We start from the raw sequence: 142092 nt of genomic DNA on the forward strand, positions 1-142092 counted from the left end.
CAATTTCATTCTGAGACCTATCAGTTAGCCAGCTTTGAATTCATTTAATGTGTGCCATGTTCATTTGATATCATTCCATTTTTTTAATCAAAATGTCATGTAGTACAAGTCAAATGTCTAAGTCTATGACATGAACATTATTACCTTAATCACTCAAACGTGTAATCTCACCCAAAAATTGGCATTAATTATATTACCCTCCTTATTATTAATCAAGTTCCACCTCAGCAACTCCATTATCTTGCCCTGGAACAATGTCACCCTGACAGGCCTATAATTATCCGAGTCATCCTGTTTACGCTTTTTAAATATTGGCACATCATTAGCTTTCTTCCCGGCTTCTGGAAATTTCCTCATGTCCCAAGACTTATTGAAAATCAACATTAACAGTCCAGCAAGCCCCTCAGCCAGCTCTTTTTAAACTCTTGGATGCAAATTATCCAGACTTGCTGATTTCAAAATGTCTAACTTTAGTAGCCGCTGTTTAACATCCTCCTGAGATCCTAGTGAAACAATAATAATAATAATAAATGGAGATATCCCATCTCCTAGAACTGGAAGGGAGCTTGGCAGGTCATCGAGTCCAGCCCCCTGCCTTCACTAGCAGGACCAAGTACTTATTTTGCCCCCAGATCCCCAACTGGCCCCCTCAAGGATTGAACTCACAACCCTAGGTTTAGCAGGCCAATGCTCAAACCACTGAGCTATCCACTCCTAAGACATTCCCTTGCTGTTGCTACTCCACACCTGGGAACGTGGGGGCATCGGGGTGGAGGGATTAGAACTAGGGTGACCAGACAGCAAATGTGAAAAATCGGGACGGAGGTTGGGGGGGGGTGGTAATAGGAGCTTATATAAGAAAAAGACCCCAAAATCGCGACTGTTCCTATAAAATTGGGACATCTGGTCACCCTAATTAGGGCTCAGACTTTCCTGCTCCCAAAACCCAAGCCCTGAAGCTAGAGAAGAGTCTCTGTGAGCAGGAGAGGACCAATGACACATAGTGGAAGATCTCTGATTTCCTCCAGCAGAGGGCAGTGGTGCAACCACATGTCTAGTTAGTAAAAATTCATTACAAAACTCAGCCTTCTCTAGGAACTTTTCAGCCAAGGATCTCAATGCACTTTATAGATACTTGTTAATGAAGAAACAAAGATAAGCGCTATTAATCCTCTTTTGGGGCCAGGAAGAAGCTATGGAGTGGAGAAGTGACTTGACAAAGGTCACACAGCAAAGTCAGGAATGGAAGAATCCAGGAGTCCTGGCCTTAACCAGTAGAGAACATGCTCTCCCAGAGCCAGGAGTAGAACCCAGGCGTCCTGCCTCCCAGTCTCCTCTGAGTGCTTGACATTATCCTTCTCCAAAGCAGCTGTTGAATGCTGTCGAGCTCTTTTGAAGAAAAAAAAAAAAAAAAACAGGCCCCAGGTGATTTGTCCAACCCGAACAGCAGACAGGCGCCCGCAGTTGCGACCGTCGCTGCTGTGCCGGGCGTTTAAACCCACCAGTGGCTGCAGATCAGGGCTGTGTTTACAAGCCGAACAGCTGGACAAAAGGGACTTGATGAGAGCCGCTAAACAAAAACAGCCGTGAATGCGACAGGTCAGCTTGCCCATCACACAGCTTCCCCTTCCTACCTCAGAGCCGCCGCGGCTGCCTCAGAGGCCCAAGACTGTGAACTGTCAGATGCACGCACCTGTGCGTGCATCCTCGACAATCCCTCTGATGGAGGCCTCACCAGTGGGCACAACCTCCTGCTAACCAGGCAGAACTAAGGGTGATCATACAACACACCACACAACACTGGGTGGGGTTGTGCCATTGCTGCTGCTGAACGGGGACCGGGCCTCTTTAAGGAGCCCCCCAAAGTGCTAGCCCTTGAATCGATTTGCAGCCGGGGCCAGTGACCTCTGTCAAACCACAGGGGTTAAAGGTCAGCAATCCCTTCTGCTCCCCTCCAGGCCAAAGGCGGAGGCTGCCTGGGCTTCTGTGGGTGAGACGGGGAAACACCATAGAGGAGAATGGGGAGGGAGAGTTGAGGGTGAGGGGGGAATGGGACTGTAGGGAATACAATGAACACACACACACACACACACACGGCTCTTAGAGATGCTCTCCTAGACTAGAGATACCATGTGCGTGCGCTTGAATGTCACTTGCCCGTCCTGTTATTGGTGGGGGCGGGGGGAGGTCAGCGCTGAGGGGGAGGTTACCCCCAATCCTACCAGCAGAGGGAACCAACTGAGATGCCCCCAGCACGTGCTAGCGAGGGACGCCGAGGTTTTTCAAGCACTCGCACCCATAATGTGGGACTTCCTGAAGTTCTCTGCTCCCAGAGCGTCCCTGGGCATCTGGCCCCGGCTGTGGGTGTTGGAAATCTGGCCCAGGGGGACATCAGAAGCGCTTAGGCAAGGCTGGTCTGAACAAGAAGCGTGCAGCGTTAGAATCACGTTTGCTATAATTCCTGGCCCCGGGGCAAAACTCCCATGGACTACGATGGAGCCAGGATATCACCCCAGGTGAATTCAGTCACTGCCAGTCTTGCCTGTGTCACCATTTCCCATAGGCTGTCTCGGCACAGATTATTATTCTGGGGTGTATTACGGTAGCACCTTGTCCCCGCGCCCGAGATCAGGGCCCTACTGGGCCAGGCGCTGCACAGGCGCAGAGACATTCCCAGCCCTGAAGATGTCGTGGCCAAATAGACAAGACAGCAACTTGTGCGCAGGGGACAGCTCATGGCAACAAAACCAGGTCCGTGCTCAGGACTGCAGGCTGGGAACCTGCCGTTGTATTTAACTGCATCACAACGGAGGGGAGGGTGCGGTCGTGGGGGCGAAGACTCCCATTCACTAAGCAGGAAGTAAGGGAGGGGCGGAGCATGGCTCCAACCCATAATACTCTGAGTAACCCAGTTACTCAGACCACTTTACTACAGCACCACTTTGGCTAAAGCTTCAACGGCCCCCTGCCCAGGCAGTACAATATCATCGTTGCCCTGCTACAGATGGGGAACCTGGGGGGGGCACAGAGAGTGGGAGGGATGGACCCAGGTCACCCAGGGAGCTGGGAATAGATCCCAGGAATCCTGCTCACCTATTCCCTATCTCCTTTGCGTTTCTGAGGCGCTTTAGGGGATCTGTGAACTTCAGGAGGAATTGTCTGGCTTGTACAGGGCCGGATTTCCAATTGGCACAGTAATCCAGGGGCGCCGTACCTCCCTAAAAGTGTGTGCAACATGAAGGTCATCTGTAGGCGGGGGTGGGGGGGGTTGAAGATGCTGTGCATAGGGGCGCGGAAGGTGAAAATCCGGCCCCGGGCCTGTGCTGTGCACATCAGACAACTGTCTTTATATGCCAGTAGGAGCTAGAGTCTCCAAAAGGAGATCAGGGCCCTATTGTGCTAGTGCTGCACAGATGCAAAGTGAGAGAGAGAGCCTACGCTGCGGGGCTCGCAATCTATAGCGTGGGAAGGGAAACTGAGGCACGGAGAGGGAAGTGACTTGCCCAAAGTCATCTAACAGGCTGGTGGCAGAGCAGGGAACAGAAACCAAGTCTCCTGGCTCCTATCCCAGTGCTTTAGTCACTAGACGGCACTTCCTTTCTATTTTAGATTCACCCAGTGCTGTTTTTAAAAGGGCCTGGCAAAGGGACGGCTACTAGCCAGTCCCTTCTGGCTCCTCCGGACCTGTCCCCTTCCACACTGACGTTCTTTAGACATCAGGCCTATGGGTCGTATTGACTGAGCAAGGGGGCTCGCAACCCAGCGCTCACGTCCGACCCAGAGCCGCTGTTCGTTGCTAAATCAAATGAGTGGGGGGGAAGGTGGCAAGGGGTAAATAAGCAGCACCGATATTTCCTTCCGATCCGTCTGCTGAAAGGGGAGGACAGAGACGAATCCAGAAACGCTCAGTCCCTCCTAGACAAGGGGGAGGGATGGAGGCTGAGGAGGTGGAAGACAGAGCAGAAGGGCACCTATATCGTGCTAACTCACATATCGTTCTTGGCTTAAATGAATGACCTTCTGTCCCACCATGAGGGGTCAGGACCCCAGAGCCATCCTTGTGTGACCCCAAAAATGGAGGTCACTTTCAGAGCTCCCATTCCCCCGGAGGAGTCAAGGCATGTTGCAGATGGGCTGTAGCAGCCAGGTGGTTTGCTAAGCGCCAGTCCTTTCCATCCTCGAAGATCTGCACTGGGAGGTGACAAAGATGTAACGCAACACGTTTAGTGGCTTGACTTCTCCACCGGACTCTGCCAGGGATGCGCGGGGTTTCCGGCAAACTCGTTGCAAACTCGCCAGAGAAAGTCACGGGGCGGGGAAGTCTTGCACAAGCGTAAGAGTGTGACGCGGGGGCCGGCACGCCCCTTTGTGGCTGGGTGAGGCGTAGCAGGCTTTGCTCCTGGGGCACTCCCAGTTAACAGCTGCGCCGACCCTGCGGTTGTCTGCTTCTTGCATCTCAGCCCTATGGCTGGATCGCACAAGGTCCCAGCCCCTCCAGGGTCATCCAGCAAACAATAGTCCGTTGACCTCACATTGGGCCAATGGTCTGACTCCAGACTCCCTCAGCCCTGATACCAATAGGGGATTCAATATTCCTGACCGCTTATCAGGAGTTTTCCACCTTCCTCAGTGGCCAGTAGGGGAACCCAGGTCCCCCCTCTCCTCTGGGTTCCGCTCCAGGGTCCCTGGCTCTGCAGACCCCGTGCTGCCTCCCTGGACCACTTCGGGCGTTGCCCTGTCCGGGGCCCCTTCCCAGCCATGGCATGCTGTCAGTCTCTGCAAGGCATGCCCAGCCGGCTGAGCGCTGTCCAACTGGTAGCCCACGAGCCAGATCCAGCCCGCAGGACCATTCCATCCGGCCTCCCACAGCGGGCGCCACTGAGTAGAACAAAACAGCCTCCTCCACACAGCGTGGGACTGCCTGAGGCATGCAGGTGACTTGTTACGTGCCTCCCCAAACTGTCATGGCACCGCGCAGCTTCCCAAGCTTGCCGTGCCTCAGTTTCCCTCTCTCGACGGCTCTGCCCTGCTCACTCTCCCCCAGCGGGTTCTGCTGCAGGAGTTCGCACACTCCCCGGACAGGGCAGTCGCTGACCCAGCAGGACCCTTTCTGCTCCCTGAAAGCCCAGCCGCCTCCCTTGGGCTTCTTGCAGGCTCGCTGGCTCCAGCTCACAGCTGTCTCTCCCCATCTGAGCCTGGTTCAGCCCTTTTAAACCCTCCCTCCAGGCACCACACCTACTGCAGGTGTAGCAGAGCAGGGCTTATTGCACTCCCAGGCTCTCATTAACTGCTTCCGGCCCATCATGGGCTCAGTCCGGCCTTAATGCAACCACCTGCCCTAGGCAGGATGGCATGAAACCTGGGAAAAGGGAGCCTACGGTGGTCATGGGCCTTCTACCCTGGGGTCAGCTGTAGCATCGCAACATGGGAACTGCCATCCCCGATTAGCAAAATGGTCCAGCCAGTCCAGATCCTGCCTCTGACAGTGGCCGCTGGGTGTAATGGAAAACGATGGAGTGACCTGCCTATGGGAGAAGTTTCTGCCTTAATCCCAGACAGTTACCTCTCGTCAAGACAGGGGCGTTAAACTCCCTCCCCCCCCCGAAATGTAAAATGGGCTCACAGTCAACACTTCTTTCTAGGTTCTTACCCTGCCTGTGAAACCAGGATCACAATCCTTCTTTGCTCCCTCCCTGTGTCTGCCGGGTCTACTTAGACTGGGAGCTCTCTGGGGCAGGGACCGTCTCTCGTGGCCTCTGTGCAGTGCCCGGCTCGGTGCGCGGTCAGGGGCACGACACTCACACACACGATAAGCATCAGGTCTCTGAGACCAAGGTGATGCCAGCGACTTCTAGGTCGGTGAGACTGGGCTTCTCCGTTGTGCTGGGGGATGGTGGTAAAGAACGAAGAGAGTGAAACGAGCGACTCAGTTCATGTCGCCCAAGGGGGTTTCAAGGCTCCGTTGTGCACGAACACCGCAGTCTAAAGGGCCAGAGCGCCCAGAGGTAGGGCACTGGTGAGCATGCATGCCACGTCCCGCTCTGTGCCCGACGCGCTGAGGAGCTGAGTTTATTACAGCCGCAGCTAGGAAGCGTTAGCTCAAGCTATAGCAGCTGATGCATTCAGTTCTGGAGGGCCCCAGCGTGTTGGCCACTGTGTGTGCATGCGGGAGAGAGAAATTGGTGGCTGGGAGATCTCATGGGATACTAGATCTTCACAAGAGTGGCCTCCAAATAAGGGCCTGCGCTTTCCCCAGAGCTCAGCACGTTGAGGGTTGGGATTGCCTGAGAATCTGGTCCTAATTATTAGTATTTATTTGTATTATCGTACCCCTCCCCCTGATCCTCTGTCACAAACTAGGACCCTCTGGAGAAACGTGCAGCACAAACACAGAACAAAAGACGGCTTCTGTCCCACAGAGCTTATGGTCTAACATCTAAATAAATGGAGATATCCTATCTCCTAGAACAGACTTTGAAAGGTCATTGAGTCCAGGCCCCTGCCTTCATGAGTAGGACCAAGTACTGATTTTGCCCCAGATCCCTAAGTGGCCCCCTGAAGGATTGAACTTACAACCCTGGATTTAGCAGGCCAATGCTCAAACCACTGAGCTATCCCTCCCCCCTACTGGGTACCTCTCGCTGCTGAGAATCTGATTGCTGGTCAGATGCCTGACTAGGAACGGAGCTGTTTGGAAAAATCTGGTCCTGAGCGCGGGTGCCGAGCCTTCGAAAAATCTGACCTGAAGTGCTTTGGAAAAATCTGGTCCATACTGTGCAAAAGCCGCTGCAAAAGGCACGCCCAACCAAAGGGACAGCTCAGTGGTTTGCGCATTGGCCTGCTAAACTCAGGGTTGTGAGCTCAATCCTTGAGGGGGCCATTTAGGGATTGGGGGTAAAAGTCTGTCTGAGGATTGGTCCTACTTTGAGCAGGGGGTTGGACTAGATGACCTCCTGAGGTCCCTTCCAACCCTGATATTCTATGATCAAGGGCATTTCCTGTTCTCCCCACCCCCCCCCCAATGTGCATGCTACACGGACGTCAAGCCAGACCGAGCACCTGCTCAGTACATCCTGGCAGGGATATGGGACTGGATGATCTAACAGGTGTTTCCCAGTGCTGGCTCCTGTGGTTGAGATGTATCATTGCAGGTGACAGCTGTGCAATAAAATCCAACACATGGCTCCGCACCCATAGATTGTGTGTCTTTGACTCCTATCGCAGTCCCGCTTTTCACATCGCAAATCTCTCAGCCGCTTCCGGAGCAGCCGTTTAAAAACTCTCCTGCCAGAAAAAAATATTGCCCTTTTCCTGCAAAAATGGGGAAATTCTCCTCAAAGTGAGCCTGGCTGCGGACAGGTCAGATTCTAACATGTGTGAGGCGTTGCACTGAAATAGGAGTGTTATAGCAGAGGGAAAGGTCCATTTCCCAGTGGAAGCGCCAGCGGGCCCAGCGATATTTGACTCATGGTGCTCAAGAAACTTGGGTTTTACAGCTGCAAAGATGAGGAAAAAATAGTGCTGAGAGCCACTTAAAAAAAAATAAATCTCTAACCGCCTTTCTGCAAAATCCGTGACAAATCTATGATGGCAGATTAAAAAATGTTATCAGGGTGGACTCAGGATTGTAATGGTCTGTTTACATGCAGTATATTATTCAGTCACTAGATGGCTCCATGTGCTGTGTAGAGTGTGGTTCCTGGTAAACAAAGGAAACAGAGCTGGAACGCAAGCTGGGTAGAAACCTGAATTTTTATGTTTTTTGTGGGTGCGTGCGCCTGTCCTTTGTAGGTATTTCCTTTAATAAGCGCCTCCTGTTAAGGAGATCTGGGATTCTACGAATCACAACACAGGGTGATGTGAATAAAACACCTGCATCTTTGCCACTCGTGAGTAAAGCACATATCACGGGCCTCAGAAGATGAAACCTGTATGCTCTCCCATACCATCGTGTATCTTCTGCCTACCCCGTCTCTCTCCATCACCTGCCTGCGCTTCATTAGAAATACACAGCCCTGATAACCAACAAACGTTTCTTAAAGATTGGCTGATTTCCCCCCCTTCCTCTCCTGCCCACGTGTTTCCATGGTTACTCCTGATGTATTGGGCTATTGATCAGACAAGCCAACATATTCTGTCCACTCAGGGTTCTGCTGTGTTGGCACATTCTTCTTTCTAACCATAGGCCTAAATCAATATCAGACACTGTTTATTCTGGATGACTATTCTTCCCCACTGGCCCCCTCCCCACTGCTGCTTTTCTCCTGCATTGGCTACACCAAAGGTAAAGTTCAAGTGACTAGTTGGATCCCAGCTGCCTTGTCTCATTTCTAGACAATGCAGATTTCCCATACGAGCAGCCATTGTGCAAGGGGGGGAAGGTGATAAAGACCAGGATGTGTTATGACCTAATTGTGTTGAACCTCATTACCAATAGGATGGGAGTGGTTCCATAGCAGAGGCGAGGAATAAAAAGGAACAAAGCTTCCACGTGTTAGAACTACACAAACATTGCGTATGCAGAGATCACTTTGCCCACTGCAGGGATGCGGCCACCTCTGGCGTGGAACTTCACAGTGCACAGCAACGTGAAACAGGGAGCATTTGCCCAGCCCTGAAATGCAGCCACCTCTGGGATGGAACGCAACAGCTGCTTCACAGCCACACAGCAAGAACCGTTTAAGCAGAATACCACAGGCAATTGATACAGCCGGGGGAATTAGGGGGATGCAGAATGTAATGAACCCCCCACCCCCCAACTGGGCTCAAATCCCCTTTCCTACAAGAGGCAGGACAGGGGTTATAATCAGCACAAGCAATTCCGTCTCCTCTGACCAAGGACGCTTCCAGCAGCACAGCGCCCCCTTGCACCATGCAGGGCGATAGGTCCAGGTGCCATCTCAGAGCACCGAGCACCCTCTACCGAAATAACCAACACAGCTCCCTGCCGCACATGGGCCCAGCAGCTGGCCTGGCCCTGCTGCAGCTGTTTTTATGTGGGAAATCTGACTGTCAAATCTCAGGGTGCTCTCCTTTGTGTATAGTGGTCCTTGCTCCCCCACCCCCATCAGCCTGCCTCCCCTCCCCCATGCACCCCGCTTGCCCTCCAAAATAACTCACTCACCGTATTGCTAGGGGTCCAGTTCCTTGCTGCCCGCTGGCCTGGCTGATGATGGGACAATGACATGCGATGCAGATGACTGAGCCAGAGAACAATATTGCTTGGCGGGATATAAACAGGATATCCCCAAGCAGAAGCGGCCTTTTAATCTCGGCTCACGGAAGCCCACACCTAGCACAGCCCCCACCCTCACCCCCCCGCCACCCCCACCAAATTAAAATAGCTCCTGTGTGTGACCCAGAGAAACAAGTGTCATTGATTTCCCCCCCCACACCCCTACCCCAACCCCTCTTCTTCCTACGGATCAATGCAGCCCCAATCAATACTCATTGTGGGAGATTCACCCATCTGGCGTGTGCGCGCACACACACAAAACACCAACTAGCCCATGCAGCTCGGGAGTGCCGGGGTAGGAGCGAGCCGACTTCGGTTACGTTGCATGTACTGGGGGAAAGCGACACCCAGGCAGCGCCCCTGGATTCAGTGCAGCCGCTAGTTTTACATCGGGGGCTAATACCTCGCTCGTCTACATCGTCTGCTTTTCATCGGTAGACCTCAAAACGCTTTACAAACCGGGTCAGTAGCATTATCCCCCTTTCACAGCTGGGGAAACTGAGGCACAGGAAGGGAAAGTGACTTGCCCAAGATCACCCAGCAGACCACTGGCAGAGCCAGGAATAGAAGTCAGGTCTGCTGAGTCCAAGCCAATGCTTTATCCCCTGGGCTACGCTGCCTCTAGGGTGACCAGACAGCAAATGTGAATAATTGGGACGGGGGTAGGGGGTAATAGGAGCCTATATAAGAAAAAGACCCAAAAATTGGGACTGTCCCTATAAACTCGGGACATCTGGTTACCCTAGCTGCGCCTCAAAGACTTTAAAACTGGGTGCCAATGACTTCCTTGCACAGTCGCTACACAAAAGTAGGATCTCACACTAGTGGCATGAGCTACGTTGCTCAGCATGGCTGCAGCCAGGCACTTCCCCTCTCCTCCTCCTCCCAGGGAGCTGAGTGGGGCCCAATCCTAGTCTCCTTCCCCTCCCCGGGGGCCTGATCCTGCCCCTGCCCCATCAGAAGTCCCAGAACAGCCCCTTTCCTTTGTAACGAATTACAGCTGCTCCACACGTTTCAGGATCAGGTCTGGTTTATCTAAGGTACTTCTGGGGGCCCCCCGTCACACACATGGCCGCTCCGTTACACCCCCTTCTGGTGTAACATAGCACTGCAGTCACTCCCTGCCTCAGTTTCCTCCCTCTCAGCTTTCCCCACACAACTTAGCCCCGCAGCCAAGCCACTCAATAAACGTAACCGTTTCCAGGGTAACGAGCATCCGGACAAACAGCAGGTTCTTCTGTCCCTCTGGGGATACTCTTCACCCCCCGCCCCCCGAGTTACCTTTAGTCTTTCCCTGCTCTGTTACAGAGCGCTGACCCCCGGCTGCTTTCCCGGGAGTCCCTGTTCCCTCCAGCTGGCTGCCTCAGCCCTTTTATAGCCCAGGTGTTCCTCAGGCTGCATCTGACCCCATTAGTCCCACCCCCGCAGGCTGGGAGGCTGCTAATTATGGCTAATTGAACAGGCTTGGGCCGCCCAATGACACTCCCCTGACGACGATATCTCAGTGCTAGATACTTCGGTTCCTAATTCCCACCAAACTCAGTGGAAGCTAGGCTCCTAAACCCCTTTGAGGGCCAGGGCCTGAGCAGCCTGGAATGTCTCTGGCCCCGCTCCTCAAAAGCGCCTCTTTAGAACTGAACCTCGAGAGAAGGGAGTCGGCAAAAGCCACGGCTCGTTTGAAATTAAATCAGGTTGATTTTTGTTTAAAAAGCCACTTCGAGGCGGCTCCACCACCCAAACTCTCTCCCGGTCAGCTCCCGATGCCCACGGAGACGCTTTTCCATTTGTAGTCAGCCGTCCCCAGCCGTGCGCTCCATTCCCAAGCAGCCCATTGAAATTATTTGAATGGATACAAGTGACTAGATGTATTACGTTATCGCTTGGGCGCGCCAGCCAGTCACTGCACTGGGACACCCCTGGATGCTCGGCGGCGTACAAACACAGAACAAAGAGACAGTCCTTGCCCACATACAGCCTTCTTTTGCTGTCAGTTCTGGCGGTGGCCTCCATTTTGGGGAATTCGACTTCAGGTGCCTTAAAAAGGGTCTTGATTTGCAGAGGGCAGCTGGAAATCAAAGCCTGAGTTGGGCTCCCCCCTCCGCCTACAAAAAGCAAGTTCACCCCAAATCACTTGGGAAACATTTGGGCCCCAAATCTTCATTTAAATGACCCCCCTGCCCCCAACACCGTAAATCGAACCGATCGCCAAAGGGTTATTTTTCTTTGTTCCAGATCTCCCTCTCCCTCCCTCTCGCTACCCCCGAAATCCAGCCAGCAAGTTGTAGCAGCTGAGAAGTTAGGAGCCATCTAGCAACCGCTCTTAATTCCTGTCTTCCCAGTTGCCATGGCTGCAAAGCAATTCCTGTTGTATTGACGTCCTCATTGATCCGTGCTTTGGTGCAGTGCCTGCCTGGACATGAAGCACGGCCATTGTTCTTCAGTACTTGACAGACACCAATCAATATCAGGCTGGATTTTCTGCCTTCCCCCTGCATGGGTAATGGGAGATGCTTTGCTTTGGGGCTTCTTACATTTTCTGTTCCTTACATAATTTCTCCTCTCTGGTTTTCTCCACCTCCTCCTGTTTTCTTTCTTTTCCTCGCCATCTGCCTACATTGGGGACGGGTGAGCCGGAGGATAGCTGGCACGGGTGGGTGGAAATCTACGAATTCTACCCCACCCTGCCCAGGAGATCTGAAAAGAAAGATTCCCTAAAGAGAAGAAGGGGGATGTTTAACCCCATGGCTGCTGGCTCCTGATGCACAATCCGGCAGCGGCCTTTTGGCTGCCCCAGTGTCTGGTTCACATGCCCGGAGCAGCACTGGAAGGCATATATTGCCCCAATTCCCTCAGCATTGACACAGTTCGAAAGTTATGGACTAATTACCAGCCATGACCTAGTTGAGGGACGCGGATCAATGAAGCATTGTCCAAAGAAGCTGATTTTATTTTACAAGTTAAAAGAAAAAAAACCCCATAAAACAAAAAGGACCAGATGTTTATGTAGCACCTTTCGTGCGACAAGAGCCCGGCTAGGAAAAATGGCCATGGGGGGAGGCCCTGGGCTAAGAGACAGGAAACCAGGGGTCAGTTCCTTGTTCCGCTACAGAGCTCTTGTATGAGCCGGGGAGAGTCACTTCATCTCTCTGGTTTTCAGTTTCCCGTCAGTAAAATGATGATAAAATCTGTGTTAACTAGTCAGTTTGTGAGCTCACTGGGGCAGAGACCGGCTCTGTGCAGCACCTGGTCTTGTCTGGCCCCAATCTCAGTTACTCTGTGCACGTGCAGTGCCCGGCACCATGTCTCAGTTACTCTGTGCACGTGCAGCGCCCGGCACCAAGTCTCAGTTACTCTGTGTCCGTGCAGCACCCGGCACCATGTCTCAGTTACTCTATGCACGTGCAGCGCCCGGCACCAAGTCTCAGTTACTCTGTGTCCGTGCAGCACCCGGCACCATGTCTCAGTTATTCTGTGCACCTGCGGCGCCTGGCCACCCTGTCTCAGTTACTCTGTGTACGTGCAGCGCCCGGCACCATATCTCAGTTACTGTGTCCATGCAGTGCCCGGCACCACGTCTCAGTTATTCTGTGCACGTGCAGCGCCCGGCACCAAGTCTCAGTTACTCTGTGCACGTGCAGCGCCCGGCACCATGTCTCAGTTACTCTGTGCACGTGCAGCGCCCGGCACCAAGTCTCAGTTACTCTGTGCACATGCAGCGCCCGGCGCCAAGTCTCAGTTACTCTGTGCACGTGCAGCGCCCGGCGCCATGTCTCAGTTACTCTGTGCACGTGCAGCGCCCAGCGCCAAGTGTCAGTTACTCTGTGCACGTGCAGCGTCCGGCGCCAAGTCTCAGTTACTCTGTGCACGTGCAGCGCCCGGCACCATGTCTCAGTTACTCTGTGCACGTGCAGCGCCCGGCATGATGGAGCCCTGATCTTGGCTGGCGCCAACGGGGCTGCTGTACTACAAAAGAATAAAGTCCTATATAGAGACAGATTCTCAGCAGCTGGAAGGCAGTGTTAATGCTTAACTCCAGCTGGGAATCTAGCACTCAGTGTGTCATGCCCTCTTGCGAGCATTTGTTTGGACTTTTGCAGTTACGGCTTTTGTTTTAAAACCGAGCCAACGTAGCCCTGATCCAAACCATCACGGCAGGGAAAACAAGGGTGTTTTTTCTTTAGTTTATGGATTTTTGCAGCCTCGACCCCCATCAACCCTCCCCCCCACACACTCTCACTGCTCTAAGCCAAGCACATGATTTACTACAGGGTCATTTATGGCTGAGCATTCGGGGCCGGATTGCTGGGTGACCAGATGTCCCGATTTTATAGGGACAGTCCTGATTTTTGGGTCTTGATCTTATATAGGCTCCTATTACCCCCCACACACACACGCCCTGTCCCGATTTTTCACCCTTGCTGTCAGGTCACCCTACGGATTGCGCTGCCTTGTTACTCCAGATTTACACTGGTGGAAGTCCATCGGGCCTAGTTTTCCTCCCATTCAAACCAGTTTCACAGCCAGTTTTACGCTGCCACAGGTGTCAAGCAGCCTTCGTGTAAATGAGAATCGGGCCTGAGGATTTGCACAGAGTCGCTGTGGATTTCCACTGAGCACTGCTAGGCCCTACACACTGCATCATTTTGGGCTCAGTGCCACACCCCTGAGTCACAGCTGGGCTGGACCATTATTTCCTAACCAGGGCAACACTTTACACATGGACGGGCCCTTCCCCTGCAGTTTAGGCTGGGAATTTCCTAGGGGAGTTAAGTGCTCAAATCCCAGGTGCATAATTCCCATAGGTCCTGTTGCAGTTTTTGGGGGGGACATGCAGTGAAATCCTGTCATTTCCACACTGGAACGGCTGCTTTGTTCTCCTTCTACGTCAGCACAGGGAGGAGTAGCTAAGGGAGGAATTTTGTCGGTGTAAGATGTAACTGTTATACAGGCCGCTTTTCCTCCCCGGATCTCAAAGAGCCTCACAGCTGGGGAAACTGAGGCACGGAGCGGTGACCTGGCTTTGCAAAGGTCACGCAGCCAGTGGATGGCAGAGTCAGGGATAGAAATGGTCCAGTGAAGACTGAACTGGGACTCAGGGGCCCTGGGTTCCGGTCCTGGCTCTGTGTGACCAAGTCCCTTTCCCTTGTGCCTCAGTTTCCTCTTACTCTTTGTCCGTTTAGACTGTGAGCTTGGCAGGGCAGGGAGCATCTCCTACCCAGTCTGTGCAGCACCTGGCACAACAGGACCGGATCGCTGTATCACAGACAATAGCACTAAGAAGTCCCCCCAACCCCTACCTTAGGTCTCCTGACTCACAGCCCTGGGCCCTATCCTGGATCCTGCTGTCAACCACGACTGCCCCTCAAGGCAGGAGTCCGCAGCCCAGGGCTGACTTCAGGGGGGAGCGGCTGCTGCTCACGCCTGGAGGATCCGGCTTGTGCCCTCCCCTTCTCCTCCCAGCCTTTGCTGCTCTCCTGGTTTTGCTGGACCTGAAAGAACAGTAGGAAATAGAGTCCCCCCCCCACCCCCTTCATGTCTCTAACCCCTGCTCGCCCCAGCAAACCTGCCTGTGTCTCACACACAGCAAACAGATTTCGACAGGTGGCCCATCGCTCCTGGGTCCCTCTGCCTCCCCGCCACACACACCCCAGAGTCCCCACAAGCTGCTTTGCTGATGCTCCTTTGCCCTCCCCCTCACAAGAGCATAATGAAAAGCGAAGCACAAACTTCCTGGGGAACCACAAGTGCTCAGCCCCCAGCCAGCCAGCTCCCCAATTTACCCAGACCCTGCCCCCACACTAGGCTGAATTAGGACAATCTGGATTTGCAAACTGGCCGAAGACCCTTTGTGAGAGGTGTTCTGCTGCAGCCCACCCTTCCCAGCTCCTTAATCCCAATTAGATTTTTAACACCCCCATGTTTAACACACCCCGGTGTCTTTCCCTGCAGCTAAAGGGCCAGGCCCTGTCCCCGTGTAACAGTTATATGTGGAAATATACCTATCTCCTAGAGCTGGAAGGGACCCTGAAAGGTCATTGAGTCCAGCCCCCTGCCTTCACCAGCAGGACCAAGTACTGATTTTGCCCCAGATCCCTAAATGGCCCCCCTCAAGGGCTGAACTCACAATGTGGGTTTAGCAGGCCAATGCTCAAACCACTGAGCTATTCCTCCCCCCACCCAGTGTTTGCTTGGGGATGATATTGACGAAAATTACTGCCTGGGTGTGCTAACCAGAGGAAGGCTGGAGGAGGGGAATTTTTCCTGCCCCTCTTAAAAAAAATCCAACAGTTGTACACTCTTTAAGCTCTGTTTGGGGAGGGGGGGGGGTTAAGGAACATTTCAGACTGTCCTTGATAGCCAGGCAAGGGAGAGAGACACACAGGATTTTAGCAGCTGCCAGCTGCATGGATTCTGTGTAAGTTCCTTACCTGGCCCCCATCACTGGTGTATCTGAGAATGGATTTAGCTTCACAGCCCCACAGGAGGCAGGGCCAGGCTGTTATCCCCCTTGTACAGATGGGAAATTGAGACACAGAGCGGCTAAGGCCACGTCTACACTAGGGGCATTTCGCTGGTGTGGCTACGCCGGTCTAGTGCTCCTAGTGTGGACGCAGCTTAGCCCAGCAAAGCTGTATGTTAACCAGTAGAGCTTATTCCAGCCCCTACCCCAAGCAAAACAAGCTCCACCAGTAACGGCACATGGCGTATCTGGGTCTACACTAGGGGCTTCTGCTGGCACAGGTGCGCTGGTGAGGGATCGCACCCTGATCGACCGGCTGAGCTGGCAGCAATCCTTCCTCGAGGTCGAACTCCCATTGACTTCAGAGAGTTGTAGGGCCTGATCCAGGACCAAAGGCAGAAGTTACCCAGTTAAAGCTCCCCGTTCTGCTGCAGCCCCCTCCCCCCAACAACCTAGGTCCGGTCACTTCCCCTCTCTGGGCCTCAGTGTCCCACCTGTAAATGGAAAGAACAATCCTTCCTGCTTCTGTCAGATCTGTTTAGACTGCAAGCTGTTTGGGGTAGGGACTGTGGTGGTGCAGGGCCCAGCACAATGGGACCCCGATCTCAGCTGGGGGCGGCGGGGGCCTCTGGGCGCTACCGTAATACACCTAATAATGCGACAAACAAGCCAGTGAGGAAGGCTATTAGCCTCAGGAGAGGGGCCCAGAAGGACAGACCTTCCCCTCCCGAGCGTGGAGCCCTGCTGCCAGACCCCTCGCTGGGTGTGCAGTTCTCATTTCCCTGGCTAGCTGGGGTAAGCATGGGACGGTTTATAGAAATCAACGTGCCCTCCCAGACTCCAGCCTATTGGGAACTGCTGCAGGGGTCTCATGCTAACTGCCCGCCACTGGTTCCCCATTTGCTCCCTTTGTCTACGGGTGCGTCTGCAAATAGATCTGGGTGCGCCTGACACATAGGACAATGCGGGATTCTGGCAGGCCGCAGCACTCAGCCCCAGGCTGGGCACTGCCAGCTGCCTCCGTACAAAGGGCAGCTGAGATTACACAGGGGATTTTGCCATTGTCGTGCTCCAGGGTAGAAGCTGAACAAACCCCAGCCGGAGGACAAGTCCTTCCCCCCTTCGCCCTTCATAGTATGGGGGTCTTAGCAGCTCAGCAAGCCAGGGCTGGTCCCTGGAGGAGATTGGCCTTTTGCACCTGAATTTCAGCTTCCATTTTTAAAAAAAAATGTATATATATTTCCAGCCCTCCTGATTCCAAAGGAAACCGTCTCACTGTGACTAGTGCAGCCATGTCTGCAGAGAGCCTGAAGCAAAAGCTTCAAGGCAGGAGGACGGCCCCATTCAGCTCATGGGGTGTGTAAACTCTGCCGTGCTATGGTGACAATTGCTATGTTTATACGAGTAACTATTTCACTGCCCATCAAAGCATGCACCGAAGAGGAGGGAAGATCTTATTAAGACGCTCTCCACAATGGGAGCGGGGACTCAGGACAAGGGAGCGCATGGTTTGGGGGCGGAGTATCACTGTTCTCCCCCAGTTTGAGCTCTGGAGAGCGGGGAAGGGTTGTACCTCCTGTGACGAACTGGGACTGTTCTTAATGTGGTCTTTGGATGCTGAGTGGGGAGTGTTGGCTGGGAAGGCAGGGGAGTGTGGCTAGGATGGTCTGCATTGGGGGATGGGAGACTGGCCTTGAGGAAGATACCTGAGCATGTAACATGAGAACCCAGGGACGGGGTTGGAGCCAGGTGACTCCTCTGCCCAGGGGGGAAACTGGACAAAGGCTGGGGGAGGCTGGGGGAGAAAGGCTGAAGGGAGTTGGAATTTGGCAGGAGCTGGCTGGTAATGGAGGGGAGCCCGGACGGGGCTCTGACCCCCCAACGGGGCTGTGGTGACCCTGGGACCCCAAATTGGACCTAACTGAGGGGGCCCTGTTGTCTGTGCCTGCAAGGCCTGTCTTGGACTGTGTTGCTGTCGTCTAAATAAACCTTCTGCTTTACTGGCTGGCTGAGAGTCATGGTGAATCGCAGGAAGCGGGGGTGCAGACCCTCGTGTCTCCCCACACTCCGTGACACCTCCCTCGAGCTTGGTTTCAATAGTTGCTTTGCCTGACTCCGTTGCAACGCTGCCTCCTCACACTCGGTGTGTGTAACGACACAGATCGCTGCTATGGCCCCTTCCAGGTGAGGCACTCCGAGTGCTTTACGAACTTTCAGCCTTCCCCCACCCAGCATCCCCGGGATATGTCTGTATATCAACCCCCCTTTACAGGTGCAGAAACTGAAGCATAGAGAGGTGGAGTGACTTCCTGTGGGTCTCACAGAGAATGGAACCCAGAAGTCCTGACTCCCAGTCTACTGCTCTAACCACTAGACCACATTCCTGTCCCAGAACTGGGGATAGCACCTGAGTCCTGATAGCCAGCTCCACTGCTCCAACCACTAACCCCCACATCCCTCCCACAGCTGGGAAAAGAACCCAGGAGTTCTGCTTCTTAGCCCTCCGCCCCGCACTGATCTAACCACTGGACCACATTCCCCTCCTACAGCAGGGATGCAAAACCCTGACTTGCCAGCCCCTCTGTTTTAATTACCCTTCCATACCTAAAATTAAACTCAGGCATGCTGACTCCCAGGCCTGGTCAATAACCGTCTGGCCGCACTCCTACCACATACTAAAGCATCTGGGGAAGGGCCCAGCCCTGGAAAGAGAGGCTCATCTGTATTTCAGCTGGGTACTGCCTGTCTCTGGAGGAGGAAACAGCCGGTTCTTGTGGTGCTGGAATTTTGTAGGGTGTGAGCAGGCAGTGAGTCCCCCTCTGACCTCCCAGAGCCCAGACCTCCAAAGAGGGAGGGAGCCCAGGCCCAGCGGAGCACGGCTCACGCCCACATGGGACTCCGCTACCATAACAAGGGATGCTGTCATTTGTCTGGTCTGATCTTGGAAGACGTACTCAGCTCTCCCCCCAGCTCCTGATACTGACGCAGGTGGCTGCACCGGCTCGCCTGGCTGACAGGAGCTGTCAGCCCTTGTGCTGCTAATCAAAGCAGAAGGGCCTAGGCCGGAGCAGCATGAGATGAAATCATCACCCACTAGCCTTTTAACTTGGGACTAAGTTGCAATTAGAGCTTCCTCCTGCAATTGGGGGCGAGTGGCGCGTGCGGCTGGAAACAGGAGGGGGAGGAAATTTGTTTGCGGCTTCTATTCATCCGCTTTGCCGTGGGCTGTGATTCCAGCTCTGCCACTGATTGGCTGGCCTTGGGCATGTCACTTCACCTAGCCATGCCTTTCTGTGAAATGGGGATGATACTTATCCACCTTAGGAGGGGGGGTTATTATGTGTATTATAGTAGCACCTATAGGCCCCACCTGAGATCAGGACCCCACTATGGGTACCTTAATATTACTAATAATGCACATGCCAAAATGGAGTCCTGATTTCAGTTGGGGACTTAGGTGCATGTGCATTATTAGTAGTATTACAATAGCATCTCGTGGCCCCACTGAGCTACATGCGAGAAGGTGCTTATGGAAGACAGGCAGTGTGGTCTACTGGGTCGGGCACTGGATTAGGATCCAGAAGACCCGGCTTCTATTCCCTTCTCTGCTACTGTCCTGCTAGGAGACCTTGAGCAAGTCATTGCCTCTCTCTGTGCCTCAGTTTCCCCTCCAGTCTTTTGTCTATTCAGACTGAGAGCTTTTTGGGGCAGGGACTGTCTCTCCCCTGTGTCTGTGCAGCACCAGGCACAATGGTCCCTGCTCTCAGTTTGGGTCCCCCAGGTGCTACCCTAAGACGCATCACAGTCAACTGATGGATAATTCTGACGCCTGGAGAAGTCGGAGACTCTTGAGAGGTGAGGGCAGACAGGGAAAATCAAGGTGAAATAAGTTGAACAGACCCTTCGCTGGTGCACTAGCCCCAACCGAGATTGGAGCGAGCAGCTGCACAGACAGATCGGTACGTCGACACAGCCCACCAGCCTCCCAGCCTGAGGCTTGTGGCTCGCTTTGAAGTCACAGCTCAGGCTGGAGCTCAAGCTGTGAAGCCCCCCGTCCCCTCAGGCCGCAGAGCCCAATCTGCATGGCTAATTTTAGCATGAGCTGCAGCCAAGAAAAGTGACTTGACCAAGGCCACCCAGCAGGTCAGGGGCAAAGCCTGGAATAGAATCCAGGTCTCCTAAATCCTAATCCAGGGCCCTATCCACCAGGCCACACTGCCTCCCCCCAGGAGCAGCAGGAGACACCAGGGGCTTCTGCAATGCATTATGGGGGGGATGCTCCCTACCTGAGATTCCACTGGTGAGTCACTGCTTGCTAAGGAATCCAAACTGAAAGAGAGAGACAAAGACCAGCTGATTGCCTGCGGGAGCCCCTCACTCTGAAAGCCAGGAGCACCCACACGCCACTACAGGGGCTGGGAACCCAACTGCATTTTCAGCCCTGGAAATAACCCTACTAATGCTGATAACCAGACATTAACCAGCTCAAGGCAGGAAGCCAGGTGTATTTTCCCCCGTTCAGTGTTTTGTTGGGAAGGTTTTAGGCTACAGGTATCACCTTCAGGTGCAGCCTTTCCTTTCCTGCCAGCAGAGCTCCTGGTTTTGCATAGCAACAGGGCCGGTGGCTTTCCTCTGATTCTCAGCAACAGCAGATGGCTCAAAACAAGACCAAAAAATAGTTAAATTCCTCCCCCGAAGAAGAGATCAAGCAACAAAGCGCACTCTCCCCATCCATCTTCCCCTGTGCGATTCAGTCTCTGGGCTAGACACCTGTTTACACTGGTATAAATGTGGAGTAACTGCAGTGGGGTCAACTCCAGATTTGCCCCCTGCACGAAGGTGAGTAGTCAGTCCCCTGACAGGAAGCCAAACTCTCCAGCCTGGGGTGGGTGAGAGCCCCGTTTTCTGTCCCAAGCTGGAAGGAGCATGCAATTAGCCAGTGGAAATAGGTCAGCTGTGACGTTTTTGGGCCATTCAGCATCATTGGGATGCCAGCTGACTGGAGCAGCCAGAGCAGGGCAGGCAGTAGACCGAAGCTCTAGTAATTGACCGGCTGCTGTCATTTGTTAAGGCCTAAACCCAGCTCCGCTCAGCCTGGCTTCTATCCGCACTGCGGGGTAAACCCCATTGGGTCCTGTGGAGCCGCTCCCAAGCAGCAGGCCCTAGGGTGGGAACATTCAGACTCAGATGGTTAGTTTATGTTGAGAGGGAGGTGGAAAAAGCCAGTTTCTGGCCCAGGCACCAGCGACAGGGGATCATGCTCCGGTTTCTGATTCTAGGGCCAGATTTTCTTCTGGCTAACGCCAGGGAAACTCAGTGGATTTCAAGTTCAATGGGTCATCTCCCCCGCTGGAGTCAACTGGCCCTAGCGTTACTGGAGTCAATGAGCCAGATCCCCACGCTGGTGTAAAACAGCATCGCACCATTGGAGTCCAGTCCAGACCCTGGCTGGGTCTATGGGGAAAATGAACAGGATTTTAAAAATCAGAATAATAATAAAATCCCATGATTGTATCCACTACTCCTCTCAGTAACAAACAGGTATGTTATTCAAAACGTGCATTAAAAATCTGGAATGCCAACTTAATAGCAGGATTCACAGAGATTTCCCCCTTCCTCTAGTCTGTGCATAATGTTACAGATTTTTAATGGCTGTCTTGAGCAGACCTAAGTGTTAACAGGGACATTACATGAATTAACATGGCACTTATAGTCCTTGAAAGCGAGAGGTTACCAGTGTAGTACTGCAGATTTCAACTCCCCTCCGTCCCCACTAGCTTGTCACCAGCACATATTACGTGGGGGGTAGGACAACAATATAAGGCTCTGGACTGAGACCCGACAAATTCATTGCACAATAAGCCACTGAACATAGCTGCAGACGCAACTAGCCGAGTCTGGGTCTGCTGTGCTGTCATCGGAGCCGGAGACTAGGATCAAGTACATTGTACAGATGGGGAAACTGAGGCACAGGCCGACAGCGTGATTTACGCACGATCACACAGGGAGCCCGTGACAGAGCAAGGAACCGAAGCGTGGTCTCCCCAGCCCAAGCCGAGCACCCTAACCGCAGCTTCTCCTCGTGTCCTTGTCACAAACGAGATGTTTTTTCCAGAACTGCGCACAAGTGATGGTTCTTTCCGTCGCTGCAGCAAGCGACTCTTTCATACAGGTCTCGCCACGGAGGTGGCAAACGAGCAGGTGGTCTGGCCTTCAGCGCACTCGCATGCGTGTGTGTCATTAGACTCTAATCCCTGGGCCCTCTTTGCCATTTAGTTCACTTTCTCCATCCGTAGCCCCAGCCGTGTGATGTTGATTCACAAGTGCTTTGAGATCTATAGGTGAACAAGCCCTAAGCCAATATTAAAACTTGGGTGCCTGGAGCCAGACCTCTACATAAACAGCTCCCACTGACAAAACGGGCACCTCTGATCACCCTCATTAAGTGCCTCATTTTATGTAAATATTTCCCCAGACCTCCAGCAATTTGACCCAACCACTCATTCACCTTTGTCTCTGCCCCGTTCTCTCCCCACCAAACAGCCCACTGGATCAATGGGTCTTGGAGCAAAAATGTCTCCTTCTGGCCTGGTTTTGAAAGACCATTAGCGCCCCCCAGTGGCAGGCCGAGAGGTAGCAGCATGCCAGCCCTGTCTCTGCAGGCTGTTAGTTCTGCTCAGGCATTGAGCGTGGGAATAAATCGTCATTTAAAAAACACAGGCGCAAAGTCTCAGCTGCCGTATGTCCACGAAGCAGCGCTGTCGGCCATGGATTGGAACCGTTGACATCCGCTGAGGAGCTGATCTGGGTTTTTTGTGGTAACGAGGAGCTGTTCTTCAGTATTGAGTCAATATTAAGTGCTGAAAATTAGGCCCCCCAAAGCCATATTTAAGCTCCTAAATTCAGGCGACGTAGTTGTAGACACCCAAACTGGACAACTCGGGCCTAAACTCCTAAAAGAGGGAGCACAACTTACTGAGCTGGGTCTCGAGAGACAAGAGATCTAGTCCCACCTCTGCCACCAACCTGCTGGATGACCTTGGGCAAGTCACGTCCCCCCCCTTGGTGCCTCAGTTTCCCCACCTGTAAAATGGAGATAATGATACTGATCTCCTTTGAGATCGATGGATGAGAAGCACTAGATATGAGCAGGGGATCATTCACACTGGTGTAAATCAGAAGGGACTCCACTGAAGTCAATGCAGTCAGCCTGAGAGAAGAAGACCCAATGTACACATGAGGCAGCTATTAATCCTGTTGTGTCCTGGCTTTTTACCCCCCAGTAGGAACATGGGGAAGCCTCACGGGCAGTGCTAGACTCCAAATAACCATGTTTATTAATCATGTGCAAATAGACCAGACCCAGGACCTGGTGCCAGGGGACCATGTGGGAAAGCTAACCTGAATTAATGAAAGGGGTGAATTTGAAGTGGACTAGTTAAATTGCTGTGTGTGACCACCCTCATTCCGAATTAAAATGGCTTTAGTTCGGTTTAGCTTCATTCACTTCCAAAGTGAATTCAATGAAACCAAATTCTGGCCGCTTTAATTCTGAACAACAGCGTTCACACAGGGATTTCATGTGATTTAAACTAATCCAAATTCACACCTTTAGTTAATTCGGATTAATTTTCCTGGATGGTCGTGTGTAGACAAACCCCCAACTACTGTACCTAGGTATGCGGCTGCTCTGGCAGGGTTCGGGTAGCTCCAGCAATGGAAGACAGCAAGACCCTTTAGAGGGCTCTCGAACTGTTTAAAGGGATATTACCCAATTCTTCAATACTACAAACCCCATTTTACATGAGGTGGGGGTGGGGCGGGAAATGAGACACAGGGCTGAGCATCCACCATTCTGCTAATGGGATTTGTGGGTGGTCAAGGTCAGCCCATAAGCCACTAGCCCAGATCGGCAGCATGAGAACTCAGATTCTGAGGTCAGAGGGGAAGCTGATCATCCAGTCGCACCTCCTGTAGAGCAGGTTGGAAGCACTGGGTAGAACCATCTGGCATCAGGTGACTTTTTGGGGCAGAGACCATCATTTTGTTCTGTGTCTGTACAGCACCTTGCACCCTGGTGCCTGGCTGGTGCTCCTAGGCGCTATGACAGTGTTTCTCAAACTGGGGTCGCTGCTTGTGTAAGTCCCTCGGCCCACGCCGCTTCCAGCGGCTCCCATTGGCCTGGAGCGGCAAACCGCGGCCAGTGGGAGCCGCGATCGGCCGGACCTGCGGACGGGGCAGGTAAACAAACCAGCCCGGCCCGCCAGGGGCTTTCCCTACACAAGCGGCGACCCCAGTTTGAGAAACACTACCACAAAAATAATAAATACTATTTGGTTCATTGCTGCTGTTCCTCCTTCTGGTAACACGAAGGCCGGGCAGCTCTGCCAGCCTGCATCCCAGTCTAGCACCAAACGCAGATAAAGCACAGGCACCACCACCTTGCCTTTGTAGCAAACTTAACCGGAAGAGGAGACCAGTTCATTCTCCACAGCCCATCCTTGACCTCTCTGCTAAGACTAGTTTGAAACCTACCTGGGTGTACCAGCAGCAGAATGTCAGGAACCCGGCTGAGACCCAGCAAACTCATTGCACAACATGCTACTAAACATCACCATCACCACAGCAAGCACCTGCCCTGCTCTGGGAAAAGGGTGGAGGCCAACAACCAGCACGACACCAACATGTAAATGGTTTTTATTATTCAAGAGCAGTTTAATCCACAGCAGCTAAACGCTACATCGGAATTTACCCCCCGAGTTCTTGGTGCTGCAAAGAAACTCGCTCGCAGTCACAAAAGAAAAGTGGAACAACAAAGAAGGGGTCGGGGAGAAGCATTAAACTTTGTTTTCCCCCCATAGAATTTGAGTCACTATTACTCCTTCAGAGTGAAGCTACTACATACGGAATGATACAATATTGCGGCTGTGTGGGGATAGGGGTCACCCAGAATAGTCCCCGGCCCGATGGGGGGCCCAGAAGCACCCCGGAAAGCAAGAAGGGTGGATGTAGATGTTAAACCGAAATCAAGTCTCCTTTACCCTAGAGCAGAATCGGGAGCCTACCGTTGCAATGAACCTACAATTACCGCGTTTCGTCGATGAACACTCAGCCAAGACGAAAGGTTATTTAGGGACAGGTTGACTTTAAAACACAAGCCAATCAGACCGACTTTGTGCCTAATCTATATTCACAGTTTTAGGGGTTGGGATTTTTAAAGCACCCAGAGTTAGCGTTAAGAGTTCGGTCACCCCTGAAAATTTTATCGTCAGGCCCAGAGCCTGCAATCGGCTCTTTGGGGGCAGTGACCAGCTCTTCATTCTGTGTTTGTACAGCCCCTAGCACCATGGGGTCCTGGTCCATGCCTGCAGCCCCCTACCTAGGCATGAGCACAGTACAATTAACGATCCTTACCTCTTATCTAGCACTTTTCAGCCTAGATCTCACAGCACTTTACAGGTGGGGAAACTGAGGCACAGCACAACATGACTTGCTCAGGGTCATCCAGCAGGCCAGCAGCAGAGCCAGGAATAGAACCCCGGTTGCCCAACTCCCAATTTGGTGCTCCACCCACTAGGCCACAGACTTCAAGAGGCACAAAGCTCCATCCACATGGATCCGATTGCAGGTTGGGGGCCTTTGCAACTACACATTTTGATGAAGGCAGCCTGGACTTGACAGTCCTTCCCCTGCATTGACCATCCCCTCACCAGCTGAAGAGACACCCCGCAGCCTAAACACTATGTTGTTTCAGATCCTTCCCCCTCCTAGTGTAAACGGGGGGTGTTTTACAATCCCTCTGCTGTTCTGCAAAGGTTTTCTGTCTCTGCTGCGCAAGAGACCCACCTGGGGAAAACGAGGGCCCCGCTCCTGCAATTGGACCTATGGGGATGGATCCGGGTCAAGCCACATGAGCTCCCTGCAGGATCAGGGCCTGATTGGGTGTTTTTCTAAAAACTCTGCTCTGGGAATTATTTCAGGGCCGTTCTATGGCCTGTGCCATGCAGGAGGTCAGACTAGAGATCCCAGCGGTGCCTTCTGGCTTTAGAATCTACCCCTAGGAGAGGAACGGAGCAAGGGACCCTAGAGTGGTCAATCGCGGAGAGTAAAACAAAGTGGAACCTGCCCTTCCTGCAACCTCTTTCACAATTGTATTATCTTGGTGGTTAACGATAGTATGTTTTCAGGCAGGAAAGTGATGCTGTCTCTTTTGGGGGTGGGTGGCTATTTCCCACGGAGGTAGAGTAACGGGGAGGGGGGGCGTTTCCTTTCCTCTGGGGAGGAGAGACGCCATTTGGCGAATGATTCCCCAGCCTCCTGTGCTGCAGGTGGCGAATTAAACCCAGCAAAAAGCGAGTGCGGCTCACACAATAGCCCCGAGAATCAGAGCAGCAAACAATACAGACCTCTCCCCACAATCCTCCCTTTCCAAGGGGTGTGAAGAAACTATCACCCTCACCAAAGATCAAGTCAGTTTCCTCTAGGACTATTTACATTGTTGGTACCTGGCTCAGGGCCCAGGAGGAAGACAAGATTTATGAGCAAGCCAAGAAAAAGCCCTTCTTGCGTAAGGAGTGAATTCCCACCCCCAGGGCTTGCCGGGGCCCTGTAAAGTACCTTTCACCGTGTGCTGGTTTGTTGCTTCTTTAGGATGGATCAATGGAGGAATCTTTATCTAGGATCAGCAAGGGAAGGTGCGCGGCTGCCTCCTCTGTTCCTTGTTTTATTACACACATCAGGTCTGGCCTTTCCAGGGGCGTATGGTGGGAATGCTCACTGCAGCTGGGAAGGAAACACTTTCTCCATCATGTGAAAACGGTCGTATCAAAAAATCCCGCCCTCCCTACCCATCCCAAATTGGGACAAGTAAAAAAAAAAAAAAAAATTCTTAAGTGTTTACAAACTCTGAAAAACATTTTGGTTGGGGTCAAAGTGTTTCATTTCCATTTTGACCAATTTAAACATTTTCCCCCAAAATTAGAATTAGCGTGTATTTCAAAATGGAAATCGGGGAGGGAAAAAAAACAACAACAACATTTTTATTGTTCTGAAAACGCCAAAAAGTTTAGAAATCACTGCTACGCCCCCACCAAATCTTTTTGAGTTGGAAAGGTTCCCGGGGGGGTGGGGGGGAAATTGGTTGTGACAAAATTGGCATTTTACAAAAAAAAAAAAAAAAAAAGCGCCTTGTGGAAAAGTTCCTGACCCAGCGGCAGTGCTCACGCCTTCGTTGGAGAGTGTGCGCGTTGCTGACATCCCGGCACAGTCTGTGTTAGATATTGGTGTTAAACCGGTGTCAGCAAAAGCCAGACTGCTTGAAAGAGATGGCCTAAAATAAAATCCTTCTGCTTGCAATTGCTCAGTCGCTTGCGATGTCATAATCACAGTCATTCTCTATCTGACCGTTATCAACACAGCAAAAACTTTTAAAGGAAGAATCATTTTAATACGATGCATTCAGGCTTTCTTCATCCATCACTAAACAACCAAAAAGGACACAATCCCAACCCCCGCTGCCCCCGACTTTGCAGATCACCTTTAACTGCAGCAGCCCATCCCCTGGTTGGTTTACAGTTATCCTAAGGAATTACACCCGGATCCCCAGGGGTCACTATAAACCCAAAGAAAGATGCTCAGGTTCGCAGAGGTGTGGCTGCACTGAAAAACGCCCGGGGGTAAAATTCTAAGCAGAGTTGAGGAGGTTATTTCAGAGGAGAAACAAAAAATATATACATGTGGATTATGCATGTGCTCTGCAGGTCTAAGACCAAGCCCATGGGATGGGAGCACAGACCTGGATCTATCCTCTCTATAAAGTGAGCTGTGGTCAATCAGGGATATAATTAGCACCTTATTAGGACAATAACAACAGACAGCCATTCTACAGAACCTTCCATCCAAGATAGCATAAGCCACACCCACCCAGCGTAGTGTTCTCTCGTCCCCCGTTAACGCTGGATAGGCCACATACAGAGTTGACGAGCCTGCTACACCGCTGGCTAATACGGCAGGTCAGATTCCTAGAGCAGAGCCCTTGAAAAAACATCCAACTTCGATTTAAAAATGGTCAGCGATGGAGAACCCGCCCCGATCCTCAGAAAATTGTTCCGATCATTCATTCCTCTCACCTTATTGCCAGTCGGAATTTGTGTGGCTTCAACTTCCAGCCGTTGGATTGTGTTCGAGGGAAGAGCCCATTGTTAAATATTTGTTCCCTACGTAGCTGCTGAGGGAGTGTAATCAAGTCATCCCTTACCCTCCTCTCTGCTAAGCTGACTAGACTGAGCTCTGGAGTCCGTCGCGATGAGGCAGTTTTCTAATCCTTTAATCATTCTCGCGGCTCTTCTCTGAACCCTTTCGAATTCATCCACTTCCTTCTTGAACCGTGCCCATCAGAACTAGACTCCATATTCCGGCGGCCGTCGCACCAGTGCCAAATGCAGAAGTAAAATACCCTCTCTGCTCCTACTCAAGAAAACTGTATGCATGGAGATTAAGTAGCAACTTACCAAAATCGCAGAGACAGGGTTAGAACCTAGGCATCTGAACTACCCGGTCCCGCTCTCTAATCTAACCACTAGATCACACTGCTAGTGCAACCCAAAATCATGACCAGTGCCCTCCTCTCCCCAGTCCACATATCCAAAGTTTCTACTGAACAGCAAGATCAGGATACCTGATCCTGTCTGTGCTTTCCCCATTCCGTCTTCCCCCTAGTGAATTCGCCCTGCAGAATCTCCTTGTGGGATGGAGCGCCGAGAACCCACCACTAATGCAGAAATGCTCTTTGCCCTTCCGAGGCTGAAGTTTGAGTCATCACACGCTTTGATGCAAACTTCATCCCCTAGAGACACAGGCTCTGCTCTCGGTTATGCCCGTGTAAATCCAAGGGGCCAGATTCTTAGCTGGCGTCAACCACTGCTGACGTCAGTGGAGTTAGGTTATGCTGATTTGCCCCAGCTGAAAATCTGACCCATTGACACCAATGGAGACACTCCACATGTAACAGAGCAAACCAAGTCCTGGAGTCTCATACAAGTCAGCTTCCCAATGTGCCCCTGCCACGTATCCCCACAATGGACCACAGGTTCCAATTAGTGTTATGTCATGCATGTAGGTCAGGTGCAGTTCTCCTCCCCCCTCCTTCCCCCTGCTGTTCACCTCAAAAGCCTGGCTTAGCTGGGGACATTCTGGCTTGGTGCAGCATGCAATGGGGCTGGTAGGATAGTGTCCACTCCATTAGCAGAGAACCACCCTACCCTGACTGCAAATATTTGCAGAGCTCATAGCAAACCGAGGACATGAATAAAAGACAATAGGTAGTAAATGCAAAATCTAGAATATCTTTGCTTTGATGATCTCTGCTTGCAAGGCGCCAGGAGTCCAGGGCCTGTTTATCCCCCGTGCTGCTACTATCTGGGAGTGCCTTCACTAAGTCAATGAGGAATTAGCCCAGAATCTTACTTTCCATTCCCTGCTGCCTAACGTGTCTGTTCCTCCTTTGCGTTGATCAGGGAGCTCGCGCTGGGAAATGGATTGATCATCAAAAGGCAGGAAAGAATTTTGCAGGATTCAAAAAGAGACAGGGAGGGTCAATTATAACCGAATTGAGTTGGCCGAATAGAATTCGCCCCCTTTCTCCTCGCAAGCTGGAGGCTGGTGGGCCTGATCCGGATCTCATGTACATTGGCTTTCTGAGGCATAACTCTCTTCTCTCGTCTACACTCCTGTGACTGTGAGCGGAATCAGGCCGTTTGCTTCTAGGCACGTTGTCCGATTCGGGAAGTTCACGGCCTCGTGGATCTAAACGCAAGAGCCGAGTTCTCCTCTCTCACCCCCGTGTAAATCTGGAGTGTCTCCGAACTGGCACAGGTGTAACCGAAATGGAGATCCAGGGCCGGATCCCCAGCTGGTGCGAACGGTTGTAGCTCCCCTGACGTTGATGGTGCTGTGCTGGCTTATCGCAGCTGAAGACCTGGCCTGTGGATTTAGGCACTCATTCAGCCACAACAGTCAAACTGGAGGGAGCTCACATTACTCCTTACAGCTTTGCGTTGTCACCGGGTAACGCCTCCTTAACCTGATTTGGGCCCATCCGGGTAAGAGGCTGATTCCTGCGCGAGTGTCCTATCCACACACTGGTGCAGCCTGCTCCGGACACCAACAAGCTCTGAAAACTCACAGACGACCCTGGAAACTCAGTTGCAGGAGTAAACACAGACGCGATGGCAGCATAGGATGATGGGGAAGTAAGACACAGGCTAAACAGAACACCGGGTGCCATCTGTGCAGCAGCACGGCCTAGAAATCCTACTGCAATTATTTATTAGCTCTGGGGGTGTTCAAAGGAGTCCGGCACCCGATTCCCATTGAAATTCACAGTCCCTTGGATGATTTTGAAAGCTCCAGTCTAGATTTCTAAAATCCACCTCTCTACAGGGAAAGTTTATATCCTTCTCTTGGGCACAGAGACTTCACATGGCCACCTAGAATTCATGCAAGGCCATTAAAAGCTACTTATGTTCTAAAAAAAAAAAAAACAAAAAAAACCCAAATCTCCCACTTTTAGACCAGCTGCGTTTTGGGCCGTTTCCGGATCCACCGCAAAGACTGAGTCAATTCCATTCATGGTTAAGGCCGGCTGAAAAATTTCCACCGGTGCACCATGGCCAATTGGCCATAGCGCTTCCAATCACGCACAAATTCCCCTCACCAAGAGACGAGACCGTGGTGCATCATGGGAGATGTAGTCCAACTAGGAAGCCCATAGAAGGGCACTCAAGGTGACTGAACTACAACTCCCATGAGGCACCAGATATTTTAATTTTTGATTTTTTTGCTGAAAAGTTAAAAAAAAATTCCATGGAAAATGAGTTTTGTTTTGATTTTTCCCTAAGCAGTTTTACCAGCCGTACAGGCTCCCTTCCACAGGGCGGTCTCTGAAAGCCTGACCTGAGAGCTCAGTCCCGGTCGCCTTCACTCACAAATGCAGACCCCCCACGGGCGGCTATTCACACGAGTGAAGGCTGCAGGAGTGGGCCAGTCGTGTTCACCTTTAAACGGCTCAAGCAGCCTATTGGCCCACTTCTCCACTGCCATGCCATGTGCACCAGCGCAACACGAAAGTAAACCCACATGCTCACTTTGCACTGGTGCAGACAGATCACGCATGATGCAAGGCGGGGAGAATTGGGCTCTGGGCACAGATCATTTCTGTGTCTTTTCCAACATGGCTCAGCCAGCCAAGCACTCTCCCTCCCACGTTGCACTGAAAGGTCACAGCAGGTCAGTGACTGTACCGATCTCAGAGGAGTTCTGCCAGGAGTCATGCGGCTGTGAATTGGGCCCTCCCTGTCCCAGCAGACATTGAATAGGAAAGGTCATGAAGAAGTTAGCCATGCTGAGTAAAGGGGCAGCTACATCCCCGTGGTTTCAGAGGCCGCGATACCGATCTCTGGGACTCCGGCGTGTGCCAGGAGCTGCACCCCTGCAGTCACCGGGATTACACCAGCGCGAGTGTCAGACCAGGTCAGACTCTACCAGCCTGATTCTTGGTAACACCCAGGCCCCTTCGCAGTGCTCTGGCAGTACAAGTGAGCCTGACAATGGGGAACCGCCCCCCTTCCCTGGCTACAGTGGAGCTGGCGTCAGGGCTCTGCAATGGCCTTGCCCCCTACGGTGGAGACCAGGAGCATGCCCAGAGTACCCTGCGTAACAGCGATTCTCCACTTCCCAGGGCCCACTGGTCGCCATGGGGATCAGAACATAGTGTAGAGCAGCTTCTGGACTGATCTAACTTACACTGTTGGGGGGGGCCAGGCAAGCCTCAGAACACAGGGAGCACAAAGGTGGCTTAAAGCCACCCTGTTTGTCAGTCCCCCAAGTGCAGGAATGGAGCAGGCCCCATCAACTCAAGCTAACCCCACCCCCATAAAAATCAATGGAGAGAAAAGAAGAGCAGAATACATCCCGATGGCAATTCTACATCTCCATTCTCCAAAAGGTGATGGGAAACGAGAGAGCTGACTGAGCCGCAAGCCAAGCCAACCCTCCCCCCCCACAGGAGACAAAGACCTTCATTTAGCCGAGTGTTTACAAGAAGAGGACACACAACATACAGTCGCTCACTCTACCAGCACAACAATCCCCAGCCAAGAGAGGTAGGTTGGGGCAGGGGTGGACATCAGTCAAACCCAGGTGCCATGTAGAACAGAGTTTACGCTGGCCCGGCCCAGGGCAGCTCCCCACCCAAAGGTCCCGTGCTACGTCCAATGGGCAAGGCAGTCTGGATTTAGGCTTTGTTAAAGGCCGCCAGAACAGCCCAGATCATCTCCGTGGCGCTGGCTTTGGTGGCCTCCACGTCAGGGTCCAAGTCCAAGAGGTCCTTTGACCTGTTCATGGCCGTGTTGTACTTGTCGTCCGCCAGCGGGGTGAAAACGTTCTCCAGTACGTCCGAGGAGTGGGCCAGCACCAGCAAGGCCAAGGTCCTCCTGTCCATGCGGTGCGGGTCGTTCACCCACCGGTCCAGGACGCTTTCCTGCAGCTTCTTGAGCAGACGCTGCTTCTCGGTGGTGTTGGTGACCGGGTGGGTGGTCATGTCGAAGAGCAGGAAGTTCTGCTTCTCCGTGGTCAGGATGCCCTTCTCCACCAGGTTCTTGGCGATGCGCTCCCGCACGTTGCGCAGCTGGTACTGCAGCTTGAAGGGGTTCCAGGTCTCGCCTGCGGGACGGGGAGCCGAGGTTTGCTTTTTAGTGGCAAAATCAAGGCAATAGGTGGGCATCCCCCCCACCCCGCCCTGCGCCACGACATCCCCGGGAGAGCTCGGATACTGCACCTCAGCCACCCCTGCAATGCTGTTCCAGTCCTGGGACCCTCCACACCGCTCTGCCCGTGTACTTCAAGCCTCTTCCCGTCTGGGGCCCCTGCCCAGTTCCCGCAGGACACCTTCAATTTGATCCATAAGCCCAGACACAACACGTGCCTGCTGATAGTTGGGGGGGAGGGGGGAAAAGAGGGGGAGCACCCTGGAACAGCACCAGTCATGTCCACCCCCAGGCAACCTCTCCCCCATCCCGGAAAGCAGCAGCCCCTCCCTACGGCTCCTAGCTGTTCCTCCTGCCTCTGCCCTTCTCTCTGCCTGGCGCAGCCCGCTGGCTCAGCTGCCCCACAGGGAGGGCAGGGGCGGGCCTGGCTGCACCAGGTGACCGAGCAATCTGGGGGGGGGGGCATAGGACCCTGCACCCCCCACCCCCACGTCACCTTTGCCTAAGCCCCTGTGCTATTCCAGTACCAGGCTCCACACAGTTGAGCCGATGTTCCTCAGTACCGACCCACAACCCACTCATTAATGCACTAGCTGGAGTCCTGCTAGGGAAAATCTGTCTTCCCGGGAGGCTGAGCCCAGCTGCAGTGTCTGTGGACTTACCCTTAAAGGCCTAAGGACACGTCTACGCTATAGCCACACAGCCATAGTGTAGAGGCTTCCTAACCTCGATAGAAGGGGTTTTTCTGTCCATGTCTTTAATCCGTCTCCCCGAGGGGCTAGGATCCTTCCGTCAACCAGGGTGACTTAACTACGGCGTTCCGGGCACAAAGGTTCCCACAGCCCAGAGCCACAGAGCTAGATGGAGCTAATTTTTACATGTGAACCAGGCCTAGGTGAGGCTGAGTATTTAGGAAGCAGATCCGCACAGAGAAAAGCACAAAGGTTGCTCTGTCCAGACCAGAGATGAGCATGAACCCACCCATGCAACCTGCCAGCCTGGATTCCAGCCCAATCAGGGATGAGATCAGCCCCGGGCGAGATAAGTCTGAACGGCCATGAGAGGGGGAGCGCGTGGCCTCTCCAGCACGCTGCACCGCCCTGACCGGTTTAGTCCTTAGGCCGGGGTGGGCAAACTTTTGGCCCGAGGGCCACATCAGGGAATAGAAATTGTATGGCGGGCCATGAATGCTTACAAAATTGGGGTTGGGGGTGAGGGCTCCGGGGTGGGGGTGAGGAGTTTGGGGTGCAGGAGGGTGCTCCGGGCTGGGATTGAGGGGTTGGGAGGGGGGGGAAATCAGAGCTGGGGCATGGTGCAGGCTCCAGGTGGCGCTTACCTCAAGCAGCTCCCGGAAGCAGCGGCATAGCCCTTCTCTGGCTCCTAAGCGGAAGCGTGGCCAGGCGGCTCTGTGCGCTGCCCCATCCACAGGCACTGCCCCTGCAGCTCCTATTGGCTGCAGTTCCCGGCCAATGGGAACTGTGGGGGCGGCACTTGGGCCGGGGGGCAGCGTGCAGAGCGGAGCCCTCTGGCTGCCCCTATGCATAGGAGCTGGAGGAGGGGGGCATGCCGCTGCTTCTGGGAGCCGTGCGGAGCAGCCCCCGATCCTGCTCCCCAGCTGGAACACTGGAGCGGGGCAAGCCCCAGACCCCGCTCTACAGCGGGAGCTCGAGGGCCGGATTAAAATGGCTGGTGGGCCGGATCTGGCCCACAGTTTGCCCACCCCTGCCTTAGGTGATCAAGCAAGAACAAGCATAAAGTGGCTCATGGCAGAGCAGGCCACCGGGAAGCGGAGGAGGCGCCGTTCAAGGCCAGGCCTTCATACCTGTGAGCAGCTCTATCCATGACTGGACTGTCTCTGCAGGCTCTGTGGCTTTGATGTGCTTAAGGGTCTCATCTAGTAGGACGTCGCCGGTCGGGGTGTCTGACTTTAAGAGCACCTACGAGGACAAAGACAGACACACAGCTTGAGGCTGGATCCCGGACTGGCTGCCGTCCCTCTATCCCAGAGACGACGTGGCTTGATCCTGCTTTGGCTGAGAGCTTTGAAACTGGTTCTAACGGGAGAAGCCCAGGAAGCATCTTTGACCAAGATCAGCAAGATGCCAGGGCACGTGTAACCCACTGTGCTGCATGGGCTACATGCCCCATGCTGGGCCCAATCCACAGAGGATAGGACACTGCTACAGCCCATGTGACGCTACAAGGGACTCTCAGACCCACTGAAGCAATGAGGCATTGTCCAGTGCATAGAGCACAGGACGGGGCGTCAGGACACCTGGGTTCTATTCCCGGCTCTGGAATGTCCTTGTATGGATTCAGTTATCACGTGCAACTCTGAACACAGGCACGGGCTCAAAGCCAGCGTTACGCCAGACTAATGGAGTTACAACCGTGAGAGCGAAAGGAACATCAGGCCTATGTGCCGAGAGGAAGGCTGGCCCAATGGTTAGAGAACCCGGCTCTCCAAAGCTAGTACAGTTCCCTGCTGTGACATTCTATACCTGGGGGAGCGCTGTGACAGATTTTCATTACCAATCTGCCTGTACCCCCCATACCCCTCAGTTATATACAATTGTGATCGTGCATATAAAGTAGGCCATGTAAGGTATCAGGGGAAAGGTTATGATCTGGTGAAAGTCACTGTTCTATCTAAATATGTATGTCATCAGTGCATATGAAGTTACGAGATTGTGTTGGATGGTTGTCACTAAAGCACGCTGTAAGTTGGGGAACTGGCCAGATATTAGCTCCCCAGAGGCAACAGCAAGGAAAGTAACCAACACCCGGGCAGGTGTCAAACAACCATCAACAGCCCTTGTCCAGAAAGGGAGCTCCAATGCAATGACTCACCTGCATGAGGCCACACCAGGGGAATTGCTCAACCTTGCCTGGGGACTCAGCAATGCCCCCAGACATGCCTGGACTTGTGTGCTCCAAGCACATGGGACTGAGGGTATTCAAATTCAAATAATGGAGATATCCCATCTCCTAGAACTGGAAGGGACCTTGAAAGGTCATTGAGTCCAGCCCCCTGCCTTCACTAGCAGGACCAAGTACTGATTTTGCCCCAGATCCCCAAGTGGCCCCCTCAAGGATTGAACTCACAACCCTGGGTTTAGCAGGCCAATGCTCAAACCACTGAGCTATCCCTCCCCCCAGGGAAAAAAAGTAGGAAATAACACAGGGACCCCATGCTTGGCCTTTCTCCTGCCCCCACCTATGGCCTTGGCTACACTCGGGACTTCACGGCGGCGCTGTGAAGCGCGAGTGTAGTCGCAGCGCTGTATGTACTCCACCGCTCCGAGGGGAATTACACTGGCGCTTTACAATGCTGTACTTGCTGCGCTTGGGCCTTGGCTACACTTGCAGCTGCACAGCGCTGTGAGGTACACCTGTCTTCGTGCAGCTGAGGAGGGAAAAGCGCTGCAGTCTGTCCACACTGCCCGCTGCCAGCGCAGTGGGGTGGCCACACTTGTAACATTTGCAGCTGTGTTGGGAGCGGTGCATTATGGGCAGCTATCCCAGCATTCATGTGGCTGCAATGTGCTTTTCAAAACAGGGGTGCGGTGGGGTGGATTGTGACAGGGAGTGTGGGGGCAGAAAGAGTGCTTTTTGGAGCATGTCAGCTCTCTATTTTGCAAGTTAACTCCGGGCCCCCTGCTCATTCATTCACTCACTCAAAGCAAGCTGCAATCTGTTTGCTTTTCTCTGTGGGACGAGCTTTGAAACCAGCCCTTCCGCATTCCTGCAGCCGGTCACAACAATGGAGAGGATTGGCCACTTGACAAGGTGATTAGACACCTGTGAGTCGTAGCCATGGTTATTCCTCTCGGAGATGTGGAGTACCTGCAGCGGTGTACCCAGGGAGATACAGCGCTGTAAGTGCCCTGCCAGTGTGGACGGGGAGTGAGTTACAGCGCTGGGGGAGGCTTTACAGCGCTGTAACTTGCAAGTGTAGCCAAGGCCACAGGGGGGTGTTTTTTCACACCCCTGAGCACAGCAAGTTGCAGTGCTAGTGTAGCCAAGGCCGATGCTGCAAGCAACAAGGACACTCAGAAGACTCCAAAGGAGGAGACCGGCCTAGACAAACCTGTATCTTAAGGACTGCAGTATCCAGTGTGGGGGAGAAAAACTGCTTAATTTAGATGTTACCCAGTCTAATAGGGTTGAGGGTTTAGACTGCGTGCTGATATTTTATTTTATTTTGGCAATGACGCTGACTTTTTGCCTATCACTTATACTCACTTAAATTTATTGACTACAAAGGATAGATTTTTTTAACTGTTATCTTTGCCCGTGTGTTTGCCTGACGTGTTTGGTAAGGGTGTTTGCTCAGGTTTACAAGGGCTGGGATATATCCACTTTCCACTGATGAAGTGGTGAACCATTTAATAAATTTAAGACGGTATATTCCCGAGGGCACAGAGCTGGGAGGTTTGGCTGGTGCCTTTCTCGTTGTGATTTAGGAGTGGTTCTGGGAGCATTCATGCAATCTAGGTGGGTGGGGGACTCCACATGCTGTTGTGCTGAGTGAGAACAGGGCCTGGAGGGGTTTGCTGCTTGTCACGAGCAAGGCATTGTGAGAGACAGCCCAGGCTGGAGAGTTAAGGGGGCACAACGGTCCCACAGTCCCAGGCTGCACCCCGGGGATCCCATCACACCTGGTCTGCTACAGACTCGTTGGCCCAGTCACTTAGCCTCTCTGTGCCTCAGTTTCCCCATCTCTGTACTGGGGATGACAGCCCTGCCCTGCCTCCCAGGGGTGCCTGAGGATTAAATGCATTAATAACTGAGTGCTCAGGTGTTACGGCGCCGGAGGCCACAGGAGTGCCTGAGACATCCATCTGGACGTAAGCTGCTATTGTCCATGCAAATCATCGTTATTCCAGAGGCACAAGAAGGAGAGAGATGCCTCCCCACCCCCTCCAGACAAATACAGGCCTGGCTCACTCCCCACATCTGACCCTGACCGCCTACCTTGCGGCCTCCTCGTCCCGGCCTCTCCGTCATGTTCTTCCTCCAAGCCCGCAGACGGGGCCCGATCCCCACAGTGCCCCCCCGTTGTAAATCTAGAGTCACTCCATCGCTTTCCTTGGAGCGACTTCGGATTTACCCCTGCGGCGCTGATCAGAACCAGTGTAAACGGGCTTGATTCTCCATTGCCCCGTGCCGTCGTTGACCCGGGTGCAGAACGCTCACAGGTTGGGACGGTGGCGTTCTGTAGCCAGGTCACACCGGGCTACATGACTGCAGGGCAGCGGGGAATCAGGCCTCATGGGTCTGAAAAGGTAGGGGGAGGGGATCTCCCCGAGGCTAAGGGCCTTGTCCTCCTTGTTGGCCCAACAGGCACAGAGACCGACCCCCGGGGCAGGGTACCTTTCTGTCCAGCAGCCTTTTCTTCCTCATGGTGAGCGGCTCCAGCTGGATACGTCCGCGCAGGGCCAGCTCGATGAGAATACCGCCGCGCAGGCCCGAGGAGATGCAGTCGTTCCAGAAAGACGTATAGCCCTGAGGAGGGAGAGCGGGGGAGGAACGCCACCGGCATTAGAAACAAAGGAACCCTCATGGGACCGAATCATCAAGAGATCACTACAGCTCCTTTGTAGCCCACCCAGCCCTCCGAGGAACTGAAGGCAGCTCAAGGCCCTTCACTTCTAACAGCTAGGGATAATAGCACCACCTAGCCCTTTTCTAGCACTTTCCATCAGCAGATCTCAGCGCCCTTTACCATGGGGGTCAGGATCACCACCCCATTTCACAGATGGGGAAACCGAGGCACAAAGCGGGGAAACGACTTGCCCGCAGGTCACCCAGCAGGCCAGAGGCAGAGCCAGTCCAGCTACGGAGTCTCCAGTGGCAAAGGCCCGCCCTTTGTAGCAGGAGGGTCCAAGTTCTAACCCCGCTTCCCCTACAGCATCAGAACCACTGCAATGTTCCCCGGGTTGTGCAGAGTCGAGAGCCCTCAGGAGCGCGTGGAGTCGAGAGGAAAGACAGAAGAGCCAGCGGTTCTGAAACACCAAGGCCCCTCTTCCAGCAAAAGCCCACACGGGGCAATAGCCTGAAAGTGGCTTTTTTCATATGATGGCTCCAGAGCAACACTAGGCACCCCCCCAAAATGGACAACAGGGCCCGATTTTCAGAGATGCCGAGCAGCTGCAAATCCAAGCTTATTCAAAACCCCTGAGCGGCGTAACTTGTACCGACGTAAGCTGTAGCGTGTACATAGCCTAGCAAAGGGCAGATTTGCTCAGATAGAGAGACTTGACCAGCACAGTGTTAAAGGGTTGGGCCAGCAACCTGCTTCGCCTCCGGGAGCCAACGCTCAGCAGCATATCACATGCCCTTCGCCAGCTGGCTCGGGTTACAGCAGAACCTACTTCCTGCTCCAAAGCAGGTTTCTTCAAGCACGTCCAGGTGTTTGCAGAGCAGAGGGGAAGTTTGCGCCAGCCCCGGCCTCTGAAACCTAGCCTAGGAGTTGAGTAAGAGTTTTGAAAACTAATCTGACTGCTGGCCTGCCAAACCGGCTCAGAGCAGAGCCCTGCAGCAGTGCTGGACTACGACTTGGACTCCCGGGTTCTATTCCCACTCTGCTACTGAGCTGTTAGATGACCTCAGGCAAGTCACTTTGCCTCCGTTCCCCTTCCCACCTAGTCTATACATCTCAAGGATGGTCTCATACTACGCATACAGGTCCTTGATCTCAGGGGGAACTACTGTAACGTAAATAAGAAGTTTCACGCTTCTGCAATTCTGGGACTAGTCAACATTTGAGAGAACAAACACCATGGAAAAGATTTGAGAGACAGATGTTAAGGTTTGCATAGGCTTTGGATGTGACCCTATAGAGAATTTTATTCTTCACAATAGGGGGAAAAAAATCAAATTAACCCACTACAGAGCACAAGTCTCAATGCAGTTCTATAGGTTTGAAAGAGTTCAGACCCGTAGGAAATGCTACAGGACCTTTTCCCATAAGGGACATTGCTTTCAGCATGGTGGGGCAAGGGGGGGAGAAGACGACAAGAGAGAGATTGAGTATCTGACTGTAATGGTATCATTGCTTGGTCCCGTTTGCCTGCCCACCACCAATTCTTCCCCCTCAGCATTAAACCCATGGGGAAGCATGCCAGAAACACCACCATCCACCCTTTTTTACAATGACCTAGAACTGGGTCAGCAGCTGACACGAGAACTAACCAAGGAGCAGTAACGGTTTCCATCAAACCAGCTTTCCCAGAGCTTACGAGATTTCTGAATAACGAGGCCGCTCAGGAAAACATGAAAGCCCTGACAACTTCAGACATGCATGCCGAACAATTAGCTGTAATCAGAAATTGCTTGTAAGCCCTGTCGTAAGAGCGCTCCTCGCTGTCCGCAGCTTTATCTTTAAGCCCAAGGTGTACATCTTTGACTAGACTTCTATTAAGGTTTAGATAACAGTGCTCTCCCCAGTGTCCTGTCCGGATTGCACTCTGGCTAATTACATTCTGCCTACTTAAATCCGCCAAGTCAATTTCCAGCTAGCGATGGTATGACTTGCTCGCTTGGGATAGGAACCTCTGAAATTGTTGGGTAGTGTGGCTGCGTGCTGTTAAACAGCCGCCGCTTTCCACCCTAGAAGTGGCTGCATTTCGATCACGGGTTGGGACGTGCTCAACGGGCCAGATCCTCAGCTCAAGTACACTTGAAGTCAGCAGAGCCACACTGATTTACAGCAGCCGAGGGTCTGGGTCTGTGTACCGGTTTATAGTCACACTCTCAGTTTTCTAATGCACTCCGTTATTAACCCTTCATACATTATAGCTATGAGAGACAGTCACTCAGATCACGAGAAATTCACCCGTCTCAGCACCAGGTTCCATACACCCGCCAGAGCCCTACACGGGGCGTGTAAGTGAGGCAAAGGCCTCCACACCAGGGCACATTTCAACCATTAAGCCTAGCTCAAGGGTGTTGAATAATGCCCGCGCCATGTAATAGCAAAGAGCCCGATCCTGAGAAGCGTCAAAGCCCTGCCACTCATCCTGTCTTCAGCATCATGAAGAGAGTAGGACCTAGAGTCGCCAGCCAGATCATGGTCCTTGCCTGGAACAGCTCAAAGGGGGCAGGAAGATGCACAGAGAGGGACCTTGCCTCCCTGCTCCCAGTCCAATGTTCTACCCACTAGATGACACCATTACACCAAATCGCTCCGGAGCAGATCCAAACTGGAGAGTTTAATGTCAGCTGAGCAGAGGAGTATGGGAAATGCAATATACCATAGTCACACTATAACACAGGCACAGGAAAAAGGCCCATGAACAGGACATCCTGAACTCTTATCTTTTGGAAGGCAAGCGACTAAGGATTTGGACGCTGCTCGCAGAAGTCATCAAGGGAGAAGTGTCCAAAAATCAAGAGGAATTTTCTTTCACTACCTCTAGCTGAGGAGACAGATCAGCTGAGCACAATGAGGGGAATCAAATATTTTAAAACCAGCCAGATCACTGTTTGCTGGGAGACCCATTCAAACCCCGCAAATCGTCTCGGTTGCAGTCCCTGACCAACGAAGGCCCTGATCCTGCAGATGAATTCACAGGTTCAAAGGCCAGAAGGCACCGCTGTGATCTCTAGTCTGAGCTCCTGCATGGCCCAGGCCAGAGAACTGCCCCAAAATAATTCCTAGAGCAAAGCTTTTGGAAAAATCGATTTAAAAATTGGCAGATATTTGCGTGCGTGCTTCACTTGCGTCAATGAGCCTGCCCCTAACCACAGATGTCAACAGGAGCTTTGCCATAGACTTCAACAGAGATTGCACCGGTCCATAAAGCTGAACAAGCACATAAAAGTATTTGCAGACTCGGGGTAGGAAGGGTAAGGCCTGAAACAGCATCTAACCAGCTTTCAGGCCTCTGAGTTCCAAATGGATCATTAGGGAAAGATGAATAAACTCTGCAGATGCCAAGTTTTGAGGATTAGAAATGGAATAATAATTTTTAAAAGTATACAGGTTAAAAAAAAAAAAAAAGCAATATTCTGCAGCCTATAAAGGGTTAATCCATAACTCCAAACATCTCTTTATATAGCAAGCCCCGACACACGCACTGGGTGTGTTTCGTAGGGCAGAACAATAAAACGATAGCTTTTAATTGTAACCTTTATTTGCTTTATTCATTTCCTTGTGGCAAGTGATTAAGCAACGCAGGAATCAAGAGTTCAGAGGATCTGCTAGGCGCTTTCTACAAAAGAAACTCTCCTTTTAACCACACATTTTTTTGCTCTCCAGAAAAGGGTTTCAAGTTCACCCTTTATTTTTAAAGCAGGATATTTGCAATCTTTGGATTTCTGTCCAGATTTGGTTTCAGATTATAAATGCCAGACTGATTGCCTACCCTCAGATGGATTGATCTATGACAAAGAGATATAGTGAAGCTGGAAGAAAATGAAATGGCATCATTGGGCTTCCAGACAGAAAACAGGCAACATTTTATTTCTCCTACCACCCCTCCACCTCTTTTTGGTCAAGACTTTCCCCTAAACTTTAGGCTGCATCTTTATTGTCCCTCAACGACTCCATATGAAGCCAGAGCTGTTTACAGGCAGAGAGATGGTTGTTCTTCCTGCTGGCACATCAGATTCAACTGGGATCTGAGAGTCAAGCTGGGTTCTTTCAACTCTGGTCAAAGTGGACCCTCTATACCCTAGCCTAGCATGAGACACACACTAGATATGGTTCAGAAGTATCCTGTGTGCTGAATACACATCAAAACAAGGGCTGTCCAGAAAACAAGAATTACTTTTCAGGAAATATTTTGAAGTTTTGACATTTGTTTCCATTCCGACCAAGATCTTGCAAATTTGAGTGAGTGTGTGTGAGAAGAACACAGAGAGAGAGAGAGAGAGAGAGAGAGAGAGAAATGACAGCAGAATAGCCAACTGCCTAGTGATTATGGCACTCACTTAGGATATGAGAGACCCAGATTCAAGTCCCTGGTCCAAATCAAGCAGAGCAGGAATTTAAACCTGGATCTTCCACATCCCCAGTGCGTTCCCCAACCTCCAGACTACTGGCCATTCTAGAATCTCTCTACTTCACTCTCTCTCTCTCTCTCTCACGCGCACACACACATACAAATGTTGACCAGAAATTCCATCATGGATCCAAGAAATATTCCCGACAAAAGTTTCATCCAAACCAATATGTTCCCACAAAAAGTTTTGGTTTTCACAAATGGGCATTTTGTGACAAAAACCATTTTGTTGAAAAGTTTCCGACAGGCTCAACTCAGAGTGTTTTAAGCAAAAGTGGGCAATTTTTATTCTCCACATTGTATGAATAGGGAAACTGAGGCGCACAGTGGGGAAGTGACTTGCCCAATGCCACACAATGAGTTAGTGGCAGAGCAGGGCATAGAAAACAGGTGTCATAGAATCATAGAACTGGAAGGCACCTCGAGAGGTCATCTAGTCCAGTCCCCTGCACCCAAGGCAGGACTAAGTATTATCTAGACCATCCCTGACAGGTTTTTGCCCAACCTGCTCTTAAAAATTTCCAATGATGGAGATTCCACCACCTCCCTAGGCAATTTATTCCAGTGCTTAACCACCCTGACAGTTAGGAAGTTTTTCCTGATGTCCAACCTAAAGTCATGACAGTTAGTCGGGTGCCATGGCCGCTGGACCACACGATTTCTGCCTTTTCTTTGAGAATGAGGAGAAGAATATCGAGGAGCAACATACAAAACATCAGGTTTTTGGTCCGATCCATCACCAGTGAGACCCCTTTTCATCATATTACAGAAAACTGCTCACAAGAGCTTATCAGCATCGGAGTTACAATCTACCCCACCGGCAACTGGGTTCCGGGAATATTTGTAGGGTGGGGTGGGTGTGAGAAAAAGAGTTTGAGAACCACCGATACCAGCCAACAGGATGGAGGAAGAATTTCACAGCAAGATGGGGCCATATCCAAATCCGCCCTCCTCCCCCCCCCGCCCCGCATTGTTAGCTCCCTAGACTTGGCCCCTTTCCGATTCATCTTCCAGCCATTCTATAAAACATTAACTCAAGAGACAATGCCACATCCCTACAGAAAAGTAGTGTTGCAAGAATCAGTTTGAATGAGCCATTAATTAGGAAAGACCAGCAACATTTTTCAGCCCTGACATCAGAGGAAAGGATAACAGAGTTTCTTAGGGCTGGTCCACACTATAAAATTAGCTCAACCCAGCAACTGGGCTCGGGGCTGTGAAAAAACCCACACCCCTGAGCGATGGAGTGAAGACGGCTTAAGTCCCCATGTAGACAGCGCTAGGTTGATGGAAGAATTCTTCTGTCCACCTAGCTACGCCTCTCGGGGAGGTGGATCAACTGTAGCAGTGGGAAAACCCCTCCTGTCGCTGCAGCGTCTACACTGAAGCGCTGCTGCTGTAGCACTAAGTGCAGACATAGGTTCAGGCATCAGCGGGTGCCGAGTTCTATTTTTGCCGTCACCACACAGTTCCAAATGGGCCTACGCCTGCAGCTCATGCAAAAAGTACTGCAACGAATCTGTGGGCCCCCTTACACCTCCATCACATTAGCCGCTGACCTTCTGTACCTACCCACTGCCGTGGCAGAGACCTCTGTCTGCTTTCTGAATGTGTCTGGGTCCTACAGATAGTCCAAAGGACACATGGTTGAAAGCAGAAGTTCTCAACCCTGGGGGGGGGAATCAAACTTTCTAGGCGGACGTCGCAACGTGGCGCATGGGGTCAGGAATACGATGCCATTCAAGTTTGGCCTGGCTGCCCCCTCCAGTATGCCAGATGGAGGGGCGGCTGGGCCAAATTTGAATGAGTGGCATTGCGACCTGGTGCCCGGGATCACAACGCCCAGGACCACTCATCAATGCTGAAAGAGATTCTGCCCGGCAAACGTTGTGGGTTTTAAGGTATGTGCTTTGACAACATTTCCCAGCCTAGGCAGTTAGACAGCAGGGTCAAAAGACTGATTTATTTAACGCAGAATCCCCTTTATTGGAATCAGTGTATTAATGGCCCCAGGTCCAGCTAGATTACACTGGACAGTCCCATTTTGTAAGGGGGGGCGGGAAAGGGAGAAAGAGCAGTCCAAGTTTAAAAAAAAAGGGGGGGGGGTTGTGGGTTCATGATTCAAAACCGGTTCAGAACCCTGGTTTAAAGCCACCTACCTCGGGCTGACGCTAAAGGGTTTGGCACCAAAAGAGTTAAAGGGAATTAAAGGTCACTGCACTGCTCCAATGACATTTGCACCTGAGCGGCTCTCAAATATTTGCTCTCTGAGGTTATCCCCAGCATCCGGCTTATCACCTGCTTGCCTATAATGTCCTACTTAAATTAGCAACCCTGAGATTTTATTGGTGCTCTTGAACTAGAGACATCGAGCAGCGCCTTATAACCGGGATATTGCCAAACCGAGCCCTGCAGTTTGATTTCCAGAGGCACTGGCTACTGCTGAAGTTACTGGGAACTGTAGGTGCTCAGCACCTCTGAAAAACCAGCCCCCTTGTTTTACAGGGCCTCAGTTTTGAGGACCCAGGAGGCAGTATGACCTAGTGGATAGAGCACTGGAATAGGACTCAGGAGACCTGGATTTTGTTTCTGCCTCTGCCACGTCACCCCCCCTCTCTGTGCCTCAGTTTCCCCATTCATAAAATGGGGAGAATGAGCCTGACCTCCTTTAATATCCGGGGATGAGAAGCACTATGGAAGAGCTAGGGGTTATTATTATTTCAGTGCTGAAGGTAATGCATTACACCCAAAAAACTCTGAAAATATACTCTCTTCAGGCTAGGAGGAAGGATGGCCTTGTGGTGAGGACGCTAGCTGGAATTCAGGAGACCTGGTTTCAATTTCCTGCTCTGCCACACGCTCCCTGTGTGACTCTGGTCAAGTCCCTTAGCCACTCTGTACCTCAGTTTCCCCCACTGTACAATGGGCATAACAGCCCTGCCTTGCCTGGCGGGGGGGTGCGTGATGATAAATACATTAAAGATCATGAGGTGCTCAGATATTACAGTGATGGGGCCAGATAAGTACCTGAGACATCAGGAAGAATCGATCCAAGGGAGCAGACAACTCAGAATAACAGAGTTTGCAACCATTCGCTTCTAGGTCAGCAGCTTACTCTGGGGAGCACCAAATGGCAAAACTAGTTACCAGCTGCTAAGCAGGAATCGAGCTGGCTGTGTCTCAGTCCAGTCCCGGTTGTCCATGTCACATAAAGCCATCCTGCCAAATGGCCATCTCCGTAGAGGGAACAAGAACTGACTCCCCAACAGATCAGGGTCAAGACACACGGGCAGGGAAGCTGGTTGTCCATGTTGCATTTACCCTTCTAAGCGAAGGGCTGTTAAATCAGCACCTTTCACCTCTTGGGGGAACCAATAAAACAGGAGCCGAAAGGCCTCAGCGACGGCAGACTGCACCAGTCCAGCAGAACAACCCGCCTGAAATGCAGCCACAAATAGCCACGTGTGAGCAGAGAGACATATCCAGCAGAGGAATCCATGGCTGTTTTACTCAGGGAATGAGAAAAGCTATGGAAGGACAACGCAGACACAAGGACAAATGGGATGAAGGAGTGACTGCATTGCACTGGTGCTGTGTGTTGAAAAGGCCAGATCATCCCAGATTATGCAGGAACAAAATCTCCGAGCAGGGAACAGGACATTTGGGAAGCAGACAAGGTCTGTCCCACCTAGAATGGGAAGAGGCTGGGGGCTTGCCCTTCTACACCCACTGATGGCCTGGTATCTGCACAGAACTTGGACCCATCTGGAGAGTAAATGTAGAAGGTTTGTAACCAGGAGAAGGAGGTGGTTCCGGAACAGCCTCCCAGGAGAAGCGGAGGGAGGTGGCGGGGGGAAAACACAAACAACCTAGCTAGTTCGAAGACGGAGCTTGATAGGTTTATGAGTGGGAACACATAATGTGGTTGCCTGTGATAGAAGGGATGACAATAACTAGGAAGTCCCTTCCAGACCCGTGTCTCAAATTCGGCAAAGATGCATGCATCTCACTTAGCGGTGATTTTATAACTAGTCTCATGTAGCTAGTGATTTTGTTTGTTTGTTTGTTTGCTTGTTTTTAAAAAGCAGCTTCCTTTCAAATAATAGAGAAAAAAATATTTCCAGCCCTTGGGGCTTCAGAGAGAGGCCTGAAAATGTGCCTTATAAAGGCTCCATCGGAAGATTTTTACGACAATCTTGATTTTGGGTGGGCCTGACTCATGATTTTTGCACACTTAGGGCTGGCAACATTGCACATACTCAACCTTTCCCGCACGAGCAATCCCACTGATTTCAAATGCAAATTTAGGCACAAGTACAGGATCTTGGCCTTAGAGTCTAAGCCCCACAGGGTGGGGACTGTATCTAACTAGAATTATGTGCAGCATCAAGCACAACGAGGACCTGATTTTGATTGGTAGAGCTGGATACGGAACCCAGGAGTCCTGACCCCCAGTCTCTTGCCCTACCCCCTGTGCAAACCGAGAGTCAACCACCTTCGTGGGTTTGAACAATCTCAGACTTCGCGTTACCATGTTAGCAGCCACAAACACAGACAGCCCTTCTGGGGAGCATTGCAGCCAGAGGTGCCAAGGCGTTCCTTTCAAAGACACTGCACCGCCCCATTCCATAGCAAGAAGCCACTCCCGGCTGTGCTGAACAAAAAGAGTACAGTCTAATTATTTTAAATGGCACCTGACTGCAGGCAGGCAGAAGAGATCTGTTGCTTCAGTGAGATGAGCTAATAGCAACTACTAAAGTACTGAATGCCTCGTGCTATAATCACTACAGATCCAGGTTAAGGAGTGCACAAGGGTCACCCTGACTGTTAGATCTCACAGCGGAGAGGAAGCTGTCTAGCAACTGGCTTTCATCATCACGATTTAGTTATATTTAAGGCCCTACTTGAATCGCGGGATGATTGTCAAATAATTGTGGCTGAGTTGCGGACAAGACATGGAAAAAACCAGGGAAAAGTAATAATGGACCTTTATTAATTGAGGAAATTTGGATAAGCCAGAGAAGCCCCATTTATTTAAGAAAAATTTGCTGGAACAATATAAACTCAAGTATTATGCAATGCCTGCTAATTTTTTTTTGTTAACCAGACATTTTGCTGCAGCTATATTACACTCATTAATGCGCGGGGCTGACAGCCCGACCCCAGCCGCTATTAGCTCGGATACATGGAGTTTTACTGTACTAATGGGGGGAAAAAGTGTGTGTTGCAAATCTCAAAAGGTGTGCAAAATCGTGGGACTTTGCAAAGTAAGCTAATTACAATCAAAACGGCTGTGGAAGTCTAATATTGCGGGATCCGCAATATTGCAAATTAAGTAGGTTAGATTAAGTTGGTTATACACCCCTACCTCGATATAACGCTGCCCTCGGGAGCCAAAAAATCTTACCGCGTTATAGGTGAAACCGCGCTATATCGAACTTGCTTTGATCCGCCGGAGTGCGCAGCGCCCCCCTCCCCCCGGAGCACTGCTTTACCGCGTTATAGCCGAATTCGTGTTATCGGGGGGTCACGTTATATCGAGGTAGCGGTGTAGTACAATAGCATCTAGAGGCCTCATTGCACTGCCACTGTACAGCCACACAGTGAGAGACAGTCCCTGCCCCAGAAAAGCTTATAATCAAACAATTTTTAATCATTTGTATTGTGATAGCACTTAGAGGCCAGAGCCCCAGTGTACAAGACAGGCAAAGGGTGGGAGAAAATGCTATTATTCATATTTTACAGATGGGAAACTATGGCACAGAAATATTAAGTGATTTGCCCAAGGTCACACAGAGAATCTGTGGCAGAGCCAGAGCTCCCAAGTCCCAGCCCAGTGGCTTAACCCCAAGACCAAAATTTCCTTTCTGACTTTGCTCTGGTATTGCAAAGATTACAGACAAAATGATGGAAGGAAACTTGCAGGAAGACAAAGCTACCCAATCCACACAAACAAACAGAACCTCCCCCCTGCAGTTTCAAAGTTGTTGGGTTTTTTTCTTCACTTATGTGCTAAAAATACACCACCACCAACCTCTGACCACTATTGCTGTGTGCTGCTAAACAGCTGCTGAGTTACGCCCCAAAGGGGCTTTTCGGTCAGATAATGGAAACATTTCTTTCCTTCAGTTATATGGACATTTTAATCCTGCTGTAGGGCCAGAACTTGCAACCTTTTCTCCCATCAGGGTCAGGCTTTGTTAGTGTCATGTATTTAACGGGCCTTGCCTGTCAAATGAAAGTAACTCCCCCCAGCCCAAGAAAATCCTGTACCGTGCAGATTTGCACATTTTCACCTGCAATATAGATTCGATTTTGCTTCTGTCGCAACGGACGTGCGTGTCTGTTCTTTATAAGTACTATGGAGTGTTCAACAGCTGTTGGGATCCTGCTTGGCATAGATATGAGGCGTTATAATGCAGGTGGAAAGAAGAACTCTTGTGCACTGGGGCAAGGAATTCACTTTTCAGAGACCATTAGGGGAAGCCAAGAATTCCTGGGTCCAATTTCCTATTGCCCAAGGGCCCCTTTGTACAAAGGAGATTGGCACAGAGGGTCTGCAAAGCCGGTTTTAACAAACAACCCTGGTGCCGGTAGCTGCTGCACCTGGCATAGAGCCAGATGTGCCTCTGAAGCAGCCCAGCGTACAAGGCGAGTTGTTCTGCTGTAGGGTGTGGGCGGACCAGAGAAAGGACGGGGGTCTGGCTAGGGTGGACTGGTAGGTTGGCAAATCTATGGGCCATTTAGGGCAGCCCTGGCCTTCGCTGAGGCTGCACGGGCCCCTTAATAGGTGAGGTGTAAATGGCCTCTCCTCTGCCCGTGCGCAGGGATGAATCCGCCCCCTGTATTGGGAGCACGGCCCAGCCCCGCTCTCTCCAAAAGACTCGCAGCTTTCTTGCCTATGGACCCTGTCACAAGGGCCTGGTGCAAAAAAGGCGGAGAGGCATTTTGCTTCTTTATGCCACACCACGTTTACTTCCTAAACAGAGCACCGATCCAACAGGGTCAGGCAGGAAGCAGGCAAAGAACCAATCACAATGGCAAAATGCAACAAGATCCTCCCACTGCCAGGTAGTACAGCAGCAACAGCAGACCTGCCCCGTGGAAGATCACCCATCCAGCCTCTGGGGCAGGAGGGAAAGAGCTGGGGATCCACCATACCCCCTGGCACAGCCGTGCCTTGTTGTGGCCCTGGGCTTGATGCCACTCAGAGGGTGCTTACGCGCCCCTTTGCACAGAGGAACTGCACTAGTGCTGCTGCAAGAGGGGCCTCTGGATCCACAAAGGGGGCAGGCATTGCCCCCTACAGCACTTTCCCACAAGCAAAGCCAGGAGCAGTTGCTTCCATTAATGGCACTGCCCACGTAACACAAACGCTGGCAGCCAAAGACCCGTTACCTCCTTATCCTTCAGTCCCAGGAGCAGCACCTCCTCCATGAGGGTCAGGCGGATATCTTTGGAGTCACCCGACTCCTCCTCATCCAGGTTTCGGTCTTTCGAGTCGTCGTCCTCGCCCTCCAGCCTCTTGTCGGCGTTCTTGCCCACGTCAGCACGCCGCCCTCTGTGAATGAGCGTCGTCATCCTCTCCCACAACTAGGAGCTAGCAAGGGTAACCAAAGGAAGTATCGATGGGTGCACCGGTTCCAGAAAGGATGGCTTAAAGGCACTATATTACAGGGAACTGAAGACTGGAATTCAGGTAGGGCCAGGACAGCCCTGCCCCTTTACAAGGCAAATATTCTTAGTCCAACACTGCCAGGCAGCATTTACAACACAGGAGTGGCTGCATTGCACTGGTGCTGTGTGTTGAAAAGGCCAGATCATCCCAGATTATGCAGGAATGAAATCTCCGAGCAGGGAGCAGGACATTTGGCCAGCAGACAAGGTCTGTCCCACCTAGCATGGGAAGAGGCTGGGGGCTCGCCCTTCTACACCCACTGATGGTCTGGTATCTGCACAGAACTTGGACCCGTCTGGAGACTTAGGGCTTCACATAGGTTTTCATCCTTCCTAGCCTCATGGAGCCAGGCTATTGCTTTCGCTGGAGTCCCTCACTTCTTTAGGGAAGGGATAAATTTAATGAGTAATCCCTGCAGGAGAGGGGGAAATGGAGGTACACCAGAGGGGCTGCCCACCCTGGCCTAATCCTGCAAGTACCCCAAAACCCCAGCTCTCCCCTCTACAGGTTCTAGGGCCAGAAGAGAACGTGCTCGCTCCCTCCCCCGCCCACCTCCATTTCACATAAAAGGGGCTTTTGCTTCCCACAGCTGATGGGACTGCATGGCCCAGTTCCTTAGGTGAGTTAGGGGAGGAAGGAGCTATAGAAAACGAACTGGACTCAGGCACCGAACCTAAGAGGCAAAGGAGATGTTCCCAGCAGCCCCTGTCCATGCTGAGGGGGTCTAGGGAAGAAACACAGGCACCCCCCCCCACACACACACACACACACACACTTCCCACTACCTCTGCCAGGAAAACTTAAATTCCAGCACGAAAAAAAATAATTTAAGAGGGGGAAAATCCTCCCCCCCTGAAATTTACAAATTAAACGAGACCACAGTGAAAATGTACAAGTCACTTCCCAATTATTTAATGTTGGTGCCTAAGAATTTAACCCTTGTTGGAGATTTTCCCCAACCTTACCTGTGACTCTGATCTCCTCTTCTGGGAGGCCTCGTCCACCCCCCCTTCCCCTCTGCTTTGCCTGGTATTAAACTTCTGAGCCCAGAGAAAATAGAAACTTTACTTCCTGGTTGAGCTGGAGCAAGGGGGAGGAAACACATCAGCTTCCGTATCCCTGGGTAACCTATCCTGGTGTTTGTTAATGCCCAACTTTGAGGCTGTTCCTCCAATAGAGATTGCAGGGGGTGGGTCCTTGTTGGTACAGACAAACTTGTAGGGTGGCACTGCTTTGTGTCTTTGTCTTTGTGGACAGCTGAGGAAACCAATAAGAAGATGGGGGGATGGTGGTCGCTTGTCCAGCCCCCAACGCCCCCGACCAATGGCAGATGCAGAAATCACCCCCTTGAAGACTGGAGTCATAAAGGTGGATTGTTGTGAAGCTTGGTAGGATTGTGTTGTGCTGTGTGTACGGCACCTGTGCTATGTTACCTTGCATTGTGTGGGGTGAAATTGTGCAGTATTGCCTCGTATTCTGTACTGTGCAACAGAAGAATATTGCATGGTATCTGATGTTAGGGTGACCAGATGTCCCGATTTTGGGGTCTTTTTTCTTATATAGGCTCCTATAACCCCTCACCCCCGTCCTGATTTTTCACATTTGCTGTCTGGTCACCCTGTCTGATGTGCATAGCTTTGCCTGTTGTTCAGCCATGCAACGTTACAGGGTGCAAGTTATCCAGCACCGAATTGTTATCACATAGTTTACCCAGCCATGCTGTGTAGCATTGTGCTGGACAATACAGATAAGAGCGAGGCAGTCATGCATCTTTTTGTAACAGTTCTGTTGTGTAGGTGTGCTATGGTATTGCATCATATCATGTCACAGCCATGTAGGGTGACCAGACAGCAAGTGTAAAAATCGGGACGGGGTGGGGGGCATAGGTGCCTATATAAGAAAAAGCCCCCAAAATTGGACTGTCCCTATAAAATCGGGACATCTGGTCACTGTACAGCCATGCAATATTGCACAGTATCTCATGCCAGCATCTGCTAGGCAGCTGTGCAATACTGTATCATATTGCATGCTGTGCTGCTGTGCAGTATTTTAGCATATTGTATATTGAACGAGATGTAGCGTGCGGTGCAGCTATGCAGTGATGTATTGCATTTGTCATCCAGCATTTTGATTATAGCGTTTCACTACATTTCAGCCATGTAGTATTCAATGGACAGATTCTGTTTTGAGATCATGTGGACAGCAGAACGAGAGACAGAAAGGGGAGTCTTGGCTGTAAAAAATGTTTGGGAGATAAATCTTGTTAAAGCCATCTACAAAATTAGCAAAGTCTGAGGTTAAAATTAGCTGTTTGTCAATTAAATCCCACTCACCTAGCTCACTCCACTGAACTATGAATGAATGTGCTGTGATAAATGTACAAATCCCTCTGCAAACGATTGGCAAATCCCTGTCCACAGGAATATAGAAAATTGAAGCAAAGTTCTGCTGTATGGTAAATTACAACTGGTTGGCTATTTAAAATGTGCCATCTTTTCAGTAGTTTTCACCATCAGAACAATATTGTGTTTTAAAGTATTTTCCTTTCTTCATCCCATATCTTATTCATAAGCATATTAAGATGGCAAGAGGGAAAACCCCCTTCTGTAGGAACTCTTGGGGAAAAAATTGTTTGAGTGAAGCACAAGAGGCTGTATGAAGTCCACTAGGAACTTCGCTCTTCCTATCAATTATATGTGGAAGGCACTCAGCGGAAAAACCCTTGAGGCCTGGGGGTAGTTTTTGTTACCATAAATACGGGCACTAAAGTGTGATTATGTGTAGGAACTTGGAGAACTCCACTTTCAGGGCCTGTTTGATGACCGAAAACAGTATATGGGGAGGAAGGATTAAAGATCGAATGTTGCACTGTCTTGTCTCTCTCTCGCTCTTTTAATTCTTGAACACAGAAGAGCTTTGGGAATAGGACCATGTGAAGAAACCCCGTGATGGCATACCACAGGGGGTAGAGGGGAGCTGAGACTCAACTAGGGTTACCCCCAGACACAGAAGTGTGCAGGGAAGAGTCCTGTTTCGGGGCATCAGCGCCCACCCTCTCCCCACATGAGCTTGGGTACAAAAGAAACTGAGGGGCCACCCAGAAGCTCAGCTGGCTGGAGCAGAGACCAGCAGTACGTAGGAATGTCCCACTCCCTCCCATCTACCCCTTTGGTCTCCCCACTTCAGTCTCACTGCCCCTGCTCCCCTTCCTTTCCTTTGACCCTCGCCCTCCTGCCCCCCCTTCCTCTCTAATTCCCTCTCAACAACCCTCTTCCACCTTTCAAAAAAAAGAGAAACCAACAAAAAAATTATCGCACATTTGTGACCATCACATTATTCACTCTGCTTGTATGGGACTGTCCGATTCCCCCAGCCCTCTGTCTCTCTTGTCAGTTTAGATGGTAAGCTGTTTGGGGCATGGACTCTTACTCTGTTTGTACAGTGCCTAGCAGAGTGGCATTCTGATCTTGGGTGGGGTCAAGATACACATAATAAATACAGTGCTGGTTGGCTGTCTACCTGCAGTAGATACTCCTGGGGAAAACACGTGCAGAATTTATGTCCCCTGCAGATTTCTTTGCTTCCCTGCAGAAAAATGACTTTCTGACAGGGAAGCCACAAGAGTAGTCATGTGCCCCTCCCCAGCAATATGTTTTGGGTGCCCAGGGCAGCCGGCAGAGAGGTAAATCACTGTGAGGCAGGGGGCAGGACTGGGGAAGACCTGGCTGGTGGCTCCTACACTGTGCTGGGTTCAGCTGCTAGTCCCAGTTGGGCTGGGGAGGATGGGACTTTCTGTTCCCCGGCATGGCAGCCAGGACCGGGTCAGACCCACCCCCAGATTTCCGCTCCAGCTGCAGGAAGCTCTGGAAACTCCCCCCCCTGCCCCCACTTCCTGCACCCATTGCTCCTCAGCTGCAGTGGGAGGGATCCCTGTAAAGGGAGCTGCCTCTCCATCTACCCAACCCCCATGCATCCAGACCCCCTCATGCCCTGACCATCCCCCCGATGAGCCCCACTCCCCCTGCACCTGGACCACCCTGATGAGCTACTCACACCCAGATCTGAGCCCCAACCAGCTGCACCTGGACCCCATCCCACTGAGCCCCACACCCCCAGCATCTGGACACCCCCCCGCCCAAGCCCTCCGCTACCCAGACCCCCTTGCTGAGCCCCAACAACCTTCACCCGGACCCCCCTGCAGAGTCCCATTACTGTTGGATCCAGACTCCCCCAAATGGTGCATCCAGATCCTTCCCACACCCGGATTCCCCAATGAGCTGCCCACACCCAGATTGCCCCACACAGAACCCTCTCAACCCTCACCTGGATCCTGCCTTGTTGAGCCTGCCTGCCCACACCTGGTGCACCTGGCATGGAGGGGCAGGGCCCTGCGGTGTTTCTGGGGCAGGCCTTGTCCTTGGGCTTTCAGGGTTGGGTTCAGCTTTACCACTGAGTCCGTGACCTGGGGGGTTGGGGGGGGGGGGGAAGAGCTGCATAGTTGTTATGCTTATAAGAAGCACACGGTATTGGTATGTTTTGGCTAACACAGTGGCCTGTGTTCCCCGGTGCCATTCTGGAGCCTCCACATTTATTTGACAAATAAAATTTGCAGAATTTTAAAATATTGTGCACAGAATTTTAATTTTTTTGGCACAGAATATCGTCAGGAGTAAGTAGTGAACATCTGACTGCCCTGGGACTCAAAGCTAGTTGCAGATTCAACAGGTCATCAACACTATAGGAAATAGAACCAGTATCCACACATCTTTGCAACGTGTCAGGAGCCTGTTAGTTACATTTCAGAATTAAACAGAACAAATCTAAAGGATCGGGTTTGTTACTGTCAACGTATTTTCTATTAAACAGTTTTAGAAGTGGCTGTTCTGTACCTTAGGAGGAATTATGGTCAGCTCTTCCAGCTAACTTTATTCCCCTGTTCAAGGTTACTTAGGTTAATTGGTTTCTGGTATTGCAGGGGGATTAATTTGATACTTGCTGTGAAGTTTGAACTCTTTGTTCCTCCTGAGGATTATGGCTGGGGAGCTTTTCCCATTCCCTCTAAAGGAGCCTTGGAAAGTCTGAATTTCCTGATGTGAGCTCCAGATTTTGGCTGCCCCCATAGGGCTGTGTTAAGGTGGCAAATAATACAGAAAGCTTCCACACGTCTATGTATTACCCAGTTGTAGTACTGGAGGACAGGGACTAGTGAACCAGCAGCACTGAATGGTCCAGAAGAGGTGTGTCTGGCAGGGATGGGAGTGCTGCCATCCATAACTTCTGCACAGTGGACACCACTGAGAGGTTGGGGGAAGAAGACAGCATAGAATACACCCAATGGCAACCAGGATCACGTGCAGGCTTTTCGCAGACAATGCCTCCAGCCATCATCTGCACAGATGAACCTGTCTCTCTCTATCCAACACACAAATGGCATGCAAAAATCGCATTTTGCATTTAGGAACCTTCTTAATTCAGCCCTACACAAGGAACTCTACTGCAACTCCTGATATATTATGAATACTTGGAATGTGTTCATCTGTGCATACAAATTGCTCTGGTTGAAACAAACAAGGCTTAGCAGGTACTATTTATGCCCTAATATTAAAGCACAAATCTAAGCTGAAGATGGGTAAGCAGGGGTTCTCCTTTAAAACTGCAGCATAGGTCTGACCTCCAGGTGGAGGACAGCAGAATTCCTGAGGTGTGACAGGTAAAGTCTGAACCAGGGAGTATTACACGTGGGAAATGGGAGAATAGGAAAGGAGACAGGGGTGTGTCTGTTTGGTTTTGGGTTTTTTTAGAATGCAAATAATTGTAGGAATCATATTGCATCATTCCACATTATTATGCAAAATCTATAAAATGATATTTTTACTAATGTTTTCCATTAAATTGCTCTCAAATACATTCAGATCCTGTGATTTTTCCTCTTAAAATAAAACAAACAGAACTATGTAGAGAGGCAATTTTTCTTCAACAATATATATTTTATTTGGGCTGTAAAACCGGCAGACTAAAACAAGCAACACACACAAAGTGAAAGTCCTCAGCCTTTATGAACTTTTCATTAAAAAAGTCAATCATCTACTTAAGTCAAATTGATGGGTCATTATATTTAACAAATATACAGTCACAAATTATTAAATAACATTGTTTTAATTAGGAAATAGGATAAGAAGATATTCTTAGTTTAAAAGTTAAAATTCAAGGACAGGAATGTTTAGCTATTCACATCTAATCCAAAGATAGCAGTAGTTGTTACCTGTATTTATAAAGAGCATTATTCCAGTGGATTTAAAGTTATAAAGAGCAAACCAAATTTATTTTTTTGAAAAAACATGCAATGGCACTGTTTCTGACAGCTGCAATTAATCATTTCACATACATAAAAGCTGAGCTGTCTCTATTTCAGATATTTAGTTATAGCCTGTTATAATTGGCACTACTGTACTTGGCTGCCTGGCACACACAACGTGAGAACATTTAGCTGTTATATATATCTGGCCTCAGAGCTGCATATGGATTCCTACATTTCAGTTCAAAATTAGGAACTAAAGATGTGAATGCTGTTTTTTCTTTTTTAAGCTTGGGTGAGGTACCAATGGGAGAAATGAACACAATCAAACCACCTGAAGTTTGCTTGTTAGAAATGATAAAAAAAAAAAAGAGACGCTATAGTATTATTATAGAATGACTACACAATTTTCTTAACCAAAATTTCCTGATGTAATTCTACCAAAACTCAAAATTCCAGTTGAGATTTTAGTTTTCATGTTCAGTCCATAAGGCATGTTCTGAACAAAAAATTCTTAAGCTTCTGCGTATGGTCCAGGAAAAGACACCAGTGGAAACTTTGCATAGTTTCACTTCCAAGAGTATACATTGTACACCAATAGGATTTCAGCAAAATCTCTAAAGAAAAGGTGTTACTGAAGGCTTCGCTAAAAATCTTCTTGCTTAAAAAGTTTTTTCTCAGATCAGATGAATAGTTATGTCCTGTCTATTCTTCTAGACTGGAATACAACCCCCTTTAAAAAATAACTTTCAATTTGCAAAAATTGGGGCCTCTCTTGTCAGAATTTTTCCTGTGTATAAATTCTGTGTTTGACTGCATATAAAAACAAATAAAGAACCTTAAATTATCTCTAATATTAACAATTTTCATATTAAATGCCAAATGAAAGCTATATTGAGAAGAATTCTACAAATAAACAGCAGGGAGGTGATATCTAAAACCGCTCCTTTGGTTCACTAAATTTTCTCCTTTTTGGCAGTGTATCTTGACTAGAGGAGAGTTCATACTGATGAACCTACCAAGAGAAAATACAGACTGCATTTCAGTTCCCTGTATTTCACAAACCATGGCTCTTTCAGTTGTGTTAGGTATCTTAACATGGAAAATGAACTTCATAACAAGAATTAGCTATATGAAACATAAAGCAGTGCTAAGAATATCCAATCCTTACAATGACATTTGTGCTCAGGATTGCAAAGCTTGGGATAATATTTTGATAGTAATCAGTTAAAATACAAGAACTTTCTCATGCACTATTGAAAGGAGGTTAAAAGTTATTTATGATCTAAGGGTAAAGGCTCCTTTGTGACGCTGCTTCAAATGCAAGTGAAATTTTCTCAGAAGTTCCACTTTAATATCTAAAGCTAATGTCAAGTAGGTACTGCACATCATCAACCTGTCAAGACACAGGGTTTGATTCCGATTACACTTACATTAGTTTTCACTCATTTAACTCCACTGACTTCAATGGAGTTACTTCTGGTTTATTTAAGTATAAAATAAGTCTTTTCTTAACTTGTTGTGTTCTTTCTTATCTAAAGTAATTATGTTTGTATATCTTTAACCTTAAATAGTAATAATAAAAGGTTTTTTTCCACAGACAAATACAGAAGTAGTAACTATGTATTTATTTCCCTTTCTTATTCTGTATACCTAATAACAAAAATACTGAATGAGGTTTCGGGGTGGGATTAGAGAATGCTCATTTAAAACTGGTATAGTGATAAACAGCATCTTGAAAAATCACCAGACCTTTTTGTTTTATATTATGTATTTTATTTTCCATTTAGAGATATTCAATGCTTGTCACCAAATGCACAAAATATAACAACAAATCCTTTTGCTTTCTGCATGCAACTTTAAAACTTACAAGTTTTCCAGACTCAGACCAATTTCTCTTCTGGGTTTCTTTAGAACACGTAGCTACTAAACGATTTTTGGAATGTTCCTGAGCCTGATTTTCACCAACCTTTACAGAAAGAAATTAACTATTAGTTTTAGAAGACGACTGCAGACAGCTACAAAGCAGCACACTGCGGATGCTATGGCTGTTCCCTAACCTGTGTTAAACATTGATGAAGAGCTTTTCAGACTTGGGACAGGGAAGGCCTGATTTTTCTTTGCCTTGACATGTAATTTCCTCTCTTGACTGTAAATGATGAAGGCTACTTCTTTATTTACTGAGACTGGCAGCATTTGTCCCAGAACTCTTATGAGGAAAAGTAATCCATATACAAGAGCTATACAGGGGGCCATGCAGGCATATTTATGTACCCCCTGTCCACTGTGGAAAGCGTTTCTATACCAGCCCCATAAGGCCAGAGCAGAAGGCTGCAAGGGACTCCGGGCAGTAAAGGGACCAAAGAATCCATGTTTACATGGATCAAGTGTCCCCCTAAACCTTACAAACTGGTGCAGGGGACTAAGGATACTATTTCAGCCCATAGGCTCATAGCCACTGAGAGGGGAAGGGCACATGGACCACAGAGCAGCCCTGTACTGCTCCTGGGCTGAGGGTGGCTTGAGGTTTTCACCCCCCAAAACTCCTCCTGTTCCACTTCTGTAAAGCCCAGATACTCAGGTGCCATGTAGGTGGAGTAGATTTCAAAAATTTAGCTACCACACATAAGCATGAATAAGCAAGGAATAATGGATTTTTCAAGACATGTACAAATCACACATCTGTGATTAGAATTCTGGCCCAGTATTTTATAAGAGATATGAAACAATACACTGGATTAAGTTCTCGTCTAGCATAGGTCCACTGCAGCACATGGAATTAGGCTGGCAGAGAACACGGCCAAGGAAAGAATACAAATAAATCCTCACGAATCCCTCTGAAACTATACAATTAAAAACCAAACACTAAAGTAATTTTTAGAACTAGGCATTCACTTTTTTACATTAGGAATACAAAAGTGTTGTTCATATTCCTAAAATAAAAAGAGCTAAAAAAACCAAAACTCTGAAGTGAATCCTGGTCCCAAAGAAGTCAATGGGACCGGAATTTCAATCCTGGACTGTACATTGTATTTAAGCACATGATTTCATTCTGTATTTGGAAGAAAAAAAAAAAAAGCTACTGACTGTGTTGATCTGAAATATTTTTCCACTTCTTGTCCTGCCCTCTGACACATCAAGTTCAGATGTCTTAATTGCTAACTGATCAACCTAAAATGGAAAATTAGTATTATTTCAAAATAAGAATTCTCTTAGGATTAAGAGGCAAATTAGGACACAAAGGGCTCAATCCTGCAAGATGCCAAGTGCTTGTTTGCCCCAATCCATCACAGTACTTAAGCACGTGCTTAACTTTAAGCAGAAGTAGTCCTATTGAAGGCATGTGCGTAAGTACCAGTGCTTGAATCAGTGCCTCAATTTTTTTCAGTTATAGTCAGTCCCTGGCTATTACCAAGGGGTCAATTTGCATTTGAGCCTCAAGGATCTGTAACAGAAGTACTCCTATTCTGTATTTACATGTTACTACTCTCAGTGTTGTTTTCAGAGAGTACAATAAGAATGGTCATTATTACAATACCCAGATTTACCTTAGGCTTCCATCAACATTTAAAAGCAGAGATTTCTACCAAAGCTAAATGACTATTATGGATGTCACATTAATTTAATAAAATTAAAGCCAAATAAAATGAAAATTTTGCCAGATGGTTCTAAGTGGTTGTTGATGGAAGTTCCCGAACATTAAATAATTGCTCAAGAGGTCTCAAAATTCAAAATGTTAGTTTGAATAATAAAGAAACTTCACAAAACCCTAGGAAAAGTATTTTAAGAGTAAGACTGGAAGAGAATATAGCTTTTATACCTGAGAATTAGAAACAGGTTTATTCTGGCTTTCTTCAGACCTCGTAAGTTCATTTTCTTCACAAGTTAAACTTAATTCTGTGAAAGGTTTGTTAAAACAAGTTCTAATATTAAATTAACAGCATTTTTACATTTTTGTTTTCAGACATCAGCGTGATATGCATCTAATAAATGTGACAGCCAGGATAGCCAGACACTTGGAAAAGGCTCTAGTCTCCCATCTGTGCATGGAAGTAACTATTAACATTAGCGGGATTTACTGGGCCTCATGTCTTTAGCTCACTGGGCCTCATTCTCATTTACATGAAAGCCCCTTTACACTGACAGTGAAGGGGCATTAGTATAAATGAGAATCAGGCTCACTATATCCTGTTATTGCAAACAGGCACGTAAAGAGACACACTTATGTCTATGTAACACAGATTTATATAAAATACCCTTAAAATCTGTGGGCTTGATTCTGCAAACTTGTAAGTAGTCCTTACTAACAGTCCCAATGAATTCACTCACATTAATAAGGACTAACTGAGAAATTAAACATTACAGATCGGGCCCTGGGTCTTGTTATAGTCAGACTGTTGAAAACTCATGACCAGAGCTGACAAATTTCTGCTGAACTGATTTCACGATTAAAATGTTAGAGCTAAAAACCCTGCTCCTATCGACTGAAATGGAAGCAGGATTTGGCCCTTATGCTATGTGCCAAGAATTCTGGATCACAAATTTGCAATAACAGGTAGTTGTCTGTTTTACTTCTGTAATGTTTCAGGGGGGAAAGTATTTTTTTAGATAAAATCTCAAGGGATGTAGTCTCTTCTATTCTAAATATTTAACCTATTTTAACTGATAAGATATAAATAGAGCACAGCAAAAATTCAGAACAAAAAAAATGAAAAGTGCATTTGACAACAGCATGCAAAACTTCGTAAAATAAACCAGTGACATAAAAGAAAGGCATAGCAAATATATTACTAGTATTGTTGTGGGTTGAGCTTAACCTTGTTATAATCAGGGCATAACCACCAACTTTCGTCCAGGTGGCTGAAACAACAGCAGTAGCACCCAAAACACAGGCAAATGGAAAAAAATTGAGTAGAAGCTGAATCATGTGGGCCAAGCTGGAGAGAGAGAGAGAGAGAGAGCAAGAAAGCCAAGCAGACAGTACAGAAGTGTTGGTAATGTGGCCCTAAGAGAAAGCTATGAGAAAAATCTTTTGGCAAATAGAATGCTGGCTGGAAAGGCAAGTTTTGAACAGAAAGCAAAGGAATTGTCTCCTGCTGTTTAATTCCTACTGAGTTCAGGGAAACAGGACTTTATGTATAACGTTTGTAAATAAACAAGATTGCATCAAGAAAATCCGGGGCTCTATAATCAATTTCTTCTCCTAATGGAAACAACATATAGGGCTCTGAACTTTGGCTATCCTGTGGATCAAAAGGGATAATAGTGTGTGTAAAACGGAGTATAGTACTATATGTTACATAGTCTACTTCTCATTTCAGCAACATAGGAACCAGGTGGCAAGAGCTGAGCTGTCCTGAACTGTATACTTATTACCTCCAACTTTTACAGATGTATTTGCATTTTTCTGAACTTCCATTTTATTATCTGCCACAAAATCTTCCTATATAAAAAAAGAAGATATAAAATTTAAAAAGTATTGGATTCTCAATGGAATAAAAATAATCATATAAAAACATTGAACTGAGCTAATTAGATTTGGCTCTAAACTGCTAGGAGGAGGGCCCAGGTCTTCAATCATGGCATTGTGTAATTATTAACACAAAACCTTAGCTTAGTGATCAGGACATCCACCCAAAATCTTAAAACATGTAAATAGGAAGTTAAGGGAATTTTTCTTATATTCCTTGCCACTTTTATATTGCCTACAAAACTGCCAATAACACACTCCAACACTCCATGAGATATTCACTTCCATCTGCAACTGATACCAATCTGTATTCAGCTTAAAACTTTAATGGCAACCTCTTACACTCAAGTATCAACAGTTGGGCACATGTGATTGTCATACATTCCATGCCTGTGGGAAGTTAATCTGCCTTAGTTTTTGCTAAGGTTGCTGTCAAATAAAAACTTTGCTGCAACTTTAAATATGGCACAGCTATTTTTCCACAAAAAAAAGTTTAGTCTGTGCTCAGGATTACAAATAATAATTCCTCGCGTTTAGGCCCCAATCTTGCAAATGGTTATGCATGTGAATAACATTATTAATGTGACTAGTTCATTAAGTTCACTTATGTTAATCATAGGCATAAGTGTTTGCAGGATCAATGCCCTATATAGCAAGGAAATCCAAAGTTAGACACTTAATCTCCCACCTACTTCTACGATGCTGCACAAAATTTACCAATGCTAGTAACACTATATATCAGTTTAGGATATAAAATGAAGAATAACTTGTTCAATTAACAGGTTTCAGAGTAGCAGCCGTGTTAGTCTGTATCCACAAAAAGAACAGGAGTACTGTCTATACTGGGCTATCTTGATTATCACTTCAAAAGTTTTTTTTCTCTTAATTAATTGGCCTCTCAGAGTTGGTAAGACAACTCCCACCTGTTCATGCTCTCTGTATGTGTGTATATATATCTCCTCAATATTTATTCCACTCTATATGCATTCGAAGAAGTGGGCTGTAGTCCACGAAAGCTTATGCTCTAATAAATTTGTTAGTTTCTAAGGTGCCACAAGTACTCCTGTTCTTTTTGTTCAATTAAAATAACTGGGGAGATGATTTATAGACATAATATAACTGAGTTGGAATTTATCCAGAACCCCATGACTATCATGTACTCCCTTCCATTTTATGAAACATTGCATGGGATTTCATACTAAAGATACTGCAGCCCATCAGCACCATCATGTTGCACTAGTTCAATGTAGATCTCTATTACGAAAATAAAAATAAACTGATTGCTCCGATCTGAGCAGTAAAATTAAGAAGAGAAAAAATCTAAAATGACTATATGTAATTTTATTTGAATATCTTTGGCAACTGAATGTTTTATTAAAACTTTGCAGTAGTGGACAATATAAAACTGACTCTTTTCAAGAGAGTTCAAATTGTAAAACATTTTAAATATAAATAGCATGTAGCAACGCCTGAGTCCTTACATTTATTTGCTGGTTCTGTTCTTCTGGATTATCTTTGTCCAGTCTGATTAATTGCGTAGGCACCTTAGAGTCTCCTTGCTTTAGCATGTTTTTATCAATATTTTCCATTCGTTCTCTCTCAGTTGTCACTTTAACTTTCAGCATATGAAAAGGGGTTGGCACCTCACCCACATTTAGGTAAATAGGCTCCCCCTCAAATATCATTGTGTCAGAATCACCCTCTTTAAAACCAGGAGGCTGGTAATCAGGTGGTGTAACTGCATAAAATAATTAATGAAATATACTGTTATATGCTGAAGTGTGTTCTTAGTCTTGGGAAAAAATGTTTTACAAGTATCTGAATGAAACAGATTTTTTTCCCTTTTGAACAAAGAGTGTTACTCCAAAACACAGTCTTTTTATTTATTTTTGTTCCATTTTTTATATTCCATATTCAGTTTGTATTAAATAAAACCTATTTTTCTATACAATAGAAAAGAATCTGATTAGAACATTTAATATGCACAAAAAGATAACCTTGAAAAAAAAATTACTGGTCTAAAACTGATATATTTAAAAAAATTAAGTTACAAAAGCCATTTAAGTGGTATACAAAACTAGGTCTAACTTTCCCATCAAGAGTTTGGCTTGTTTAAACCTTTGAAATACACTCCTGCGTTTTCCTTAATAAAAATGCATCATGTTCAGAATGCTTGTATGAAATTTTCATACAGTCAAATTTCTCACAGTTTTAATTCCAAATGAACATAATGAGTTGCAGTTTTTAAATATCTAAGGTGAAATCTTGATACCACTAAAGTCATTGGCAAATCTCCCAATGATTTCAATATGGCCAAGATTTTACCCCAAGAACTCTGAAAATCCAGGACTATGCAGAGGTAAACACATATGAGAAAGCTAACATCTGTTTAGCTTTAACATTCATAAAAATTATATAAAATGCTGTTTCAATCATTTAAAAGTATTTATTTATACACTAGATAAATCAAGATAATGTGGAAACAGTACCTTCATCATAATAAAAAAGCTTCATAGTCAAGCAGATATCATTAGGTAACGGGCCCAGATTCTGCATCAGAACATAAATCTTACGAATGAGGAGGATACTTGCTTTCTTGGTGTCTGTACTTGTGATGTTGGAATCATTTCCTTTATTCTTACTAGGGATGAACAAAGTATTCAGATCTTTTATGTGAACAAAATTGTTTCTAATGTTATAAATATACCGTTAATTACTTATAAGTTACTATAAATATTTCAGGCAAGCGAATATCACACTATTAGCTATGTAAATCTTCATAAAGTAAATTAGATTTGTGCATTCTCAGCACATTTTAGGATCAAGTCCTAAATCAGGGGCTTCAACTAGTTATGAAACCGACTAGTGTACTTTATTAGAGAGAAAAGGCAGGTGAAAGAATATCTTTTATTGGACCAACTTCTGTTGGAGAGAGAGACAAGCTTTTGAGCCACACAGAGTTCTTCTTCAGGTCGGGGAAAGGTACTCTGAATCAGTGTCACAGCAAAATGCAAGGCGGAACAAATTGCTTAGCATGACTAGTTAGCACATATTCTAAGGGACCAAAGTAGAGTGACCGATCTATAGTCATCGGACAAAAAAGGTGGTGTTAGTGGGTTACAGACTGTTGTAATAAGCCATAAATCCAGTGTCTCTGTTCAGTCCATGATTTTTAGCAGAGTTATGAACTTAAGCTCCCAGTCTCATCTTTTGAAAGAGTTGTGCAGGTTTCCTTTGAGGATTAGGACAGATAGGTCAGAAAGCACTTATTTAACACAAATCTCCCAGTGCTCTCCCCCCCCCCAGGAAACAAGCTGCTCATTCATTTAACATACTTGGTCCCTGGTCCTCCAAAGACTTCACATATGCTGAACTTTACAAACTATGAGTAGTCCCAATCAAGTCAATAGCACTATTCACAGTGCATAAGGTTAAGTATGTGTGTACACATCTGTAGGATTGGAGTCTTGAAATGTACCAGTTTCTTTCTCTTTAATATTGGAGGGTAAGAGTTTTTCAAACAATATTTATAGTATAGTATGAGTGTAATTGTAGCCATGTCGGTCCCAGGTTATGAGAGTGATAAGGTGCGTGAGGTAATAGCTTTTATTGGACCAACTTCTGTGGATGAAAGCGACATGCTTTCGAGCCACAGAGAGCTCCGGAGAAACCTGGACAGTACTACACAACACCTGGACTTCATCAGTTTACCAAGACCACCCCTCACTGGAGCTGAATTTGCTGTACTCTCCAAGGGACTGAACTTCTGCCCCACCACAGCACCTGATACAATACTAACATGTGGAGAACTAGAAGAATTCTTCCACCGTCATCTCAAAGAATTCTTTCACAACAGTGATGACACCATTCACAATTACCATGTCCCCACTGACAATCATAAGAAAAAAGAATTATGACTAGACACAATAGAGCAGATCACACTCTTGATCATTACTTGATTGCTTTAGAGAAAAAATTGACTATGAAATCTTTAACAAACATCACATCCACCACAATCTCTCCACAGCCAAGAGGACAACTATACAGTCCCTGAACTCTAACAACCAGATACTGATCAAACCAGCAGACAAAGGGGGCCCCATCATAGTTCTCAACCATGATGATTACATTAACGAGGCCAGCCAATAACTCTCCAACACCATCTACTATGAAGAAATCAGAGAGGGCCACCCTACACTACAATTTACCCAGGAACTTAAGGATATCATCAAATCCCTAGGAAGGTGGTAGAATCTCCATCCTTAGAGGTTTCTAAGGCCCAGCTTGACAAAGCCCTGGCTGGGATGAGTTAGTTGGGGTTGGTCCTGCTTTGAGCAGGGAGTTGGACTAGATGACCTCCTGAGATCTCTTCCTGTCCTAATCGTCTGTGATTCTAAGAAGAGGGCTGCATTATCTCCTCTAAATGTAAACAAACTTGTTTGTCTTAGCGACTGGCTGAACAAGAAGGAGGACTGAGTGGACCTGTAGGCTCTGAAGTTTTACATCAGGGGTTGGCAACCTACGGCACGCGTGCCAAAGGTGGCATGCGAGCCGATTATTGATGGCACGCGGCGGCGGGCTAAGCCATTCAGCCCACTGCCACTCTGGGGTTTCTGCCAGCTGGAGTCCCACCGCCGGTCCCACTCAGCGCCCCGGCTGGCAGGAGCTGGTGGCTGGAACCCCAGAGCAGCAGCGGGCTGAGCCGCTCAGTCGCTGCTCTGGGGTTCCGGCTGCTGGCCCCTTGCCAGTCGGGGTCCCCGCCACAGCCCCACTCACCTTGCTTCCGGTTGGAGTTCCAGTGCAGGCCCCCTGCCAGACAGGGTCCAGGCCTCCGGCCCTACTCAGCCCTACCAGCCGCCAGCTCCACTCACCTCAACTGCCGACCTGGGATTCCAACCGCTGACCTCCTGCCAGCCGGTTAACAGCTGATCACTCAGAAGCCTGTGTGCAGCTTAAAGTATCCAAATATATGCCAGACATCGGAAAACTCAGCAAGGAAAAGCAAGGGCAAGGATCACACTAAACTGATAAGATCTGCATTTTAATTTAATTTTAAATAAAGCTTCTGAAACATTCTGAAAACCTTGTTTACTTTACATAACACTGTAGTTTGGTTATATAATATATAAACTTATAGAGAGACCTTCTAAAAAACGTTAAAATGTATTACTGGCACGCCAAGCCTTAAATTAGAGTGTATAAATGAAGACTCGGCACACCACTTCTGAAAGTGTTTTACATTGTTTTGTTTTTGTACACTTTTTGATTTCATTTACAACACAGAATACAATATATATGAAAATGCAGAAAAACATCCAAAACATTTAATAAATTTAAATTGGTATTCTATTGTTTAACAGTGTGATTAAAACTGCGATTAATCGCGATTAATTTTTTGGAGTTAACTGCGATTGACAGCCCTACTTTCTACATTTTTAATTATTTGTCTTAATATATGCAAATTCCTAAATCTAGACAGCACTTTTTAAAAAGTACTAACCCCAAAACATCTCTGTGTGTGCACACTTGTGTAGGGGAAACCAGAAAGGGCAGATAGAGGGCACTGTGAAATCTGTACATTAACTAGAGTACTAAGTAATATATCCTGCTAAAATGATAATGTACATTCAAGATTGGTACAGCTGGAAAGTATGTTTCCTTACTGAACTTCATCTTAAGATTCAGCTTCCAAAATCAAACAACAGATAAAAAATTACACCAATATGTTAGCTCAACCTGTTATAGAAAGATATTGTTAATTGCATAGCAGAGAAAAACCAGGAGGACAATACCTGGTGAAATCCATTACCGGCCCATTGTTGGTGTATTTGAATTTGAACTGATAACATTCTGTAACTGTCTAAACACAAAACATAGTAATTATGGATCTAACACATACAGTATCAATTGTTAAGAAGTGAAATACAACATTGTTTCCTATTTTCGGAAATATACTAGCCTTGCATGCTTTTTAAACTGATGTCTACATGTCAAGCAAAAGTTATAATCCATCATTACAATGACATTTCCATGGATTATAGAGAAGTGGTTCTCAATCTATTTATCATTGTGGGCCGCAGTGTTACCTGGGCCACAGGTTGAGAACCACAGCGCCCCCCTCCCCTCTAAACCCACCCAGCAGACCCCATGCCCAACACCCTCCACAGAGTGGGACCAGCAGCAGACCCCAGACATGGGGCCACAGGGCAGCCCCTACCCCGCCATACGGCAGCCCTGAGCCCGGACCCTGCCGGGCAGCAGGACAGCCCCAAGCCTGGATCCCGCTAGACGGGGCCGGGCAGGGCAGCCCTGAAACCGGACCCCACTATGTGGGGCAGGGCAGCCCCGACCCTGGACTCCACTATGCAGGGCAGAGCAGCCAGGACCCCAGGCTCGGCCGGGCAGCCATGGCCTGGACCCCATCGCACCAGGCGATGGGGCAGCCTGCACCCCCGACACCACAGGCCAAGCGGCCTTTAGCACATAGCTGGGCTACAGCTGTGTGCTAACGGGGCCACATGCAGCACACAGGTTGAATACCACTGGATTATAGCTTTCTAATGTCATAATGATTCATTCTGACTTTTTTTATGCACAGCTTATTTATACAATTGTTGTTGCCATCAAATGAAATCAATGTCAGTAGTCTCTTCCAGCCACCATATATTATAAGAAAAAACACAAGTATGAGCTGAAGTTTTTTAAAGAAAATTTTTAGTTCAAATTAGTCACTGTCCAAAAACGTCATATACACCATACAGAGCTAGGGTGACACCTAGTGGCTAGTAAAATTATGTTTTGCTTGAAAGAATTCATGGAATTTACTATATAGAATAAGAAAGAAACTCCTCTTATAGGCGGTTAATTACATAATTGTCCACTGTGAGGTTTTTTGCACTTTCCTTTGAAGTGTCTGGTGCTGGTTACTCTCAGAGACAAGATATTGGACTAAATATCAGGTATGACAATTCTTGTGTTACGATATAACTTCTTTAGATAAATAATAGCGTGAATTTGGACCGAATGTGAAATATTCTATATGCCGGTATATGCAAATTTTAATGTGAATGTTACTATCAGCAGTCAACCTTAAATATTATATTAAACTTACCTGAGGATCTTCTGCATGAGTGTAGACCTATATTTTAAAAATAAATATAAATATGAGAATAAATAAAATAAATACAGGGTATATAAATACACTTATTTTGAAAGCTGTGTAAACATTTTAAAGATACTTACTGCTAGGACAACCATTCTTAGCTGTTCAAAATGTAATTAAGGAAAGAAAAACAATAAATTAATGTAACCTATAAAATAATCCTGCATACCAATTTATAGTGCAGATTAAAAAAAAAATAACAAGTGGAAATTAGGGCCCTGGTTTAGGAAAGCATGTTTACATCCATCTCTATGTAACAAAGCATATATGCATGTGCTTAACTTTAAGCAGACGCTTAAGTACCATTGACTTCAGTGCTTTGCTGAATCAGGGCATTAGAAATTTTTCCAAAGTCATATCTCAGACATCTAGTGCCAAATCCTCAGATGGTATAAACTGGGCAGAAGTCTTTACCATCAAGACTTATGGGCCACATCCTGTGAGATGCTGAGCACCTGGAATTGCCATTAATTTTCACATCTGGCTAAATTGCAGTTATTTTGTAAACAGTAGCCCCAAAACCACAAGAGGTAGCTATTAGAAGTATACAAATGCACAACGTTACAGTATATTAAAATATAACAAAATTATGCTGGAAGACTTACATATTTTTTCTGCAAAGCATCATAGCATCCTAACATCCTGTAAAAATCAAATAATATTGTCTATTACTAATTACCATTTTGATTTGCTTCTGATTACATAAAAATTCCAACAAAACAAAACATCATGTCAAACCAACCTGGTAGCTTTCTTTGACAGGGTAACAAGCCTTGTGGATGGAGGGGAAGCAGTAGACGTGGTATACCTTGACCTTCTCATAAACTAGGGAAATGCAACCTAGATGGAGGTACTATGAGGTGGGTGCAAAACTGGTTGGAAAACTGTTCCCAGAGAAACAACAAGGAGTCTGGTGGCACCTTAAAGACTAACAGATTTATTTGGGCATAAGCTTTCGTGAGTAAAAACCTCACTTCTTCGGATGCAAGTGAGGTTTTTACTCACGAAAGCTTATGCCCAAATAAATCTGTTAGTCTTTAAGGTGCCACCAGACTCCTTGTTGTTTTTGTAGATACAGACTAACACGGCTACCCCCTGATACTTGTTCCCAGAGAGTAGTTATCAGTGGTTCACAGTCAGGCTGGAAGGACATAATGAGGGGGTCCCGCAGGGATCAGTTCTGGGTCCAGTTCTGTTCAATATCTTCACCATGATTTAGATAAAGGCATAGAGAGTACACTTATAAAGTTTGTGAACGATACCAAGCTGGGAGAGGTTGCAAGTGCTTTGGAGGATAGGATTAAAATTCAAAATGATCTGGACAAACTGGAGAAACGGTCTGAAGTAAATAGGATGAAATTCAATAAGGACAAATGTAAAGTACTCCATTTAGAAGGAACAAACAGTTGCACACATACAAAATGGGAAATGACTGCCTTGGAAGGAATAATGCGGAAAGGGATCTGGGGGTCATAGTGGATCACAAGCTAAATATGAGTCAACAGTGTAACGCTGTTGCAAAAAAAAGCGAACATCACTCTGGGATGTATTAGCAGGAGTGTTGTAAGCAAGACATGAGAAGTAATTCTTCTGCTCTACTCCGCTCTGATTACCTCAGATGGAGTATTGTGTCCAATTCTGGGCACCACATTTCAGGAAGGATGTGGGCAAATTGGAGAGAGTCCAGAGAAAAGCAACAAAAATGATTAAAGGTCTAGAAAACATGACCTATATGGGAAGATTGAAAACATTGGGTTTGTTTAGTTTGGAAAAGAGAAGACTGAGAGGGGACATGATGATAGTTTTCAAGTATGTAAAAAACAAGTTGTTACAAGGAGGAGGAAGAAAATTTGTTTTTCTTAACCTCTGAGGATAGCACATGAAACAATGGGCTTAAATTGCAGCAAGGGAGGTTTAGGTTGGACATTAGGAAAAAACTTCCTAACTAGAAGGGTGGTTAAACACTGGAATAAATTGCCTAGGGAGGTTGTGGAATCTCCATCACTGGAGATTTTTAAGAGCAGGTTAGACAAACACCTGTCAGGAATGGTCTAGATAATTAATCCTGCCACAAGTGCAGGGGACTGGACTAGATGACCTCTTGAGGTCCCTTCCAGTTCTATGATTCTACGAAAACGAAATTCTTGTGTTTATACTTCTTAATTTTATACAATACAATTTTATATAATGAAATACAGAAGTAATAAACAATGCTTATTCCATTAGTTTTGTCTTTTTATTTGTATTAATAGACACAATTAACTATAATGTTTGCAACATCCAAAAACATACCAGGCTCTTTACAGAACAAGTATAAATTTAATTAAATTATATGCCTGCCATTATCAAACACTAACATATGTGTTCATAAATCAGTTGATGAGTTTAACTATTTCACTTAAGTCTATGCATCTTTTAAGCACAAAACCAATATAATTTGTAGTCTTGGTATGTTTATTTAAAAGCTTTTGCATATATTTTTACGTAAAATGTAATTAAAGAGATACCAAAATATATAAGTAGCCCAGAACTCATCAATTTACCATACACTTTACCATAACCCAATGGAACATTAGAAGAAAAGAATAAGAACCAGTCTTACACAATATATACAAGATGCTTACTAATACATATTCAGCTACAGATTTTTAAAAACTGAACTCTTCTTTTTTGTCAAGCTTGAGAACATAATCCTCAAATTTAAAAGTTAGAAAAACACAATAGATGTAATGTTAATGAAAATATTGTGTCCCAGCCTTGACCACTAAAGAATGAGGGCACTTTGGGCAGTCATTTATAACAGTGAAAAGTGAGCATAAAGGAGTACTATTCTGATTTGGTAGCATTTTACATCCACATTGTAGTCATTTTTTCCAGTACAACACAGAGCAACAAAGAATCAGGTCCTGAGAGAACTGTGAGAACAGGCAACAGTGGATATAGGGACACACATTCTTGGCATGAAAATAATTTTTGCAACAATTTGTTTTACCCCAGTTCAGCAGGATGCTTAAGGATGTGCATAACTTAAAATGTTAGTCATCCTATTGGCTTCAAAAAGACTACTCACATGTTTCAGGTCACAAACATGCTTAAATACCTTGCTAATATGAGTCCCAAGATCGTAAATCTTTCCATAAAACCAAATGTGAAAGTTAAGCCCATCACATGGTACTGAAATGTATAAATTCTGATTTTTCAATGTGCAAAGTCTGTATACCAAAACAGTAAATACTAAGCATTAAATACATCAGATGACCAGTACTCATTAACAGTGAGTGAACAATTTTTCTTTGACTAGAGAACTAATTTTCAGACTTGACATGTTATAATAATGTTATGAATGCTATAGAATCAACATACCATTTCACCAACTGAGTGGACCCAGGACAGTTTTTGTCTTCCCTCAAAATTTTGACACAGAGGTCTTAAACAAACAAACAAACAAACAAATTTTAGTTAGAAAATTACAGCTACAATACTAAATTACAAATGACTAAATTACAATACTAAAGTACAGATACAACACTAAATTAATTTAGCTCAAATAAGCTCTCTAAATTTCTTTGTCACAAGAACAGAGAAATATTTTATATCAAATGAATCTCAGAAACAGCATGTTACCATCTAGATATCTTGTTCCATAGGCACATTCTGGAAAAATTCCTCTTAGGTAAGTAATGCAGGATACTGCTACTGCTAGGAGTCTCTTCACCAATATCAAGGACTGCTGTTCAGTACGTATTTTATTAGGAAATATTACTGCACTCTAAAATTAAAAGAGAGAGAGGAATTAATCTCCAGTATACAGGGGGGTTTATTTTCATTCACTTGCCTTTCAAATATTGAAAACAAATAAAATGTCTTATCTCACTAGCCAAATGTACACAGGTCTACCAATTTTATTTTATTTTATTTTAATGTTAGTTCCTACATGAAGCATTTTTCAACAAATAATCTCCATCCTTCTCTTGTTCACTTCCCTTGTTGAACATCATCACTATCACATTATGATAGCCTCCAATCATGCAAAGAGTAACACTAACTTTTTGCACTGTAAATAGTTCTATTGACTTGAATGTGAAGATTCACTGTGCATAAAGCACATGCTTAACTCTTTGCAGTATCAGGACCTTAGTGTTTAACTGAACCCTGTGATCTTTTACAACTGTGTTCAATGAGACTACTTATGGCAATAAGAACTACACCTGAATAACATCTTCTGTTTATACAGGAACAAATTATATGAATGTGAAATACTCTTTTCAAGTGTAATTAGCTGCAGGGGTAATTTTGGGCAATAAAACAGTCCTAAAAATAATTACTTTATATTCCTAATGCTGCAATCAAGTGTGCCAAAAATACACTTAAATAAATGGAACCATACCATAGAATTTCTTTGCATCTGGGCAGTTGCCATATTGCCAGTCTTTTCCTATCTGTTAATAAAATTGGGATGTTAGCATGGTTAGTTTGCACTCTGAGGACACATACACATGTAGATCCAGTCCATTCAGTTTTTAAAAACCACAGGCCCAGATCTACCAGGGTATTTAGGCTCCTAGGTTCTATTGAAATCAATGCAAGTCAGGAGCCTAAATGCAAACTTTTACTCACATGAACAATTTTTATTCATGTACGTAATCCCATTGATTTAAGTGTGACTACCTATGTGAATGAGGATCACTCACGGGAGTAAAGATCTACAGTCTTTAGCCTGGTTAATGGTACACACTTCTGCTGACATAACTATGTCAGTTAGGGTGCAATGAACGCAGGCAGAATTCCCTAGCGTAGACGCAGCTATACTGGCAAAACACACTTTTCCCAATATAGCTTGTTTTGCTCAGGGGAGATGATTTTACTAACGGTACAAAACACAGCTGTGCCAGTATAGCTGCATCCACAATAGGTGCTATCTACACTAGAAAATTAGTTCAACTCAGATACATCACTCTGGAGTTTGAAAAATCCACACTTGAGTGACGTAGTTAAGCCAATCTAGGTCCCTGTGTAGATAGTGCTAGGCTGATGGAAGAATTCTTCAGTGGACCTAGCTGTTGTTTCTCAGAGGGGCGCATTACCTATGCCAACAGGAGAACCGCATCCGTCAGCATAAGTAGCATCTATGCCAGTGTTTCTCAACCCGTGTCTTGCTTGCAGCCCAATCAGCACACAGCTGCGGACCATGCAACATCCTCAGGGCCACACAGGTAGTATATAGTGTGGATGCAACCCATATAACACACAGACAGCTGCATATACAACCCACAACGATAAACAGGTTGAGAACCACTGATCTACGCTGTAACGTTTCAAGTGTGGTCCAGCCCGAGAATTGCTTTGCCAGCGTAGTAAGCCAGTAACCAGGCTCCTAGTGTAGTTGGGGCCTTAGGTCTGGTCTACCCTTAAAAATTAGATCATCCTAGCTAAGTCGCTGAGGCCCGTGAAACATTTCACACCCTAAGCGCTCTAGTTAGATCAACAGACCCATGCGTGCCCAGCCCTGGACAGGCTGGCAGAATTCTTCCGCTGACCTAGCTACCTCCCCACACCGATGCGGAGAGCCCATTCCCACCAGCATAGGGCACGGCCACACTACGGTGCTACCCGCAGCTGTGCCGCTGTAGGGCGGACGTGCCCTTACGACCTGGGATTCTCCTTTAAAGGGCTCCTTTGGCATCAGACGCTGCCCTAGACAAAATGGAGGTGGGGATGTGCAGCTGGGCAAGGGAAAGAGGCAGTACAGCCCCCCCCAGCTGGGCCTCTGCAGCCCCCATGCAGCTGGGGTGGGGCAGGAGTGGGGGGGCCTGAAACCAGGGGAGTTGGGGCCAGTGGGGAAACTGAGACCCATGGGGGCGGGGAAACAGGGGTCGCAACTCGTTGGAGAAGGGGACTAATCCGAGCCGCTTCAGAGGGCGCAACCCGCCGCGTGCGCTGGCCCCGGAAAAGACCCCCCCCTTGCCTGGCCGCCCTAATGCTGGCCGGCCGCCGCCGCTCCCTGGGCCGGCGCGCGCAGCAACCGTCCCCTGCACCGCCCCTTTGCCCGCGCGCTGACAGCTTTCCCGCCTTTTCCTCTCACGCTGTTGACGCGCGCGCGCCTGCCTCGGAACAGGGGCCGTGTGCAGCGTAACCGCCTTTCTCCCCCCCCCCCGCCCCCCTTTCCTTGCTCCCATCAGGGGGCCGTGTGCAAAGGCTTTCCCGCCTTACAGCCCAACTGACTTTAGCGCCGCTGAGCCCTCCACGAAGGGCCGTGTGCAAAGAGCCCGCGCTGCCTACCACAGCCGCTCCCAGGGCTCCCTTCTCACCCCGCCCTGGGGCGAGGGGGCAAAGCGGCTGCCTTTCCCCGTGGTACCCTTGTTCCCCCACCTCCGCCTTGTGTGGGGCCACGTGCAAAGGCTCTTCACACCTTCTTCCCCTCACACTTTTGCCTCCCTCCCTCCAGTCACGTACAAAGGCCTGCATGGCTCCGGGCAGGGAAACATTTTGCACCCTGTGCTCTGTTGTAAGGTTGCCCTGACCCTCTGGCACAGCCAGATTAACCACAGCGGTGGGAGAAGCCCTTCCACCCATGTTGGAAGTGCCCACGCTATGGCGCTCCAGGGGCAGCGCTGTGGTGTAGACAGAGCCAAAGGCTCTTCATTCTTTTTGTTCTCCCGCTATCGCCTCCGTCTCTCTGCCCCGTCACGCCACATGCAAGGTCTCTTCCTCGTGCCCCATTGCCTCCCACCCAGTGCCATTTGCAAACACTCTTGCCCCCTCTCTACTCATGGCCTGCCGCACCACTCCCAGGGCCACATGCAAAGACTCCACACCTTTCCCCTTCCTGCTGTTAACCTAGACGTCACAGGGGCTCGCCTGGGGAAGGAAAACGGGGGTTGCAGTTCGTTGGAAGAGGGGGAATCTGAGCCCACTCCTGGGTACGTGTGTAAAGCACAGAGCCATTGAAACACCCACACTTGTGTAACAGTGTTAGACTTATATTCTGTAATAGTTACAGATTGAGCGGGGTCCGTTGCCCGGTGTGCGTCACGCCAATAAACACACCAGGGTGGAGAAGCAATCAAAGTTTATTTGAGATCTCAAAGTGGTGCAAGGAGACAGGCACGTCTCAAATCAAGCACACCAACATAAGCAGCCTTTATCTTTTATACAGTTTGCAGCTAAGCCTTTCCCTTCTTCCCCCGCCCTTTCTCACCCCCCCTCCTCCATTCCCACCTCTCCCCCTTTCTCCCTCTGGTTACATTACACGACCTTGGCCGTGCAGCTTGTTCTCACTGTTTCTTTCTGCAAGTAATCTTGTCCTTTAGCTAGAAGCATGTAGGTTTCCCTTATCACTACTGCTTCCCAGCTGCTGGCCTGTGAGGTTAGTAAAGTTTAACATGCAGGGGCTTTGATTCACTTTGGCCTAGAGCGAGGGGGCTTCATCAACTTTCAGGTCTTCCAACCCCCCGAGTTAGCTAGGGTGATGCTTAGTGACACCTACAGGATCATAAAAACGTTAGATCATATTGGATAGTCCATCTCACAGAGGGGAATAGGGCACATACACGATAGGACAGTCACAAGTGTAGCCTAATATATAGGGTGACTGGATAGTAAGTGTGAAAAATTGGGACAGGGGTGGCGGGTAATTGGCATCTATATAAGAAAAAGCCCCAAATATCGGGACTGTCCCTTTAAAATTGGGACATCTAGTAACCCTACTAATGTATATGGCAATTTCTGAGGAAAAGTATTAAAAGAGGACTATATTCCCTATTACTGTTTCATCGTTCTACATTTCTTTGCCAGAAATGGAACTGGTTTTGTTAAAAACTTTTTGTGAACTGTATTTTGAAAAAGATGTATTGTGCAATATTTAAAAACCAATAACATCTAAGTTAAAAATTAAACTAGACAAATATCAAGCCGTATCTCAGGTTTTGCTTTTATTTAGTAAAAAAGGACAAAAATATCAAAGTTTCAGCTAATAAGCACTCTAATTAAGTGTCCTTTACTGTCCTGGTGCTAGCTACACAATACTGTACCAACACTGATCACCACAAACTAAAGCTTCTGTGGGAAGTAATGCATGCAAAATCTTATAATCAGCATTTTAAGCAAGTTTTGAGAAAACATCTTTGATTGTCATTTAACAATTTAAAATTAATAAAAACCTCATTCTGAAAGATTATACTAGCTGTTATCCCAGTACAATTCTTGGGGAATTAACATACTAAGGCTAGGTCTACACTGGGGGTGGAGGGAATCGATTTAAGATACGCAAATTCAGCTACGCGAATAGCCGACTTACCCAGCTGTGATGACGGCGGCAAATCAACTGGTGGAGTACGCACGTCGATTTGGGGATCGATTGTTGCGTCCCAACGAGACGCGATAATTCAATCCCCGAGAGATTGATTTCTACCCACCGATCCAAGCGGGTAGTGAAGACAAGCCCAAAGACATTAATTACCAAGAAACCCAGGAAGCAGGACAAGGTAGAAGACCTAACATAGGTTCTGAATTATCATGCATGCATCTTTCTGTAATACATCACCTACCAAGATTATAACATGAGTATTGCCAACCCCAAGCATTCAAAAATGATGAGTCACGACCCCGCCCAAAATCATGAGATTAAAAATACATTTAGGGTGCTTTTTATTTTCCTTCTGGTCTTTGAGCCTGTAGGGGTTCACTTGGGGCACATTTTCAACCTTTTATCCACAACCATGAGCACTAGAAACACATTTAAAAAAAATAAAAAGGCTGAGATCCTCACATAATCACAAGAATCCAAGATCTTTGAGAAAAAACACCAACAGTTGTGATACGTGAGATAAAATTGTGAGATTACTTACTGTCAGTAAATCTCACATTTAACATTGACTTTGGTGCCATAGTACATCGTATCATTAGGGTTGCCAACCCTCCAGGATTGTACTGGAGTCTGCAAGAATTAAAGATTAATCTTTAATTAAAGATTGTGTCATGTGGTGAAATCTCCAGGAATTCGTCCAATGCTACTTATCACACATCATATCCAACTGTTTTCAGGTGTGTTTTGAGGTTCTTAAAAACCCGAGCATTAAAAAAGGGCATTTTTGGCAAATTAAAAAGCAACGGTTTCACCTGCAAAACCTTTGAGAAACTTGATTATAGAAAGCTTCTCAAACTTTCTGAACAATCTATCTAGGTAGTTATAGGGCGTCCATCATTACAAAAATTAGCAGCTATTCATAGAGTGGACCATAAAATAAAGAGATTGTTTTGAGGACACATCTCCTTCAATTTGTGAACACATGCACCACCTCCACTCCTGTTTGTGACTAGCAATTGCCCATATAGGAAAGTAATATTAGATGCTTTCCTAATATGTTTTTAACTTCTATTAATGAAACAAGGAGAACCAAAAACAACAAGGAGTCTGGTGGCACCTTAAAGACTAACAGATTTATTTGGGCATAAGCTTTCGTGAGTAAAAACCTCACTTCTTCGGATGCAAGGAGAACCAGTATCATGTGACTAGTTGGTTGAAGTAGTTGGTGTAGATGATTTTCTGAATGCTGCTCCAGGCTGGTTAAGGAACATGAAAGCAATATGCCAAGACGGCTAGCACTCATGAAGTTTTATAGCAAGCAGTGATTCTTACAGTAGTTTTTTGTTCTTGCATTTAAAGATCCTTTGGGGTCCATCAAATTTGTATGATTCAAGACAGGATTTATTGAAGGCTACAGTTCTTTGGGGAACTCAGAACAAAATTAATTTTAAAGCATGTTTGATTCTTCATTCCTGCCTGCCAGGATTAAGTCTATTTTTCACATCAGTGGATAGCTGGCAAATGAAGCTATTCCACAAAGGTTGCCTCTGTTTTTTGCCATCCGGATATAACCTCGATCACCCCATCTGGTTCCCCAGCTGCAGAAGAGAAACAAACAATATATTTGTTTTTATATATAATATATATAATGTTAAATCTTAATACAGGTTCCCTGTTTTTTTTTGTTTTGGGGAGCAGGGGTTGCTATCGACTTTTTATAGTATGAAAATCCTAGCAGGGCAAATCTTGTTACTGGTGTTCCTGACACAAAATTTAATTGCTACAGCTCCTTTTCAGTTGTGGCTGACTGGGAGCTAGAGATACAGAGCACTTTTACAGATCAGAGTCTGAATGTTTTATAAAAGGAAAGGTCTGCATGAAAAGCAAGATTTTAAATTAAGCATAAATAAGCCTTAGCAAAAATAAAGGTGTGTGCCCAGAGCTCACAATGCAGCACTTCTCTGAAACCATTGCACACTGGAAGTGCATTATAAATAATAAGAAATATAAATAAGTATACCCAGAACTCCACTTTGCAGACAGGGATGTATCAATAAACACATAATTGTTATCTTTGTCAGAACACAGATACGCTGTTAAAGCTCAGTAGTTGGCTAATTGTAAATTGTAATAAGCTAACATCCACAATCAAAGAAAAGCTAGAAATGGGGAAAAGACTTTCACAACCTTGAAAAGAGAGTACTGGGCATGCCCATGAGTTTCATATTTATTATCTGTTTGGTTTCATTTGAGAATTTTGGAGAATTGTCTCATATTTTACTTCAGACACACACAATGTATTTATTTCCTCTTTGCAGGCCACTAGTCCAGCTAGATATCAAAATTATTACACACTGGAAATTATTTAAAAACATAATATCAGAATTCAGGGCCAAAATTTAGGTCTATAGTAAATCATATGAATACATGTTTTTTGTAATTGAAAAATGTCAGTGAAATTGCAGGTTCAATTGAATGCATACCCTTGTCTTCTGGAATGAACTATTCCTCTCTGTTTTTGAAACTCAAAGTCTTTAACCTTGTGCTGGTCCATGAGAATTAAAAAGCAAAACTGGTTAGAGAAAGGAAATGAAATCAACTAAACTAGTTTGCGTCAAGCTGCCTGTCATGTGCAAAACCTAAACAGAATTAAGAGTGAAAAGTAAATTAGAATTTTAAAAAATTCTTTCATTTTTAATAATCAGAGATTTGGCTAACAGTTAAAGACTTTAAAAACATATTTTATTTATTTTGATGCTGTCCTTGTAAAGTATTAAAACAGTTCTTTAAGATGAAATAATATTTTAAAGAATTTTTAGGAAAGGTATTTTAATTAAAGAAAACTCATCCTTACCTGTTTTTGATGAGCCAGTATGGCACACCTCTGTCCACACAATATCCCACAACAAGAACGGCATGGTTTATATGTGAAGACGTGCATTGTGAGTCATAGTACACACCTGAAAATGGTTTTTTTTTTTAATTAATTAATTTATTTATTTATGAAACAACAGTGTCCAGAAGCCCCAATCAGGAGCATTGTGCTCCTGTGATTGGCATTGTATAAACGCATAGGAAGACAAAGTCTCTATCCCAAAGAGGTTACAGTCTAAAGTCCCAATTCTGCAATGAGTTCCATACAAGTACAAAGGTACACCCGTGCAGGACTGTGACCTAATTTAAGACAAGAGCTAATTAGTGAGTATATAACTGTAGGACAGAAGTGGTGAGGGAGGACAAGGGTGACAATACAAAAAAACCTATGGTTGCATAGGTTAACTATATATACCACTTAAGGTTTATAAATCATTTAAAAGAGAGAGATGTAAAAATGATATAAAACAGAATAAAGATACAATTGGCAAATCTGCATTTGATTTTGAATCCGTTTTCCTAAAACAGATGGGTTGCTGTTTTGGAAACCTGAACCTCACAGGTACAGGATATATGGTTTCACCAATGCTGTAAACAGAGGTAGCCTCATCACTTAGTCCAGTGGGTCTCAAACTTTTTTACTGGCAACCCCTTTCACATCAGAAGCCTCTGAGTGCGACCCCCCCCTTATAAATTAAAAACACTTTTTTATATATTTAACACCATTATAAATGCTGGAGGCAAATGGGGTTTGGGGTGGAGGTTGACAGCTCGTGACCTCCCATGTAATGACCTTGCGACCCCCTGAGGGTTCCTCACCCCCAGTTTGAGAACCCCTAACTTAGTCTAATCAAAAACAATTTGGGAATCTGACCCTGTAACCCTTTCTTATGTGAAGTTGATGGATCTACTTCTAAATCAGCTTTTTTAAGTTCCCAAGCTTCTCTCACTTTTGGAGCACACAGAGCAAGATGATTGATTGGTTTCCTTACATCTTTTCCTAAAGTCAGAGAGCCCCTAGTATATCAGCAGAATTATTTCTAAATAGGATGTTTCCCCACCCCCCAATAATTTAATAGAGTCATAGATTCCAAGGCCAGAAGGAATCATTGTGATCATCTAGTCTGACTTCTTTTATAACACAGGCTGTAGAACTTCCCCAGAATAATTCCTAGGGCATAATTTTTTTTTTTCCAATACAATCTTGATTTAAAAATGGTCCATGATGGAGAATCCACCATGACCCTTGGTAAGTTGTTCCAGTGGTTAATTACACTCACTTAAAAATGTATGTCTTCTTTCCAGTCTGAATTTGTCTAGCTTCATCTTCTAGCCATTAGATAATGATATAATAAATAATATATTGAGGTATACCTATCTCATAGAACTGGATGGGACCAGGGTCATTGAGTCCAGCTAGCAAGAGCAAGTACTGATTTTGCCCCAGATCCCTAAGTGGCCTCCTTAAGGATTTGAACTCATAACTCAAGGTTAAACAGGCCAATGCTCAAACCACTGAGCTATGCTTCCCCCCCCCCCATCTTGTTGTACCTTTTCCTGCTAGTTTGAATAGCCCATTATTAAATGTTTGTTCCCCATGTGGATATTTACAGAATGTAATCAACTCATCCCTTAAATTTTCCAGGGCTGCTCTTTGACCCTGAATCAGCAAACCGCTTACTAGCATGTACTTCACTTTAGGCATGTGAGCAGTGTGACAGACTGACAGGTACAAACTTTATTGAATTAAGTTAAACCTTACTGAATTATGTTTAACATCTTCAGAGTTCATTGTATTAAAAATGTAAATACTTATGCACTATTGTGGGATTGTATGGAACTTCAAAATGCTTTTTGGAACACTACTTGTAAAGTGAATTTCCTAGACTGTACTTGAGAGGAGGGAAATGCAAATTATCCCCTTCTGAGCTTGCCTACTGAAGCTACACCCTGGGGAGAGGCCAGTTACTTACTCTTGGAAACTCCAGATGAAGGACGCTGCACCTTATAAAAAGTGGACTAAACACATTATAAGAGCGCTTGTTCTGAGGGGAAGCTGTGATGAACTTGTAACCACAAGGAAACCCCTTGGGTCAGAATCTGAATGACTGCTTCTGCCAGAATCTATGTTAGGGTTGTTGGGGTGAATTCTGGTGAGCTTATTAATATGCATGTAGTTCTTTTATTGTTTTTATATGTTTTCTCTGTAATGCTTTTTACTGTAAGAATAAAATAGGAAGAACTGTGTGGTACTTATAATTTTTGACAATCACTCTGTTATCAGTCTCTGAAGAGAAAGCAAGCAGGTGTGGTTGGGGAGCCTATTTCTTCTGGGAATAATAAAGTGAAGGCAGGGAACTGTGCATCCTGGAAATAACCCAGTAAGAAGGGAGAGAGACATGTGTCTGCACCCAAGAGAGGCAATGGCTGGGGAGCTGGAAGCCTGAGAATGGTGCCCTTGCTGGACCATTGAGGAAAAATACAGGTGCAGTTGCCCTGAACTCTGACAAGTAGTTCTGTTGATTTCTGTGGAGCTACTCACATGCTTGAAGTTAGGTTTGTGTTTTGTTGATTCAGGGCCTTTGGCTCTAATTTTGTTAAGAACTATTTAGGTCTCAGAAAATACAGGGAAAGAGAAAACTCCTTACCACTGTGGTATAGGTGGAAGGATCTCAAACTTGCATCTATACCAACAGATATTGGTCCCACTGAAGCCACTGTTCTTTCAAGATAAGTTTCACTTCCCTTAGGTATATTTTTATAACTGACACAGGTGGCAGCCCGTCCAGAAGTTTTATAACGGCAATTCTTGTCCTGTAGAAGATGGCAGACAAAGATATAAGGGCACAATAAGTGTGGCAAGTAGGTTAGTGCTAAGTTTTATTATCTTCATTAATGAACAGACTCCTGTAACAGTCCAGAGGTATATAACATACTGGTTTATTCAGATCTGTTTATGTGTTTTAGTTCCTTTCCAGTAACTTAGCTCATCCCAGAAAATAGAACTTACTCTTTCACCGAACAAGGTGCGTGAGGTAATATCCTTTATTGGACCAACTTCTGTTGGTAAAAGAAAGAAAAACTTTTGAGCCACACAAAGCTCTTCTCCAGGTCTGGGAAAGGTAATTAGAGTGTCACAGCTAAATACACCGTGAAAGAGATTGTTAAGGATAGGGAGTTAACACATGAAGATGAAGTGGGCAATTAACAATTTATCGTGGGACCAACACAGCTACCACAACACTGCAAACAACTTGTTCACTGTACACACATGTACTAGCGTGATACATTCCATCCAGTAAATGCCAGTACACTATACCGTATATGTATTAGCCAATATATTACAGTATTATCTGACTCTGTGGTATGCTGGTATATGAAATGACACCATTATTTCCAGGGCCTCATGTACAGCAAGATGGATATAAATTCTGATTCAGTGGCACGGTTTCCTACTTTCTGTGGCACTTACACTGAAAATGTTGCCACAAATACAGGTAAAATTCAAAATGTGGGGTTTGATTCAATTTAATTAAATGAACAATGTCAACTTCAAAACAATCACTCTTCTGTCTAAATTGTTTTAAACCTCTTGTTACAGAAGATAACACCTGAAATTACTATCATTGAAAAAGATTGCAGGAAAAAAGATTTTTCTCTATTTTGCAGTTTGTTTGCTTTGCCCATTTGTCAGCTCTTTATGTATAGTCTGTTTCACAGTTTCCCCTGTATAGTCAGTTACCCTTGTTGTTTGTGTGAATCTTTCACAGAGCAACAAGACTGAGAAAAGCATTTTTTAAAATAGGAAAATGGTTGCCAAATCACAAAAATTGGCAGGTGGCCTCATGCAGCTAGCTTATCTGATCTTATCATTATATTAAATTGAGTGGAATTCAGGTAGATGGTGCTCCTTTAAATATGAAAATATACTATACAATAGTACAATATCCCTGGTGGTTTTTTAAATACTAAATTCAATCTTATTGATTTTCCAGTGCTTTGCCCCAAGCTTGTTTCTGCTCTCACAGGAGTTTTAATCTCCTGACTTCAGTGAATTTACTGTTGATTTACACCAGGGCAACATAGAGCAGTATCATGCCTGTCTTCTGTAGTCATCTATACCTGTGCAAAGTTAGTATTAAATTCTACCAGATCAAAAGGACATCATTGTACACCGAGTTTGCACTGAGTCTGAACAGTTGCAAATTACTACACAAGGTGCAAAGCAGTGGAAAATGAGGTCCAGTTTATTTGGCTCCCCCACTGCATTTTCAGTTTTTGGTATACAACAGTGTTTTGGTTTGTTTTAATTAATAACACATAACTGCATGGTAGAAGTTGTCAATAGGAAGCTGGAGGTGTTGGCAGCTGGCTAGTGAACATCTTGGGTCTTTGGACACTTCAAAAGTTGTGGGAGGCAGTTGAAGATTGTGAGAAAAGCATATTAGCTACATATGTTTGCTAAAATAATCAACAGTGAAATAGTTAATTCTTATTTAAATTGCCATAATTATGAATGGAGTGGCTCACACTTCTTGGGGAGCTGTTCTTTCAAGCATTCTGCAGACTCGGGAAGACAATACGGTATTAGGACTACACTTGGGTCCCGTTTGGAAGGTTTTCATAAACATATAGGATTTTTTATTTTATTTATTTATTTATTTGTTTATTTTTGTTAAATGAAAGCTTATAATCTGGCTCTATGGTAAGGAATGGATTCTGTTGCAAATTTTGCAGCCGCAAAATTGTGGAATATTCTAGGCCCTAATTATTTCTAGATGACATTAAAAAAAAAAGACATCACTGTGTGTTTAAATGGAGTTAAAATATGCAGCAATCGAGGGAAAACCCCAAAAATCTATTAAAATGTTAATATAACCATAGTATAAAGTAGAGGTTTGAGTCCTCCCCCTGATTTGTCTTTTAGATAAAACACGTTTGGTAAAAATATAGACTTTTCCAATGTTTTTCCTCCCCAAAGAAACACCTCTGGCCCTGGTGATACTCACCCGACCTTCATATGGGTATGACGTTTCTGAGTCAATGCCACGGTTGTTTATAACATATCTGAAAGCATTAGTCATTAAGCCTCCATTGCAACCATGGTTGCCATATTTCCAGGAGCAGTCTACTAGGTTCTGGGGACTAAGTGACACCAAACGCCCTGTTTTCTTCTTCAGTTGTCCTTCCAAGGCCCCCACGGCACTGAAAGCCCAACAAGAACCACAAGATCCCTGCGGCACATTGCGAAGTTCAACAACAACAGAAAGGAGAGATGTTAATAGCTTAATTATACATTTAAGACAACAACACTGGTGTAACGCACTGGCATTATTCCTGATTTACAGCAGCATAAGTGAGAGAAGAGTGAGGGACACAATGCAGTTGTGAGACAGGTATTTTTAACTATCTGAGAAGTAAATATAGCTAGTCTACCTGCAATTCTTGGAGACATATAGCTTCCATAAAATGAGTTTGATAACAATTTTTGCTAACCCAACCCATGAAGCTGTATGAATTGAATACATTAAGTAGTGGAACGATAAGTCTTAATTGAAAATGGGTTAGGCAGCCTTTCAGGTGACAGTTAAAATCCAGTCGATGGCAACAGTGACATTTTTTTTTCTGTGCAATGGCTATTCAGTGTCTTATGTGAATTGGGCCAAATTCCCCGGGTTCTTTTGCAGCACAAAGTGGCCTTAAACCAGCCAGAGATTTTCAATAAAGAATTCTCCTTGTGTAGGAGGAATGTCTGCTGATGCAAAGCTGGTGGAGGTGGTATAGCTGCCTTCCCAACCCCATGAAAGGCGGCAAGAGGCAGCGTAGTGGAGCTGAACTCCAGTATGGCTGATGATCCTATGCTAGCATAAAGGGTCTTATTCCTTCAGTGCCATCCTTTACACAGCAACATAAATTAGAGCAGGATCCGGCAGTCCTGATTCAAGGTGGCACAACTATCTCCCTGCAGCCACCATTCTTCATTACATTCAAGCACTGCTCAGGTGTAGTGCAAATCAGTGCCATTGAGTTTAGTGTCCTTGGTCCAGTTCCTAGCAGATAGGTATCCACATCACAAAAAACACTTCCATGTTTGATACTAAGATCAACCACCCCCTCTCCTTTCAGATCAGGGCTGATGCATGTTGGTAGGAGGTCAGTAGGGGGAGAAGCTTGCATTGCCGCTGCGTATGCTGTACTCTGCCTTCTCTGTATAAGAGCAAAGAATTTAATTCTCTGCTTTTGTTAATGACCCTTTTCACCTACATTAATGCTAAAGTTGTTTAAAAAATAAATTAAATTGAATGAACAACTTCAAAGGAAGAGGCATGTTTTTTGCATAAAATAAATTACATGTTGACATGGATAATGCAGATATATAGATTTTCATAGAATGTCATTTACAAACATTGTATTGGTGTGATCATGCAGTTCTTCCTCAGCAATGTGAGGAAGGGGATTGGAGATTTGCACTACTCTGCAATTATGTGACTTGCAGTATTCATTCTCCACCTACGGTAATTTCCACCTCTGAGTTCGCACCTGGTTCTTGACATTGGTGACATAACCACTCTTCCTCCAATCAATGCAGTCTGGGGTCTGATCCTGAATACTTTCTTGAGGCCAATCAACTGTAAGGTTATCCATTTCTGAGTCAGATACCCTGAGCCCTGTCATTGTGGCTGTTACTTCCTCAGATGTCTGTTAAAATAAAAATTAAAAAAGGAATAGAGTACTGTGTATTAAATCAGCAACTGGTCATAGTGCTGTCAGGCAAGTGCCCTAATTGGCCAACTTTGTAGCAGTTGACAAATACATGGCAGAAAACGCCTAAGATTTAAACTGTAGATATACTATAAAGAGTGGCTGTGTAAAATGGCACTTCCTTATTCAATGGGGCTTGATCCAAAGCCCACTCCTTTAATAATTCTCTGCTCTTTTTACTTGAGGATCTCAAAGCACAGTGCAAAGGAATGTAAGTATTATCCTCATTTTACAGATGTCTAAAACTACACAGGTATTCAGTGGCAGGATTGTTAACAAAATCTAGATCTCTTGATTCCCAATCCAGTGTCCTAGCCATTGAACTATGTTACTACCCTCTGCTCCCATGCACCTCCTCAGGATCATATCACTTTTAATCATTTACTTTTAAAAGTAATCGGAATACAGGTAACTAGTTAGTGTAATTAATTCCCCTAGCAATCCTGACCAGGAAAATCTTTTTACAATTATTATTACTTCTTTAAAAAAAAGAGCTTGAAACAATAATGCCTAGATTAAAATGTCACTACATAATTTGAAAACAAAGTAGCATGAGGAAATTTACCATGTCTGCAAAGCCATTCATGGCCATTGTGTATGAATGCTTTCCCATTGACTCTTCCAAGTTATGAACTGTAACCATTTTCAGGGTTTTTTCCCAGATCAAGCGCCTGGAAAGCTCTTCCTCCTGAAATAACGAAAAAAATGGGAACATTTTTTGGCCAAAAAAATTGGGTTAATAAACATTTCTAATTTTTTTGGCAGAATAAGGTGTTTTTTTTATTATTTTCCAATGGAAAATTTCCCAATGAAACTACATTTTTTTGTTTCATTTAAAATTGAAATTTCATTTTGTTTTGTTTTTCTTCTAAAATTTTCACTTTCTTTTCTTCTTTTTTTCCCTTATTGCCATAATAAGATGAATAATGTATAGTTTGGGAGGAAGAGGACTCCCCAGTTTTCCTTTTTTTTTTTCTTTTTCCCTTTTCTACTCTAACTTTTTAAACTTCTTCCATTTTGCAAGAGTTAAATAATGGCAAAAGGAAAAATGAAATATGCCACTCTAGCTTTTCCCAAGTTGGAGAAGTTTTGCCAAGTTACAGAGTAGAGAAAGGAAAAAATGAAAGAGTAAAAAGTGGAAAGAAAAAAGATGTCTTTCATTATTACATTCAGTAGCAAAACAAAAACAAAAAAACAGTGAGAGAAAAGGGAAAAAACTAAAATCAGAAGTTTCAAAAGTTTGACTAATTTTTAGTTTTTTAAAACCACAACAAAAATCTCAAAATGAATCTGACACAATGAACGTTTTTTGTTTCAAAATTTTCAGGTGACAAATTGAAAAATTTCAAATGAATAATTTTTAATGAAAAATTTTCATAAGGGAAAAAATGTTTTTTTCAACCAGTTCTCATTAAATTGTCGAGCATGGACAATGTAATTACAATTTTTAAATATTGAGGAGCACTCTGTTTCTTTCTGGTAATTTCCATGCGCCAGAGATATACACCAGATAGAGAGTGAGTAAAGTTATTCTTTTCCTTTCAGGAATTTGAGGAAATACCCAGATCAAAACATAATTGCTTTGGATGAAAAATATTAAGAATGTTTCTCTCCACTTGTGATATAGTCCAAGAATGTAAATTAGCTTATTAGAAACACAAACTCTTGAGCTGCTCTTTGTAGGCACATTGAAGCAACCTTCAGCTGGAAGTGTAAGTGACCCTTACCACAGTTCAGATATCACTAATAAATAGTTGTGGAGCTGTTCGTGATCATATTTAATCCAGATAGACCATGATGTTGAACATTTCAGTCTCCATAACTCTATTCAGTTCTTTTGTTTGTCTTGGCCACTAAATTATTAACCAGTAAAAAGAATCAACCAGGTAGTAGTGGGTATGGTTCTGCCTATGAATGTTTAGTGCAATACACCATAAAAATAAATATTTAGAATACAAAGATAATTACCTCACTGCTGTACTGCTTTTGGTAGATTGTCTTCCAGCGTTCCCAGTCTGAATCAAGGGTAGGATCCTTGCCTATGTTGGCAACAGATGCTGCTACCATAAGCAGTAAAACACTGCCCACTGTCAGCATCTTAAACTGGAAAAGATGTAAAAGGGATGTTCTATAACACAATGTATTACTTCCTTCCCATCACAGTCCAGGATCTTTGAAAAGCTCAAGGGAATGGCAAAGGCACACAGCAGGTGTGGGGATCCCAACCGTGACACGCTGACCGTGCCTCAGGTAGACCTGTAGCCAGACTAAGGTCGGCTGTCCATGGGCCACTTCCTCCCCTCCCCTTGGGGTGTACCTGGAGTAGCGGGGTGTTGTCTGCCTCCTCTGGATAAATGGCCCACGGCAGTCCTGGCAGGTCTGTGGCAGCAGTAAGTTCCCTGGCAGGCAGGGCGTCACTGGCCTCAGCAGCAGGGTCGGTGGCCAGGAGCGAGCTGGGTCCGTCTGCCTCCTTTGGTGTCTCAGCCCCAACTGAGCAGGAGGGAGGCCACACCGCCTCACTACACAAACGTTTTCATCAATATTTGAAATATTCCTCCAAATAGTCACAAATAATATTACCCTATGAACAGCAGTGAAGATTGCCCAGAATTTGTGAATCTGCTTTCCGATCATTTCCCACTTTTAGTCCTAGATCTTTAAAAGAGAAGAGCAGCTATCATACTCACCACTGGACCCCCTTATTGGTCAAGACCAAGAACAGAATAAGCCATAGAAATGTAACCCCCCTGCTTATCCCCATGAGGTGCTCCCTCTGGATAGCGTGGAATCCCATTTAGCAGGGCAATATGAAGGAAGCTCACTGAGCCATTGTGTCTATTTTGTTATGGACAGGAGATGTCACTTCTGTCTTTGGGACTGTTGACCCTGCACCCTTCACTGCATTAAATGTACGAGGGGGCAGAAATAGAGAAAAACAGATAAAGTAAAATGATAAGTCAATACACGTAGCATATATGCAAAGTACCTGTTAAATTGCTGTGATCCTGAGACAGTCCTTCTTCTTTGCACTTAAGGACCAGGCTGAGGACAACAGACCACAGACCAGGCTTACTAAGACTGGATGTAGCAAAGGTTCCTGGGTGCTTTATAAAGTCAGGGATCCAGCGGTCAGCTGGAGAAGTTCCCTATGCAGAGGTTTCATTTTTCTTTAAATATGCTTTCTATCGTGAGAATAGACTATTTCTTGCTCGAGACTTGTTTTGTAATGATTAAGCAGGCACAAAACCCAAGCAGAAGGAAACAAAAGCAGAATCGGAACTGAAAGCAAATATCTTGTTGCTCCTTTTACATACAACATAGGTGAAATGGTCAAATGGTATAACTTGCTTCCATAAAAAGGTTTTGTAACATTTGGCTAGCTTGACGCATGCAGTTATATGAATGGGACGTATTCTCAGTGTATATAATTGAAAGATAAACCTAAAAACAAAGTTTCCAAGAGGACCAAATGCTTAATGGAAATGGGATATGAAGCTCTTCAACTCTCAGTGACCATTCAAATCCAGCCCATGGCGAAATTGTTACTTTGCAATTGCTATTCAGTGTTCTATGTGAATTGAGTTTGGCAGTCTCCATGTATTTCCTTATGGACCTGTGTCCACATCACAAAACTGTGTCCGTGCTTGGTGAAAATTTGGAACTTTCCTGGCAGCCTCAAGAAGAAGCCAAAGCTAGAATGTGCCATGGGGACTGAACTCAACCTCTCACATCAGGATTGAGGCACTTTGCTTGGGGCCACGGTGGGAGATGCTTACAGTGCCACTGCCTTGTCTTTCTCACCAACAGAAGTTGGTCCAATAAAAGATACTACCTCACCCACTTTGTATCCCTAGTTCTATATTTCAGTTTTTCTGCACTAAACCAAGAACTTCACCCTCCAAGTTATGCATCTGACACTTTCAACTACATTATCACTAGATTTGCTGAAAAACACATTAAATAAAAGAATTCCCGGTGAAGAGGCATTTTTAAATGAAATCAACTAATCTACATTTTGAGGTGATTAATGCCGATAAGATGATAATTTCATAGATTTCCATTTGCAAGCATTTTACTGGAGTGGGCAGACGATTCTTAGCAATGCAAGGACGGGGGTAGAAGATTTGCATAGTTCAGTAAACATGGTCATTTCAGTTTTTATTTTCCACCTGCTTTAATTTCAAACTTTGCATTCAGAGCATGTATTTTACTTTGGTGATATAACCTTTCCTCTTTTGTTCCAGGCTGGGTGCAGAATAGTTTCTTCAGATCAATTGACTGTAAGATTATTCATTTCTGAGTCAGAGATCTTGAGCCTGATGATCATAGAAGCTACTTCCTCCAAAGTCTACTTAAAAAAGAAAGAAAGAAAAAAAAGAGACGAGAATACAGAAAAAAATTACCAGTAATTACCAGTGTGTGAGGGCACCATGAGTCAATGGATCTGCTTTTTGTCAGTATCCGGAGTTTAGATGTGCTGATTTTAGTGACAAAATGAAAGTGCTTTATCTCCTCTTGGCCCTGAAGATCAAACACAGATGGATTCTGTCCTGGTTTGTATCAACAGAACTATTCACTAAGTTCCAGTCGCAGGAACTAAGTTATGTCTGTGCAATTCCATCAGAGACACGGAGTCAGACTGGGGTAGCTGGGGCATAATTTTAAGACAATGAAGTTGCGGAGGTGTAGGCGAAGGCAGAGTTTGGTGAGCAAGTTCTTTATTCCTGGTGATGATGCAACCAAGAAGTACCCAGCTTGAATTTCAGATCCCAAGTCCAGTGTGCAGTGGCAGCGAGGAAAAAGAAATATTTTTATTTGAACACTGATCAGATTTGCTCTGTAGTTAACATGGAGAGACACAATGCTACTTTTACCGTGACTTATCAGCCACACTTCAAGCCCTTAATCCTGCAACCAAGGTTGTCGTGTTCCACTGCAAGTCTGAATGGAAGCTATACATGGGCACAAAGAAGGTTAACTCCTTGACATAGGTCTCCACAGTGAGAGAAAATCAATCTCAAGTTTCTTGCACGCCTACTCTCTGAGGCCAGGTGTACACCACAGACTTACGTTGGTATAACTACATTGCTCAGGGTGTGAAAAATCCATCCCCCTGAGCAACATAGTTATACCAACCATAACCTCCCCATGCAGACAGCACTATGACAGTGGGAGAAAAGCTTCTCCGGTCAACATAGCTACCACCTCTCACTGAGGTGGATTAACTATGGCGATGGGAGACAGCTCTTCACTTAAGCACTATAGCAGCATTTTTAGAATAGACCTGCCCTTACTCTGAAGAGTGCAACCTTGAATGAGATTTTAGGGCCTTTTTCGTAGTTACATTAAGGCTCACTTACATTGCTCTGGCAGCCTAAAGTACCTTAAAGTGGGTACAAATGTAATTTATACCTACGGTGAACCAGTGGCATAGCCAGCTTCTAAGAGGAGGGGGAGCAAACATAAAAAAGGCGCTCCCCCCTTGGCTCCTCCTCTGGCCATGCCCCCCTTGGCTCCTCCTCTGGCCACTCCGTGCCCCCCCCCCCCGGCTGGCTCCTCCGGCTGCACCGCCCCTCCCCCCCGCATGGCTCCTCCGGCCCTGCCGTGCCACCCCCGCAGCCCCGCCCCTCGCTCCTCCAGCCGCCGCTGCTGGCTGCTATGCTGCACCCCCACCTCCTCCGGCCGCGCCCGCCGCCCCCCCATGGTTGCCGGCCGAGCTCCGGGCCACCAGCCTGCGCCCCTCCTCGCTCCTCCGGCCACGGCTGCTGGCCGCGCAGCGGGCCGTATGCCGCGCCCACCCCGCTCCTCTGGCCGCGCCCACCGCCCCCCCATGGCTGCGGGCCGCCAGCCTGCGCCCCCCCTCGCTCCTCCGGCCGCTTTTGGAAAGGCGCCGCTTTTGGAACATGTGCTGAGGGGAGGCAGCTGCTTCCCCTGCACCCCGCTAGCTATGCTACTGTGGTGAACCTTCTTTCAGCTGCCAAAGTGGTGCAAAAGGGGCTTAGCAAAACTGAGAATTAGACCCATGGTCTTTTGTTGTCTGATTATAAAAGAAAATGATCTTTCTTGACAAACAAGAGAAATGGTTTGAACTAAATAGGATGAAATTCAAAAAGGACAAATGCAAAGTGCTATACTTAGGAAGGAATAATCAATTGCACAAACAAAAATGGGAAATGACTGCTGTTAATACATCCCAGAATGACGTTTGCTTTTTTTGCAACAGTGTTACATTGTTGACTCATATTTAGTTTGTGACCTACTATAACGCCCGAATCCTTTTCTGCGGAACTCCTTCCTATGCTATACTTAGGAAGGAATAGTCAATTGCACAAATAAAAATGGGAAATGACTGCATCATTCTGGGATGTATTAGCAACAGTGTTGTAAGCAAAAACACAAGAAGTAATTTTTCCTTTCTACTCAGCACTAAACCCTCAACTGAAGGATTGTGTGCAGTTCTAGGCACTAAACTTTGGGAAAGATGTGGGCAAACTGGAGAAAGTCGAGCAACAAAAATGATTAAAGATCTAGAAAACATGGCCTATGAGGAAAGCTTAGAAAAACTGGGTTTGTTTAGTTGAGAGAAGAGAAGACCCACAGCGAGGCCAAGTCTGGCCTGGGTTGTCTGACTCAGGCTCATGGGGCTTGGGCTGTGGGGCTATAAAATTGCAGTGTAGACATTCAGGCTCAGGTTGGAGCCCGGGCTCTGAGACTCGGTGCAGTGTGTCTTTTATCACAGTGTAGACATACCCTTCGTCACTGCTTCAGCACTTGCTCACCACTCTCTGCTAGCACAGGCAGGTGAAGGTGCAGACACTATTATCCAAGTCTGCCTGCTCCACTGACTTTATCACTGATTTAGGGCTACCACCTTTTCCTTTCTGTCCTGCAGAATAAACTAATCCCATGTGATGCTTTCATGTGATTTCACCGAACATTGCAACGTTTTCACTCCCCAGTTGCACTGATGGGTTGGTGGGGTGTTGTGTTGTAATGGAGAGTTGCATTTTGGCACAAACTAATCCCATTGTGATGATTCCTTCATGTGATTTCACCAAACATTGCAACGTTTTCACTTTCACAATGGAGGGTTGCATTTTAGCGCCTCGGTACCCTGTGTGGAAATCACACAAGCCGGTGGGTGGCTGCTGTCTCATGACATAACATCACATCATGATTCCAAAGGGACACTAGTGACTCAAACTGCCTGCGAATGACAGGACATCATAAGGACCCATTAAAAATAGGGCTTATCCAGTGGATAATTATGAAAATTCAGCACGTATGACTTTCAGATCGGCCCCAACTTTCCCAAAATATATTCCTGTCATCCCTACTATTGTTTCATTGTCAGGCAAGTGGAAAGAAGTTCTGTTATTCTATATAATTTTGGTCTAGGCTACAGTAAATTTAACTAGACGAGAGCATGATTATTAAAATCTTCAGTTCTCCTCCCTTTATGTTATTTCTAAGCATATTGTTTCCTTCAGATTTAGCAACGATTAAAACAAACCAATGCTCTGTCCAAACTCGCATTTTGCTTATTACTTTCCAGTCATTGCCCCACCACTCTCCGACTTTGGCTTACCTCACCTGGTACTGTAGTGGATAGACTGCCGAAGTAGGAGTCAGGAGTTTTGGATTCTAGTCCCACCTCTGACGGTAGCCTGCTGGGTGAGCGTGGGCAAGTCACTCCCCTGTTCTGGGCCTCAGTTCCCCCAACTATAAAATAGGGTTAATGATACTGATCTTTGCAAAGTGCTTTGAGATCTACTGATGAAAAGCAATAAATAAGAGCTAGGGATTATTAGTGTTTCCCAATTACTTCACTCAGAAAAGGCCTAGTAGGCACGAAGCCACTTACCTACCAACTTCAGTAATAAGGCATAATACCCAGTACACTAGTAATAAGAATATGTAGTATACTAATAATGCATATGTAGTGAGGCCGTATTGGCAAACCGGGAAGTGGGCGGGCTTAGCCGCCCACTACTAAAAGCCCCTCCCCCAGCCTAGCGGGAGGGACCACTGAACCCAGTACCAAATGATTACGTGGGACAACCAATAAAAAAACAGGGAGCAAGGTGACGGTCAAAGGTTCAAAATCAGGGAACCAAATGGGGACACCGAGCAGAGAACCCCGGACAGCGCCCACTGCTCCTCGAAGGTGGCAAGGGAGCCAGCGGACGCTGCCCAGTGAAACTCCGCACGGAGACGTGAAACCAAAGAGGTGTGAAAGTAGGCCCCACAGTCGCAAAGCACCCCCTCGTCCAACATCTTCTCCCTGGTATTATAGATGGTAAGTTTGGCCAGGGCCAGGAAGAGGTTGACGAGGAGGTCTCGCGACTTAGTGGGGCCACGGACAGGGTGTGCATAAATAAACAAGTGCGGGGAAAAATGTAGCCAGAACCTCAACAAGAGGTTCTGGAGAAGCCGGAAAAGGGGCTGCAGCCTGGCGCACTCAAGGTAAGCGTGCGCCAGGGTCTCCCTAATGCCACAAAATGGGCAGGCCTCAGGAATAGGGGTGAACCGCGCCAAGTACACGCCCGTGCTCACGGCCCCATGAAGGAGCCGCCAACCAATGTCCCCGGCGGGCCTTGGAACTAAGGTGGAATAAAGGCTGGCCCACCGGGGCTCCTCACCCTCCACAGGTAACATAGTCCCTCCACTTGGTGTCGGGGCGGGACACGAGGGTGAGGTGATGCAACGTGTGAAGCACGAGCGCGTACAGATAGTCCCTAGGCGCGGTTCGAAACTGGACCGGCTGCAAAGCGCGCAGCCGGCTCGGGTTATGGGAGCGGGAGAGCCGGGGGGGCTCATGGAACAGGGGCCCGAGAAAAAGGTCCGGAGGGCCCGGGGTGAGGGGTGGGCGGGGAACACCCTCCCGCAGGGCCCGCCACAGGAAGCTGAGAGCAGGAGGTGACAATGCAGCGCCCACCTCCTGGAGTACACGCAGAGGGGTCGCGAGGGTGGAGAGCCCCATGCGCCGACCAAGCGCGCGGGGATCCACCCAGTCCCCTCTGGTGTAGTCCAGGAGGTCTCCGACCCTGGTGGTTTCCGCCAGGACCAACCTCCGGCTCACCGAGGGCGACTCCGCCACCTGCACACGAAGATCGGGATTGTGCAGCAGGGGCTCCGCGAGGAGATCCGCGCCCTCGGTGGCCACAATGGACCTGGTCGCCGAGAAAAGCTTCCAGGTCCGGAGAAGGTCCTGGTAGAAGACCGGCAGCTCCGAGAGGTCTCGCGGAAGACCTCTCGGATGAAGAAAAAGGAGCTGCCGGTCGTATCGGAGCCCTCGGAGGCGGCGGAGGAAGGCGTGCGCTAACGTGCTCCATGCCGGACTACCTTCACCATAAAGGAGCCTCTGCAGGGCCTGGAGGCGGAAGACATGGACCTTGCTACGAAGGCAGACCAGGCCCTGTCCCCCCTCCTCCAGGGGAAGACTCAGAACCCCCGCAGAGACCCAGTGCAGTCCAGGCCAGAAGAACTCCAGGGCTATCCTCTGGAGCCTGGCCAGGAGTCCCGGGGTCGGGCTCAGGGTGTTGAGCCGGTGCCAGAGCATGGACAGGACAAGCTGGTTCAGCACCAGCGCCCTCCCCCGCAGGGAGAGACACCGGAGCAGTCCCGTCCATCTCCGCAACCGCTCACGCACCCTGGCCTCCAAATCTAGCCAGTTCTCCGGCGGAGAGGGATGCGTGGCGGAAAGATAAACGCCCAGATAGAGCAGCGGGCCCGCGCTCCACCGAATGGCTTGAAGCGCGGGTGGGAGGGAGCCCGCCTGCCAACCGTCCCCGACCACCAGGCCAGAGCTCTTGGCCCAGTTGACCCGGGCGGAGGAGGCGGTCGAATAAACGGCCTGGCAGGCCTCCACCCGCACCAGATCCTCAGGGTCCTGGACCACGAGGAGCACGTCGTCGGCGTACGCCGACAGGACCAGCCGCAGCTCCGGCTCCCGGAGCACCAACCCTGCTAACCTCCGGCGGAGGAGGCAGAGGAAGGGCTCGATCGCCAGAGCGTACAGCTGGCCCGAGAGGGGGCACCCCTGCCGTACTCCCCGCCCAAAGCTGACCGGCTCGGTCAGGGTCCAGTTGAGCCTGACCAGACACTCCGCCTCAGCGTACAGCACCTGGAGAAAGCCCACAAACTGGGGCCCGAAGCCGAATGCCCGCAGAGTGCCCAGGAGGTACCCGTGGTCCATCCTGTCGAACGCCTTCTCCTGGTCCAGAGACAGGAGGGCGAACGACAGACCATCCCTACGCCCCAGCTCTAATAGGTCCCGGACCAAGTACAGGTTGTTAAAGATGCTCCGGCCCGGGACGGCGCAGGTCTGGTCGGGGTGGACCACGTCCGCCAGCACGGACCCCAGCCGCAGCGAGATGGCCTTCGCTACGACCTTATAGTCCGTGCTGAGGAGCGAGATGGGACGCCAGTTTCGTAAATCGCGGAGGTCCCCCTTCTTCGGCAACAGGGCGAGCACTGCTCGCCTGCACGAGAGAGGGAGGACCCCGCTCTGCAAGGACTCGGCCCAGACGGTGACGAGGTCTGGGCCGAGGACGTCCCAGAACACGCGGTAAAACTCCACGGTCAGCCCGTCCATGCCTGGAGATTTGTTAGTGGGCATGAGCCGGAGGGCCGCCGAGAACTCAGCCAGAGAAAGAGGCAGCTCCAGCCGGTCTCGGCCGCCCGCGCTGACCGTCGGGAGCTCGGTCCAGAGCACCCTGCAGGCCTCGGCGTCGGTCGGATCTGGGGAGAAAAGAGCGGCGTAGAAGGCCCTGGCCCTGCCACGCATCTCCTCCGGATCCGTGAGGGGGGCGCCGTCCTCCGCCAGGAGGCAGGTGACATGCTGTTTGGCCCCCCTCCGTTTCTCCAGAGCGTAGAAGAAGCGGGAGCCGCGATCCATCTCCCGAAGGAGACGGATGCGGGATCGAACAAACGCGCCCCGGGCCCGGTGGTCTTCCAGGGCCCGGAGCTCCTCCCGCTTCTCCCGGTACGCCGCGCGGAGGGGTGGATCCTCGGGGCCGGAGGCCAGACGCCTCTCCAGCTCCAAAACCTCCCGCTCCAACTGCCCTAACAACGCATCCCGCCGCCGGCTGGCGCCCCGGGTGTAGTTCCGGCAGAAGAGCCGCGCGCGGACCTTCCCCACATCCCACCACCGCCGCGCCGAGGGAAAGGCGCGTCGCTGCCCCCGCCAGGCCAGCCAAAACTCCCGGAAGGATGCCACGAAGCCCACGTCCTCCAGCAAACTATTATTAAAATGCCAATAGGCCGGCCCCGGCCGCTCGGAACTGAGAGAGGCCGTCACGGTCACCAGGTGGTGATCTGAGAACGGGGCCGGCCGGACGCTGGAGGCATGGGCCCGCGCCAGATGAAAACGGGACAAATAAATGCGGTCCAACCGGGAGTGGCGCGACCGGTCGTCCTCCACCCGGACATAGGTGAAGGTGGTGTCGTCGTCCGGGTGGTGGTCGCGCCAGACGTCCACCAGGGAGTGATGGTCTACGATCTCCCTGAGGACGCCCGCGGCTGCCTGGGAAGACTCAGGCCCGGAGCGGTCCCGGTCCTCGAGGGTGGTGTTAAAGTCCCCGCCCAGGACCAGGCACTCGCGAGAATCCAGAGTGCCGAGGAAGGCCGCCGCCCGCTGATAGAAAGGCACGCGTTCCGAGCCCGTGGTCGGGGCATAGACGTTGACCAAGTTCAGAACCAGCCCCTCCACACGGGCCCGGACGTGCAGCAGGCGGCCTGGCACGACCTCGGCGACCCCCAGCACCTCAGGCCGCAGCCCCGGGGAGAACAGGGTGGCCACTCCAGCCGAATGGGCGCTGAGGTGGCTAAAATAAACCCCGTCTCCCCACTCCAGCCGCCAGCTAGCCTCGACGGCCGGAGCCGTGTGGGTCTCCTGCAGGAAAATCACAGAGTACCCCCCCTCCCGAAGGAAGGAGAGCACCTGGCTCCTGCGGAAACCCACCCTACAGCCCCGGGTATTCAACGACGCAAAGGTGGTAGCTGTCATACGGAGGGCTGGGGCAGATCCTCACGGGCGGAGGGATCATCGGCCCCCAGCGGGCCCCGCAAGATCCCGGTTTCGACTCCGAAGGTCAAAAGGGAGTCGCGGAATCTGCGGGCCCGCCGATAGGCCGCGATGTCCCGCCGACCGGACCCCCGCCCCTCCCCCAAAAGCGCCTTCACGGCCCGGAGGACGAGATGGAAGTCCCCCCAGCGCTGAAGGGCGAGCTGCACCTTACCCTGGGAACCACGGGAATCCGATAGAAAGAGGCTCAGCTCATCCCGCAGCGCGGAGGGGGAGGCAGCGGCCAAGCCGCCGCCATCCTCCGGCGGGGCCCCTGAAGGGTCCTCGCGGCCCACGGTGACGGACAAACAAGGGGCCGAGCTCCGGCGCTGCTGCGCTGGGCAGCCCGTCCCCATCCCCGGCAAAGGAGAGAGCGGCCGAGGGAACAACGCAGCCCCAACAGTGGCAGGAAGGGGAGACACGAAAACCGCCCCCTGAGGGTTGTCTGCAGGCAACGGAGATGCGACAACCCCGGGGGCGGCAGTAACACCAGAGGTGGCAAAAGGAGACACCTCGGGGACAGGATCTGGGGCAAGGGCGGGAGTAGGGGCGGGGCTCGAGACGGGAACAGGGACTTGGGCAGGAGAGGGGACAGGATCAGGGACGGGAACGGGAACGGGCTCCCCATCTCCCGCTGCCAAGCCGCTAGACTGCGGCTCCCCTCGGCCAAGGTCAGCATCCGAGGGGACGGAGGCAGCAGGGGCAGGGGAAGCCTCAGGGGCAGGAACGATGGAAGGGGCAGGATCGGGGATAGGAACCGGCCGCTCAGCAACGGCCGTCGCCCCGAGGGGCTCGGCGGCCGTGCACGAGATGGTAGTCGCGGCCGGGCTGGCGGGTAGGGCTAAGGGTTCTCCCAGGACTAAGTCGGGAGCGGCAGAGTGGGGCGAGGAACCGGGAGCAGGAGAAGGGGGCGGGACTAAGCCAGCACCCGGATCGGGGCCCGCTGGCAGAGGGTCGTCCTCCCCTTGGGTAACCGGGGTCAGACCCAGGGCCTCGATCTCATCGAAAATGGAGGCGAAAGCGGTCCCCTCGGCCCCGGCGACCTCCCCGCCAGTCACGGAGACAAAGGCCGCCCCGGCATCGGCGGCGGCGGCGGGGGGCACGGATGGAGCAAGGGCCGGGAGAACCGCTACGGAAGCCTCCTCAGGTGTGGGCTCAACAAAGGGGACAGAAGTTTCCCCAGCCACTGCCACGGCATCCACGGTCTCCATGGCCGGCACCTCCTGCTGGGCACCGTCCGGGGGCGCGGAAACAGAACTAACAACGTCGGCCCCCCGCGGCATCTTTCGGGGGGCCTGCTCTCCCTCCTCATCAGAGGGGAGGGAGAGAGCCCGCGACCTGCGGGCACCGCGCTTCCCCCGGACGGTCACCCAGCCCCCCGAGGTGGAAGAGGAGGTGGAGGGCCGGTCAGCAGGGGCAGGGCCAGAGGGCAAGGGCGATGGCTCCGGGGCTCGGGGCGGCAGGGTCGGAGGGACAGCAGGGGCGAGGGAAACCTCCCCCTGGGGCGGGCCCTTCCCCGCGGCCGGCGGAAGCCGCCCCGCCCTCTCCTCCACATGCCCCGCCGATCCAGGGTCGGCGACGGCAAGGCCCGCCCGCCCGGCCGTCTCCGCGGCCAGAGCGGGAACCGCGGCAGAAGGAGGAGGGGCGGCGGCAGCAGCAGTGTCCGAACCGCCAGGGTTGCCGGCGACGACAGGGCCGGCACCCTCCCGGGCCCCGGGGGTCTCGGACGCCCCTCCAGGCCGGGCCAGGGGACAGTCCCTCCGGACATGCCCCGGCGCCCGGCAGAGGAAGCACCGGGCCTCCCCCGTCGAATAGTGGACCCGATAATGGACCCCCCGGTAGGGCACCAGGAAGGACCCCTCGAGCGCCACTCCGGCACCCGCCGCCGGTGGCAGCTGAAGCTGGACCTGCCGGCGGAAAGACAGGATGTGCCGGAGGGCAGGGTCCTTACAGCCCAATGAGAGAGAGCTCAGAATGGAAATGGGCTTCCCCAGGGTGGAGAGGGCCGGCAACAGGGCGGCGTTGGGGAGGTAGGGCGGGACGGAGGTCAAAAGCACCCGTACGCCCAGGTCCTCCAGGGGTTCCAAGGGCACAAACACGCCTCCCACCGCCAGGCCTCGTTCCACCGCCTCCTGCGCAGCGGCCACCGACGCCAGGAAGAACACGGCCTTCCCGTACATCTTGGAGGCCGCCACGATGGCCGTAGGCCCCACCACCCTCGCCAAGGCCCGCACATAGGTCTCAATGTGGGGCGAGGCAGGCACCAAATGGCAACGGACGCCATGCCTCCTAGTCAGCGAGGGGAAGGGGCCGTGGTCACCAGGGACAGGCCCAAAGGCGGCGGTCGGGGCGGACGACGAGGCGGCACGCAAAGAGGCGGCGGCCACCTGGGCGTATGCTCTGGGGGCCGGAGGTGGAGCGCCACCAGAGCTGGTGGAAGGGACGGCAGGAGAGGGAGGGGCCGCGGCCGGTGTTGGGGCCGCAGCGGGGACCGTAGCCCTGCCCGCAGGAGGTCTGGCTCCACGGGCGGGGCCCTTGCCCTTCTTCCTCCCTTGGCCCTTCCTGCCGGTGGAGGGGGCAGCCGTGGCAGCGGCGGTATCCGGGACAGGGCCAGCCGAGGGGCCGGCCACTGGGGTGGGCGGGGACGACGGGGCAGGGGCAGGGGCAGGGGCAGGGGCAGGGGCAGAGTCCCCCGCCATCACAACCTGCAGCCGCTCCTCCCCTCTAGGCAAAAGACAACACAAAGGGGGGGGGGGTGAACAGTGCAAAAGGGGAGGGGGCAACAAAAAGGGGGCACAAGTGCGCGCGGGGGGGGGCGAAGGGGGGGGGTGCACCGGAGCAGCGGCTCGGAAACAGAATGGAATGTCCAGCCAGCTGCAGCCCAAGGACAAGGAGGGGTAGGAGGAAAAACTCCAGCCAGCCGCAGCCCAAGGACAGGGCCGGGAACACAGCCAGCAGGCTAGGAACCGAGGGGGGGGGGAATGGGCACCAAACAAAATAAACCGAAGGGGCTCAAAAGGAGGGGGGTAGGGTAGGGCCAACTAATACAAAGGGGGCTACAGGGAGGGGACCCCACCAGCGAAACGTAGTTGGGGGGCAGGAGAAGTCCAGGGCGAAGGAAAAGGTGCACCCACAGCGTTCGCGAAGCGCAGGCTCCGCCGTTCACTGCTGCAAGTAAACAGTCCCGGACGATGGAAATGGCGGGGGGAGCAAACAGCCCTGCCGAGGGGCGAAAAGCAGGTCCAGGTGGCACGCGGGGCGGTGGAGGGGTTGTCGGCAGCTGTCGGCGGTGGGGGTGGTGGTAGAGGGGGAGTAGATGAACGAAGGGGGGGGCACCGCACCCCCCCCGCACCCCCTTCAACAGTCCGCTACGGGGGACGGGACAGCAGGATCCCAAGTCGACCTCGGAGCTTCCTGGCAAGCGACGGCTTCCAGTCCGAGGAATTACAAACGAGAGGCTCAGTACCGTCCACACTCCTAACGCGACTGGGGGCACCACCACCCCAGGAGCAAAGATGGCAAAGTCACTCAAAACACAGTCCTCAAACAATCCCCTCCACAATCTCCCGAACCAGGGACGCAGTCTCTTCGCACTCCGCGACGGAGGCAGCGGCTCCCACACAGGAACAGCAGCAGCAGCGAGCGGCAGTCAGCCGGCCGGGCAACCGGCCAGGCAGGCAAGCAAGCAGGCGGGTGGGCCCCCAGATGGTATCGGTGTTGGCGTTGGGGGGCCGATGCTTCTCCCTCCGGAGGCGAGGGCGAGGGGGGGGGCAGGCCGGCAAGGCCCCCCCCTCCGCACTCCTCACTCACGCACGCAGCAGCAGCAGCGGCAGCAAAAGCAGCAACAGCAGCAGCAGAAAGGGGCCAGGGAGGACGGAGGGAGAAGGGAGCACAGAAAACTCCAGCCGGCTCCCGACGGCCCCTGAGGGAGAGGAGCCTGAATTGGCACCCAAGTGGGCGGAGCCACCGCCACCTGTTCCCGCCCCCCGGAAGTCAAGGGGCGGGACAGGAAGTATAAGAGCCAGGCCCCAGCCCTCAGTTAGAGCCCAGCAGCCGGAGAGGCCAGACGTGCCGGTGCGAGCTCCGGCGAGACCAAGGCTTCCCAGAGCCAGGTACCCGGACACGGACGGACCGAGCTGCCCCAGAGCCAGATACCCGGACACCGACCGACCGGACCTCCCCAGAGCCAGGTACCCCGACGCGGATTGGCCAAGCCTTCCCCAAGCAAGGTACCCCGAGGTAGACTGGCCACCCTTGCCCCGAGCACGGTACCCCGAGGAGGGGCCCGAGCGCCCCCCTGACCGGAGACCGGAGGAGCAACCCGACCCGGACGACCCTCTGCGAAGTGAGGAACCCATGGTGTGGGACCCCGTTGCCGAGCCCAGCGGGGAGCAGGTACAAATGGAGGAGGAAATGGAAATCAGCCCGGGGGTAGCTGACCCCAGTCTAGCTACAACAGAGAGCGAACCCATGTTGGTGTGTTGCGGTCAGGACCCCACCAACACAGCGGCAGACTGACTGCCGCTCTTAGGGCCCCGGGCTGGGACACAGTGGAGTGGGTGGGCCTGTGTCCCCCCTGCCACCCCACTTAACGGGTGGCAGTCTCCCCCTCCAGCCAGCGCTCTGGCACCGCCACTGAGCTATTGCTTGCTGCCCTGAACGAGTGCTTGTTGCCCCACCCTGACTGAGGGTCTGGGGCGTCCCGAGTTTGTCCGTGCTCAGCTCCTGATACCCAGACCTGAACCCGAACCCCTGAACTATTGTTTGTTGCCCCGCCCTGACTGAGGGCCTGGGCCTACTAACTTTGTCTGGGCTCAGCCTGAAGGAAGGTCCTGAGCCCCTGAACTATTGTTTGTTGCCCCGCCCTGACTGAGGGCCTGGGGCTACTAACCCTGCCTGGGCTCAGCCTGAAGGAAGGTCCTGAGCCCCCTGGACTATTGTGTGCTGCCCCGCCCTGATTGAGGGCCGGGCCTGAACTCCTGACTTTACTGCTCAGCCTGAAGGAAGGTTCTGAGCGCCCTGGACTATTGGGGGTTGCCCTCCCCTGAATAAGGGCCTGGGACGTCCTGAGTTTGTCAGGGCGCAGCTCCGGATCCACGGAGCTGAGCGCCCGAACTACTGTTTATTGCCCCGCCCTGAGCTAGCGCGGGGGCTTGACTGACTTTGTAATCCCCAGCTCCGGCAGTGAGGACCGGAGCCCGGGCCTGAGTTACTGCCGGACCCTGACGGAGAGCAGGAGCTCATTGCAGAGGCCGTGTACCTTTGGCCTAGTCCCTGCCAGAGGGGCGGAACCCTGAGACCGATCCAGGCCGTGTAGTGAGGCGGCCTGGCCCCCGACGGCCCCTGAGAGGGCCCGACCCCCGCACCGGACGTTTACACGTGGCGCCCAACGTGGGGCCTCCTGCCTAGCATGTGGGCACGAGCCCTAGACACCGGTCAGAAGGGGGCAATGGGGGAGAGACCTCCCGCAAGGGAGGGGGATTTACCCCAGCTCCTGACCCGCATGACCGAGAGTCAGGAGCAACAACAGGCGGCCCCGGTGCGATACCAGCAGGAGTACCAGGCCGCCCACCTGCAGCAGCAGCAGCAACTCATAGAGCAGCTGGGGGCCCAACAACGGCAGCTGATCGCGGACCTGGTTACCCAACAGCAGGATTTCCAGCAGAAGTGTATCCAGCAGCTTGCCGCGGCCCTAGTCCGCCCGGGGGAACCCCTGTCCGGGGTCGCCCCAGGGGCCCCGCGACCCAGCCCCCCAGTACGGTTGACGAAGATGGGACCCGAGGATGACCCCGAGGCTTTCCTCGTGACCTTTGAGAGGGTGGCTATTGTGGCCGGCTGGGTCCCGGAGCAGTGGGCCACCATCCTGGCCCCCTACCTAACGGGGACTGCCCAGACGGTCTACCGAGGCCTGTCGGTAGAGGCGGCCAGGGACTACAACCTAGTGAAGGCCGCTATTCTGGACGCCCTGGACGTAAGCCCCGAGACCTACCGACGACGGTTCAGGGGCCTGGCCTACTCCCCGGGGGCCCGCCCGCGGATGGTGGCTCAGGAGCTACGAGAGACCTGTCGAAAGTGGCTACAACCTGAGCGCCGGACAGCGGAGGAACTGATGGAGCAGGTGGTTCTGGAGCAATTTACGCAGGTACTCCCGCCAAGGGGAAGATCCTGGGTCCTCCGCCACCGGCCGACGACGGTCTCTGCGGCCGTCACGTTAATGGAAGACTTCCTTGCGGCGGAGGTCCCGGCGGGGGCCGCTGGTCGGGCGGTCCCGGTTCGCACGGAGCACCCCAACCCAGAAAAGAGGGGGCCGCCCTCCCGGGGAGCCCCGAGTGCTCCCGCCCGTAGCATGGAGGGCCGGGCTCGGGTGGCCGCACCCTCCGGGAGGCTCACACGGACCCCGGCAGGCCCCGCCGGGGGATACCGTCGGACCCCCCCCGTGGATGACCCCGGGGCTCGGCCGCAGCTAGAGCGAGCCACGGTGGGACCCTGCTTCTCCTGCGGAAGGTATGGCCATTTGCAGCGGGAGTGCCCGGAACGGGGGTGTGCATTTGGCCAAGTCTATTCAGGAGAAGGCCGTGCCCGACGTCCACAGGGGACCAAGATCACCGTGCCCGTGGCTGTTGACGGCCGCCAAGCGATGGCCCTCCTCGACTCAGGCTGTGGCCAAACGCTGGTCTGCCAGGCCCTCGGCCCACCAGCGGACGACCACCTGGCGAAGATTCCCCTGCAGTGTATACACGGGGATGTGCGACGCTACCCCAGCACGCGGGCCCAACTAACCATCGATGGGGTCACCCGGCAGATGACGGTGGGGCTGGCGCCCCGGTTGGCATACCCGGTGATCCTGGGGCGGGACTGGCCCACCTTTAACGCCGTTTTACGCCGCCGGCTCGAGGGTAACCCGCAGGCCACGCCAGCGTTGGGAGGGGAGTCCCCGGGGACTGAGGACGACGAGATAGACAACCCCGTCCCCGCCAATCCCCCGGGGGGGCGAGAAGACCCTCCTCGGGGGGGGGACTCCTCGGCGCCCACAGATTTCTGCCGGGACCAACGGGCCGACCCCACCCTCAGACGGGCCTACGAACAGCTGGCCTCCGTAGACGGGACTATTCTTGACCCCCAGCGTGCGGCGCAGTGGCCGCATTTTGAGTTACGACAAGAACGCCTGTACCGCGTGGAGAAGGACCCCCGTACGGGGGACATCCGGACACAGCTTCTCGTGCCGCGGTGTCACCGCCGGGCGGTCATGAAACTGGCCCACGACGTCCCGGCGGCGGGGCACCTCGGGCATGACAAAACGCTGGCCAGGATTTTGGGGCGTTTCTTCTGGCCAGGGGTATATCAAGACGTAAAGGACTATTGCAAGTCATGTCCAGAGTGCCAGTTGGCCGCCCCTGCCCAGACCCCTAAGGCACCCTTGGTGCCGATGCCTCTTATGGAAACCCCCTTCGAACGCGTGGCCGTGGACCTGGTGGGGCCCCTCCCGAAGAGCAGCGCAGGGTTCCAATACATCTTAGTAATGATGGACTATGCCACCAGGTTCCCTGAAGCCGTTCCTCTCCGGAACATCTCGGCCCGCACCATTGCTATGGAACTGGTCAAGATCTTCGCCCGCGTCGGACTGCCCCGGGAGCTACTCACGGATCAAGGGACCAATTTTACATCCCGGCTGCTCAAGCAAGTCTGTGAGATCCTAGGGGTCAAGCAACTCCGCACCTCCATCTATCACCCCCAGACCGAAGGACTAGTGGAAAGGTTCAACCGGACGCTGAAAGGGATGCTGCGTCGGTTTCCCCCGGAAGACCTTCGCCAGTGGGACCAGCTCCTTCCACCCTTGCTTCTGGCAATACGAGAGGTTCCCCAGGCATCGACTAAGTTCTCCCCTTTTGAATTGTTATATGGGCGACGACCCCGGGGCCTGCTGGATCTCATGAGGGAGACCTGGGAACAGGCTCCTTCCCCGGCCCAGGGTCTCCTGCAGTATGTGCTGCAACTACAGGAGCGTCTAAGGCAGGCGGGGGATCTGGCACGGGAAAATTTAAAAGCCGCCCAGGACACACAAGCCCAGACGTATAATCGAGGGGCACAGACTCGGGACTTCCAACCGGGTGACCGGGTATTACTCCTCCTCCCGTCCAGTGAGTCGAAGATCCTGGCCCGGTGGCAGGGGCCCTATGAGGTAGTCAGGAAAGTGGGCCCGGTCACGTATGAAATAAATCAGCCGGACCGGAGGAAGAAGAACCAACGCTACCACGTCAACCTCCTGAAGCCCTGGAAAGAGCGAGAAGGGCTGTTGATCAACCCCTACCCGCCCGAACCGGAACTGGGACCCCAGGTTCCCCTTTCCGGGGACACCGAGGAACCCCAGCTCGGGGAGAACTTAACCGAGGAACAGCTCCGCCAGACTCGGTGCCTCCTCCAAGCCTTCTCCCACACTTTCACGGACCAGCCGGGACACACCTCCCTCGTACACCATCGGATCCAAACAGAACCCGGGGTGGTGATACGGGGGACGACCCGGCCCCTGCCCTACCATAGGAGACAGGTCGTGGAGAAGGAGGTGCGGGCGATGTTGGATCTAGGGGTGATAGAGCCATCCCAGAGCGAGTGGCGTAGCCCCGTGGTGTTGGTGCCTAAACCCGACGGGTCACAGCGGTTCTGCATTGACTTCCGCCGCGTCAACGCCATCTCCAAATTTGATGCCTATCCCATGCCTCGGATAGATGAGCTGTTGGCCCGCCTGGGAGGGGCCCGCTACATCACCACCCTGGACCTGAGTAAGGGCTACTGGCAGATCCCCCTAGAGCCCGCCTCCCGTGAGAAGACTGCCTTTGCCACCCCCACAGGTCTCTATCAGTTCACCAGGATGCCCTTCGGCCTCCACGGGGCCCCGGCCACCTTTCAGCGCCTGATGGACCGCCTCCTCCAGCCCCATCAAGAATACGCGGCCGCGTATTTAGACGACGTTGTCATCTATAGTCCGCAATGGGAGACCCACCTGGAGAGAGTCGCAGCCGTCCTGAGATCCCTGCGGGAGGCCGGCTTAACCGCCAATCCAAAAAAATGCCGCATCGGCTGGCAAGAGACTAAGTACCTGGGGTATGCTATCGGGCATGGGCAGGTAAAACCCCTGATCGGGAAGGTCCAGGCAATTGCAAACTGCCCCCCGCCAACCACAAAGCGCCAGGTGCGGCAATTCCTAGGCTTGGCCGGATATTATCGGCGGTTCATCCCCCAGTTCGCGGCAATCGCAGCCCCCTTAACGGGGCTCCTAACAAAGGACAGCCCACGGCAGGTGATCTGGACTACCGAGTGCGACAGGGCCTTTCGGACTCTTAAGAAGTGCCTCTGCAGCGAGCCGGTCTTGTATAGCCCCGATTTTAACCTGCCATTTGTCTTGCAGACAGACGCCTCGGAAGTGGGACTCGGGGCGGTCTTATCCCAAGACGTAGGGGGCGAGGAACATCCCGTCCTATACATTAGCCGGAAACTGTTCCCACGCGAAAAGAACTATGCGGTGGTCGAGAAAGAGGCCCTAGCCGTGAAGTGGGCTTGTGAAGCTCTCCGCTATTACATCCTGGGAGTCCCCTTCACCCTAGTCACCGACCACTCCGCCCTTCAGTGGTTAGGCCGCATGAAGGACCACAACATGCGGCTGCAACGATGGTACCTGGCGCTCCAGCCGTTTGCTTTCACGGTCCGCCATCGGGCTGGTAAGGAGCACGCAAACGCGGATTTCCTTTCCCGGTTGGGGGGTGTGGAATGGGCTGGCCCCGCTGCACGGGAACCAGCCTTGGGGGGGGGGTCGTGTAGTGAGGCGGCCTGGGCCCCGACGGCCCCTGAGGGAGAGGAGCCTGAATTGGCACCCAAGTGGGCGGAGCCACCGCCACCTGTTCCCGCCCCCCGGAAGTCAAGGGGCGGGACAGGAAGTATAAGAGCCAGGCCCCAGCCCTCAGTTAGAGCCCAGCAGCCGGAGAGGCCAGACGTGCCGGTGCGAGCTCCGGCGAGACCAAGGCTTCCCAGAGCCAGGTACCCGGACACGGACGGACCGAGCTGCCCCAGAGCCAGATACCCGGACACCGACCGACCGGACCTCCCCAGAGCCAGGTACCCCGACGCGGATTGGCCAAGCCTTCCCCAAGCAAGGTACCCCGAGGTAGACTGGCCACCCTTGCCCCGAGCACGGTACCCCGAGGAGGGGCCCGAGCGCCCCCCTGACCGGAGACCGGAGGAGCAACCCGACCCGGACGACCCTCTGCGAAGTGAGGAACCCATGGTGTGGGACCCCGTTGCCGAGCCCAGCGGGGAGCAGGTACAAATGGAGGAGGAAATGGAAATCAGCCCGGGGGTAGCTGACCCCAGTCTAGCTACAACAGAGAGCGAACCCATGTTGGTGTGTTGCGGTCAGGACCCCACCAACACAGCGGCAGACTGACTGCCGCTCTTAGGGCCCCGGGCTGGGACACAGTGGAGTGGGTGGGCCTGTGTCCCCCCTGCCACCCCACTTAACGGGTGGCAGTCTCCCCCTCCAGCCAGCGCTCTGGCACCGCCACTGAGCTATTGCTTGCTGCCCTGAACGAGTGCTTGTTGCCCCACCCTGACTGAGGGTCTGAGGCGTCCCGAGTTTGTCCGTGCTCAGCTCCTGATACCCAGACCTGAACCCGAACCCCTGAACTATTGTTTGTTGCCCCGCCCTGACTGAGGGCCTGGGCCTACTAACTTTGTCTGGGCTCAGCCTGAAGGAAGGTCCTGAGCCCCTGAACTATTGTTTGTTGCCCCGCCCTGACTGAGGGCCTGGGGCTACTAACCCTGCCTGGGCTCAGCCTGAAGGAAGGTCCTGAGCCCCCTGGACTATTGTTTGTTGCCCCGCCCTGATTGAGGGCCGGGCCTGAACCCCTGACTTTACTGCTCAGCCTGAAGGAAGGTTCTGAGCCCCCTGGACTATTGTGTGCTGCCCCGCCCTGATTGAGGGCCGGGCCTGAACTCCTGACTTTACTGCTCAGCCTGAAGGAAGGTTCTGAGCGCCCTGGACTATTGGGGGTTGCCCTCCCCTGAATAAGGGCCTGGGACGTCCTGAGTTTGTCAGGGCGCAGCTCCGGATCCACGGAGCTGAGCGCCCGAACTACTGTTTATTGCCCCGCCCTGAGCTAGCGCGGGGGCTTGACTGACTTTGTAATCCCCAGCTCCGGCAGTGAGGACCGGAGCCCGGGCCTGAGTTACTGCCGGACCCTGACGGAGAGCAGGAGCTCATTGCAGAGGCCGTGTACCTTTGGCCTAGTCCCTGCCAGAGGGGCGGAACCCTGAGACCGATCCAGGCCGTGTAGTGAGGCGGCCTGGCCCCCGACGGCCCCTGAGAGGGCCCGACCCCCGCACCGGACGTTTACAGCATAGTATTTACATAGTGCCATCCATCCAAATACTTCAAAGCACTTTACAAAATTGAGTCGATAGCACTGTCATCATTTTAGAGATGAGGAAACTGAGGCACAGAGCGTAACCAGTTTATCTAAAGTCAGTACAGGCAGGCCTTTTTCTCACTGACATTAAAGCCATTATTATTATTTCAAAGGCATAAAAAAGACCCGCGGCTCAGCGCCTGAGTCCGAATGTCTACTCCGCTATTTTTAACCCCACAGCACAAGCCCTGCAAGCCTGACTCAGTTGACCTGGGCTCTGAAACTTGCCGCTGTGGGTTTTTTTTTTCCTGTGTAGATGGACCCTGAGATCCACAGATGAAAGGTTCTATACAGTGCAAAGGCTAGTCGGGCCAGAGCTTCAGCTGCTATAAATCAGCATCGCTCCTATTGTGAATAACCCTCAGAACACAGACTGCACATCAATGACATGCTTGCGAGGATGAATATATTTGCCTGCTGCAGCCTCTTAAAGGTTACATATCAGCTTCCTGCATTTTTGTGCCTGCTTATTCACCACAAAACAATGACTGAGCAAACTGGGAAGTTCAGAGAAATAATAACTCATGTTCTTATGGTAAAGGACTGAAGAAATGAAAAGGAAACTTCTGCATTGGGAATTTCACCAGCTGGATTCCTGGCTTGATAGAGCCCCCGGGTTACCCTTGCTACATCCAGACACTGTACGCCCAGCACGTGCTCTGTACTCCTGTTGTCCTCAGCCTCAGATAAAGGAAAGAAGTTTCTTGTAGTGCAGCGATAGACAGTTGTGTCTGGGGATCACAGCATTGGAAAAAGCAATTTTCATGCTTCTCCCATTCTCCCTCTGCCTGCTTTTGCTGAATGCAGTGCATGTGGAGGGTGCACAAGTCACTGGATAGCCCAGGTTGCTAGCGTTTGCTCTGCAGCCTTTGGGTTAAAAAAATCTACACATGTGGGCAGGGCAGACACATGTTGATCCATGGACATGGCCCTTGCCACCATGTAGCTGTACCAAGGGAGTGAGGTGTCTTTCCCATCATAGGCACCGACTCTGTAGGTGTTTTGGGGCTCAAGCACCTATAGAAAAAAATAGGGTGTGCTCAGCACCCACCAGCCACAGCTGTTTGGCAGCGCTCCCAATGAGCTGTTCCAGGGTACCTCCGATTGGCTGTTTGGTGGCTGGGGAGGGCGGAGAGCAGCGAGCATGCGGGGGCCTTGATGAGGGGTTGGAGCTGGGGGGTGGGAAGAGGCGGAGCAAGGGTGGGGCCTCAGGGCCAGGCCGGAATGGGGGCGGGGCCTGGGGGCAGAGCATGTGTGAAGCACCCCTGGGGAAAAATAAAAGTCAGCGCCTATGTTTCACACCCGTCACAGCCTTCATTCCAACCCAATCTGAGACAGCAACAATGCCGATGAGCGTCATGTTCAAAGCAGTGTAGACAGAAAGCGAGTAAGGCTCACAACATCCTGGGGAGGCTTGTGGAGATAGAACTAAAAATACCCTCCTCCTTGGTGAGGCCTGCTGCAATAAGATCTAATTTCTGAGGCTTGTCTCAGATCCACCAGATAGATCGGTTGGGGGGATTTTCCCCTTAGAGACTATACAATTCTCCCCGTGCTGTGGCCACAGCACCCACTAGAAGGGTTAGGGGCTGCCCATATTAGAGCCATATGCCAGGCTGTGGGCCTGCCCCCTCACTTCCCAGCTCAGTCATCAGCTGGACTGGCATCCATCCGAGGCTCGACCCTCCCCAAGTGACAGACTGACCCTCATTTGCGCTGAGGGCCCTGTACACTGCTCTACCCAGTGCAAGGAGGCCATAGTGCAAACGGGACTGGATCCATCCTATAGAGAGCTGCGTGTGTGCGAGTGAGAGAGAGAGATCCCAGCGACCTTCCAGCAAAACCATGAGATGGCAGCACTGAGGGCCCCTTCAGCACCTCGGCCAGAGAGCCATCAGGAATCCCTGCTATCACAACATGCTGGTGACTACTGTACCCACCTCAGGGGCGCCTCTTTCCACAGGGTGGCATCCCTCCCCGGGGGACCCCTGCTCTTAGTGGGGGGACATAGCAATTCCCCACCCTACCATTCAATGGTTGATGGAACTGAAGCTTAAAATCTATGAGCACAGCCCCTGTTCTCCCAGGCCTCCCACTTCTTGCTCTAACCCCCTCGTCATTCCATCTACCCCATCATCCATTTATTTCCTCTGCTTTCTTCCTGCCTTCCAGCCCCCCCTTCCACCACTCCCTTTCACCCCTTCACTCTGGAAGGCAAAGGAGAGAGGGAACTGGTGAGATGGAGAAGTGGAGGGGATCCCATCCTGGGGTAGTGGGAGCTAGGGCACCCCATCTTTTTTCAGGGTTTAGGTGGGATGTGAGTAGGGTTGCGAACTTGGTAATATTTAAAAACCAGACACTACAGCAGGAGTGCCAGAACCTCCCCTACCCCGCCCATTCCCCTGAGGCCTCACCCCATCCACTCCTCTTCCCCCATTCCCTTGTTGCTCGCTGCTTTTCCCCTTACACCCCCCACCACCCGGGTCAGGAGGGACTTGCCTGAGGAGCTCGGGCTGGGAGCTGCAGCCACCCAATATAGGTAGGAGGCGGCCCCAGCTGAGTAGAGGCTGGTGCAGGTGATGACCCGGCGCCTCCCCACCTCCCTCGCCCGCAGTAGCCGGACTTTGAATGTCCGGTCAGTAGATCTGACTGGACAGTCTGGTCCCCTTTCCAACCAGACTTTCCAGTCGTAAACTTGGCATGTGATCACCCTAGAGTGGTGTCTAGACCTTGTGCTAGCCCTCCACACAGGGTGAATTTCACCTAAAAGTTTAGGAAACAAACAGTACAGAGTCAGACATTGCCTAGCAACAGGGGTTCCCCAAGATCCATCAGTCACTCACCTGGTGCTCCCCACAAATGAGGGGAAGCAGTGACACAAGACGGCCTCATCGAACCACCCAAGTAAAACTGCAAATTTAGCCAGGGCAAGAAATGCTTTGGTGGTTGTTGCAAATTTTATGAAATTTCACTGAGTTGATGTTGCTCAGTTGTTCCAAATTCATCCATTGGGTTGTTTTTTTTTTGCAACTGACAGATTATATTTTGCTAAAACCAGCCACAAAGATAAAGACATAACTGGGAACAAGCTCCCCAAATGGTTATATTTTGACAAAGATGTGATTTCTCACTCCTGTCCCACCGGTGATCATTCTTCCACCTGGCCTTACAACACACTGATGGATCCCACATTTTTCCCGGCTTCCCTTGGATTAACTAAAGCCCTGACTTTGTAACCTGATTAATTCAAGTGGACACCTGTGCCCATATGAATCCCTCTTGGGGGTTTGCCTAGATTCAGGGCTCCACCCTCATGAGTCAGATTTTGAAGCATCAGGGCCCGAGAGTTTGTTTAGTCAGTATGGCTTTGAATTTCTGTTGCTCGCTAAGTATCCCACACTTTGCCCTGCTGAACAGACTGAGCCTAAACTTTTCAGACAATTGAATATATTTTTTTCCTTTTGGAGGAGGATGTGTAATTTCTATTACATGCATTGTTTACAGATGAGATTAGATCTGGATCATCATAGCAACCTCACTGCTGAATTGGAGAGACGAGAATGCATTTCATGTGCTGTAGAGATGTGTGACCTCACTCTGAAACTGTATCCCGCAAGGATTCGGTCAATAGGTGTCTGCAAATCATATTCCGAAGTAGGGCAAAGTAGGTCAGATCCGGAAGCAGGGCTCCCCCGCGGCCTGTGGAGTAGAGCAGGGCAGCAGATGTGATTCCCAGTGCCGTGCTGGCACTTGCAGCTGAGGGTGTGGATTCCAGATTCACCCTTTCCCTGCATTCTTGCTCATTCAATCGCTCATCCCATACCTGCACCTAGATTTACAGCCTTTGGGCCTGACTCCCTGCTACTGTGCATCATGTGCAGCCATGGATACCTCGGCTGAAAACTGCTGCTCTTCTGATTCAGCAACATTATACACCTACTTTGCACAGGGGTAAACGGCTGTGCAGTTCAAGAGAGAATCAGACCTTTCATCTCTGCACCGTGTCCTTGGTCCAAGCGCTGCAAGTGCAAAGGCTGACCTCACTCTGTAGGTCACAATTTATAACAGCAGCAGCACTTGGTTCCGTGGCTGGCCTTCTCCATGGCACAAGGCCATCTCAGGTCATTTCTGACTGCTGGCGTGCTACGGTTTTCGCATAAGACTTATGGGAGCAGCATTGCAAGATACCAACCCAATTTTGTGTAGCCATGGAAAACACGTTCCCTCCTCCAAGGAATGTCCATAGTTTGCTTGATCTCCCGGGTTGCTAATGATTGCTTTGTGACCTGTATTGTGGAAAATTGATACACGTGGCTAGGGATGTGTTGCTCTATCTACTTTGCCTCTCCACCTCTGACGTGGCTTCGGCAACTCTACCGCATGGACTAGCTTTATCCGTTTGACACGGCCTTCACTCCAACACATTTTGAGACAGCGGCAGTGACAATACTTGGCACTGAAATAGCACTTCACGTGTGCAAAGCAATGCATAGACATTAATCAATTACAAACACCCCTGTGGGATAGGGAGAGTGAGCTAAAAGTGCCCAAATTCTGGACCAGACCAATCATGATCATTCATCATTTCAGCTGCTTGTCTCAGATACAGCAGATGGATCTGATGGGAGGATTTTGCCATTAGAGCCCATACATTGTTCTCAAACAGAGCAGCTAGATTACAGCAAGGCTAAGATTAGCAGTTTAAGAGACCACATCTCCAGAGTGCATTCTGAAGCAGAGCGTCCCTCTATATTTGTGGATAAGAACCGTAGCTGGCAATCCCGCAGTGGTTTCCTTTGTTCCTGGACATTCGAATGTATCCTTTGTCACCGAAATATTCACCCCAGCTGTTGGAAGGAGAAAAAACACAGAATTAAACATTAAGAGAATAAAACATCTTTCTTTATAGGCAGGGTTCCCCTCCCCCATTTTCTCATGTGTTTCAAGCTGTTTATCAAAGTGCATCCAATTCACAGTAGTACAGACACATACAAGCACAGTTCTACACAGCTTACTCATGCCACACGCATTCCCAGGAGCACATTATTCTATAGATAAATACGGCTCAGTGATGGATTTTCTTTTACCTGTTTTTCACAAGCCAAAAGTCCTTCCCATCCAGGGTGCCATAGCCAATAGCTAGAACCCCATGATTCACGTCATCAGTGCATCTTGGATCATCGTAGACTCCTGGAAGGAAGGAATGCGCAATCACATGGGAGAAAAAAACCCAGCAGGGACTTCTCTGCTCAGTAAAGTTGTTGGGGGCAACGGCAACCACATGGTACCAACATGCCTCTAACCTGGTGCCCTGTAGGGGGGGTAATAATAACAATCCCTCACTCTTTTCCTCAGTAGATCACAAAGCAGGTTAGTCTCATTATCTCCATTGTGGAGCTGGGGAAACTAAGGCAGAGAGCAGGCAGTGACTTGCCGTGGGAATAGAACCCAGCTCTCCTAAGCCCCTGGGCTGAGTTTGATGCAGCACAAAATTGCAGCCAAAATATCTGACAATGCCTGGAATACAACCCAGTCAAAACTAATTAAAAAAAGCATAGGTTAATAGTATCAGGAGGTAGCCGTGTTAGTCTGTATCCACAAAAACAACAAGGAGTCTGGTGGCACCTTAGACTAACAGATTTATTTGGGCATAAGCTTTCATGGGTAAAAAACCTCACTTCTTCAGATGTAAGTCACGCCGACTTGGTGGGGCGTTCTGTCCCCCTCTAGTGGTGTTTGGGCCACAGAAAGGTTGATGAGCCTGCTACAGCCTTGGTTAGAAGAGGTTGGGTCTTTCAGATCAAGCAGGAAAGGCTCATGCATTAAGACTCAGAAGTTCCACGTTCGCTCCTCGCTGCTCACCCCGGCATACTGGCATTACATTAACATGAGTGAAGGGTCCACACTGGGGTGCTATTTTAATGACACACACTAAGACACCAGCAGGAATTGAACCTGGGGTCCTTAGCCCTTGAAGCACCATTCGAGCTAAAGGAGCATCTCCGGTCATTTGTTGTTATTATTAATCTGTGTCACAGTAGCACCTGCCAGCCCCAAACATAGACCAGGGCCCCATGGCACTGTATAAACGCAGAACAAAAGGATCGTCCCTGCCCCAAAGAGCTTCCAATCTAAGCGTATGTCCACATTGCACACTCCTTATGGCAGCGTGTAGACTATACACACTACACACACACACACCACATTAACGGCAGGGTAGACGGCTTAGAGGAGTAAAGACACACCTGAACCCTTAGGGTACATGCTCTCTACACACCCAAGCAGGGCCTCCCCCATCTGCACTGCTATTTTTAGCAGTGTCATATGTCGCTACCACCCTGCGGCTGGGGCCTTTTTGTGCCATAGAGAAAGACTCCAGCAGCAGGAGGTCGTGGGAAAAAACTCTGACAGTTCCCACTGCCTCCAGCGCCAGAACCTTCCCCTGCTGTGTGTAGCTACACAGCGCTGTGCTTTTCACAGCCATGTGTAGCTACACCTACCCTACACGCCACCACCACCAGTATGCAGTATAGACATATCCTACGTATAAGACAAGAGACATTAGCTTCTAGCAGTAGTAGGCTTTTATCCTCTTGCCAGCTGCTAGAGGGGCTGGAGCCCCATGGGAAAAAAATAGTGGGTACTCAGCAGCCACCAGCCACAAATGATGGGCAGCACTGCTAAAGGTGCCACTGATCAGCTGTTTGGAGGCACCGCAGATCAGCTGTTCGGCAGCTAGGAGAGGCGCTTGGGAAGGCAGAGAGCAGTGAGCGGGGCGGGAGCCTCAGGGGAGAGGTTGGAGCGAGGAGAGGCAGAGCGAGGGCGAGGCCTCAAGGGAAGGGACGGAGTAGCGGAGCAGGGGTGGAGCACCCCTGGGGAAAAATAAAAGTCAGCACCTATGAACCAAGGGGTTACATGATGGTGTCACTCACAAACAGCAAAACGAGCTTTCAGCTGCCTGTGGCTTTTGTTTTATAATTACTGTCATTTCTTGAGGGACCAAAAGATTCCAGGAAATAACAAGAAAACAAAAGCCAGGTCTCCAGGAGAAGAGCACAATGTGCGCGTCTCCTCAGTAACATGCTGCAGAACAAATAGCAACTTGCTCCACATTCCTCTACCAATTTAAAGAGACAGTCCACAGAAAGCAAAGGCATCACTGCTTCAAACTATGTACAGCACCGGGCGCGAGGTGTTGTAGCTTAGAGAATGTACCTGATCTGTACAGGAAAAACGAAGGCTGTTTTGCATCTATGGCGACAGACACAGGTCCAATATTGGCTATGGCATCCTTCAGGGCTGCTTCATTGGCATACGGGAGCTCAACGAACTTGGAGCAGGTGGCGGCTCGCGTGGCAGGGTTGTAGTGACACGTTCCGTTCTGGCAGGGGCAAAGAGCAGATGAAATAGGGACATTTCAGCCTCTGGCATGAACATCTGACCCACTCACAGCATTTGCTTTTATCTTCCTTTTATTCCACTCTGTTAGCTGAATCCCTCTCATTTCTTAGATCACTGCTGCTCCCTCTGGAGCATTCCTTCTGCCTCTGGGCATCGAGATCAGAGCTGGGGGACTAATGGATTTTTCAGTTCAGTGACTTATCCAGAAAAATAAACAAACAGAAAAAAACAAAACAAAACAAAAACCTAAAAAAACCCCACTGGTTTGTTTCAAACCAAAATTCCATTTTTTCAGGGTTTTTTGCTGAAACGAAAAATCAAAAAAATTTCATTTGGTTCAAATGAAACATTTCAAATGTCATTTCATTTTCGAATGAGCTCTCAAAATGGTTCCTTTTAACATTTCCAGGGGGGACGGGACTCAGGAGGGGTTTTGGCTGAAAATATTTGCCAAATTTAGGTCAAATTCACGAATAGTTTTGGTGCCCTGAAAAGCACATTTTCAGCCAGTTTACTGTTTGTCAATTATTTTTTATCCAGCTCTAATTGAAATGCCCCAGTGTTAATCTCTCTCCTTTCCCATCACTCAGGTAAGAAGAAATATGAGGATTCAGCCATCAATGACAGCAATGAAAATTTGCAGCACATTCTTCATCTGTGGATTTATGAGCCTCCATGCCTCTATGATAGAGGGAAGTGTGAGGAACAGAGCTAAGATTACAACCCAAGTGACCTGAGTACAAGTCCCTCTGCTCTAGCCACTAGACACCACTTCCCACCCAGAACTGGGATCAGACACCAGGAATCCTGACTCCAAGTTCTACTGCTCTAACCACTAAAGAACACTGCCTGAAGGCCTCTTCCCTTGTTCTTTGTGCTGACACAAACAGCGCAGGAAGACCCAGCAAAACAGGCCACAAAGAACAGAATGCTAAACACTCACAAGAAGAGATGCCAGCAACGGACTAAGAAAAGGACTATGGAGTCTCTGTGTTTTTGGGGTTGTCCACACTGCATTTTAAACCTGGGTTTGGGGGACAGGGGCTTGTAGACTCAGTGTTTCTAAGCCCACCTTGAGCATCCACACTGCACTGTAAACCTGGGTTTACAATTGCTGGGCCCAGGTCTCACAGCTGTGCTAATGTGTCCATACTGCCCTGCACGGACCTTCTGACTCGGGTCTGCAGCTTTTGTTGCGTCCACTCTGCAAAATGACAAGGCTTGGACCCAAGTCAGCAGGACTCGGACTCTGACCCACCCCTCTAGCAGTGTCGTAGGACCTGGGCCCTGAGCGCTTGCTGACCTGAGTCAGGCTGATTTGCGTGTGGATGGAAGGGGAGCCTGCGCTCAAACCTGAGTCAGAACTCAGGCTTAGTGTGCAGTGTAGACAGACCCTCTCTGTGTCTGTCTGAAACTTGGATACCAACCTGAGCTGCGTATGGATAGGAGGAGTCCGAATCAATGCCGTCATTATCAATGATATACTGGAAGGCTTGGGTCATAAATCCGCCGCTGCAGCCATGGTTCCCGTACATAATGGAACAGTCGACTAGGTTCTGTGCGCTGAGAGACACCAGGTTTCCAGTTTTCAGTTTCACCTGGGCTTCTAGGGCACCGACAGCACTGAAAGCCCAGCAGGCCCCACAGGCCAGCTGAAAAAAACAGAGATGCGCTCAGCCACTGCTGTGATGGGCACCCATGTCAGGAGGGGAACAGATTGAGCCTCCCACCTGATTTTTCACATCCGTAACACATCCTTTGTCCCTCCAGTCCATGGAGTCAGGCACTTTGCTGCCAGGGCGTGGCCTGTAGGTGGAATTTCGGTCAGGTCGGTGGGGAATTTTCACTCCCGTTAACAAGGCAAACACTTCCTCGCTGGTCTAGTTAAAAGAACACACACACCCCTTCAAACTGACGTCCCCTTCGATGTACAGACTGGCCCCGAACACTGGGGACATTTGGATACAAACTCTGCGGCTCAGGTTCAACTCTTGTTCATTGATACAGTGTTTTCCTTTATGCAGTGAAACTATGAGCACGCCTGAATGCTGGGGATCAGCCTGGCTGACACAATAGCCCATGCTGTAGCTTTGTTTGCCGGGGACTCAGGATTCTGTGATTCTCCTCATGCTAATCCTCCTCCCCCAGGACATTGCTGGGGATAGAACACAGGAGAAGCGCTGCCGGAAAGTTTTCAGACAAAATCAAATTTTGCAGGGGGCTGAAAAATACATATTTGGGTCGACTGAAACATTGCGTAAACTCACCTTGAATTTGAAAAATTGTTTCCGTCGGGAAAAAAAATTCAAAATTAGTCCAATTGTTTGGATTCAAAATGACTTTTCAGTTCAAATTTTACTTCCATTTTATTGATTTATTAAAAAGGTAAAATAATCTAGAAAACTAAACGTGTTGTCCGACCCTAAATGAATTGTTTTCATCTTTTTTTCATTTCACTATTGCTATTTCAGGTCCACCTGAAACTAACTTTTGATTGATTGATTTTTCAGTCACCAAACCAAAAAAAATCTCTTCTTCACATAGCTTTACCCAGGAGCATCACCTTTGCCAAGTCTCTTGATTTTATGGAGAGTGTCACAATATCTGGTGTTTTCCTTAACGCACCAGTGTATGGGGGTTGTGAGACTGCACAAGAATTTCAGCTTTTTTTTTCTTTTTCTTTAAGTTTCCATCTCTCATACAATTGTGGAGAACTGTTGGAAAACCTAACCCTTAAAAGTGCAAAACCCAGAGGCAAATAAAAAGAGCCCCCAGACTTAGACATTTTTTAAATCCCAAGATTTTTAACCCCACCATGATTTTAGGCGCCTGACTCCTAAATTCTGAATGCTTGGCGTTGGCAATAACGGGATCTGACACACAAGCCCCTGCAATTTCAGTTAAAGGAGCAACTTCTTTAACCAGCAACGGCCTACCAGACAGGTCGTGTGTTATTCCACACGTGACTTTCCTCATGGGGATAAGGGAGGGTGGCAGACACAGTAAAGTATAGAAGCAGGAACCTACGGGAATGAGAGTCCCACACTTTTGACCTCACATGTACTGTATGTGCAAGATCACGATGCTTGGAGGATGCCATTTGATACAGAAATATGCTGGGGGGGAGGGGGTCACCCCAGCAGCGGGCTAGCAGGGAGTGGATCACCTGCACTTAAAAAATCAGGACTACCCCCTGATGGCAGATTTCCCTCACACAACCCTGACCCAAGCAAGTAGAACAAAGATTTGCACAGCTCTCGGGAGCGGTGACGGGGGCAGGTTGCTGCTGGAGGACGCAGAGGGGAGCTGTGGTTTGGGGGCCTACCTCTGCAGGGCTCATACTGACCCGGGACTGGCTGGAGCTTATTCTGCCCCTTATTCAGGTACATTCTCTGGCCACAGCACCCCCAGGGAAATACAGATAATTCCCAGATGCCCTGTCACTTGGTTTATATTTTTAACTTACCATGTCTGCCAGGTGGTTCATGCCCAGCTCATAGGAATGCAGCCCCAGTGAGTGCTCGAGGTTATGCAGCATAACGAGCTTGAGGTTCTTTTCCCAGGTCACGCGCCGTTCCCCTTCCTCTTTCTGGAACCAAAGCACAGCCCTCACGTTAATATGCAGTAGCCCAGAGGAAACCATCTGCAGTATAAATGGGTTATAGTCCTACAGTGCTTTTTTATCCCCAAGGAAACTAAGTGCTTTGCAAAAATGTTGCCCAAATCCTGCAACACTCACTCAAGCAAAACTTCCTAGGAAATCAAGGGGAGTCTTAACAAGTTAAGTGTGGCAAGACTGAGTCCTTCCCCACCCCAAAATGCAGCCAGTTTTGCAGTGGTGTGCAGCAGCGTTTTTAACAGCACACAGCAACACTACATAAAACGATTCATTTATTAAATGCTGAAATGAACCATTTTCCCCACCTTTCCATCTTAATTTTTTTAATTCGACCAAAACAATATGCCAAAATCAAACCGAATTCCCCAATTGCTTCTGTCAACCCGAATCTGCATTTTTTCACCAAAAAAAAGGAGAAAAGAGTCATGTGAAAAATGTCACCTGGCTCTAATATATCCCAAACAAAACACGCTTGAAGAAATGAGCTAACCCCCGGGATGGTTTAGGCAAGGTGGAGGGTACATACAGGGCCCAATTAAAACTGAATACACTTCTGAAAGCAGAGAGAGCTTTGCAATCTTCAGGAGAAGAGCAGGAGACAGCGTTCTCAGTGAGAGCTGGCATAGGACTGGCATGCTAAGATCCCAGATACCTGCTGACCTGAGGGAAGATGGTGATGGAAATTCCCCTCCCCCACTTTAAAATCACAGATGCATACACCCCACCTTGTGGCTGTATTGTTTGCCATAGGTTTTCTTCCAGAGCTCCCAGTGGTTATCCAGCGTCAGGTCTGTGTGTAGATGTGCAGTAGCAGCAGCAGCAAGAGAGGCCAAGAAGATACAAACCAACAGCTTCATTCTGTTCAGCTAGGGGGAGAAAAGAGCACGCTGGTGAGAGATAATATCTGCATGGTTAAGTCAAGTGTCTCAATTTCCTCCACTCAGTGATGGTGCAAGAGATCTGACACTGACTTACTGAGATTTCTCCACTCTCTCTGCCATGAGCAAAGTGTCAAGAAGCAAACCTTGACCCTGCAGCAGTTCTCATACTGAGCCATCCGTCAGCTTGTCCCTCTTGGGGACGATGGGGCAGGGGCTTCCTGGAACCCCATACGACAACAACAGACTTGAAAGGAAAACAGAGCTGGGTCAATGGATAATCTCACCCGGCTACTTCTACAGCTCCTGAACTGGATCTTGGACCTCGCCATGGGCGTCAGAGCCTGGGATAAGGTGATCCAGCGGGGAGGGAGGGATAGAGCTAGCGAAAGTCAGAGACATTCCCAGCTGGGGTGGGAATTGATGTAGCTTCACTGAGGTCAATGAGTTTGATCCCTAGGTGGTGTAAACTGGTGTCACTCCATTGTGGTCACTGGAGCGAAGCAGATTTACACCAGCTGAGGATCTGGCCCAGAGGGATTTAGGTGAAGAGGACTTGGATTTTCAAAGGAGCCTAAGCAATTTTCAAGGGAGTTAGGCACCCAAATCCCATTGACTCTCACCTAACTCCCCTAGGTTTCTTTGAACACTCCAGCCTAGAAAGGAAGATGGAGGAGTGTATGGGGCTAGAAAGACAGAGAGAGACAGACGGAGAGGGTGTATGAGAATAGATAGATAGAGAGGGTGTATGGCGAGTGAGAGAGAGGGTGTTGAATAGATAGCTAGAGGGGGTTATGGGAAGAGAGAGACTTTTATATCAGGATAGAAAGACAAGACTGATACACGCGGGTGTCTGCAGATGCAAACTCTCTACAAGCAAAATACAAAACGCCATTTCTTGATTTTACTTCCTCAAACACATTGTTCCAAACACGACAAAGAGGAGATTTAAAGTACAAGGGGAAAAAGAAAAAGCCAAACATACCTGACGGGAGTTTGCCTGGTGGAGATTTCTAGGCAGGAATCGTGCACTGATCCGCAGGCAGCAAGAATTCCCCTAAATTCTCCTCCCAAGGTTGGTTCCTAAGTGAACCCTAACACCCTTCCTGCTCTGACTGCATGCCGAGAAGAAGGAGTTTGATTTGTCCTGCCAGGCTCATCACATGGGACTGTGAATGAGGAAATGGCAGGACCTCTGCTTTCACTTTTACTGTGACTGTATCAAAATAGGCTGATTTTCAGTGCCCAGCCCCAGAACACTAAAATCAGATGTTTTTCCTTCCCTTCCCAGACCCTACAGCACATGATTTGGAGAGTTAAAAAATAAACTAGTTGGGTCAACATTTTCAAAAGCTCAGACAGGTGCAAACAGTCATTGGGACCTCCCTTTTGGGGTTTAAGTGATCATCAGTATTATGGTAAAACCTAGAGATCCCAGCTGAGATCAAATCCTGTTGTGCAGGGTTCTGCATGAACACAGAGGGAAAGACAGAGCCTGCCTCCCTGAGTCACAAGGTAAATAGACAAGACAGACAAAGGGCAAGGGGAAAGTGAGGCACAGATCAGGGAAGCAATTTGCTCAAGATCACACAGCAGGGCAGTGCTAGTGCAAGGGGACTAGAACTCAGGTCTCCTGAGTCTCAGTCCAGTGCCTGTTTCACTGGCATTTGGGCACCCAGCATGCTCTCTGAGCCAGTGTTTGGTTTAACCTCAACTGCCTGAGCACCTAGCATTGAGTGGGATTTTCAGAGCACCCATGCTCTTTCCTGCGTGCACAGGGCTGAGCAGAAATTACTCATAGACTCATAGACTTTAAGGTCAGAAGGGACCATTATGATCTTCTAGTCTGACCTCCTGCACAACGCAGGCCACAGAATCTCACCCACCCACTCCTTTATCAAACCCCTGACCTATGTCTGAGCTACTGAACTCCTCAACTTGTGGTTTAAAGACTTCAAAGTGCAGAGAATCCTGCAGCAAGTGACCCGTGCCCCACTCTGCAGAGGAAGGCGAAAAACCCCCAGGACCTCTGCCAATCTGCCCTGGAGGAAAATTCCTTCCCGACCCCAAATATGGTGATCAGCGAAACCCTGAGCATGTGGGCAAGCCTCACCAGCCAGACACCCAGGAAAGAATTCTCTGTAGTAACTCAGATCCCACCCTATCTAACATCCCATCATAGGCCATTGGGCATATTTACCGCTAATAGTCAAAGATCAATTAATTGCCAAAATTAGGCTATCCCATCATACCATCCCCTCCATAAAGTTATCAAGCTTAATCTTGAAGGCAAATATGTCTTTTGCCTCCACTGCTCCCCTTGGAAGGCTATTCCAGAACTTCACTCCTCTAATGGTTAGAAACCAATGCCCTGTAAGTGCATATTAGCATATGGATATTGGCACTTTGAATATGCTGATGAGGCCTAGAATCCCAACCGTAGCCACTGACTTTTGTTTTTGCCGGCGGGTGCTCCTCTCCACCCCCTTACCCCATTCAAATGGCGGGGGGGGGGGGGGGGGGGGGCTTGGGAGGGAAGAGGCCAAGTGCGAGTGGGATCTGGTGTGGAGCGTGGACAGGGCCTCTGGAGGAAGAGGCCGAGTGGGGCGGGGTGTCGATACGGAGCCATGGACAGAGCAGGGAGTGGGGCCAGGGTTCTGGCGCTGTGGCCCACAAAAGATTAATCTGGTCCTGCGGATGCTGAGATGGACCCTGAGATCCACAGATGAAAGGTTCTATACAGTGCAAAGGCTAGTCGGGCCAGATCTTCAGCTGCTATAAATCAGCATCGCTCCTATTGTGAATAACCCTCAGAACACAGACTGCACAGCAATGACGTGCTTGCGAGGATGAATATTTGCCTGCTGCAGCCTCTAAAGGGTTACAGACGTAAGCAGGGTCTGAATGAACTGAATGAATGCAGGGGGGAGACTTCAGGAGCAAACTGTATTTACATGAACACCTACTCTGCTTAGATATCCAGCACATAGAACAGTGTTGCTCAAAATAATCAACTTTGGCTGGTGTTGGGTTACAAATCACTTTAGTACTGAATGCAGGGTGGGGAAATGCTGTTATCAATGTGTTGTTATTATGATATGAATGAAGGGGAGCAGAACTGTGATTAACCCTGTCCCAAATGAGGGGGTCACCCCCAGCTGAAAGGACCTTGTTAAGCCAGGGGCTTGAATGCCAGAGCCCTGTAAAAGTAAGAGGACAGGCCTCCCAGCCAGGAGATGTGGACTCTCCCTAGAGGTCCCAGGACTGTTTTAACCTGTTCCTCCTCACTGTTTAAAGAAAGAGCTAAGTAGGGTTCATTAGGGGCCTGTTTGTTATTTTAAATGCTCAATCCGAGCTGAAATCAGTTGTGGTTGGACTGTGTTTCTACCCAGCCTCCTAAGAGCTAAAATTCACTGAGTCCTGAAATCACTTGAGCTGCGGTATTTCTACCCAGCCTGCAAAGAGCTGAAAATTACTAAGGCTATATCTACACTACACAGCTTTTAGTGACATGCCTGTGTCGATATAGCCGTGTCGATAAAAATCGGGGAGCATAGCTACTGTTTGTTGGCACTTTTGCTGACAAAATACTTCCACCCCCAATGAGCAGCGTTTGCATTGTCAACTGGAGAGTACTCCTGCCGACAACACGGTGTTCACACTGACACTTGCTGCGGCAAAACTTGTGTCTTTTTGGTGCTAGTTTAGCACCTCTGAACGACAAAAAATGTGTCACTCAATTGCCAGTGTAGACATAGCCTATGAGACTAATGTGCAGAGGTCACAATAGAGAGGCAGGTGTCTGACCGTCGGCCAGCGAATGAGTGGCTGGTGAGGGGGTTAGCAGAATGAGCGGCTGGTGAGGCAGAGAGGAATGGTGGCTGGTGGGATGGCCAGCAGAGAGGAATCACAGCTGGTGGGACAGCCGGCGCCGAGGAACAGCGGCTGGTGGGGCGGCCAGCCAAAGCATGTGCTCAGAAGGCAGAGCAAGCAAAGTGCTTCTTCCCTGGGTGGGAGGTAAACTCACACAGATGCGCTTCTGAACCCTATGTCCTCACTGACCAAGGACAACCACTGTGAGTGGGCTATGGTGAGGGAGCAGAGAGGGGCACAGAAAAGGAACTTTTGGTTGTAGGACTCAAGAACATGAGCCGGAAGACACTGCCCCACGCACTCTGGGGTGGGTGTCCTGCTCACAGTTTTATGATTATGAATCCCGCTTGTGGCTAATTAATGTCAGGTGACTTCCCTCCTTTCATTAAAAGTTTCTTTCCTACACTCAGACTCTGTGCTTGCGAGTGGGGAAGTATTGCCTCTCAGAGACGCTGAGGGTGGTGTGTAATTTTCCCAGGTTACTGGGGGAGGCGCTCGAGCCGGTTCTCTGTTGTATTGTTGAAAAGGAACCCTAGATATTGAACCAAGCCCTGGTTGCTGCCAGCTCCACCTGGCAAAAGGGTTACACACGGAAGCTTCCCGCATTTTTGTGCCTGCTTATTCATCACAAAACAATGACCGAGCAAGCTGGGACGTTCGGAGAAATAATAACCCATGTTCTCATGGTAAAGGACTGAAGAAATGAAAAGGAAACGTCTGCATTGGGAATTTTGCCAGCTGGATTCCTGGCTTGATAGAGCACATGGGTTACCCTCACTACATCCAGACTCTGTATGCCCGGCACATGCTCTGTACTCCTGTTGTCCTCAGCCTTAGATAAAGGAAAGAAGTTACTTGTAGTGCAGCGACAGACAATTCTGTCTGGGGATCACAGCATTGGAAAAGGCAATTTTCATCCAGGTTGCCTGGAAATGTGTTTGTTTCATCTGATTTTGTCTGGTGGTGGAAATGGAGGTTTTCAGAGACCAGCAATGAAAGAAGTGAAATAAAATATCTGTGGTAGGCCTGATTCCTCATTGCCCTGCCCTTTGTGTGGCCATTTACAACACCTCAAAGTGGGCAGAACGTGCTACCAGAACATTGCTCCTGCAGGGTTTTTCACCCACTTTGCACTGATGCAAATGACGGCACAGTCATAGAATCAGAGAAATGTCAGGCTGGAAGGGACCTTGAGAGGTCATCTAGTCCAGCTCCCTGTGCAGAGGCAGGAACAAGTAAACCTAGACCAGCTCTGACAAGTGTGTGTCCAACCTATTCTTAAAAACCTCCAGTGACAGGGATTCCACAAACTCCCTAGGTTACTTGTTCCAGTTCTAAACCATCCTTAACATGAGAATGTTTTTCCTAATCTCCAACCGAAATCTCCCTTGCTACAGATTCAGCCCCATTACTTCTTGTCCTTCCTTCAGTAGACATGGAGAACAACGGAGCACCATCCTCTTCATAACAGCCCTTAATTTATTTGAAAACTCTCAGGTCCCTCCGCAGTTTTCTTTTCTCCAGACTTAACATGTCCAGGTTTTTTAACCTTTCCCCATAGGTCAGGATTGATAAACTTTTTATCATTTCTGTTGCTCTCCCCTCTGGACTCTCTCTAATTTATGCACCTCTTTTTTAAAGGGTGGCACCCAGAACTGGACACAGTGCTCCAGTTGAGATCTAACCAGTGCTGAGTAGAGCAGGACAAGTACCTCCCGTGCCTTACACACAACACTCCTGTTAACACACCCTAGAAGGATATTAGCCTTTTTCACAGCCGAATCACAGCATTGGCTCATATTCAATTTGTGATCCATGATAACCCCAGATCCTTTTTAGCAGTGCAACCGCCTGGCCAGTTATTCCCCATTTTGTATCTGTGCGACGGTAATGGAGAATTGAACCCAGTGAGGTAGGATGGAAGCCGTGGATTGCAAGCTACTGCGGCACGGACCTGGCAGTGTTGTCCATCTGTTAAGTGCCAGGTGCACCTGCAGCATATTTAAAGTCCTCATCGTTAGCGCATCACTTCCCCAATGAATGATCCTCCCCCAGTCTTCACTTCACTTTTTCAAGTGGCAAGAACTCCTGATGATTGACAAAGGAAAAAGACATGTGCAGCGACAAGGCAAATTCCTCACCTGCGAAACCAACAGGACAAATCATTTCCCCGAGTCACGGAACCTGGCACTGAAAACATCTGGCTGGTGGGATGGCAAACGCCCGCCTGGCTGTTCTGCACGGGTCTGGAGCCCTTGCTCCTCCCTTTGGCCCTCAGATCAGAAAGGATGCTGATGCAGCCATAGCTGGATTATCTCTCTCAGGCCTCCTGTCCTGATCTCTCTCCTCCCAATTCTCCCTGTGCTGTGGCCACAGCACCCACTAGAAGGGCTAGGGGCTGCCATATGCCGGGCTGTGGGCCTGCCCCCTCACTGTCCAGCTCAGTCATCAGCTGGGCTGGCGTCCATCCGGGGCTCGACCCTCCCCAAGTGACAGACTGATCCTCATTTGCGCTGAGGGCCCTGTACACTGCTCTACCCAGTGCAAAGAGGCCATAGTGCAAACGGGAGCCAGGCCCATACTGTGACTGTGTGCATGTGTCAGGAACTCCTGCTGCGCAACGACAACGTGCTGGTGACTACTGTACCCACCTTGGGGTCACCTGTTCCCAGGCGGTGGCATCCCTCCGAGGGGACCCCTGCTCTCAGCGGGGCGGCATAGCAATTCCCCACCCCACCATTCAATGGTTGACGGAAATGAAGATTAAAATCTATGAGCACAATCCCCACTCACCCAGACCTCCCGCTTCCTGCTCTACACCTCCCCCATTCCATCTACCCCATCCTCCATTTATTTCCACTGCTTCCTTCCTGCTTTCACTCTGGAAGGCAAAGGAGAGAGGGAACTGGTGAGATGGAGCAGTGGAGGGGATCCCATGCTGGGCTAGTGAGACCTGGGGCGCCCCGTCTTTTTTGAGGGCTTAGGTGGGATGTGAGTAGGGTTGCCAACTTGGTAATATTTAAAAAACGGACACTCCAGCAGGAGTGACAGAACCTCCCCTGCCCCGCCTATTTCCCCCGAAAGCCCCACCTCTGCCCCATCTCTTCCCCTGAGGCCCCGCCCCATCCACTCCTCTTCCCCCTTCCCCTGTTGCTCGCTGCTTTTCCCCTTACACCCCCCACCACTCGGGTCAGGAGGGCCTCACCTGTGGAGCGGGGCTGGGAGCTGCAGCCACCCAGCGAAGGAAGGAGGCAGCCCCAGCTGAGTAGAGGCTGGAGCAGGTGATGACCCGGCGCCTCCCCGCCTCCCTCACCCACAGTAACCGGACTTTGAGTGTCTGGTTAGTAAATCTGACCAGACATTATCTGGTCCCCTTTCAACTGGACTTTCCAGTCAAAAACTGGGCACCTGATCACCCTAGACCGGCGTCTAGACCTTGTGCTGGCCCTCTGCACAGGCTGAATTTCACCCTAAAACTTCAGGAAACAAACAGTACAGAGTCAGACATTGCCTAGCAATTGGGGCTGCCCAAGATCCATCAGTCACTCACCTGGCGCTCCCCCAAAACGAGGGGAAGCAGTGACACAAGACAGCCTCATGGAACCTCCCAAGTACAACTGCAAATTTAGCCCAGGGCAAGAAATGCTTTGGTGGTTGTTGCAAATCTCATGAAATTTGACCATGAGGTTATCTTGCTCAGTTGTTCACATTCATCCATTGGTGGGGTTTTTGTGGGTTTGTCGGGTTTTGTTTGTTTTTTGCAACAGACAGATTATTTTTTGCTAAAACCAGCCACAAAGATAAAGAAATAACTGGGAACAAGCTCCCCAAATGGTTATATTTTGACAAAGATGTGATTTCTCAGTCCTGTCACACCTGTGATCATTATTCTACGTGGCCCTGCAACACACTGATGGATCCCACATTTTTGCCGGCTTCCCTTGGATTAACTAAAGCCCTGACCTCGTAACCTGATTAATTCAAGTGGACCCCTGTGCCCATATGGAGCCCTCTTGGGGCTTTGCAGAGATTCAGGGCTCCACCCTCATGAGTCAGATTTTGAAGGATCAGGGCCCGAGAGTTAGTTTCGTCTGTAATCAGGGTGACTTTGCATTTCTGTCACTTGCTAAGTATCCCACACCTGGTCCAGCTGAACAAACTGAGCCTAAACTTTTCAGACAATTGAACATATTTTTTTCCTTTTGGAGGAGGATGTGTAATTTCTATTACATGCATTGTTTACAGATGAGATTCTATCTGGATCATCATAGCAACCTCACTGCTGAATTGGAGAGAAGAGAATGCATTTCATGTGTGACCTCACTCTGAAACTGTATCCCGCAAGGATTCGGTCAATAGGTGTCTGCAAATCATATTCCGAAGTAGGGCAAAGTAGGTCAGATCCGGAAGCAGGGCTCCTTGGAGTAGAGCAGGGCAGCAGATGTGATTCCCAGTGCTGTGCTGGCACTTGCAGCTGGGGGTGTGGATTCCAGATTCACCCTTTCCCTGCATTCTTGCTCATTCAATCGCTCATCCCATACCTGCAGCTACATTTAAAGCCTTTGGGCCTGACTCCCTGCTACTGTGCATCATGTGCAGTCATGGATACCTCGGCTGAAAACTGCTGCTCTTCTGATTCAGCAACATTATACACCTACTTTGCACAGGGGTAAACGGCTGTGCAGTGCAAGAGAGAATCAGGCCTTTCATCTCTGCACCGTGTCCTTGGTCCAAGCGCTGCAGGTGGCAAAGGCAGACTTCACTCTGTAGGTCACATTTTATAACAGCAGCAGCATTTGTTCCGTGGCTGGCCTTCTCCGTGGCTTCTGACTGCTGGCGTGCTAAGGTCTTCGCATAAGATACCAACCCAATTTTGTGTAGCCTTGGAAAACACGTTATCCCCTGCAAGGAATGTCCATAGTTTGCTTGATCTCTTGGGTTGCTAATGATTGCTTTGTGACCTGTATTGTGGAAAATTGATACATGTGGCTAGAGATGTGTTGATCCATCTACTTCACCTCACATGTGACGTGGCTTCGGCAACTCTACCGCTCCACTAACAGCGTGGACTAGCAACACAGCCTTCACTCCAATACATTTTGAGACAGCGACAGTGACAATACTTGGCACTAAAATAGCACTTCACATGCGCAAAGCAATGCATAGACATTAATCAATTACAAACAACCCTGCGGGATAGGGAGAATGAGCTAAAAGTGCCCAAATTCTGGACCAGACCAATCATGATCATTCACCATTTTGGCTGCTTATCTCAGATCTGTCAGATGGATCTGATGGGAGGATTTTGCCATTAGAGCCCGTACATTGTTCTCAAACAGAGCAGCTAGATTACAGCCAGGCTAAGATTAGCAGTTTAAGAGACCACATCTCAAGAGTGCAGTCTGAAGCAGAGCGTCCCTCTATATTTGTGGATAAGAACCGTAGCTGGCAATCCCACATTGGTTTCCTTTGTTCCTGGACATTCGAATGTATCCTTTGTCACCGAACTTTATGCCCCAACTGTTGGAAGGAAAAATAACACAGAATTAAACATGAAGAGAATAAAACACCTTTCTTTATAGGCAGGGTTCCCCTCCCCCATTTTCTCATGTGTTTCAAGCTGTTTAACAAAGTGCATCCAATTCACAGTAGTACAGACACATACATGCACAGCTCTACACAGCTCACTCATGCCACACGCCTATCCCAGGAGCACGTTAGTCCATAGATATATACGGCTCAGTGATGGATTTTCTTTTACCTGTTTTTCACAAGCCAAAAGTCCTTCCCATCCAGGGTGCCATAGCCGATAACTAGAACTGCATGATTCGTGTCACGAGTGCAACGTGGATCATCGTAGACTCCTGGAAGGAAAGAATGTGTAATCACGTGGGAGGAAAAAAAGCCAGCTCGGTAAAGCTGTTGTGAGCACCCACATGGTACCAACATGCCTCTTACCTGGTCCCCTGTAAGGGGGTAATAATAACAATCTCTCACTCTTTTCACCAGTAGATCACAAAGCAGGTCAGTGTCATCTCCATTGTGCAGATGGGGACACTAAGGTACAGAGCGAGAAGTGACTTGCCCTGGGACTAGAACCCAGCTCTCCTAAGCCCCAGTCCAGCACACTATCCACTGGGAAGTTTAGTTTCCATGGCCTTGGCTCTCCTACTGAGGCGGCCAACTTGGCTAGTGTGAGGTGGGCACCTGCCCCCAAGAACTGGACTCAGACTCTCTACAGGCCACCAAACAGATGTCAGATAGAGAAGGACGTCTGACCGGTACAGCTGAACTACCCCCCAGCAATGTAAAGTTCCATTTTCCCATCCGTCCCTTCAGCTATTTCAGTATCCCAATGCCCATAAACACCGGGAAGTAATCTTCCTCCCACTATGGTCCCCTCACAATGTTCCCTTAAAAGCCCCAAATTGAGCCAGGGGAGAATTCCCCCAGCACAGGAACCGAGTCAGACAGCCACAAACTGTCTTAGGAGGCCTCGTTCGGGAAGCTCTGGCGTAGGGGACATTCCAGCCGGGGTTAGGGTCTATAGCAAGTCTGTGGGGTGTTGCTCCCATTAGGTAGCTTGACTTGGGCTGCCATATCTTATGCAACACCCAAGGCTGCCTAAATTATCCCACGAGCCGTCTCAACCCCAGAACTGGGTGGAAGGCCATTTTAGAGCTGACCTGAGCTGAGTCTGGTGCAGCATAAAATTGGCCCCACAATGTCTGACGGTGCCAGAGGTGCTGGAACTAGGGGTGCTGGGGACCTGCCGCACACCCTTGCTTGAAGTGGTTCCCATCATATATAGGGTTATAGTTTGGATCAGTGGTTCTCAGCACCCCCACTATACAAATTATTCCGTCTGGTCCTGTGGACGGTGCTCGCTAGGGTGAAGGTAAATACAAGCCAAAAACAAATTTTAAAAAGCACAGGTTAATGTTAGCCACGCCGACTCGGTGGGATGTTCTGTCTCCCTCTAGTGGTGCCTGGGCCACAGAAAGATTGATGAGCCTACCACAGCCTTATCTAAAAGAGGTTGAGTCTTTTAGCTCCAGCAAGAAAGGCTCATGCGTTAAGATCCAGAAGTCCCTGTCCTTGCTGCCCACCCCAGCGCACTGGCATTACATTAACATGAGTGAAGGGTCCACACTGGGGTGCTATTTTAATGACACACACTAAGACACCAGGAATTGAACCTGGGGTCATTAGCCCTTGAAGCACCTTTTGAGCTAAAGGAGCATCTCCGGTCATTTGTTGTTATCATTAATCTGTGTTACAGTAGCACCTGCCAGCCCCAGACATAGACCAGGCACCATGGTGCTAGGCGCTGTACAAACGCAGAACAAAAAGATCATCCCTGCCCCAAAGAGCTTCCAATCTAAGGGTATGTCCACACTGCACAGTCCTTATGGAATCATATAGACTATATACACTCCACACACACCCCACACAGGTATAAACAGCAGTGTAGACGGCTTAGGGGAGTAAAGACACACCTGAAGCCTTAGGGTATATGCCCTACACGGCTCTCTACAGGCCCAAGCAGGGCCTCCCCCGTCTATACTGCTTTTTCAGCAGTGTCATATGCTGCTACCTCCCTGCTGCTGTGGCATTTTTCTGCCGTAGGGAAAGTCTCCAGCAGCGGGAGGTAGTGGCAGGGCCAGCTCCAGGCACCAGTGAACGAAGCAGGTGCTTGGGGTGGCCAATGGAAAGGGGCAGCACGTCCGGGTCTTTGGCGCCAATTCGGCAGCGGGTCCCTCGGTCCCTCTCAGAGCGAAGGACCTGCCCCCAAATTGCCGCTGAAGAATGAAGCCGATCACGGCTTTATCTTTTTTTTTTTTTTTTTTCCCACTTCGCCGCTTGGGGCGGCAAAAAAGCTGGAGCCGGCCCTGGGTCGTGGGGAAAAACTCTGACAGCTCCCACTGCCTTCAATGCAGAACCTTCCACTGCTGTGCGTAGCTACACAGGGCAGTGCGGACACAGGCTGCTTTTCACAGCTGTGTGTAGCTACACCTACCCTGCATGCCACCAGCAGTGGTGTGCAGTATAGACTTACCATATGTATAGAACAAAAGAGATTAGCTTCCAGCAGTACTAGGCTTTTATCCTCTAACCAGCTGCTAGAGGGGGACATGTAACACACATTGAACCAAGCGGTCACATGATGGAGCCACTCACAAAATGCAAAACGTGCTTTCACCCGCCTGGGGCTTTTGTTTTATAATTTACTGAGAGTCCAAAAGATTCCAGGAAAAAACAAGGAAACGAAAGCCAGGTCTCCATGGGAAGAGCACGATGTGCGCGTCTCCTCAGTAACATGCTGCAGAACAAATAGCAACTTCCTCCACATTCCTCTTCCAATTTAAAGAGACAGTCCACAGAAAGCAAAGGCATCACTGCTTCAAACTACGTACAGCACCGGGCGCAAGGTGGTCTAGCTTAGAGAACGTACCTGACTTATACAGGAAAAACGAAGGCTGTGCCGCATCTATGATGACTGACACGGGTCCAATATTGGCTACGGCATCCTTCAGGGCTGCTTCATTGGCATACGGGAGCTCAACGAACTTGGAGCAGGTGGCGGCTCGCGTGGCAGGGTTATAGTGACACGTTCCGTTCTGGCAGGGGCAAAGAGCAGATGAAACAGGGACATTTCAGCCTCTGGCATGAACATCTGTTTTTATCTCCCTTCTATTCCCCTCCGTTGTCCGAATCCCTCTCATTGCTTAGATCACTGCTGCTCCCTCTGGAGCGTTCCTTCTGCCTCTGGGCATCGAGATCAGAGCTGAGGGACTAATGGATTTTTCAGTTCAGTGACTTACCCGGAAAAATAAAATTAAAAAAATCTGTTTCAAATCAAAGTAGAATTTTTTCATTATTATTTTTTCACTGAAACAAAAAATAAATAAAAATAATTCATTCGGGTCAAATGAAACCTTTTGAATGTTTTTTCAGATTGAGCTGTCAAAATGACTGACTCAGACTTGCACCTTTCTGGGTCCGAGCCCTCGATTATCTCAATTCCTGTGTAGATGGAAGGGGGGTAAGGCTTGAGCCTGAGTTCAAACCCTGCGCTTACATTGCAGTGTAGACATACCCAGTGTTTCTAAGCCCAGGCTTGAGCATCCACACTGCATTGTAAACCTGGGTTTACAGTTGCTGGATCCAGGTCTCACCGCCATGCTAACTGCACCATGCAGACTTTCTGACTTCGCTCTGTGGCTTGAGCTGCGTCCACACTGCAAAAGGACATGGTTTGGACCCAAGTCAGCAGGACTCGGACTCTGACCCATTCTCTCAGCAGTGTCACAGGACCTGGGGCCTGAGCGCTTGCTGACCTGAGTCAGGCTGATTTGCAGGGCCGTTGCAACCACTAGGCGAACTAGGCAGTGGCCTAGGGCGGCAAGTGGTTGGGGGCACCTGGGGCCATCCTCAGGCATAGGCAGCTGGGTAGGGTACCTGAAAATTTGGGGTACCCCTGGGTCTTCGTGTCCACCCGACTGGTTTTCCTATCCCTGTTCTGACCCTTCCTGCCAGCTCTGAGTCTTCCTGGGAAGGGGATCTAGTATCATAGACTATCAGGGTTGGAAGGGACCTCAGGAGGTCATCTAGTCCCACCCCCTGCTCAAAGCAGGACCAATCCCCAACTAAATCATCCCAGCCAGTGCTTTGTCAAGCCGGGCCTTAAAAACCTCTAAGGAAGGAGATTCCACCACCTCCCTAGGTAACCCATTCCAGTGCTTCACCACTCTCCTAGTGAAAAAGTTTTTCCTAATATCCAACCTAAGCCTCCCCCACTGCAACTTGAGACCATTACTCCTTGTTCTGTCATCAGGTACCACTGAGAACAGTCTAGATCCATCCTCTTTGGAACCCCCTTTCAGGTAGTTGAAAGCAGCTATCAAATCCCCCCTCATTCTTCTCTTCTGGAGACTAAACAATCCCAGTTCCCTCAGCCTCTCCTCATAAGTCATGTGCTCCAGCCCCCTAATCATTTTTGTTGCCCTCCGCTGGACTCTTTCCAATTTTTCCACATCCTTCTTGTAGTGTGGGGCCCAAAACTGGACACAGTACTCCAGAGGAGGCCTGTGGGGGGAGGAATAGCTCAGTGGTTTGAGCATTGGCCTGCTAAACCCAGGGTTGTGAGTTCAATCCTTGAGGGGGCTACTTAGGGATCTGGGGCAAAAATCAGTACTTGGTCCTGCTAGTGAAGGCAGGGGGCTGGACTCAATGACCTTTCAAGGTCCCTTCCAGTTCTATGAGATAGGTATATCTCAATGTCAAATAGAGGGGAATGATCAGATCCCTCAATCTGCTGGCAATGCCCCTACTTATACAGCCCAAAATGCCATTAGCATTCTTGGCAACAAGGGCACACTGTTAACTCATATCCAGCTTCTCATCCACTGTAACCCCTAGGTCCTTTTCTGCAGAACTGCTTCCTAGCCATTCGGTCCCTAGTCTGTAACAGTAAATGGGATTCTTCTGTCCTAAATTTAGGACTCTGCACTTGTCCTTGTTGAACCTCATCAGATTTCTTTGGGCCCAATCCTCTGATTTGTCTAGGCAGTTAAAAGAGAAACAGTCTCCAGCCTGCCAGACCTATTAGCACAACACTGAAACTGTTAAAGGGGTAATGAACACATTTAACAGGAATTTGCCAACCCCCAGGTATCATCTACTGTCAGTTTCTGAATGTACTGACAAAAACAGTTGTGCATGACTGTAATATTTACTCAGAACATGTCAATCTACAGGACCTGAGTTTAAAATTTGCTTTAAAAATATTTCATTAGTGAGTTGGCGAAGATTATAAAATCACATTTCTAAAAAATCCTTGCATAGATTTTTAGATGCACAATCATCTTTAGCCTTAAATGCTTGGATCTTCAGACATATGGTTTTTTAAATAAATTCTTCAAAAGACCACCCTTATCTAAAATACACATTTTAATTACTATAGTAAAAAAAACTTACTTCCAAAGTCTTCCTGTCCTTTCTGTCCATCCATTTCTCCCTTCACTCCCTCTTCCCTCCCCCACATTGAAGGAAGCAACAGCCCTTTGCTTCCAGATAGCTGGACAGAGTTTCTCTTTCTTTACTTCTGACTATCTGATGAACTAGTTTTAAGCAAAATCAGTACCTTAGTAAGATATAAAATCCTTTGTTATGCCAAAAATCTTTGGAAACATATTTTTTAAAGTTGGTGAAATGTCATAAACATGTGTATTGTTATGGAGATCACACAGTAAATTAGTGTTCCCTTTTTCTAAAAGCAATGAACACTGTTATGAACACACTAAACCTCTGTGACTGATTAATTTAAAATAATGTCTGTTTCAGTGAATTAAATATGTAGTAATCTGGAATGATTACTTTATGAAGGCTTAAGAGTACATTTAAAATATAAAATCAGCTTAGAAATACTGATTAAGAAAATGTAAAACAGAGAAGAGCTGCATCATGGATTCCATAATATTTAATGTTGTATTTAGCATGACAGCTGACTCGCCCTTACTACAAAGTTTTTGCAAATAAATGTCTGACAAACTTCAGGGCATATCAAAAAAGCCGTGACTGACATTTTTTATTCCCAAGTTTAGTGCTTTTAATTAGGTACCTTCTGCATGTCCATTCTGCGTGAGGGAGAGGGTACAGGGTTCTCTGCGGGGAACTGTGACTCTCCGCCACTGTGAGGCAGGCCGGGCGTCTTCTTGTTCTTTCTGCCTTGTCCCCCCGCCCCTGTCGGGCTGCAAGCTCAGGCTGCGATCGGGCATAGATGCACCAGTTTAATAATACTGCATAGGGCTTGCGGGGGCGGTGAGCCCCAGCCATGGAGGAGCCGGCGCGGCGCAGGGGGGCAGGAGCCCTGCAAAGGCAGCGGCGCCACTAGCGGGGAGCTGCCGTGCCCCCCCGCCCCTCCTGCCCAGACTGCGGCCTGGCGCCCCCCCAGGGGGCACCTGCAGACTGCAGCAGACGCATATGGGCAGAAGCCCCCGTGTGCCCCCCAACTCTCCCCTCGCCACGCTCGAGCTCTGCGGCTCCCGGGCATGTGAGCAGCTGCTGGGGCGCGGGGCCCTGAGACTGCTCCGGGAGGGGGAGGGGCGGCAGCGGCTCATACTCCCAGGAGCCGCAGAGCCCGAGCGTGGCGAGGGAGGAGCCGGAGGGGGGGGGGTTGCACGGAGGTCTCTGCCCACATGCATCTGCTGCAGGAGCCCCTAGAAGGCAGCTCCTCACTGCCGAGCTGCTGCAGCGGCCCAAGCCCGACAAAGCCAGTGAGTGGACTCGGGGTGGGGGCCGCAGAGGTGGGGTGAGGAGGGCTTGTGGGGGGGCTGTGCACCCTCCAGGGGAGTTCAGGGGGTGGGGAGGGGGGAACCTGGTCTGGGGAGCAGCCCCTGGGCACGGCTGGCCCCTGGGGTCTATAAAGGCTCGTTGGGATTTGCTCCTCAATGAACCGATGTTATGGGTGGGGAGGGGGGGGGACGCAAGGTGGAAGTTTCGCCTAGGGCACAAAATATCCTTGCACCGGCCCTGCTGATGTGTGTGTAGATGTAAGGGGAGCCTCGGCTCAAACCTGAGTCAGAACCCGGGCTTAGTGTGCAGTGTAGACAGACCCTCTCTGTGTCTGTCTGAAACTTGGATACCCACCTGAGCTGTGTATGGATAGGAATCATCTGAATCAATGCCCTTATTATCGATGATGTACTGGAAGGCGTTGGTCATATATCCGCCGCTGCAGCCATGGTTCCCGTACACAATGGTACAGTCGACTAGGTTCTGTGCGCTGAGAGACACCAGGTTTCCAGTTTTCAGTTTCACCTGCGCTTCTAGGGCACCGACAGCACTGAAAGCCCAGCAGGCCCCACAGGCCCCCTGAAAAGCCAGAGAGATGCGCTCAGCCACTGCTGTGATGGGCACCCATGTCAGGAGGGGAACAGATTGAGCCTCCCACCTGATATTTCACATCCGTAACACATCCTTTGTCCCTCCAGTCCATGGAGTCAGGCACTTTGCTGCCAGGCCGTGGCCTGTAGGTGGAATTCCGGTCAGGTCGGTGGGGAAGTTTCACTCCCGTTAACAAAGCAGCCACTTCCTCGCTGGTCTAGTTAAAAGAACACACACACCCCTTCAGACTGACCTCCCCTTTGATGTACAGACTGGCCCCGAACACTGGGGACATTCAGATACAAACTCTGCATCTCAGGTTCAACTCTTGGTCATTGATACAGTGTTTTCCTTTATGCAGTGAAACTATGAGCACGCCTGAATGCCGGGATCAGCCTGGCTGTAGCTTTGTTTGCCGGGAACTCTGGATTCTGTGATTCTCCACATGCTAATCCTCCTCTCCCCGTACATTGCTGGGGAAAGAACCCAGGACTAGCGCTGCCGGAAAGTTTTCAAGGGGGGGCTGAAAAATACATATTTGGGTCGACTGAAACATTGTGTGAATTCACCTTGAATTTGCAAAATTATTTCAGCAGGGGAAAAAAATTCAAAACTAGTCAAAATGTTTGGATTCAAAATGACTTTTTAGTTCAAATTTTACTTCGATTTTATTTATTTATTTTATAAAAGAGGTAAAACAATCTAGAAAACTAAACAAAATGTGTTGTCCGACCCTAAATGAATTGTTTTCATCTTTTTTTCATTTCACCATTGCTATTTCAGGTCCATCTGAAACTAACTTTTGATTGATTGATTGATTGATTTTTCAGCCCCCAAACCAAAAAAATCTCTTCTTCACATAGTTCTACCCAGGAGCATCAGCATTGCCAAGACTCTTGATTTTATTGAGAGTGTCACAATATCTGATGTTTTCCTTAAAGCACCAATGTGGGGGAGAGAGGGTCGTGAGATTGCACAAGAATTTCAGCTTTTTTTTTTTTTTAAAGTTTCCATCTCTTGTATAGCTGTGGAGAACTGCAGGAAAACATCTCTCTTAAAAGGCAAAACCCAGAGGCAAATAAAAAGAGCCCCCAGACTTAGACTTTTTTTAAATCCCAGGATTTTTAAGCCCCCCATGATTTTAGGCGCCTGACTCCTAAATTCTGAATGCTTGGCGTTGGCAATAACGGGATCTGACGCACAAGTAGCTACAATTTCAGTTAAAGGAACAACTTCTTTAACCAGCAACGGCCTACCAGACAGGTCGTGTGTTATTCCACACGTGACATTTCTCATGGGGATAAGGGAGGGTGGCAGACACAGTAAAGTATAGAAGCAGGAACCTACGGGAATGAGAGTCCCACACTTTTGACCTCACATGCACTGTATGTGCAAGATCACGCTGCTTGGAGGATGCCATTTGATACAGAAATATGCTGGGGAGGGGAGGGGGTCACCCCAGCAGCGGGCTAGCGGGGGTGGAGCACCTGCACTTAAAAAATCAGGACTACCCCCCTGATGGCAGATTTCCCTCACACAACCCTGACCCAAGCAAATAGAACAAAGATTTGCATAGCTCTTGGAATGGTGACAGGGGCAGGTTGCTGCTGGAGGACGCAGAGGGGAGCTGTGGATTGTGGGCCTACATCTGCAAGGCTCATACTGACCCTGGATTGGCTGGCGCTTATTCTGCCCCTGATTCAGTTACATTCTCTGGCCACGGCAGCCCCAGGGAAATACTGATAATTCCCAGATGCCCAGTCACTTGGTCTGTAGTGATATATTTTTTTTTTAAACTTACCATGTCTGCCAGGTGGTTCATGCCCAGCTCATAGGAATGCAGCCCCAGTGAGTGCTCGAGGTTATGCAGCATAACGAGCTTGAGGTTCTTTTCCCAGGTCACGCGCCGTTCCCCTTCCTCTTTCTGGAACCAAAGCACAGCCCCCACGTTACTATGCAGTAGCACAGAGGAAACCATCTGCAGTATAAATAGGTTATAGTTCTACAGCACTTTTTTATCCCTCAGGAACCCACAGTATTCTTGCCAGCAAGTTAAAGAAGTATGGGCTGGATGAATGGATTATAAGGTGGATAGAAAGCTGGCTAGATCGTCGGGCTCAACGGGTAGTGATTAATGGCTCTATATCTAGTTGGCAGCCGGTATCAAGCGGAGTTCTCCAAGGGTCGGTCCTGGGGCCAGTTTTGTTCAATATCTTCATTAATGATCTGGAGGATGGCATGGATTGCACCCTCAGCAAGTTTGCAGATGACACTAAACTGGGAAGAGTGGTAGATACGCTGGAAGGCAGGGATAGGATACAGAGAGATCTAGACAAATTAAAGGATTGGGCCAAAAGAAATCTGATGAGGTTCAACAAGGACTAAATTTAGGACGGAAGAATCCCATTCACTGTTACAGACTAGGGACCGAATGGCTAGGAAGCAGTTCTGCAGAAAAGGACCTAGGGGTTACAGTGGATGAGAAGCTGGATATGAGTCAACAGTGTGCCCTTGTTGCCAAGAAGGCTAACGGCATTTTGGGCTGTATAAGTAGGAGCATTGCCAGCAGATCGAGGGATGTGATCATTTTCCTCTATTCGACATTCATGAGGCCTCAGCTGGAGTACTGTGTCCAGTTTTGGGCCCCACACTACAAGAAGGATGTGGAAAAATTGGAAAGAGTCCAGTGGAGGGCAACAAAAATGATTAAGGGGCTGGAGCACATGACTTATGAGCAGAGGCTGAGGGAACTGGGATTATTTAGTCTGCAAAAGAGAAGAATGAGGGGGGATTTGATAGCTGCTTTCAACTACCTGAAAGGGGGTTCCAAAGAGGATGGATCTAGACTGTTCTCAGTGGTACCAGATGACAGAACAAGGAATAATGGTCTCAAGTT

General features: G+C 49.2%; 5 protein-coding genes across 5 annotated transcripts in view; all 5 read right to left on the reverse strand.

Annotated features, from left to right (window-relative positions):
• Positions 1–27116: 27116 nt before the first annotated feature.
• GOLPH3L (golgi phosphoprotein 3 like) lies at positions 27117–51237 on the reverse strand. Its single transcript, XM_054011038.1, has 5 exons — positions 51112–51237; positions 49867–50068; positions 37835–37966; positions 34281–34395; positions 27117–32414 (listed from the first exon to the last, which is right to left on the reverse strand). The coding sequence occupies exons 2-5, from the start codon at positions 50047–50049 to the stop codon at positions 31987–31989; spliced, it is 858 nt and encodes a 285-aa protein (XP_053867013.1). The 5' UTR covers positions 50050–50068; positions 51112–51237; the 3' UTR covers positions 27117–31986.
• A 6138-nt stretch (positions 51238–57375) lies between these two features.
• On the reverse strand, positions 57376–73493 carry HORMAD1 (HORMA domain containing 1). The gene is made up of 14 exons (XM_054011292.1): positions 73461–73493; positions 72698–72842; positions 72437–72500; positions 69679–69715; positions 69154–69174; positions 69023–69049; positions 67704–67771; positions 64401–64552; positions 63393–63649; positions 61818–61884; positions 60262–60338; positions 59529–59612; positions 58312–58410; positions 57376–57456 (listed from the first exon to the last, which is right to left on the reverse strand). The coding sequence occupies exons 1-14, from the start codon at positions 73491–73493 to the stop codon at positions 57376–57378; spliced, it is 1212 nt and encodes a 403-aa protein (XP_053867267.1).
• Positions 73494–78678: 5185 nt separating this feature from the next.
• On the reverse strand, positions 78679–89392 carry LOC128827175 (cathepsin K-like). Its single transcript, XM_054010963.1, has 8 exons — positions 89332–89392; positions 88983–89117; positions 87580–87702; positions 86793–86951; positions 85262–85486; positions 82901–83066; positions 80233–80338; positions 78679–78976 (listed from the first exon to the last, which is right to left on the reverse strand). Exons 2-8 carry the CDS (start codon positions 89109–89111, stop codon positions 78877–78879), a joined length of 1008 nt encoding a protein of 335 aa, XP_053866938.1. The 5' UTR covers positions 89112–89117; positions 89332–89392; the 3' UTR covers positions 78679–78876.
• Positions 89393–113967: 24575 nt separating this feature from the next.
• On the reverse strand, positions 113968–123570 carry LOC128827174 (cathepsin S-like). Its single transcript, XM_054010962.1, has 8 exons — positions 123421–123570; positions 122283–122423; positions 121405–121527; positions 119669–119818; positions 119366–119590; positions 117753–117918; positions 115625–115727; positions 113968–115384 (listed from the first exon to the last, which is right to left on the reverse strand). Exons 2-8 carry the CDS (start codon positions 122412–122414, stop codon positions 115285–115287), a joined length of 999 nt encoding a protein of 332 aa, XP_053866937.1. The 5' UTR covers positions 122415–122423; positions 123421–123570; the 3' UTR covers positions 113968–115284.
• A 6562-nt stretch (positions 123571–130132) lies between these two features.
• Positions 130133–142092, reverse strand: part of LOC128827107 (cathepsin S-like) — a 15406-nt gene continuing 3446 nt past the window's right edge. Inside the window, exons 3-8 of the mRNA XM_054010841.1 lie at positions 140998–141120; positions 139264–139413; positions 138960–139184; positions 134764–134929; positions 132070–132172; positions 130133–131828 (exon numbers count right to left, since the gene is read on the reverse strand). Of these exons, the coding sequence (XP_053866816.1) occupies positions 131729–131828; positions 132070–132172; positions 134764–134929; positions 138960–139184; positions 139264–139413; positions 140998–141120 (867 nt within the window). The 3' untranslated portion in view covers positions 130133–131728. The remainder of the gene's footprint in view (positions 131829–132069; positions 132173–134763; positions 134930–138959; positions 139185–139263; positions 139414–140997; positions 141121–142092) is intronic.

This window comes from Malaclemys terrapin, chromosome 21 (assembly GCF_027887155.1).
Source record: "Malaclemys terrapin pileata isolate rMalTer1 chromosome 21, rMalTer1.hap1, whole genome shotgun sequence".
Lineage (NCBI taxonomy): Eukaryota > Metazoa > Chordata > Testudines > Emydidae > Malaclemys > Malaclemys terrapin.

Excerpts from the sequence above, each read along its gene's own strand:
- GOLPH3L (XM_054011038.1), bottom strand. The coding sequence starts at position 50,049 with ATGACGACGCTCATTCACAGAGGGCGGCGTGCTGACGTGGGCAAGAAC. Across the intron at positions 34,396-37,834 it reads AAAGGCTGCTGGACAGAAAG|GTGCTCTTAAAGTCAGACAC; the intron begins GTACCCTGCCCC and ends TTGTCCTCGTAG. Across the intron at positions 32,415-34,280 it reads ATGGATAGAGCTGCTCACAG|GCGAGACCTGGAACCCCTTC; the intron begins GTATGAAGGCCT and ends CCCGTCCCGCAG.
- HORMAD1 (XM_054011292.1), bottom strand. The coding sequence starts at position 73,493 with ATGGCAACTGCCCAGATGCAAAGAAATTCTATG. Across the intron at positions 72,843-73,460 it reads AGATGCAAAGAAATTCTATG|AGTGCAGTAATATTTCCTAA; the intron begins GTATGGTTCCAT and ends TTTTAATTTTAG. Across the intron at positions 60,339-61,817 it reads TACATCTGTAAAAGTTGGAG|AATTAAGTTTAACTTGTGAA; the intron begins GTAATAAGTATA and ends AACCTTTCACAG.
- LOC128827175 (XM_054010963.1), bottom strand. The coding sequence starts at position 89,111 with ATGCTGACAGTGGGCAGTGTTTTACTGCTTATGGTAGCAGCATCTGTT. Across the intron at positions 86,952-87,579 it reads TGAATGGCTTTGCAGACATG|ACATCTGAGGAAGTAACAGC; the intron begins GTAAATTTCCTC and ends TTATTTTAACAG. Across the intron at positions 83,067-85,261 it reads CATACCCATATGAAGGTCGG|GACAAGAATTGCCGTTATAA; the intron begins GTGAGTATCACC and ends CATCTTCTACAG.
- LOC128827174 (XM_054010962.1), bottom strand. The coding sequence starts at position 122,414 with ATGAAGCTGTTGGTTTGTATCTTCTTGGCCTCTCTTGCTGCTGCTGCT. Across the intron at positions 117,919-119,365 it reads CCTATCCATACGCAGCTCAG|AACGGAACGTGTCACTACAA; the intron begins GTTGGTATCCAA and ends TGCCCCTGCCAG. Across the intron at positions 115,728-117,752 it reads GTTTTTCCTGTACAGATCAG|GAGTCTACGATGATCCAAGA; the intron begins GTACATTCTCTA and ends CCTTCCTTCCAG.